The 133,784-nt window shown below is 40.2% G+C and overlaps 1 protein-coding gene across 3 annotated transcripts; it reads left to right on the forward strand.

Annotated features, from left to right (window-relative positions):
* Positions 1-9,532: 9,532 nt before the first annotated feature.
* SH3GL2 (SH3 domain containing GRB2 like 2, endophilin A1) lies at positions 9,533-107,932 on the forward strand. Of its 3 annotated transcripts, none has more exons than XM_068928375.1 (9): positions 9,533-9,684; positions 87,167-87,235; positions 89,702-89,774; positions 95,095-95,238; positions 97,060-97,193; positions 98,496-98,654; positions 100,187-100,290; positions 103,687-103,817; positions 106,441-107,932. In XM_068928375.1, exons 1-9 carry the CDS (start codon positions 9,640-9,642, stop codon positions 106,638-106,640), a joined length of 1,059 nt encoding a protein of 352 aa, XP_068784476.1. In that variant the 5' UTR covers positions 9,533-9,639; the 3' UTR covers positions 106,641-107,932. The 3 variants fall into 3 exon arrangements, with proteins under 3 accessions (XP_068784476.1, XP_009669309.1, XP_009669308.1); XM_009671014.2 differs by lacking the exon at positions 9,533-9,684 and adding an exon at positions 64,791-64,889; XM_009671013.2 differs by lacking the exon at positions 9,533-9,684 and adding an exon at positions 85,198-85,356.
* The last annotated feature ends 25,852 nt before the right edge of the window (positions 107,933-133,784 follow it).

The raw sequence follows: 133,784 nt of genomic DNA on the forward strand, positions 1-133,784 counted from the left end.
TATTGCAAGATAAAACTTGCGTTAGGCAATGATCACAAGCTCCTCATGTTGTCCAGGGAAGGGTGGGTTGAGAAGTTTGCAAGTTGTTCAAGATTCACTCTTTCCTCATTGACTTTCAGCTCCCACTTGTTGTGGAGCATTTAGATTTGTTTTCAAGAAGTACTGAATGCTTGCATTGCCATCTACATTATTGCATTCTGGGGGTTAGTGAAATCTGAATAATGGAGCCATTTTAAAAATGTTGTATTCTGGCAGGGGTCTATTGCCTGCCCACATAAGACTCTCTCTCCTCTACAATGTAGAGCAAGCTCAGAAGAGGCATACAGGAACCCTGCATGTTTCACCTTGCCTGCTGAGGCTACATTGATTCTCTCACGCAGGGACGGAAAAGGTTATATGAAAATATCCCCTGATAATCTCACAGCATTTCAGTGAGTTAAATTGTGTCTGCCTTTTGTGGAGAATGCCTGAGAAGCTTCAAAGTAGCGGAGGCTGTAGGGAAGGGGGAAGTAGAGCTTTATTTCTAAGGCATAAGACAAGCAGTGTTTCTTGTTTTTTATGGTGGATGGAGGTGGGGGACTTGTCTGTTGTCTGTTTTTTGAAGACGTAGCAAAATTTATTCCTTTCTCTCTCTCTCTCTTTCTCTCTCTCTCTCTCTCTCTCTTTAGTTTAAGCCTTGAGGTTAGTTCAAACTGTGGTTCCTAATCAATGAAATAGGCCAATTCCATTCATAGCATAACTTAGCCACTGCAGGTGCATTGGAGGTCAATTCTTCCCTTTCTGTACAAACCCAGTTATTACTTGAGTCCAATCATAGATATAAGATAAAAAAAATCCTATAGCAGAATTCTGCTATGTGTAGGGAAAGGAGGGAACATTATTAATCTCAGGAGCTGAGAGAGATACACTGGTTATTTAATAGAAATGAATCTGTAAAGTGAAAACTGAGGGTGATGCCAAGCTCTGTTTTGGATGCTCTCTCTCTTCCAGCTTCTCTTACTAACACCCTGCTCTGTGTGTGTTCATAAAGGCAAGGGCAGCAGAGGACCTAGACCCTGGGGCTCCTTAGATTCCTGTTAAGACATGTGTTTTCACAGCATCCAACCCAGTAAGTGTGGGAACATTCAGCCCAGTGGGGAGACAGCGTATCCTTCTTCCCAGCTTAAAGATCTAGGCTAGAGGACTCAAGGTGTTTGGGCATTGAGGTCTCTGGCCCAGACCTTAGTTGGTATCTGTTACATGGCACAACACATGGCATTCTCAGATGATGATTAGCGCAAACTTTGTATTGGAGCTTGTGATCCAGATGTAACTGGTAAACATTAAAGAAATGAGCTTGTGGGGGAGGGAAAGGGATACGGCTGTTTCATTCTCATTGCTAGCGCTAACTGTCCAAAACAACATATCAAAATCAGAATGACCGTATTTCAGCTGAAGAATTTGAATACGTCAATTACTCTTCCATTGCCTCTGTTGTCCCTTGTCTAGCCTATTTGCTGCAAACAAATGCTTGCTTTAATAACTTAACATCATTCTTGCATTAAGGAGTGCTGGGAATAGGCCATAACATATGTGAACTTCATTACTAATCTGCGTCAGGGGTGGTAGGTAATTCTTCTCAGTACATCACACAGGCACAGATGGAATAACCTATTAACCTCCAGACAACAGTGCGAACAATTGGAGACAAAATGATTTTAATGTTATCTGATTACAGCTATTACTGGAGGCTCAACAGTACAGAAGGACCAGTCTGTGTTCAAAATCTCACACAGCTTTGTAGCAATACTGTGAAAGATCGATATGTGAATAAGAAACTGTGCATTTTGTTCTGATCGAGGTTAAAAGCTAATGACCCAGTGCTGGACCAGAATTCACTACTTTGACTATTGTTGCAAGGGTGGAAGAGCTTTGTTCTTTGAATCTTATAGTGTGATAGCATTTGCTATGAAACTTAAGCTGTTTCATGCACCTGTAATTTGAATTTCTGAAGATGTTTTCACCTTAATAATGTCCCTAAATAGAGCACCTTGCAGGTTCCACAGTTCCAGGCACGGTTCGTGTGATTCTGTCCAAGCTCACCTGTCTGGACTATTTTGTACTCTATTAACCCATCTCTTCTTCCATAAAAGAAGATAAATTTGAAAGAGGAACAGACAGTTTGGCCAAAGTGGCTAATTCTTGTGTCTCGCAGTTTGAAAAGACAGAGGTTTCTTTAGAAGGTCTGCTTTAGCTTGAATCAGTTCCATGTGTGGCAAGTGAGGCATAAGGATAATTGGATAACTTTTCTTTAAAGGTCAAAATGCTTTAAAAAATCCCCAACTGAATAAAAATAAATGCAAAAATAAAATGGTCACTTAGGCACAACCAGAAATATAAGCACAGAAATGAAAAACTGAATAAGAATTTTTCAGCATATGAATGCACATAGATGCATGTAAGCAATTCTAATGAGTTCCCAGTCTGTGTACACTCTGAATAGATCTTTATTTATCTGTATGTAATGTAATCTGCAATGAACCAAACAGTTGGAATACCTCACTACACACAGGTTAGATAATTCATTCACATTATCAGAAATAAGACTATGCTTACTGTAGCACGCCTTTTATGATACAATACTATGTTTAAGGGACTGTCCACCAACACACAGATCACAAGGAGCACTCATTAATTTGGCAAGAACAAATGACGTTTACCTTTTTGCTGTGCTCTGTATTCTGGTAGTTGGTGATGTGGATGTGCTAAGATCTGCTCAGCTTAGTAGCTGATAGTCTATTGCTAATAGGCAAGTGACAAAATATGAGAAATTAAGCCTCACTATCCTGCAGATTAAATCTGGAATACATCTGCAGTGATTCAAAAATCCAAACTAGCTGGCCCTAACCGAGGTTTCTCATTTTGCTGCCCACTCACAGACACAAATATAAACACAAACACACACCCACATGCATGCATGCGCATACTGCTTGTTTGCACATGGACAAATCTGAATGTATCTGAAGTACCAGCTTTAGGATGTCTGGCGTACTAAGACCCCTACGTCCAGGCAATGCAGCAAGTATATGAGCAGAGCAGCTGTGCAAGATGCTCCAGTACCACTGAAATCGAGCGAGATCATTCTGTGGAGCTAGCTGTCCTGGTTGAGAGCTGGTGTTCAATCTACTGGCCACAAGACTCTGTCTTGTCTGCATGCATTTTTCTGATGGTCCTTAGCTGTTATGATGAAATGACTGCAATTGCAAAACACAGCTAAAACCTATTAGTCAATAAATTAATTTATTCACATGACTTTATTATTTATTCATTAATTTATTGTTATCTAAGAATTTATTCTTTTTAATAAACAAATTTATCTACTGAAAATAAATTTTATGTTCTATTCAAAGTTCTATTTATTGTCCAGACTAACTAGCATCCAGCGAATGAGGGATTTAAGACTGCAAGAGCTGGGCCTGTTCAGCCTGGAGAAGAGAAGATTGAGAGGCGATCTGATCAATGTGTACAAGTATCTGAAGGGGGAGTGTCAAGAGGATGAGGCCAGCCTCTTCTCCGTGGTGCCCAGCAACAGGACAAGAGGCAACGGGCACAAACTGAAGCACAGGCAGTTCCATCTGAACCTGAGAAAAAACTTCTTCACTGTGAGGGTGACAGAGCATTGGAACAGGTTGCCCAGAGAGGTAGTGGAGTCTCCTTCGCTGGAGATATTCAAAACCCGTCTGGATGTGATCCTGGGCAATATGCTCTAGGTGACCCTGCTTGAGCAGGGAGGTTGGACTAGATGATCTCCAGAGGTCCCTTCCAACCTAAACAATTCTGTGATTCTGTAATTCTGTGATTTAACTGCATATTTAACTTCTGGTAAAGCTGAAATTAAAGGAGGCTTAAAGATTAGAAAGAAGCTGTGTTGTCACTAATAACCAGTGGAGTGAGTCACACAAACATACTAGCTTCCTGGTAGTAAACTACAGTGTCAGGAGTCATGATTGCATTGTCCTGCATTTTTCAAATACAGAATTGAAACGAACAAAGCAAGACATATGTGAAGAAGAGTAGGATTAAGAGAAGACCTCATTCAGCATGGAAATGAACTACAGAAGTATCTTGGAGGACAGAAACAACAGCGCTCAGCTACAATCTTATCAAAAACATGCTGTCAGAAAAGGCTCTTGCTAGCTAAAAGAAACAAAAAATGCTTGTTAGCAAGGTACTATGGAAAGAACAGATACCTTGGTTTCTGTTGAGCACTGTGACAAAAAGCCCACAGTGAGTTAACAAACACATGCTGTGGAAGTTTACCTTCAGAGGATTAGTACTGCAGCCAGTTAGGCTTTGCATACTTCATAAAGAAGAACTCTTTCATTTTATAGGAAACCTGAGCTGTTAACCATCCATTTATTTATTGTGTTTGGAAGAGCAATAGCACTTGAGTGCTAGATACAAAGCTTTTTATCTTTTTTTTGGGAGGTGTGTGTGTATGTGAAATGAAATGGCTCCTGTAATTCAAACCAGTGGAAGTCATTTATGTCCTGCTTCTCTTCGTATTAGATAGTTCTGTCTTCCACTGCTCCGAACTTTTTCCCTGTATTTTGTGTGTTTCTACCTTCAGAAGCTGCCAGGATAGTTCCTCTTTAGCAGAGGAATTAATTTTTTGAGAGATAAAGAATTTTTTTTTGTTTTCTTTGCGTCTTGCAGTTGTATGTTCCATGCCCATGCTGATGGCCTTTCTTACTCTTTTTTTGAATTAAGCATTGGTTTATGTACATAAGATTATTCTGTGCCTGCTGATTTACATTCTCTGGATTCTCCCGTCTTTGCTAGATCACCTGTTGCAGAGTAGCTCAATGGATTAGATGTTGAAAGAGGACTTTGATATTTAAGTTTCAGTTTCTGTCTGAGCTACACAGTTCCTGAACAACTGTGCATGACTGACTAAATAGACCCTGGACCTTGGATTCCCATAAGTTTCTCATAAGGTCCTTATCACAGCACCATACGTACCTTTGTAAATATACAAATTCTTCCCCAGTGAATGAAGATTTAAGTACATTTTGGTATTTAGAAATTACTTATTTAAAAAAGTAGTATTCATAAAGCCTGATAGTTTCTTTTTAATTACATTGACCTTAGGCTTTCAATATGCTTATGTTATCTAAGTGCTGAATACAGTGTTTTGCTTTCACTGAGGATTTTTCAGGAATCTAGAATGCCAGGAGAATCATATTCTCCTGGAATTTGTATCTGAATTCTCTGACTCAAGCACATTTTCCTAAAGTTCTCCTTTCATTTGTGGCACAATCTTTCACGGGCAACTTATTAAGGGATTTTTACTATGCCTTATGTCCCTTAGCACTGTTGAAAATATTAGCTAGTTGAATCAAAAAAAAAACTTTCTGAAATGGAGCTTGTATCAAAAACATATAGGTCAAATTCTTCAGGATCTACTGAGATTAATTAGAATTTTTCCATGTATTTCACACAATGACCTTCAGACTGTACCACCTCGCACAATAATAACATATAGTTTCTTAAAGAGATATTCAGCTTGCTCAGAATTTGGATGAGAGATTTGCAAAGTAAACTCAGGACACTGTAGCGGCATTCTTCCTTATGACTGGAGTTTCCCAGTATGAGTTAGTGAATGCTGCTGCAGATTTAGTTCTTATTGGCTTTAGAGCTCTGTCCTGAGCAGTAGAGTTGCAATTTTAGATTATCTCATTTATGAAAAGACTTACAACAATCTGGGGGCCATTTGATCCCATGTCACTGCTGGAAGGTCCCTACATTTTTATCTCTAAGACCTTAACAGACCTTTCATCTGTAAATATCGAGGTCTTCTAGAGCTTTGCTATGCCTCTTCATCTCTAGACAATGGAAATTAGATCAAAACTCAGATCCCTGTGGATGACCTAGCTGTGTTGCCCCTTGACTCCCTCTATGTAAAATGGATATAAATTCCTTTGAGTGAAATATGAAGGAAAATTTGAGAATTAAGCTAAGAATGGCCAGAAAATATGACTGAAACATCACTGGAAGGGAATGAAATGAAGATTTAGGGAAAATAAATAGGCATGTTTAGTATGTCCTTGCTTGGATGAAGTTAACAGAAGCAGTAGATGGAAATCAAGTTGCAAACTGAACAGGAACAGTTCTAGATTGTGTGTTAAAGGAAATATTGTTTATAGTCATGTTCAAGTGGTGCATAAAATTAATGGAAAACTTGTTCTGCTATCAGACTTTAGATTAACACCGTACAAGGGTGCAAATTGTTGCTACAACATCAAGAATTTATATTATAACTTAGACAGAGAGCCAGAAAGGACTCTTCACCACATTTTGCTGAGTAATGTAGTCTAGACGACTGGGTTAAGATATGGTTTTCAGAAGTGTGGTATCCTATTAACTCTGGTTATGTTCACTTGCTAATGTTTCTGAAAATGTTTTCTGATAATGTTTCTTGAATTAGGATCTTAACATTTGAACTACCCTGAATTAATTGTTGCTTTGAAGATCTAGTAGGGGATTTTAGGGGGAGTGGGAAGGCTGTTTTTTGCTTGTATGCTTTTTTGCTTTCTTTAAAAAACTGAAGAGAGCAGTCAAGGAATAGTTTGTTAGTAAATGATTGGGCAACTGGTGGAATAGAGAGGGATACTGTTATTCTAAAATCTTCAGAACGATATTATCATGTAGATTAATAAAAGTGCTTCTTGTACGATCATGATTGAACTATCAGTATTTACAAAATCATATTACAACTCTTCATGAATCAAAATAGTAATTATTTCTGACACATATGGGGAATCTCCTATATGTTACTGCCCATTGTACTTGCACAATAGGTTTAAGTTAATAAAGATTTTTTTGTTAAAATCATCAGATAATGACGAATAATAAATACAAATATATTAATACAAATTATTAAGTACATGATATATTTTATATATTTATACTAATAAATACTGCTAGAAGTAGCAGGCAGTTCTAAACTTACAGAATGGACCTTATTTTATAGAATAAGACTGATTGATTAACAACTAAAAATTGTAATGTATATGCGTGAAAGAGGACCGGGATTGCAACTACAAAGGTACTTACCGCATTTTGCTATTGCTCGGGTATGCAGCCATGACATTTTCTTTGTTCTTTTCTATTATTAGAATTTTTAGTTGGCATAAGAAATAAAATGAAGTGCTTAGCCTATTACATGTCTTTGTGTCGAAATGGCATTTGCAGTTGGTATATGTATAGTGCATAAATATGTATATATTACAAAATGTGAGACTGTACATTATAAACAACTATCATTTGTTATAGTTTACTGTGGTTTATAAAAAAAAAAATCATCTTCCTGAAGCTGATTCCAAGCGTTATTCATGTAGATTGCTCCAAGAAAAGAAGTCACAAGTGAATGATATACTGGACTGAAGAGCAGATATAAAATGAAGTTCTTATTCTCTGGCTGACAAGTATCACAATTTAATTTAGTCAAAGCGGTTGTAACTCCATGGACATGGACACATATAAATCTTGTTTTAATACTAGCATGTTCCACTCCCAGGAATATAGATGCTCTAAAAAAAAGCGTAAGCACAGTCAGAAGTGTAAGATTGGGCTGTGAGAATCCATGTGCGCAAAACCACCACCATAAGGTGAGTCAGGGCATCCAGCTACTGTTTGGGATGATTTTCAGATGGGCAACATACTAGTAATTCCAATCAACACTCACTGTGAGCTGCGGGGGCATAACACTTTTGAAAATGAAGCGCTCTGTCTCCAGCTTATCACCTAAAACCTGAAAGTGGTGGACCCCTCATAGGCCCACATTGTCTCTTATTTAGTCTCTTATTCATTTATCATATAAAATGTTTATCACACAAGAAAGTACTTTTCTGCCATACCACTGGCAGCCTTCAGATCCTGAAATTTAACCATTTTATTTCAGTTACCGCATAACAGAGGAAAAATATTGTTCATTTCATATGTTTATTTTATATAAATAAATAATATTACACCATTTCTAGTTCTCATAGGTCTATTTTCTACCTCTTGCTGTACTTGCAGACTACAGAGCCCTGTCCCAAGAACTATGCACAACATGAGTTTTCTGTTAAAGGCACAACGGCTAGTGCAAGAAACTCCCAGTCCGGACCTTGAAATTCCAGATAGTCTCACTTTTCAACCTCTAAAATCACATTAATACTAAAGTGAATGCAAGCGCTTCTTCTGCTCCGCGTGTATTTGGGACCAGGCCAGAAGGTGGTGCCTACTTGCCCATGGCAAGGCTATCACAGTTTCCCACTCTCTGATGAGCAGAGCAATGTTCTTGGTTTGTCTTTCTTCCTGATGAAAGCCCTCTGGTAACGATCCAAATGCACCAATGGGACTTTGGTGTCCAAGATCCCGCCCGTCGCTGTAAGACACTCATAAGAACAGCAATAAGTCACTACATCCCTGTGATCGAGAGGCGTCGCGTTGTCCCTGGACCCAGGTATGTGGCCCAGCTGCTTCCCCACACCCCGCAGAGCGGAGGCCGTACGTGGGACCGGACGGTGCTCCAGTGCACCTCTCCTCGGTGCCGGTCACGGGACCGAGCGCGTGAGGTACACCACGGTGAGTCCACGTACAGCTTAGAAACAGCTTTCAGTGCTTCTGAAAATGTGTTTGCTGCCTAACTAGCTCGTGTTGAATCTTTGTAGTAACAGAATTACAAAGCCAACACAGCATGGCTTCTTTCGCCCAGCTGATAAAACATGAGTTTTGTGCAAGTGCTCATCTCTAGTCGGGTAACGGCAACACACATATGCAGGGACTGGTCCAGCCTGCAGAGAGCATTTGGATCACATTGCTCACATTGTTTAGGCTTTTGCTGGCATAACCCGATCAATCTTAACTATTGCTCTGTTAGCGCTTATAATCTACAGGACTGAATTGCTGAAGTACAGGATATTGACTTTTTTCTGGCTGTGCGGGTTTTCGCTTCGAGCCAGTACCCGTACCAGCAGGTCAGAATAGGCAGGCTTTAGATTTGCGCTCCCACATGTCACTCGGACGTTGTGAAGGGGCAAGAAAAGGGGGGACCCCGGTGAGCCAGCGTTAGACCACAGTCAGTGGCCGGAGCGTTGCCTGGCCAAGGCCAACCAGGCCCGAGGACGGCAGCCTGGTGTGGCCAGCCGGACCACGCTCATTGCCCGCCCGCCTTTTCGCGTGACTGCCCCGTCCTCCCCCTCGCCGCGGGCTCATTTCCACGCAGGACGCCGCGGCGGCGAGGCGCGGACGCCGCCGGCCGTTAGAGCGCGGGGACGGGGGGGAGGGGCGCGGGGGGGGGGGGCAGGGCGTCCCCGCTCGCCCTTTAAAGGGCCGCGCGCGGCCGGCCCTGACGTCACGGCGCCCCGCACCGCGGCCGCCGCCTGAGAGGCTCCGCGGGCGCGCGGCTGGCGCGGCGCGCGCGGGGGCAGCGGGCAGCGGGCAGCGGGCAGCGGGCAGCGGGCAGCGGGCAGCGGGCAGCGGGCAGCGGGCAGCGGGCAGCGGGCAGCGGGCAGCGGGCAGCGGGCAGCGGGCAGCGGGCAGCGGGCAGCGGGCAGCGGGCATCTGGGCTCGGCTCGGCTCGGCTCGGCGCGGGTGCAGCGCGCCGCCCTCGCCATGTCGGTGGCCGGGCTGAAGAAGCAGTTCCACAAGGCGACCCAGGTACGCGGGTGCCAGGCGTGTGCGTGGGGTGCTCGGGTGGTGGCGGTGGCGCGGTTGGCCTCCGGTGCGTGGTGCCCGGCTGGGCGGCGTGCAGGGAGGGCAGCGCAGGATGTGTGGGGCTGCGCGGGTGTGCAGGCTGTGCGGGGGAGGAGGCTGCGCGGCTGTGCACGGGGGTGCAGGGTGCGTGAAGATGCTTGGGTGTGCATAGGTGAACACGGGTGTGCGTGGGTATGCATGAGTGTGCACGGGGGTGTGTGCTGTGCATGGGTGTGTGTGGGTATGCATGCGTGTGCTGTGTGGGTGTGTATGAGTGTGTGTGAGAGCACGGGTGTGTTGTGGGTATGCATGAGTGTGAATGGTGTGCGGGTGTGCATGGAGGTGCATTGTCCACTAGTGTGCATGGTGTGTGTGTGTGGGTATGCATGGAGGTGCATTGTGCATGGGTGTGTGGGGGTGTGCATAGGTGTGCACAGGTGTGTGCTATGTGTGGGTGAGCACAAGTGTGCATGGGTGTGTTTGTGTGGGTATGCATGGGGGTGCACAGTGCATGGGTATGTGTGGTGTATAAGTGCCCACCAGTGGGTGTGAGTATGCATGGGGGTGCACGGGTGTGAGTGGTGCATGAGTGCACATGGTGTGAGAGTGCACATAAATGTGCAGGTCCTCAGCTGCCCTCTGCCCCCTGGACTTCCCCCCCCCCCCCAGCCCCTTCTAGTGGGGTATGGGAGCCCCAGGAGTGCAGGGGCAGGTCCTGGGCCGGTCTGTAAGGACCGTGCTTATGTGGGGGAACCTCACTGCAGTGGGGCAGCTGTTTGGCAGAGATCCCCACTCAGGCCTTGGACCTCCAGCTTACACTGGCTTCATAAATCAGCAAGAAATGTGCCATGCTTCCTTGCCCTCCCCTTGCCCCCCAGTACAGCCAAAATCTGACTAATACAAGAATGAGTGGAAACTGCGACTTGTCCCTGCCATGTAGTTACACCAACAGCCCTTATGACCATGAGCGCAATGGGATACGTCAGGCTCTGCGTGGGCACACGCGTGCATCAGGTGACATTGTGTCTCAGCTTTCATACCACATTGTGCTGCATTGTTGGTTAAATGCCCTTCACGGAAACCTGCTACACTCATGACACGTGCTGTAAGGTACATCTAGGGCACCTGGGTCCATACTGCAGTGTCTGCTGCTGCTACTACTTCATTTGTTATTTATCCCCATGCTCTCTAGTGCTATTAGAAGCCAGGGAATCATCTTGTACCTAAAATAAGAATTGCAGGATCTGTGTCAGCCCTGTTTAAGAAGCAGGCAAACTGAAGTACACTTTTTAAAATAACGTCAGCTACTTATTCTCCTTTATTTAAGTTATTAAATACGCCTGCAAAGCAGCAGGGGTAAACTCTTTTTTGGACAGAGCACACTGTAAAAGCTGTGTGCATACTGGTCTATCCTTCAGATGACACTCTTGCACTGACTGCCGGGATTCATTTTAGCAGCAGTAGTGTCATTTGGAAGGAGAAAGAGTTTAACTGATTGGAACCAAAACTGTAAAATTCTGAGGCCAAATTTAGCAGCCTGACATCAGATGACCTACGGATTTTTGGGCCCAGCCTTGACTTTCACAGATTATGTGTACACAGGCCACAAAGACACATTCATGTATGAAAATGACTCACAAATAAGGTTGCAAAACTGGCCTGCTTATTGGCTTGTTTTCAGTGTGAGTGAGAAATCAAGGGCTCAGTCCTGCTGACCTTGCTCTAGGGAGTAATCCTTATGACTAGGGATTAATCTCTATGTGGAATGTGGATTGATTTTTGCCAGTACAAGTGAAGCTTTCTAGATAAGACAAAAGAACTGATTCAAAGTTTTAGAAATTCCAAGTCATTTCCTTGGTTCTTATTCACATTAAAATTCCAACTAATGTGTCATAATGTAGCCCTAAATCATACAGGGAACAACTTCAAGTTGTTTCTGAGGTTGCTGTGTTCTTTAGACTGATTTAGCCTTCTGCAGACCTTGGTTTGGTTTCTATTGTTAATGTCATTATTCTTGTTGTAACATTAGTATGCCATATACATACAGACTTCATGATTATCAGTGTATAATAGTATTATTGCAAAATATAGTTCCCATCAAAAATACAAAGACTGCTGGCACTATTAAATACTGATGTTCTGTTTTTAACTAGAAGTCATGTAGCAGGACAGGAAGTTCAAGCCTGACAAATTCCTTGCAACAGTGGCAATAGCACTAAGTCATTGCAAAGCAGGAGGAGACTTTGCTTCTTCTAGAATGAATGGAGTATTCACAACACTAATGGCTTTACCTTGATGCAGCACCATCAAGTTCAGAGGAAGTACTCCTGAGTTTGTAGAAGTAAAGAGAAGCCAGGAACTATTTCTACGGGTTTGTCTGTAGTTTTAAGAACAGTTGAGTAGTTTTGGATGGTACAGATTTCAGTGTAGGGCATTTGGAGAGAGTTATTTTAAAATTGCATGAGCTTTGTTTCCACGTGACTACATTCATCACAAAATATGGCATTTGGGAGGCATATTCAAAACTAAACACTCACAACGTAATGATTCTGTAGGGAAAGAAATGATTCTGTAGGGAAAGAAATGAACAAAAACCTTGGGAATGGCCATGACCAGGATTCCCCTGGGAACCAGTGATTGATGCTTAAATAGCAATCTGAATGGAATGATTTGACTCAAAAGGCCTGGACTGCAATTTTACCTGGGCTTCTACCTTTGTATTTTGCTTTTTTGATACAACATGATTTAATTTAATTGGTTTTAACCAAGGTAGAAGTCAAATGCATAGGTATTTTTATGGAAAACCCAGGATTCTTACTGGAAGAAACAGCTGAAGAAAAGACTTCCAGTGGGTCATCAGGAGCTTGTTACATGCCCAGCCTTTCAGATGGAGAGTAACGTGCTTCCCTGTTTAACAAGGCAGCCTATGAAGTACACAGTAAGAGATTAAAAGAATAACCCTAGTCTTTAATAAGAAGCAAATGAGGCTCCAGTCCTACTATGCTATTACCCAGGTAGTAAAAATCCTTAAGGCTTCAAAGGGATTCTGGGCTAATTCAAATCTTTCTGCCCACCTAAGTTCATTTGCAAGAAGAGTGTATTAGTGATGAGGCAGAGGTTGAAAGTCATGGGTGTTTATACATGTAGTGTAGTAATAGTGTCCTCAAAGAGGGTCTGCTGATTAGCAGGATCCAGGAAAGGTCCTGAGTGTATGCATCACCAAAGACTTGTGAGTAGTTTCAAAGAAATCAAAGGGAATATAAGTATGATTGAAGTTCATCTCTTGATGAACGCTTTTGTAGACTATCATTCATCTAGCCAAGTATTTCTTAAGTTATCTTGTGTGACTACAAAGAGGGCCAGAGAAGGTCGAATACCAGCATAGAGAGACACTCAAGGTTCATGAGGGGTTAAACAGGGTAGATTTAATGAAGGACTTACTCTCCAAGCTGCACGGGGACCCCAGGGAGCCACGTGGAGGGGTCGCTGAGGGGAAGTTGCTGGACGCGTGGTTTGGATACCTAGGCGAGACTCAACATCTTGCATCCTAAGGGCCCCTTAAATCTGCTAGAACTCTTTCCTTATCTCAGCTGTGCCAACCTTGAGAGACTGCTGTCCGGGCAGCAGCGAGACTTTGTTGACAGAACGGAATACGCGTGGCTGGCCCTGATGGGCATGTGGGCAGCGCGTGGCTTCACACACGGGGCCTGCTACCACGTACTCTGCCAGGCACTGACTCCTCGCCAGCTCTTCCGCAGGTGTGCTCACCACGCTTTGGCAGAAGAATGTATAATTTCTTTTTATATTCTTTACGGGGGGTAAAGTAATACTCCTTTATGCACATTTTCTACACTTGCTGAATTCTCAAAATACAGCTAACCGATTGTTTTATTTTCATCTTACTGATGGAGAATGTGGCTAGTGATATACTGATACCAGTATTTTCCAAATCTATATCTATCCCATATACTATGATATGTTCCTATCTATCCCACTGCCTTTGAGACCCGTGCATGCTTAGCAACCTAGTTCAGTAGTCCAGCTTTATTTAAATACTTACTTGTAGCAACTGCATTAAATTTGATCCTTGAGTCAAACTGTGAAGCAATAGCTAGAGCCTGGCAGTCCAGACTCTGGTCTCAGGAGCCTCATGCTGCCCCCTTACTGCACTGGGAAACAAGCAAAAAACCTAATGGACCTGCTTGCTTTTCCAGTGAAAGCACCCATCTCTGCACACTGACTCTGACTGGAGCTGGAGCTCATACCAATTCTGCCTGTCTCTTTCCTTATTTTCTCTTGACCTCATCCCACAAACTGCATTTGGTACATACGTATTGCCACCAGGTAGGTAAGTTAGTTTGGGAACTTGTCCAATGCTGTATTTTTCCCTAGGGTGGCTGCTGCACTTTGTTGCTTATGTTGGACTTGATGCCCCCGCTCCTGTGGGGGCGGAAACTGCTGAGCAGATGGAGGAAAGTGGAAAAAGAGCTGTCTGCAAGGTAGTGTGGCTCTTCAAGGATGGTGTGTGGAGCCGGATGAGGATAGTACTCAAACTAGTTGTTAAAAACCTGTCCTGGAGGGCTGGTACTGCCAAGGGTCTTGTTGTTTCTCTCAGTACAGAGTAGTGCATTTTGTGATCAGGAGAGCTGAGTGTCTTTTGATCCAGGAATAAAGACTATTTTTGGAAAAGATACTGCTTTATCTAAGAAGGGGATTATTTCCACTGCAGGTAGGGAAGCTCCTTCTTTTTGTGCACTTTAGCTTGGTTGCCAGATGCAGTATTCACATTTGGCATCATTCCCACATGTCCTTTTATTGATATTATGTAATTGAAAGGGTGAAAAATTGACCTTAATCTAAATTGCCCTTTTCTTGGATATTGTGTAACCCTTCTGAGTTGCTGGTGGCTTTAACAGTCTGCTCGATTTCTAACCTAGTCTCCAAATCTAGTTGTAAAAACTGCTGCTTTGTGTGCAAAAATAACTTTTTAAAGAGCATATCTCAAGCATCCATCACTGCAGTATCTTTTTACCCGATGTATGCAGTTACCATCTCTACATCTACAAAGCTGGAGCAGTGGTTGACACCCATCTGTAGTTTTCCTCCCAATTATCTGTAGAGACAAAAAAACCAATGCTACGCTCAAAACATAACCTGCATCAGAATCTTATTTTATATCTCAACTGTCATCTCCTCTGGAGGTATTACACAGCAAGAAAATAGGAAGGACTGGCTGCTCTTGGTCATTCATGCACAACAGTGTCTTTAAGATTTAAATGTGCCCTTGAGACTAGCATGCTAATGGTATTTCACAAAAAATGCTGAAGCAGCGTAAACGGGTTTAACAGAAGCAGACTTTGCAGTGGTTCCTGGGCAGAAGATCCAGTGGGTTTACGTAGCTCTCAAGTGCAAATGTGTTAGAGGTGCTGCGTGGCCTTTCTCTTTTGTCGTTGGGAAAGGAGGTCGGAGGAGCTCGAGCACAGACAAGCCATGACCTGACTGTGTAGCCTTTGGCTTGAAAAGCCCACCAGGAGAGAAAGTGTTGAAAATCTATATTGCAGGCTATCGGGAGCTGTTGCAGCTCTGTGAGGAGGGCTGAAGAGACAGCGTGCACGGCCAGTGCTCAAGAGAAAACGCACAGATCAGGGAGCCCCCAACCCTTGTCTTAGCAAAGGTTCGTGGAACTCCCGGAGGCAAGTAAAGATTCCCTCCAAAGCCCGTTTCTCCTGGACAAAGTTTTTGCTTCATCCTTCCCTCTGGCAACTGCTGTGACTCTGGGTCCCCATTTTCTTCTCTATTACAAGGCCCTATTGGACAAAGATAGCGCTGATCCTCACATATGTATATGGAGATACACAGAGGAAAGTAAATGATGCTAAAGCACAGTATTTTTTACTGAGATCTTTGCCACAGCCAGAATTACCTAGCCTTCCATTGCTTATCTAATCCTGTACTTAATCCTGGAATAGAAACAGTAGCTTTTTTTAAACCTGAGGTTGTGGCAGATGTCACACGAATGCATCCTGTCACAAAAGTGATAGGAATTAAAATAACTTATTTTCCTGAAGGAAAGGGGGAAAAAGGAGTGAAAGTCACATTTTTCTTATACCTTACACTTTTTCACAAGCATTCCCTTTATGGAGACTTCAACCTCTATAGCCCAGTAAGAAAACTATAAAAATTTTCTGTTCAGAGGAATTATGTAGAAAGATCTTTCCTGACAGATAAGGTTTGGGGATACACAGACCAAATGTACTTCACAGTTTGGGCAAAGCTTGCAGGGTTAAACACTGGAATGAATTACCTGAAGATGCTGAGGGGGTTTTACAAACAAGTTGGAGAAACAGGTGTTGGTGAAGGTATGCGTCTTCAGGTGTGTGTAGACATGTGATATTGGTCTGATATCACATGTGATGCTGGCACAGCTCTCAACTCCAGATCCTTTAAACCACTGGTGCCCATAACAAATGGATCTTCAAAACGACACCAAAGTGCCCTCAAGCCTATGAGAGTCCTCATATGCTTACCTTCCCATGGGTGAAAGTAAGCACATGCAGCATGGGAGAAATTAAAAAAATAACAGGGCCATAACCTTAGTCTGGCTATAAATGGCAATCACTGTGGCAATCCTAGATAAGGTGGTTCGTGGATTTGTCCCACTGAGCCATGGTTGATGTGGTACTGATGACACTGACATGCCCCTGATGAAGACCCCATGGGATGCTGTGTGGCTATGTAGTCCTTAGAGAAAGAAAAAAAAATCCCTTGTATGTGGACTGTAAGTGGGCCTGGCTGTTGTAGCTTGCTTTGCTGTGATCACACAGAAGGGCACAGGTTTGTTCTTCCCTTGTCCCTGTCGCCCTAACAGGGCGTTATTTGACCCACGGGGAGGTGTTGCAGACAGCAGCCGCGTGGCCTGGTTAGCACCTGTTAAAGGTGACCCAATATGATGTCAGGGGCCTCCTGAAAGAGTGAGAAATGGTACCAGTGGCCCAGCCGATGGGCATATCACTCTGGGGTAGTTGGTGAAGTGAGTCCACGTTTACTGGGTGTATATGGAGAAGTGCCAAGAGCTGAATGCATTGTCAGCAAAACAGCTGGCATCATATTGATATGATTTCCAGTGGGCTGTGTGTTGGTTATAGTTTCCTTGGATTTGTAATCGCTTTCTCAAATTGGGATATTACACAGACTCCTTTGTAAGCAGATGTTTTAAAATAGAGTAAATTGTTTGCTTTATTCCCTTTTTTCCCCCTGCTCTGCTGGCAGAAATGCTATCTACACCACAGAGTGCTAAAATGTTTACAGTCTCCTCTGCCTCTTTCATCTTTTTCTGTGTGTCAGTTTGATTTTTGTGACATACATACGCATATATGCATGGGCGTGTGTACATCCAGTTTAACTTGGATTGTCTAAATTCCAGTTCTGACTGGTTGCCAAAGGTCTTTGAATGTGACAATAATTTAGCTGAACATTTTGATATGTTGCTCATTCCGGTAGTATTTTCACTTTTCTATTAACAGATTCAGTTACTGTTCTGCAGTAGCATTAAGGACCCACTTCTCTTATTTTCCACTTTAAAATATATTCATGCATTGAACATCACAGAAGTGGCAAAGACATGGGGAAAAGCGCTACCGTAACAAAACTGTTTGATGATAAAACATGTTGCAAAAGAGATGATTTATTTTTCCCAGAAGAAAAATCTCCTGAAAACTGTTCTTGGAACCTACGTTTATGACTTTCCATAGACTAACGGGACTCACTGTTTTATACAGCACCAGCCAATATGCCCGTCAGTATTTCTAGGTAATTTTCCTGAGCTCTTTTTCAGGATATACAACTTTCAGCCCTCAAGGTATCTGCTAAAAATTCATCTTTATGCAAAATCTATCTAGATGCAGAAAACCAGACACAATTCATAAGACACAAATCTCAAAAATACTGTTTGTCCTTCTAGATGAGTCTGTGTCAGAAAGCTATGCCATTGTAAGCTAAAGACTGAATTTAAAGTGTTGCAATTTTACAAGTATAACCCTAGGATGAATGGATTTTCTCTTGCCAGTATGAAAGGAGCTTTTCTACTTAACTGATAATGTTTGGAATGGATCTGAGGAAAACAAACTAAGCCCCCACTTCCGTCTGAGTGAGAGTATTTGCATATGAGTGGTCGAGGCATTAGGGATGAGCAGTTAGTATACTTTTCTCAGCAAATTTCCCCAGCTGAATTTGTATTTGTTTAGGAATGCTACCCTTGGCATGCAAGTGGAGTTAGTTAAAGCTGAGTCCTGCTCCAGGTGAAGAGAATGGAGGCTATTTTATACAGGAAGAGGACCTGAGTTTTCTGTTTGTTATTTCTATTCCATTTCCTGCTTTGACCAGAAGAAGATGAGAAGAAGATGAGATTTGATTTTCCTTTCTACTGTTACGAAAGGAAATAATCTCTTTTAAAACAGAGATGAGGTATGTGGAAGGTTCAAAAACCTGCAAATATTTTTCCAGGAATCAAAATGTTTGGAGGTCGAAAAATATCTTGAGGTACAGAGGTAACCACATATGTACATGATTTATTGATAAAGCTTCATCATTCAAGCAGCCTTCCAATAATAGTAAAAAAAAAAATGGAAGTTTATCTCTCAGGAAGGATGCTGGATCTTGTGCAGCCTCTATTATTGATGTTCTAAATTTATTTTTAAAACATGACCATATTATTTTGAAGCTGCAGGGGAAATCTGCTCTCCTCTCCACAAAAGTGCTGAAAAAACATCTTACAGTATATGAGGTAGATCTAGTGTTGGCAAAAGTGGATATGACTGCTGCAGGCAGTAGGCTTATAGCTTCTTTAATACACCGTGCATCTGGCCTCCTTAGCGAGATAGGATAAATGTGAATTTCTGGAAGACTTAACAGCTGAAAGCAGAGGCAAGCTTAGACAGTTCCGAAGTAAGTAATGTAGATCTGTAACAGTTTTATACCGAAAACTGTCTTTTCCTTCATCTGCTTTGTCCAGTTTGTCCAGAGCTACAAAAAGGGCTTGTGACAGCAAGAGTTTGGCTTTGCATGGTAGGAATGGATTTCTGTTATTAAAACAAGAACAAGTGCCTGCTATCAAAAGATACATGACATTTTTTATTTTGCAGTGTCTTAATTAGAAATAAACTAATGTAGCGTGATTTAGGACCTATGATTTTTCACAAATGTCAGATCCCTTCTTAAATGTCTGGTTTGACATGTCTCAGAACAACTACATTTGGATGACCCAAAAAATTCCGATGCTAGAAATAGGCTGTAGAACTTATCATGTTTCCCTCAGAGTCTTCTAGTTTTAATTTAACTGTAAAGCCCTGGGCTGATGCATGGGAGTAAGTTATGTGAAACAAGGATGAACAAGAAGCCTAGAAAAATCAGCTGGGCCCAGCTCTTTGCTCGTGTGTGTATGGATAGCTCTGACTGCAGTAATTAGTGAAGAGCCAGCACTTGGCATTTCCTTCTGCCTTAGTGTATGATATCCAGGATCCTCAGTTCCTGATCTGGACGCAGTAATGCTATGTGTTCTTCTAACATGGGACGGTAAACAGCTGTTATCCCTAAAACATGTACAACTTAACACCAGTGCATTTAAGAGGCCAGCATGGAATTAAAGGTTTCCAGGAGAGCATGTGAAGTCAAGTGTGACTGGGGAATTCAAAGCCTGCATTGCTTCTAAGAAGATGACCCCATGCATTGCAGATTTCCTGTCTCACAGGGAGAACTAATAAGGAGAAGGGAAGGGAGTCTCTTCTGCTGATTTGGAGATAGTCTTTTAACAAAAGCTGTTTGATAATCACTGGAAAATAAGCTCTGCTTGACTGAGGTGCTTGCTCCTTCTGCTAGGGAGAATTTGCTGTCCTGAGCAGGCTAACACAATCTTTAAGTTTTGCATGAAATTTTTCCTCAGCACTGACTAATGATGACTGTTAGTTTTTCTGATCAGTGTAGTACCTGCTTGAAATGTTCGACTCATACAAATAATGATGAAGTACAAAATTATTCTAGGCAGAGGCTGAACTGCTTTGTTAGTGTGTTCCTAGGGCTATCTAAAGTGCCATTACATATATCTTGGGGTCAGCACCTGAAAGCACCTGGCCAAGCTGCAGAGGTAAAACACCCTTGCAGGTGGTTTACCAGCTGCCCAGTTACATGGCTTTGCACGGTTGAAGACAATTTTTCCCCAATTCTTGCTTCTTTGTATCCCAGATGTAGAGGGAAGACTGTTACTTGAGTCTGAGAAAGCTCTGAGGCAGACTGTAAAATAAAAGTTTTAGTAGGTCTTCAGAAAAGGAACTCTTTCTGTAGCGTGCTGTTCGGTGCCTAGCATAAACAACGCAGTTATATGGCTTGCTTCCCCATACCCCCATTAATCACCAGACATATGAGTCGTTGTGGCCCTAAGCTCCACAGAGCCTCAACTCCAGGGGCTAGGCTTTTGGCTCATGTGTTTCTTGATGCACATTGTGGATGTACTGGTTTTGAAACCAGCCGAGCATGCTTATGTCAAGTTTCTGGCTGGGGCCCACTGATACTACTGCAGAATCCACTGTAATGAATTAAGTTCCTAAGATTAAAAAAAAAAAAAAAAAAAAGAACATGGATGGTCTTCAACTCTGAAAATATATGCTAAAGTACAGAAGAGAGAGTTCAGTGAGGTTCAAAAAGGCCTAGCCTTACACTCATTTCTATTGCTGTAATTAAGGGCTCATGTAGCTGATTTACTCCTCTCATCTTTGAGAGCAAGACCACTTCTCGAATAGTACATTAAAATCAGGTGTATAGGATCTGTAACCACTTTTATGAAAAGCAGACAGTCTTCCCAAGGAGATTTGGAACATTCTCTAGAGACAGGCTGACGTGGTGCTGCTATGACTTGTTCACTTTTGTTTTAGGAAGGGCTTTTTCTCTCTTGCACAGAGCATTGGCGCAAAAGAGACCTGTAAAATTAATGAAGCTGCAGTAAAACAGACTGTTCTATTTTCGTATTTTTTTTTCATTTGTATTTGCATTTACTACACTTGTATTGAGAGAAACTTCTTCATTTACACAAGCTTAAGCAAATTCACTGCTGTAGACTTCTTTTCCTGATTTCCTCCTGAAACGTCTTCAAACCTATATAAAATATTGTTACTGAGAATAGTTTTCTTTTAAGTGCTTTTTTTCCTTTTCTTGTAGAAAAATGGAATTTGGGAAGGTAAATTAAGCAGCTGAGAAGCCACACATCAAATGCGATTTTTGTTGAAGAATAAAGGCCAGATCAGGACTATGAGAAACAAGCCTGTGCCATGGCTGAGGAAGAGGCAAATCCTTCTTTGGATCCTAGGGTGCTAGAGCTTTTGAGAGCACAGGATGGAGCAGGTTGCAGATGGCCAGTGAGGAGGAAGTTAGGAGTAGGTTTTGCCTTCACCTGCTACATTTTAGGAAGATTATTAGCGATAGACTGAGGTTTCCACAGAAGATTGTGGCCCCTTTTTTACGTTTTTTGTCCTCTACCGCAAAGTCATGCGGGCATCCATAATAGGACAACATGCTGTGTCTGAACCTCTGTTAGAGATCAGCAGTAGCTTGGGGTGTCCATTTTCTGGCCTAGAGTCTCCAAATGATTGCCCTTAAGAGCGACTTTGGTTTTGCAGTTATGGATTCAAAATGTGCAATGTTCAAACTTAGTGATGTGAATAAGCATGAATGAGATAATGCCACCTTGCACTGTTGTTATTCCCAGATGAGAGCTAAGAGTGCTTTGCAGTGATGTTATCCCACTTTCACTTGCTTGGGCTACCCTTGAAAGTTACCGTGTGTACACTGGGGAAGGGAGTAAGAGATATCTCAGGCTGCCCCATGCTCAGCTATGGGAGGCCCCAAGGGAAAAGGATAGGAACTTAATGCTGTCCTATCATAGATGAACATGCCTTCCTGATAATGAGCCCAGGATGGGGAGAGAAGGAAGGAGAGAAAAACACACACACTTTCCTGAGTAAGTTTGTGTACACGGTTGTATAACCACACAGTCACAGCTCCTTTTTTTTTTTTTCCCCCTCCCAACCTGAGCCAGCAGGGAAAACTTCCCTGCAGTGCACTTGTCTGCAACCATTTCCATTTCCATATTACATGCCTGCGCTGCAAAGCGACCAGGAGGGCAGAGGGAGCAACATTTGCCGCTCATTGCACCATCCCTTGGGCCTCTGGCAGGGTCTGCGCACCTGCTTTGCCTGCCCTCTGCACCGTCTGAATGTTATCAGTAAGTTAGGACTCAAAGAGACGCAATAAATTCTTTTGAGTCCTCTTGGCTCTACAGAAATAAAAGGCTGGAGCTTGTTCTTATATCTTATTTACTATTCAGTAGCAAGGATGCTCTCTTTAACAACTGCCCTAAATTATAAAACTACATAATGTGACTCTTAATTCTTTAATGTTTAATAGCTAAATAAATCAGTACACAAAAGGAGGAAGTTATCTTAATGTAATACCCAAGTGCATGGAAGCAAACCCATGCTCGAGCAAATGCTTCAACATTTTTGCCAGAATTGTCTCTTGCGAAGGTTTCTTGCACTTGGACAGTGGATGTGGCCTTGTTGACAGGGGACTTTGACTAATGTATGCACTATATACCTTTACTCAGCAGCAAGAAACATTCTGCTGATTAGGGGTGTTTTGCTTATTTTGGTGTTTAGAAGTTGTTTTTAACAGACCTTTTTTTGAATCATGTGCTTCTGCAGCATATAATCCCAAACATTAGGAAAACATGACAGAGTCAAGATGTTTTAAAAATTAATAAAGCTCTCTCCTTTTGTCGTCTTTTCTGAATTCTCTTGACTTCAAAGTTTAAATTTTCAGTTCTTTTAAGGGTAAAAGCTAGTATTTTCTTACAGTCATATGATTATGAGACTTAGATTTTTAGAAGGAAAAACAACAAATATCGGGAGACTGATGACAGCCGTTGCAAAGACCTGGCAATAATTCCTCTGAGCCATTTTGTCTCCTTACAACTTACCGCCTTTGAGAGCTGTTCCAGTTTCAAATACATGGCCAGGTCTTTGACTGGGGGTTGGCTGTACTCCTCCCTCCTGCTTTCCTTTATATTGAGCAGTTTACCAGCTGACTGAAATTTCTGAGCCTGTGCCTAGATTGGAAAGCCACACAGTGCAATAGGCATGGGTCTGTAGGGCAAAACAGTTGGTGTGGATCAGTGTTCCGCTTTGGAGGTTTATGTTTTATTTGCAGCTTTATTTTGGACTAGCTCTAGTCTGTCCTGTGGACTAAATGCCTCTTAATGGTTGAAGCACTTAGGTGAGGTCTTGGAATGAAAACTGCCCTTCAGTTTCATTCAAAGGGAATCCAGTTCACATGCTCCAAAGATTGCTCTGCAAAGTAAATCAATCTGGGGTGAAGGTGATTTGTTGAAAAAGCGTACTCTTGATCTGCCTAAAATGCCAGCATAGAAGAACCCTTAATCTGGAAAAGATAATTGGTAGATGACAAGCATGTCTCTTAATTTATTTGCATTATCTAAAATACTTTAGGCAAATACTTGTGAAAACTGTGGGAAATTATCTCAGTGCAGGAAGGCTTTTCTCTGCTATGTCAATATTTAAAGTGTAGTCTTCATACAGGCATGAAAAACTCTGTTCAGCTGATGAGTTGACTGAGTTTTCAATCTAATAAATTGCTTGGCTGCTACTAACTTCCTTTGTAAGGAAGGATATGAGTAGATAAAAGAAGAAAAGTAACATCATCCACAGCGAAAAGAAATATCATGAATTTGAAGATCAAGAGTGCTGTTATTTAAGACATAGTATACAAGTGAACAGATGTGGCAGAACAGATTTCTCTGTCTTGACTGCATTTTAAAGAACTAGGTTGTATCTTCCAAGGCACAGGATTTTGCACGAACTGTTGCAGAGCTATGAAATACTCCGAGGCCGTCGACTACTAAAAGGCAGTGTGTCCCACTGATCTCTAGTGCTCAGGGTAATGCTGCTGTGTTACCATTGGGGAGTACCACCTTCAGCAGATGCAACATACTGGGTGCTGACTCACAGTACTGGTTGTTTACATCTTCGGGGTTTGGACTGGGCAAGCCTGGATCCTGAACCACTTCGCTCCTGTGCACCCCGATCAAGGCTGGGTAAAGCTATTCCTGGGTAAAGCTATTCCTAATATCCAAGGGAGCCCCAGTGGCAGTGTAAGCTTTGCTGTGAGTTGTTCTCCCTGTTCCGCATCACTCTTGTCTCGTTAATACGCCAGAGATCTGGCGCTGAAAAAATAGCTGCGAGGTAGTGAGGAGACCTTCTGCGAATTTTTGATCTATTGTAAATGTGGCCCTGGAGCGCAAATGCCCATCTAAACTGATTTTTATTGCTATTGTGTATGTCTTTGTTTGACAGGAGCTGTTGATCTTATGCAACTGGAGCATTTGCCCTGTGAGTAGAGAGGAGTATAGCCCTGCTTTATGCTGGTCTTGCGGCAAAGGATTGCTATGTAATTCATGACTTGCTGGAGTGCGCTATGCTAGTGAGCCTAGGTATTGCCATAACTGTCTCTTGTCAGTGACTGGAAATATGTTGTTTGAAAAATACTGTATTTCAGCCGAAGATAAACCTATTTCACCACAGGATGTCAGGCAAGATTTGCCTTTGATACAGTATTCAGAGGGGCTGGAAGACCTCATTAATTTTATCTGTGTTGGCTAGGCAAGTTTCCATGTAAAGGCAGGAGCACCTTAGGTTCAGGAAGTTCCTGCAGAAGTCCCTGGACTCCACATCTCTCTGCAGAGTAGAGAGGACTGCCAGAAAGTTACTGCCCCTGTGTGGCAAGAGTGTGATGCCTGCATTAATTTTAACCATCTTTTCATTCTTCATTTGCGCTGCAGCTAATCAGCTGTGTATGGTAGGATAAAGAGGACATCCTGTACACTTATTTTTAAGTTGTCATATTTAATCTTTTCATAGAGATGAGGATTTAGATGAAGAGAGATTATTTGGAGAGGTAAAATTTTCTGCACTGAGAATGAGTTGATCTTAATTCCTCATCTTTTTAAAATTGAGGCTGTCTGGCTGTGCTTTCCTTCTGATGTCACTTAGGGCTGCTTAATTGTGATAGAGGTTGCTTCTCCTGAGGAAGGTTCTAATCCGTGAAAGAATTTGTAGTTCTTTTAATTATTTTCAGAACATATATTATCTGTTTAAATAGATTGTTGCACCTCTGATTTCATCTTAGAGTTGTTGTAGAGATTGGAGGTTAAAGGCTTTGCCACAGGGAGGCTCTCTTGTTTGTGGGCTTCCTTAATTTGCTAGACATATTGGAGGAGCAAACGTGGCCATAAGATGTGTGGCTGTGACTGTGTGGCTTAAAAAAAGAGAACACTTCAGGACATCTTCTGCTATATCTGTGCAAAGGCTACATATCAGCTAGTATGCAAAAGTGTATTCCGCATGTGAGAGCGGGAGATGCCTCAGAGCACCTCTAGGTTTGTCTGTCAGCTGTGGGACCGGGTGTTTGGCTGAAGCATATAGTAGTTGCTGGAGTTAAAGGAAGAAAATGTTCCTTGATATGTATAACCTTTTGAGCCTTTCTTGACTTGCACTGTCTGAAGGGCTTTGGTCGCTTAGGGAACTGAAACTAGGGGAAGGCTTTAGCATGTTTCTTCTACGTCTGTGCTGGCCAAAGTGGTTCAGATGCGACAAATGCTGGTGCATATGTGAAGCAGTGCTAATTTATACAGTTTTAACTGTTGTAGCTTCCTCCTAGTTTCTCTTCCAGATCTCTGAACTGAAGCTGTGAATTCTGGAAGATTTGAAAAGCCTACTGGTGAGAGGGCAGCTGAACAGATGTAGTGTTGCCTGTTTTGACCAAGCATTTTTTTCTGGGAGCCTTTTCTTTTCTGATTGTGAATTGTTTTACTGCGTTGTGAGAAAGATGAAATGTTTATTCATGTAAGAAATTCCTCTATTGCAGGCTAGGTATAAATGGCATTCTGCAAATAATTATAAGAACAGAAAAGGCTAAATTTAGGAACAAAAAACGATAGTTTTTTCTTCTGCCTTTTGTAGTCCTCCATCAGCGCTCAATTCCCCTGAAGAAGTTAAAGCAGTAAAAAAAAAAAAAAAAAAAAAAAGGCAGTGAAAAACAGTGTGCTGTACCGCACCAGAAGAACTAATGCTCCCCCTCATGCTTTCCTGAATAATGTTAGTCATGCTGTTGTTCTTAGTCAGTTTCCTTTCACTTCTGTGGTCCTTACGGAGAATTGGTTAAGTTTTAATGATTTGTCTGTTCTGCTTGCTCTGAGGCATGACAGTAGGACGGTAGTAGACGGTGATTCTGCGGTACAGTCATGCCGATAAAATATACTCATGGTTAATATATTTCCTAGAACAATTAGATATGTTGTGGTTGGTTTAACCTGGATTTATTGTTGGTATGCTGACTTCTAGAGCTCAGCCTATGCTGACCTGTGAACATATTGATAAATGGGTTGAAGAAACCATTAACTGTGCTCTAATTTCTTTCCTTTATGTTGTGGGACATTTATTTCCCTGTAAGAAGAAGGTAATACAGTGTGCATAGCAATAACTGCAGGACTTGCACTGTCTTACTGTACATCACTTATTTTATGTCTGGCTCTAAAGAGTCATTGTGATCTCTGCAGTCATGCTCAGTAGGAGCATGTGGATGTCATCAAGTCAAAATTTTCGAGGCTGCATTGCTTTCTGGAGTTTTTAGAAAGCCCTTTCTGTTATGGAGTGCTTTCATGTAAACTGGAAAGCTTTTTTTTGTGTTGTTGGGGTTTTTTTGGCTTTAAATCTTTTTTTAATCAAATGTGAGCTCTGTCTTATACTTATTTTGTAGTCGTGTTCCCGAAAGGATGCTAAGCTGGGCCTATGTAACTGGCCTTCATAAGAGCTATGTTCCGTCTGTTTACTTGTGGTTTTTTGAACTCTTGCAGTTTTCTGGACTTAATGGCGGACTTAATGGCAACACTGAGCACATTTAAAGCAGTCTTGAATTGACCAGGCAGTGGAGGACGAGAAGCCCAAAAACCTATGTTGTGTGTAGTGGTGGAGCGTTCAAGTGATCTGCACAGAGCAGATGTGCCAGGACGGTGTGTTTCTGGTTAACGACGCAAAGCGTGGTTTGCCCCCAGACTGCTGCATATCATGCTGCAAATAACCTTAAGCATAACTCCAGTGGCACTCAGTGTATACGCTGTCATCTGTCTGTGTCTGTGCTGCCCAGAGCACACAAAACGGTCTGACATAACTGCCTAGACCCTTCTTTTGTACACTGCTAGCCCAGTTTCCATGGTCTTAAGGCTGGATTGTTTGAGTGACATCGTGCAAAATAGCTGTGCCAGAGAGACTAATGCAGCCTTGCCTATTTTCAGATGTCTTGGCAGTTTGCTTCTTTTAGGGTGATGCTGTCTGTGGCAATTACTGTACTGTACTGCGCCTCTGTTCTGGGTCCTTGTCCTCTCTGAGGAGCCATACAAATACATTACTTGTGCTTGTTTTTTTGTGCTACAAATGTGTTTGTTTTTATACCAGTTCTTCTGTCCACGTGCACCTCAGCTTCACAGCTAATTTCACCTCTGCATGCTCTGTGGAGTCACCCGTGACTCACACTGTACTTCTCTGCATTTGGAGACAGATTTAAAGTTCTGGAATCCAATTAGAGTCTCCCTGTGGATGCACAAGCCTCTTTCATTTCAAGTTCCTCTATTTTACTTGTCCTTGTGGAACCAGCAGTAAAATTACTGCAATGCATCCCCAGCTCACAGCTCTGCATGCGATTATGTATTAAGCACTCTCAGCCATGAGGATGAGCACATTATATTCAGAGAGATACGTGCTTCTGTGTACATGTCCAATTTTTCATGTGGCAGCACAGGTGATCTTTAGATACACACATCTCAGATCTAGGAACCTGCAGTACCTCTTTGGGCAGACTTTAAAGTGGTAGGTGTGGGAAAAGACAAACTACTATCTGATCAGCATGAAGTGTCTGAGATATGATGCAGTATATTAGCTAATTTTGTGGAAACGTGGTCATAACACGTATGTGTGTGCACTGCAAAAGCAAACACACAAACAATGGGCTAAATGTGGAAACCAACAGAAAAGACAGCAAGCTTTTTAGAGCAGACTTAGCGGAGAATTATCCTGTTACAAACTGAAGGATGAAAGTGGCTTCTGAAGCGGTGATTAATTTCTTATGTCACATATGCAAGTTGTAAATTAAGGCTATTCAATGAGACAAGCTGTACTAGCTTTGAAACATAGCACAGTCAATTGTAAGCATTTAGAAATCATGAGATGGACCATTATAATATTGTGAGATTGGATTGAAAGTATGAATTTTTAAAGAATACTTTCAGACTTCTTTTACATTGTTCATGATTTGAACCTTTTGGTTCATGTTTCCAAACCATCCCAACAAATGCTTGCTTCTCACATGCTTGCTTTAGAAATCTATGAAGCAGATGTCTAAAATAGTCTCTTCTTCCAGGATCTGGAGCTTTTAGCAAAATACCAAATACAGTTGCAATTTTTCAAAACAGTGACAGCTCAGAACTTTAAAAATTAACAAAGTGAATTCCCCCATAGAGCAGGGATATTGTATGGTTGTTTCTTTCCATTGTTGTTCCTGGTATGATATGCTTCCTGAAAGGATTTTTTGGAAAGAATGATGGGTAGTGGAGTTCTTAAGTAGCTACCATACATCCTCTTCATTGCATAGTATATTTTTTACTATTTATCTTTACACCAGCAGAGCTAGAAACTTCTTTGACCTAATGTTAAGATCGTCAAGAAAATTCTTTTCAAGTGTCCTGTAAAGTGTGCTTTAAATCTCCTTTATCCTCCTTCAGACTCCCTTGTGCATTGATTCCTTGTGTATAAGGTACAGAAATTCCTTGTCTACGCTGGGTGTAATTGTGATGCCGCTTGAACAGTTTTATAATAAAAGCCAGAAACACAGCAGGACTGCAAACATTTTCTGCGCTGGGTAGAGGAAGCAAGCTGCAGATAAGTTTCACAAAATGAGCTCTGCATGTCTGACACCCACGCTACAAGGGCCGTTTCTGTGGCAGCGGGAAAGAAAGGTGTTGTCTAAACTAGGATTGCTGTATCAATGTGAAAACATTAGGATACAACCCTGGCAAACACCCATAATATGATTGGTGTATTAACAATACTATCCGGACAAGCTGTAAAGCCGTTAAAGCCACTGTGAAGCCTATAGAAGAAAAACAAACTATATGAGGAAAATGGCTTTGCTGCTTCTGTGCAAACAGCTTCTCTTTGCACAGGTGTGTGGATCAGGGTCAAGTCGGTTCCCTGTCCTTGGTTAGACAGTTGTGTCGGCGGAAGTGTGTGGTCCAGATCTGCCTACAGTGACAGAGGAGGGTAGGGAGGATGCTCTTAAAATGCAGATTCACACTAGCTAAAGAGCCTGAAGCACTGCTGTCTAGCTTGAGGGATAGACGAGGCTGCAAAAAACTGCATGGGCTGTTGTGACCACTTGCGCCTTTGAGATCAACTCAGATCCCAGGTGCCTAGAGAACGCAGGGCCTGGGCATCAGGCGTTGTGCAGGGGATGCATGTTTTCGTGCTTTCTGAAAAATTCAGTTATACTTTTAAATTTTTTGTCTATGCTCAGAGTTTTGTTTAGCTAGGAAGAGAGGTTTTGATACATCGGAAATAAACAGGAGCTTGTTATACAGAGGTGCATGTGTGTGTATACATATGTAATTTTTTTATATATATACATGTATATGCTTTTCACATTGGGGAAAGGTAGGATTTTCTCATGTTTATGTAGATAATTTCTGTGGCTTACTTCATTCCAAATACAAGAATCATACAGAAATTGGTAAACTCTTAAACTCCTATTGTTTAATATTACTTTGTTTAATTATTTTATAGAATTTTTTGTATGCATATTTTGGGAAAGAAAATAGATTGTTTTTCTACTTCAAGTCCTGCACAGTGATTTTTCTTTCAGCTTGATTCTCAAATAAATAGTATTTCTTCTTTAAGGTACTCCTGATATATGGACAAAGTATATTTAAAAACAAACAAACAAAACAAAAGCAAACCACCCACGTACCAGTTTGGAGACTACATGGGGAAAAATATGTAGTGACTACACCAACTACTGAAGTGGTTGAGGTAACACCTCTCTGTAGTTCTGAGGTGAGAAGTAAGTCTAACTGAGAGGGTTGTGTCATCTTCTCTCACTAATAAAATAATAATGGAATACCAGTTAGGGCCTGGTTTGGTTTATGATGTATTTAAAGCCAAAACTGCTATTTGCATGGGAATAAGTATTCTCTATAAGAACAAATCAAATATATGTAAATATATGTAGTTTTGTACCTTACAATGCCCTCTTCTGCTACTGATTTCTCCTCCGTGATTCTCATTGATAAATTACAAATTCTGTGTTAAAACTTTTCTCTGATGTGGGCACTAGCTGATCTGTCCTGTGGAGATGGTTCTTGCTAGTAGGTAGTCATATGATAAACCTCACTTCTGCTGGCAATAGCCAGGGATGTAGTACAACAGGAGTAATGCTTTAATAGCAGCTATTGAACAGAGCAAACTTTTGAGAACTACAGATTTTCACAGATTGATCAATTGATGATAGACTTCAACATTAGTCCTTGGAATTTAGAGGACGTAGGTGGAAAAGGTATTCTTGCAAGTAAAGCATTGGATGGGGATGCAGAAGTTCAGGTTTACATTTGCAAGCATTTAAGCCAGTGTTTTATTGAATGTCTGCTTTCTTTCCTAGGTATCCTTATTTAAAATGAAGAGGTTGCTTAGAAATTAAGGGCTCTGAAAGCAAGAAACACATCCAGTGGCAGCACAAACCACAGTCTATTTGTGGGCAAGTATGGTGTAGCGTTGCAGGAGTGAGAGAGCTTAGCTGGAAAAAAATCACATCGTTCCTTTCGTGACGACCACATCTTCTGCGCCCTTTCCTGAAGCCCTGACGCTGCCCTAGTCAGCAAAGTCGGTTTTGATTCAGTTGTCTAATTGAGAGACTGTTAGCATAAAGGATGCAAGTGGCAGCAGGGTTACTGTGGTTCCTCGGCTCTGCTGAGGAGTCCCCCAGAAGGCCTTGGTGAAACATCTCTCTGCAAGGCATTGTGTTCCGAGTGTAACAGTGAGGAGTAGTGAGGGAACTGGTAAAAGCAGCCTTACTGGGATCTTAAACCAAATACGTTATCCTTTTTCTTGGGACCTGCTGTGAAAGCTCGCTAGCTGTGCAAATAAGAGAAGAACTTGAGATTTAATTTTCCTAAATAAAGGACCTTAAGTCCTTTGCCTTAAATAATGTTAGGAGAGAGACAGAAAAGAGAGACCTATCTGAAGGTTTAAGTTTCTTCCAGTCTGAAGATTTACCTCTTCCAAAGAGGGAGAAAAACAAATGTTCAAAACAAACATTTGGGTAAAGAAAATGACATTTTTCAAATTGGTTTGAAGCAGCAAAATGCTGATGCATGCTTCTGCGTGGGGATACAGTCCTTGAGCGAAATGCTGGCACACCAAAATAATCACTTTCGCATTCTCACAAATAATTTCATGAAATTGACAGATACTTAATTCAGAAATGATTTCTGCGTGGTAATACATGAATATGTTTCGTACTCTTCAAACGATACTTATAACAACTGGTCTTTTGGTCTTATTTTCAGTGGATGATAATAGCTAAAGTTCTAACGTATTTTAGGCTCTGATACATTCAGTGGTTTTATCAAAGTGCCAAAGAGCAGCAAAGCCACAGTAACCTTTGTATTGTGCGCCTTTAGTCTGTAACAAACACATTTGACTTAGTTTCATAAACAGTTTTAAGGTATGTTTGATCACTAAACTGATCTAACACTGTAGAAGGAATTATTCATTGCTCAAGGATTTTAAGTTTATCTTCTCCCTGCTGTTTTTTCCCAAAACTATATGGAGGCCTGCATAGGTAATCTAAAGAAAGCTTATGTGTGTGAAAGATTCGAGATAATTATGTTGTGTAGGAACAGTACGTTTGATTAAAGCAAAAAGGGAGACAACTTGCAGAGTATTTTGGAAGTTCAGCAGCATCAATAAAATGATAGTTTTATAATTTAACATTATGTTAAAATATCCATTTGATATTTTGTTTTTGTGCAAAATGCTCAAACCAGGCTACACATGCTTCAGGGAATTTGCTATCTTAAGATGGTTAATCATAGGTGGACTAAGGGTTAAACAAGGTCTGGTTTATCACAGTTCATCACTGCAAAAAAATAATAGGCTTTCCGTTAGTCAAGAAAGTTTTCAAACAATTCAATAAAAAATAAGTATATTGATTGGCTTTATGGATGAGACTACATAAATGCGTTTATTTTGAGCTTTGACAATTCAGAATTGACATAAGAAAATGGTCAGCTGAAAAGCCAGCACTGATCTTAAATTAACATTAATATGTTAATGATGCCTGTCTATGGGAGGAACAAGGTCACATTTCTTCTAGGCTTGAAAATGAGGTCTACTGCTCTTCGTTTTTCCCGGTTATCTGTGCAGAGATTAGTGATATTGGAACAATGATATCTGTTTTGGCTTGGAGCACTTTCCATCAAATCTGTGGTTTCCAGCATAGTGTGCTCTATGTGGTGGTGTCCCAGAACATACTGTTCCTGTGTGGCCCTTCCTGAAAGCAAAGCTGTCTATAATCTTGGCTCTTGGTTTTGTTTTATTTCAGCCTGAGAAAAAGCCCTCTATGGGAAACCTTGTCTGTAGTCTACTCTTATCTTTTTTTCCATCAGAACACTGTTTAGTTTAGATCTCTTTTCCATTCAGGATGCATTTTAGGTATGCACTATGGAAGGGAATCTGAAGGAATCTTTTTCTTGTCATTCTTTGCTACATCCTTTTTCTTTATTTTTTTATTTTTTTATTTTTTACAACTCTCCTGATACTGGCCGTGAAGAGGTACTGGAAAAAATGCTAACCTGCAGGGAATTAACACCACATGCTAGGCGAACAAAAGGAGTTCAGACTTTTTGAGCAGGGCATCTTGGCATAATCATATTGCAGTAAGCTGACAGAATACAAATTTGACTATTCATCCGTCCAGTTTCATGGAATATAAAGATGGAAGTATTTCTAATGCATATGGAAAATCAGGGTGTTCATGGGAACAGCAATATGACATTTGCTTTCCTCTAAGAATGTAACAGTGACCTTGTTGAAATAAGCTGAGTATGGTTACATTATGCTCTACTAGTAGTATTGTATAAGATTAATTGTTGCCATGCTGATGAAGTCTAACAAAATTTAATAGAAACTAAAATCTCTTCCATCAGTTTGACCTGCACTATTCAGTTCTAGAATTTTTATAGTACCTCCCTTATAGCTCATTTTCACTTTTGGCAGAATCATACAGATTTCTGATAAAACAGGTACACAGAAACTGTGTACTTTTAACAACAAAACAGACTGACTCAGCTAACCTGTACTATTGAACTAGTAGAATAATTGTCATCATTTTCAGCAGATTTCATGTCGCTGAATGAAACCAAGGAATTCATTAACCTGCGTATTACAAATAAAATAAAGTCAATCCACTGGAAGATTTATTTTTTTTTAAATAACACCATTAGTTGTCTATTAGATAGACTATTTATGATTCGATGACCTGTGTTCCTAAAGATGGCAAACAGTTGTTTCAGTGGGGAAATCCAGATCATCGGCAAGGTGCTTGTGGTTCTATCTTTCCCTTTTTTTGCATACTAAAAAAAGGGAAAAAATTTTGAAATAGAAAAGTGTGTACTGTTTATCCTCTGTTTTGTCTTGTCTGGAATGTAAACACCAGGACAGGCAGAAGCTGGGAAGAGCATTTGCAATAGCATTGCAGAGTTCTCATACGAACAGCATAGTTTAGCTTTTTGCATTGTCTTTCACTAGAAAGGATTTGAAACTGTGCCGTGATCAAATGCAAAAGGCTATTCTGAGAGCCTATATTTTATGCACTGTATTACTTCAGTTAGTTGACAAAATAGACAGTTGCCGGTAGTCCAAACGGAATTAAAGAGTTTACAAAACCTGTTCTGCCCCTTACTGCCTAATCCAGATTATGGCAGCCAGCTCATAACGTTAGCTAGGAGCAGTTGGAGAGAAAGCCCAGGATTTCCTTGCTGAAACTGTGCTGTGGTATTTATGGCAAGTTATGTGTTCTCAGCAGCAGGAGTGCCCTTGTCATTCTAGATACTGCTAAATCCTCTCCAATAGAGATAACTATCTTCAGCATTTGTGAAATATTTCTGACCAGCTGTTTGCCCATGGAGTGGATTTTAGACTATGGATGGGTTGAAGTGACAGGAGATATCAGTGAGAATTTCTCACTTGTCAAAGGTTCACGGCCCATATTCGCACACCCCGTGCAAGGTATTGCTGCAGGTTTTTATAGGTAGCCCTTGGAAGGTGCTTACTCGATTCGGCACAACCATGCACGGTATTTTAGGATAATTCAGACTTTCATCTGGGCTGTAGTTCTGAAAGACTTTGAGCCCTCAGTCCATAACCTCTGTGCCCAGGATGTCAGCAACATGCCAGTTGTCACTTCAATCTGCGCTTGGAACAAAGTAATATGGGATCATCGATTTCTTGCATGTGACAGTAGCTAGGACATGGAAATGACTTTGTTACTGTCATCCAGAGCTGGATTCCTGCTGTAACTGGAGGCAGTGGGAAATTTGCAATTGACTTCAGCAATAGTGAGATAAGTCTAGGTTAGACTTAAGTGTGTGAGATGGTTAAAAATGAAGGTGTTTGTATTTCATTACCAGCTTTCCCAGCAATCTCATTGCATGGTCTGTCTTCGCTATAACTTGAAACCCTAGTAAAATAGGCATCTGAGTGTCCGCTGCGGCCTGCAAATGGCTTAGAAGCAAAAAACATTGAACTGGCATTTACTTACATTAAAAAATATATCCTAATTTACTGTGTATTCTCCGTGCTGACAAAAAGAGTGGGTAGCACTTTGCATACTAATGTGAACTGAGACTGCCCTAAAGGGACAGGAACATCATGAGAGTAAATGTATTTGTTCAGTATTATTTTCCATTTCCACCTTGTACTTGTGCAAAATAATATGTTTATTCAGCCACTTCCCTGTTCAGATTTGTCATTTTTTGTGCACAGAAGACACAGTTGCAATTTCTTACGTTTCCTATTCCTTAAGTTTCTCACGACTGGTAGCGTGGAAGCAGAAGCACTTGGAAACTTGCCGTCAGATAAAGACTGGCTCCTGCAAGGATTTGTCAAGGAGAAAGGAGATCTCTGCAATATTACTTTGCCTCTTGTTGCACTTCTGGCTGTAAATAATTGAACTTCACAGTCAAACACCACATCTTGAAATTAAAAATTTTCTGAAAAAAAGGGACCATCATTAGTGGATCACAGCTGGATCAGTCTGTCCATGTACTCAGTTTGTGGGTAGTTATTTCAAACAGGGACAAGCTGTGGGGAGATGACAGCCGAAAAAGTCCATTATTATTTTTTGAAGACACCCGAGTAGTTCTGTTCCTGATGAGCCGCGTTTAGAGCGCGGTTTCGCTGTGAAGGGTTTGTCGTCATCTTCTCTCCCAGTTGTCAAATACGCCGTTGGGGCTGTGTCAGCCGTACTAATTAGCACAGTCTTCCCTGCCGGGCCTGGACAAAGCTGCGTTGAACCTCGTGCCCTTTAAACCTCTTCTTTGAAGAGTAGCGTCAGCTGGGGTTTTTTTGGGGGGGGGGAGGGGGAGGGGCGCAGAATCGCATAGTATGAGCAATACCTTTGTTTTCAGAGATTGTTAGGAGAGTGTAAAGAACAGCATAAAACAAAACAAACCCTTGCGTAAGCCTCCTTCGACGCCCGGAGCGGCGTGTGCAGCTTTCCGCTGCGGCAGGGGCAGGGCGGCGCGAGATGGCGGCGGGGTGGTTGGGCGGCGCGAGATGGCGGCGGCGGCGGCACTGCTGGGCTGGGCCGCCACCTCACGCGTTTTGGCGGCGCTCATGGCCTGCACCGCAGCGGGAGGGGGCACCTCACCGTGTTTTACCCCCGGCCTGGCCTTTTCCGATTGATTTAAGAGTATTACAGCGCTTACATAACACTGATTACAGTGTCAGGACATGCATGCAGGCCTGGGGTCAACCGACCAGAGAAACTGCGGCTTATTAGCCCTTGTGGGACAGTGTCCTTCCCCGTAGATGGATTGATTGGCAGCTACAAGTAGCGCAGCATACCTCTACTCTCTCGATTCGCTTGATGCAAAGTCAGGTTTTATTTAGTCACGGGACGTGGTAAGCTGCATGTGGCTTATGTGTCCGTTACGTAACAGCCGCGGCAGGAGGCTCGGTTCGTCCGGGGCTGCGCCGAGTCTGACCGACTCGTCGTAAACGTTTCGCTGTGCTGCTGTTGGCGTGACCCATATTTGCCCATTTGTACAGCAGTGGGTCCTCGGTATTGTGTGGCCTTTTATAAAGGATGTTAAGGGCAACTTCCCATGAGATAGGGCAGCTAGAATAAAATCCATGTTGTTGTTTTTTAGTTTGCGCTGCTGCATACGTGAGGTTTCCACTGTCTTGAATTTGGTCGCCGAGATGATAGTGTGAAACGGTTGTTGCCAATGTTTTGCCGTTTTCTGAACTTTCACGTACCTTGGTGAGGCCTGGATTTTGCCTGGAACTCCAGCTCTGTTTGCTAAAATATTAATAATGTCTCCTATAAATTATAATTTAAAATTATATAAATTAAAAAGTATTTAAAACCATAGTTGTTACTAAAAGCTGAACTAATCCAATGATCAACACACTTTTGAATCCTTAGGTGTTTGACCTCGAGGTCATCATTTAAATTTCATCATGAAAGGTTTTTATTTTCTTTTCATTGGGCTTTATGACCACTTCTGTTCGATGTTTAAACCTCCTTTCAGTAATAATGAACTCAAAACAGTTAGTGCTGCAGGTATTTATGAACTTTGTCTCTCTTTTCTGTTTCATGTGTCCCATTTCCTTTATGAAGCACTGTTTTCTAAGGCAGCTGCAGTATTTATGTTTAAAATGTTCTAATATTACTTACAAAACTTTCCCATTTAATTAAAAGAATGGGAGAAATAGGAATTGAAAGGTCTTTGCTGATAGTTTTTTTTTTTAATTACTTATATGATGTTTAAAGGCAATTTTCCTGTGAGAAGCTTGCATATGAAACCTGTTTCCTTAGTTTTTTTCTCCAGCTTGAGATATACTGTCTTATATAGGCCTACTTGCAAAATAGTGCTTTTCCAAAGTGAACTTTTCTTACATACAGCATGCCATGGTGAAGCAGTACTGCACTGGCAGTACAAAACAAGGAATTTACAGTCTGTTTAGGATTAAATTTATATGCCTTAACAATATCTCTTTAAAAAGTAGGCTCTTCCTACTCACCTGAGACTTATTTTCTGGTTGCTAATCTACTAAAGGGTGCTTCAGAGATAGATCATAGCTCTGGTGTGAATACTGTGAATCTGAGGGTATAGCACTATAATACAGCTAGTTACCGGTAATCATGGACAACCAATTTTATTTCCCCTGGGGTTATTTCCATTGCTTTTATAATCAAGGACAGAGCTGTGGCCCTTCTGTAACTATTTAAAGATGATGAAAAAAATCTCAAAAGCTTTGACATTTAGTGGATTTTTTTTCATCATATTGCGACTGTGGAAATTTTGGTAACCGTAATGATAATGTGCGTTGGTTAAACGCAATATTTAAATGGATGTAGGATGACTTATTTTTGAGAGCTTGCCTCTCTATTTTCCTGGTGGACTTTAATGGTTTATTTATATCATCATGAATATGCCTGCTTCTGTATATATAAATAAAAGAGAATGACCTGTTTTGAAAAAGTTAAGAGTTGATTACTTTAGTTATCTGGGTGCTTTTAACCACATTGCCTTTCTAGGGCAATGCCATTTTAATTTCTTCATGGAAAATGAAGAATTTATGATAAAGATTCATGAAAATACTAAAATCAGAAATGAGTAATTGATTACTAAAAGCTGGGTGGAAATTTTGAGCTTGAGCCTCTCTAGAACCAAATCAGATCCTAGGACTTGTGTTTTGGATAGAGGTTTCTCCGAATATCCCATGGAAAATGCGGGAGAGAATCTATTAGTGCCCTTGCTTATGCAAGTTCATGTACAACCCACTGGGAATTTTGACAAGGAGTAGGTACCAATGGAAGTCTAGACAGTTGGAAGGAAAAAATATACATAGGTTGAGATGATACACTCACCCTTGCATCACTCTGTTATTTCTTATAACACGTTTATAAGTGATACAAGAAAAAACATTCTTAGCGTTACCTGTAACGACAGTCCCTCCTCCCCAGAGTCTTTCTTCCTTATGGGAAGATTTTACAGAGAAAATAGAAAATTAATTACACAGTAAAAGTATAGGAGAAGATTTTGCGCAAAGTGTTCTCAAAAAAAACCCTGGAAATTTCAGATATTACTGTGATTAACCTCTTTAATTTATACTAACCTGGAGTATTAACAAGAATAGTTATTTTTGAAAGAATTGTTACTGTTTAGAATTATGACTTGTGTGCAGTTTTTCTTGTTAAAGGAAGCTTTTAGAAATATTTCCTTAATGTCCTAGCCAGAAAAGAAGCTAGGCATGGCAGCTGAGTTAAATAATATTTGCAGTGCTGGCTTTCACCAGGCTAGCGGTGGTTATCTTTTTGAGTGAATGAGTAATCTGCAACCTAAATCGAACCCAGCTGTCTTAGCCTATTATTTAAGTGCTGCAGCTTCTGGAATAAGCATGTGTTCTGCAGAAGCTTCCTGGAGATTATCCATTTCAATGATTTGGACATTGTAAAACGCTGATATATGCCCAAGAGTACTGGATATATTCATTCGCAGTCTGATGCTCCCAGGCCAAATAGTTAAGGTTGATTCAACTGCGTTCTAATTTTGACATATGATTATGTCATTATCTTGAGACCTTGTCCTTAGATGTCTGATCTTTATAGATTCTTAGTCACGTTTTTTGAGGAAATAAACTTTCATAACTCTTGGTGAAGCTGATGGAAATCAGCAGAAATACTGATGAGTAGTTTTGAACCTTCAGCAGTGTGTATATTAAGCTAAGCATCCAAAATTAGTGCTAGTTTCGGGAAAAAATTAACCTATTTTGAAATCTTTGTAGCTTCAGTTAGCAAAATCCCTGGGGAACTGACATCTTTAACCCTATGTCATTGGTTCTCGATGCGAACAAGGTATCACCATGACACCAGTAATGTACACTCTAAAAGATTTCTGTGAATTGGTTTTAAGTTAAAAAAGAATCTGGGGAGCAGAGCAGTCCACAACTGTTGAGTAATTTCACACGCTCTTTAGACTTAAAAAAGAATATACTAACGTTATTTTTATTTTTTTGAGGGACTCTAGGAAATCTACAGTATCTATATCTATAACATTCCTCCACTTATCAAAATGGATATGTGTAAATTAAAACTATTTTTTTAAGTGCTACGATTTATTTGAATGGTTTTCATAGCCTTCCAAAGCCTTTATATGTTAATTTCCTGAAGGTATTTATAAGGGTTACTCCCACTGGTCAATCTGCTTTGTATTGTTTCATGACAGAAACTGTACGGATTCTGTGTCAATTCTGTGTCAGCTAGTGTTGACTTTGGAACAAAAAACTCCTTGACTTTCTGTTTTCCTATTTAATTTACAACTTGTGTGTGACTAAAGGCCATAAGAGCATGTTTTCCATTTACATTGTTTTTGATCCTGAGGTGATTTTGACCTCAGTTAAAACCATATCCTGAGGAGGAGGTTGGTGCTTACAGAGTTGTCTCGTGACACTAATACAATCTTCTGGTTTCTGCTATGGCAATAGCTGGTAGTCTTTACTTGATTAGAATACATAGCGATCATGGAGCTTGGTATGTGTATCTTGTCTAGTTAGAACATTTGCACCTGATATGTTTCAGAAAGTTGCTGTTGTAATTGCAGCGTAACTTGAATGATACAGTGATGAACTTCTTATCAGTGCTAAGTGGGTCAGCACACCTTCAGCAGGCTGGATTAAAATGTTTTCAGCATAACCCACTTTTTGTTCATTTTTTGTTTTTGATAAAAATTACATTTTCAAGTTAACTTCACTTTCACAAAAATTAGCAGCTCTTTATATAAAATTTTAACTTCTATCTTAAATCCAGAAATTATGATTAGGAAGTGTTATCCTACGCTTGGGAGATGTGTTCCTCATGACGCGGCCCATTTATGGGCTGAGCTGTCAACCTGGGTTACAAAGATGTCAAAAGGGGGGTGGTCTGATATGCTCTAGGTTACATGACCTAAATAGCTTGACTGGGCTTCAGCAGGCTCTTAGATTATAATTCTTAAAGGGACCATAACACCACTTCTGAGTCATACTTTTCAGCCTAGCAAAGGATAGGGCGTGGGTAAAGGGAATGTGTTTTGACTTTTCAGTTACAAGTATTAAGAACAATTTGCTGAAGAGAAAATTATCAGACAATAAAACTAGCTTCATTGGGCAAGTCTACTAGTTCTGTTGGATGTGAGAAAGATGAGAAAGATGCCTTGAAAGATTAGTATATAAATAAGTGATACCTCTTAAGGCAGTCCTTTGACTTGAAGTACTAATGAAATGTTTGGAATCTCTTTGTATTGTAAATCTGTATTTGAAATCTCTTTGTATTGCGTTTATTCAGTCCTTACACAAGAAATAGATCATCGGCTTCTGTAAGGCTTTGCCTGACTAGTAACTGAGCAAAACTGTGGATGTTATACTGGGGTGGGAGACAGGATTTTTGTATAAGATAACTGCTGGAGTAGTGGAGACACTGCTTTTGTGATATAATAGTTTACCTATATTTTACTTTCTCGCTGCTGATTTGTTTCTGAACATATGCATGCAAGCAATATTCTTGTCACCTGTGCTTTCCTAGTACATAATAGCGTGTAGTTTGTCTTTCAGTAACTACCATCTTATTATTCCTTCCCTTACTCTTGACATAGTAAATGTTTTTGGATGAAGAGGATCTAGAGACTGGAAAAAATGACTCACTAGACCGTTTCATTCCGTGACAGTTTTGAATTAATCAGTGAAAGTCTTAAAGTACCTTGTCATCTCAGTATCTTTGTAGTTACATGGACTGTATCGCACTCCTTTGAAATACATGTTGTTGGAGCGTGGATATTTTGAAAGAATGCAGTGTTATTTTTGAATACAGGATTATTCTGAGTGCCCAAATTCCAGTGCCTTGAAATGTACTCATGTGCCATATTTCACACAAGCTACATATCTCTGTTGCTTTACACGCTGTATATAACAAGAAAATCCAGGTAATAAGTAAGATTTTCATTTAATACTTATAATAGATAATAGAGAATCTGTTAACGGCTTGCTGCTGACTTGTATAGGCATGAGCAAAACATATCATTGGTCTTTTCCCTCAATTTCCCTGCTTTGACTGTTATTTTGTTACTTTCTACTGTGCCCCCACAAGAAGTATATTACCACTTTCTACTGTAAAATCCATAACCAGATGAAATACTAGTGAAATTATTTACTGCAGAATGTCATGTGATGATGCTGTGAAACCACTAGAGTGTATACAGTTTGTTAGTTGAGAAATTTCAATTACTTTTAAGTGTACTCAGCCCAAGCTTCCCCATATCTCCTGTAAACTACGGAAGCGCCTTTTTTTTGTGCAGAATTTTTAGAAAATTTGATGATTTTTAAACAGACTATGTGAAGGAACACTCTATTCCTTAGACTTTTGGTTCAAAAAAAAAGTTACCATTAAAAATCCAGGCAGAAGTACATATTTTTATTGTAGTGGTGTGAAGTTAACAGATGCATTTTATCCTACCATCATCTTCTGACACTATCCTATCTAGGCTTCTCTGAGGTCCTGACTTTGTAACCCCTAGAAATTTCATTGAAAGTTTGAGTCACGGAGACGGAGGAGTGAATTTAAAGCATAGATATAACATACAGATATTCTAGAGCAGACCGCTATGCTCTGGAATAAGAAACCTTTTGCAATAGCTATTGTATTATCTGATAACATAAGGAGAAGGAGGGGAGAAAGGCAAAGGGACTACCAGGCTTTAGGTTCCACCAGAGCATCCATCATGTGTCATGCAATTGCTAAATTTTTACAGACTGGGACCAAGTGCATTTCTGTGACTTTTAAACTTTTCCAGAATTTTATCAGTGAAAATATAAATGTAAATAAAATTAACTGGTACATAAAGTGAAATGGATTTATGTGCTAGGCTGGTTACGGTATGTGAGTGAATGTAATGTCAATTTAATAAAAGGTCAAAAATCGCAATAGATCATTGTCTCTTACATATTATCAAGTTTTCTTGTTAGCTGCTAAATATAGCAGCGAACAGCTGTTAGCTAAACTCATAATAGATCTGTGGTCATGTGTTTTTAATGATTCGTTCTGATTATGCTTACCTTTGGGTTACCTAAAATAAAAGTCTCACCTGGTCATTGGTAAATATGACATTCATCTATTTGTTATACAACACATTTACTTCAATCTGAATGTCTTGCTTAAAGATACATTGTCATGGCTTCATAGTAATGAAACTTCTTAAAGTATTGTACTTGTCTTTTCAAGGTGTAGCTGTTTAATGCCTGTGACCCTTTTTCTGATGGTATAAAGTGAGCTTGTGAACAGTTTACAAGGAGCACCCCATCTGCTTAAGCATCAAATTTGACTAAAATTTTGGGTTTCAGAGAAATTGCACAGTTACACAGTCATGTACACAGATTGTTACATGGCCATTTATAACATAAATCCAACATGACCTGGAACGCTAGATATGTACAATGCTACTGAAAACGCATTGTGTGGTGACACTAAGGAACGAGAACAGAAAACATATGTCTCAGTTCCCAGGCTGATTTCCCCTCTATTTCCTCACGGTCTCTTTGGATGAAGTGTGCACTGGTTTTGGACAGTAAGCCATTGCTTCTTTTTGGCAGAATCCTGCAACTTTTACTCCTGCAGACTGGGCTGGCAGCCACAGTTTACTGTCAACTGACTGAAAATACTTCTGTGGGCCTGTATTATTTTCTTTCACTGAAGAGCTCTGTGTTGAGGCAGTCACAGCAATCAAAACCAGGAATGAAACTGCTGTCTGACTGGAATTTTTTTATTTGGGGCACATCAGAGAAGACAGATCTCCAACTCATAAGCAAGTTTACACCCCTGCATAGGTGTACCAGTCTCTGAATCTAGGGGAAGATGTTGAAAGTCTCTATGTAATTGGATTTCTTAGGACTAACAGAGTTCTGTGAAGGTGCTACATTTCGGAGTTATGAGGTGTTTACTTTGCAATTCCATTCTATCACAATCTTTAGTTACAGGATGACAGTATACACAAGTGTAGTTCTGCTTTGGAAGGTGGCCAGAAATGGCTTTTATGAATTCTTTGTCTGTTTTGGCATATTAAATGCAATGATTTTCTACTTCCAAATGTCAGGCTTCAAACTTAACTGGAGAACTATAAATCAGGTAGATTATCTTCTCCAACACAAATGGTAATACTGGTCCTTACAGCTAAATCTGAAAGCATCTTTAGATTTCTGGAATAGGATTTAGCTGAAATCTTTCTCTGAAATTCCATATTTTAAATCCTGAAAAACCCTGTTCAGCTTCCACCTAGCCCGGAATACAACCCCCAGACTTTCACTGGCCTTTAAAATCTCCCAGTGGCTTTAGTTCTGTTTCTACAGATAACCAGGTGAATCTTTGCCTTTACGCAGTTTAGCAGCGCAGCACCTTGCTTATAATAAGCACAGAAGAGCTGGGGTTAAGAAGCTTCGTGTTTATCTGCCCGTCTTCCCTAAAGAGGTCAATGCTTTACTCCTTCCGTGCAGTAAGAAGATTTAGTCCCACACCTAGTGTAAGCATGGTCATCTCTTTTTGTAGTGCATTCGTTGTGCCGCTTCTCTTATAAGCAGTAGTCCAGATCTAATAAAAACTCCAGAAAATGGGAGATTTATTCTTGAGGCACCCAAGATTCAACCCGCTCATCTCCTGTCTTTCATTCGAATGTTCCAGTAATTCAACTTTAGGCAGTTTGGGAATATTACCCCATATTCCTGAAACAGAGCTAACAGATGGATTCTTTGGGTGAACGAGAACATGACTGTAAGGTGTGTTGATCCTCTGCCTGGTTTAATCATACGGGATTTGGAAGATCTCTGTCCAAGGAACAGGGGGAGGACAGGGAGTCAACCTTGGTAACACTTTTGCCTAGACTGTTTTACTACTGTGTCATTTTCCGTATACTCAGTTGTTATTTAATGCTAACCAAGACTCTCCAAAAAGTCTTAAATGTTAGTGTTGTGATAAAAAGCTTACTGAAATGATAGCAAAATGTAGTTACTAAAGTATTTTTCTCTACCCCTTTCCCTTAAACATTCTCTGAGGGCTTGGAAAACTGCTAATGAAACAGAATTCTGGCTGTAAATGGAAGGTGAAAAATGTGAAGTAGAACAAGCAAGCCTGAAAACAAGCTCACTGCCGTGCACATGTGTGTTAGTGGAACTGCAAAGTAAATTGTCTCCAGATGATATCGGTATTTTTTCGTTTTCAGCAAAATATTGTGAAAGTTATTCCACAGGACATCAGAAGCTGCTAGAATCTCTAGGAGCAAAATACGTTTTTAACGCCAACTGCAGTTAAAAAAAAAAAAAAAAAGTCTCATATATTGGCTTCCTGACAGGGTATTTAAATGCCTACTGTGTTCGGGGTCAACTGATTGAAACTAGCCCTGTGAGTTTATAGCAGTCAGTTCAAATAGATTTTGGAGAGATCTTCTGCAATGCAGAAGGAAGGTGGTGGGATCGGGAGGGAAAGCATTTTACAAAATATAAGATAACATATCCAGATATTGCGAGAAAAAAGATATCCTATCTGTTTCTCAGATACAGTCAAGGAAAAACTTTACATGCCTGATCCTATGCTCTTCATCACCCCAGTGGAACTAGGCTCCACAACACAGAAGTAAACAGCCATTTGTCTTTTTCTTAAAGGAGAGTCTATATCATAGTATTTGTTGAGTCTCACTTCACGCAGATTTTGCCTTTCACCCAAAAGTTGCCAGTAGTTTCCACGGCTTCTGTGAATAGTCATGGACGCAAAATTCTTGTAGAAACCACACATAACAATTTTTATATAAGCTGTTTTCCAAAAGGGGAAAGTATGTAGAAAGAGAAGGGCCTCATAAAGGCTGGGAGATTTGCCTGAACAAATCCTTGTTCATCCAGCAATAACACTTGGCTTTTACAATGCCTCTCATGGCAGCATCTCAAAGATCCATATCTCTGTTTCATAGATGAGAAAACTGAGGGAATGAGATAGGACAACTTACCTGGGTCAAACTGTGAGACAGCTCTCCCTTGTAAATATCATGTGTGGCATGTGCATCTTATATTAATGAAATCGAGGATTGTTTTGTTATTGATTTGAATGGGAGCTGGTCTAGGTCTTGAGCTCCTTCAGGATTTTGGACACAGTGTTAGTCAGGTCTGTTTATATGCAAGTAGGAAGTATAAACCCTAATGAGCACAGTTTGCCTGATGAAGATAGTTCGTTGCTATTGATGTGCAGGCAGAGAAGAACTTCCTTAAACATTGTAGTACCGTTACAACCTCATCTGTAGAGCTAAAAAGCAGAACAAGTCATGAATGTGAAGCAAGCAGAATGTTACACTCCTAGGCTTGTGGAGCCGTAGCAGAGAAAAAAATGTTGTTACTAATGTTTTAGCACTTAGTTTTGATGAGAGAACATTTTGGGAAGGAGAAAGGGAAAGACCTATATTGTTGTTTTTGTTAAAAAGTTGAGCTTCCTATTGTCACAATTGCATTTCCTAACTAAATGGGCTCCTGCATATTCATCATTTTTTCAGTCAAGCCATACAGACTTAACACCAGGCAGGATCACTCTAGCAGAATTTTTATTTAAAGACTGTTGCAGGCATGATAGAATCTATTTGCAGAGGAATGGGACAGAGACATAAGGATAAAACCAGAGGTGTGGTTATTGCACAGCTACTTATGTCTGCATTAGTCAAAATCCCCTGTAGACTATTCGGATGCACTTGCTCCCCTTTCAGATAAACAGACCGTGTGTGTAAGCAAACAGCTTGCGCTAAGAACATCAGTCTGCTAATTAAAAGCCGAATTACTTTTCACATTTATTTCTTTTAGTCACTTGGTGAATGTAATCCTCATAAGTGTCTTACCAGAATGAACTGTACTTTGTAAAACTGCAAATCAGTGACTGACCCAGAACAGTGAATGACTCTTGACATCTGAGTGTCTCCCTATCTTGTTTGAAAAAGAAAGTCTGTGAGTACTTGACCTTGCATTTAATTATTCACGTATCATCCATAACAAATGGAAGCAATAAATCATCTCTAGCTCTGATCATCCTTTATAAGACTTACAGCTTCTTAAGAGACAGCTTTATATTTTAAAACTTCCTAAAAATAATCATCCAACAATCTGACTCTTTTTTTTCCCTTTGTGATCCTCCACTGTAACAGTAAATTTGAAATTAACTAATTGATTTCACTAAGAACTTATTATGAAAGCAGTGTGAGGAAAATTAAACATTAGTCATTCCCCCCCCCCCCCGAGATTACTTTATGCCAATCAAATATGGCAACAAAAGATCATGATCATAGGAGTTACTTTCTGATGAGGACAGTACTATGTAATTAAAGACTATGACTAAGTTTCTTCATATGATTCCGTGAGAGTAAGTTATCTAGCTAACCATATCAGTACTTCACAGCAGCAATTAACTTATTTTAACTTGATTTTTTAAAGACTGAATATTGCAAAATAGTTTTTTATATAACTTCAGTACATGGAATAGTGTAAGACAATGTGCTGTGCACTTGATGTTACATGGACAGGGAATGTTGAACAGTGTTTTATTTCTTTGTAGCTGTCTTTAGGAGGAGAAAGTATGCATCTGTTTTATTTCAAGGGAAAATTAAAATCTGCTAGTATGCAATATTTTTCAGAAGGTGTATGTGACTTTTTTCGCCTCCTGCTGCAAGGCTATATCCTTAGAGGTGCTCATTATTCCTCTAATACAGCATCTCCTGATAGTGTTACTCCAGAATAAAAGAGACTTTGAAAAGTTATATGGGAGATTTTAAAAGTGTATTTCACCCTGTCCTTAAAATGCAAGTAAACAGATACAGAAAGAGCATCTGCTATCATGCTGTATGCACAGCTTTGTTTATGTATGTGAGAAGGTTAAATATTGCACCTTTATTATGTTGAATTTTCTGATGATTACAAAATAAGAGATGTAGTATTACTTTGTGCATTATTTTGTAAGTGAATTATATTTAAAGTTCCAGCAGTGGCTTCCATTACTGCTGCTACTACAGTGGATTACATATTTATGTATGCAACCACAGTTATGTATTAAGGAAAATAACTAAGGAGCAGGTAATTTCGTATTCAGTCACTATTGCATCAGGGAGGAGGTGATGACCTCAGATATAACGTGCTTGTTTTTCAAACTGAGCGAGACATCCTTGGGAGCTAAATCATGCCAGGGGAATTACAAACCAAAATACTATTTTATTGTATTTATTTTATGGATTATGTCTCAGACAGGCCTGCTGATCTGATGAGCTACCGCTTGATATATCATTTTTCAACCCAGCTAATCAAAGTGCTCATTGTAAATTAATTGCCAAAGACACCCAGTTGGCAATGAACTAAATCAAATTCTTCCATAGTGTATCACAATAAATATTTGGCTTAGGGGATGAAAAGTGCAGCATCTGCTGACACTGAAGAAAGAGTGTAATCACCAGAATATCATCAGTATCACTGTTTTTATTGCATGAAACTTGAATGAATGTACAGTTTCCGTCCCCATTCTTATCTGGATCTTGCAGCATTGCAGCCTGGTGGCTTCTGTTGCTGCTGTGGCACGAGCTCAGTGCTGAGGCAAAGGGAGCAATGCCGTGAGGCTCCTCTTCCTTCTATTGCTGGTCTGTCCTCTCTGGGCTACACCAGATCGTGCTTCCCGTGGGAGACCTGCTGGGATCTCCACGCAGCAGAAAACTGGTTTCAGGAGACTGATGTTCAGGCTACTTCTACAAAAAGATACAGTCCCATTCTATAACTGTGCCATAAGACCCTGCCAGATTACAGTGGTATCTTGTCTGTAAAACGACAGTATTTTTTAAAAGACAGTCACTATAACTAACATTTTTTTATTTCTCAAGCTTACAGACTGGGATACAAATTCTACAAATTTGCTATAGCGAGGCACAGACCAGTACTATGTTTGCTCTCTATTTTATGCTGAAAATTTCAACAAATGAAATTTGAGTTGCTTTACTTGTTTAATGGGTTTTCATATGGAAATAAGAGGGCAGCAAGAGGTACTGATAAGGTTTTTTTGTAGGAGTCAGTTTGCTCAGGAAAGCTGAGTTGGTCTGAAAAACAGAAGGCTTAGAAACATGAATGCCTTAAGAATAAAAAGGATTTTGAAATCCTTAGAGTGAAAAAGCCTGACATGGGTAAAAGGAAATTGCAGCATGATACTTTGTTTAACAGCCTCTGTTTATGTACAAAGACAGCCTATCTATAAGTCACCTTTCCTATATGTGTATATGTGTACGTATGCAGTGTATTTTAAATCTCTGTGAGAGTGCAGTCTTGATTGTGGCAATGATACCTGTTTTCATTGTAAAATGTACTGTTCAGGTTAAATGGAGTTTAGCTTATAATAGCTATAGATATGAAGAGATTTATTTCTCTGAAAATAGGGAGGGAAAGGCTTTATTTCTACCCATACATACACCACCACTTCTGTCAACCTACTATTTAAAGCCCTTACTCTGTTGCTGCAAGAAGGAGAAGCAGAAGCATGGGGACATTTCAAACCTGTTGTTTGTTTTTTCCCTCCCTCTTCACCTACCCCGTTCTCCTACCAGGACACGACGTGTGTACGTTGTGCCAGGATGGGCTCGTTCCCTGGTGTGTGGTGCAGGTAGGAGACGCTGGCTATTGCACCCTGCGCATGGGGTGAGGATGGATTTAGTGTGTCCCCCTGCAGCCGTGAGGCGCAGTGCCCCAGGCCTGCGGGGTACAGATTTGTTGATTGCCAGGAACCATTTTAATATGTATTTATTTCAGGTGGCTGAGAGTGTGAAAACGAAGCCGAGCAGTAGTCAGCATCCTCAAAATTGACTCCGTAGTTAAAATTTTCAGGCCAGCTAATTTCCCCAGGGTGCGGGTTGCTAGGCGACCCTGCCTGGCAGCATCCCTGCTCCTGGCAGCGAATGCCCGCTGCTGCCCTGCTTTGCTCCGGAGAGGGATTTTTCCCTTTAATGAGGAAAATGACCATGGCCCAAACAATCTTTTTCTGTGACAGTTCATCCAAGTTGTATCTTTGGGCTTTTCTAATGGAAAGCACTGCAGCAGCATACATAAAATGAACATGTGTGGCTCATGGGTGAACTTCAGACCCACAGACAGCTTTACGGCAATTATGGCAGGTGCAAATTGGCACCTTCCTTTTACTGATTAACTGTAATTTATAAAAAAAATAGTGTTTTGCTGGTTGTGTCTTCTCTTCAGAACCTTTCATGCCTAATTAAGACTCATATTCCTTATACCTGTTGTGTGAAGCTTTAAATTTCTAATATATTGCAGAAGGGTGACGTCTTCTAGATTTGGAGTTTGAAGGAGGCATATAATATTAATCTGCTGAGAATTAGGAATATGTGCTTGTTAAATGAGGTATGTAGGTATGTCACATATGCATGTGGTGTATTCCACAGTATCCCCCGCTGGTGTGGCAGCAATATACACCAATGACTATTACAGATATGCGGGTGATAATTTAGATGAGGCAGTTTACTATCCTGTAATTTCTGCACCTGCAGCAGGAAGTACATAGTACAATTAATATTTAGCTGAAAACTTGTGTAAATAAAATGGTTTGTGTATTGAAGATATGTAGCAGAAGGTGAAATAGGGCATGCTCCAACTTTTAAGACACAGACCCGAAGGAGGCATTGAAAATGAAATACCTTGAGTACAAACTGACCAGAGCACAGATTTCTTTGATGCACGTCACCAGGAGGAAAAGCGTTAGAGTGCAAGATTGAGTTTTAAAGTGGTGTCTTTGAATTCTTTTTTTTTTTTCTCACTTTTGCCAGTTTTTCCCTTTTTCAGAAGGTGTGACCAAATTAATTGATCATAACAAACCACAAGGATTGATATTCATTACAAAATTACCCTGTGAATTACCTGTGTTCCTTTCATATTCAGAGCTTTATTCTAAAGCATGCTAATAGGTTAACTTCTGCACCCAGAAGGTGTGAGTTTAGCCTTGAGTGCTTTGAATGCTCACATGCAAGTAGTATGCTTGATCTTTCATATCATATATCTGGCTGTAGACCAGAGCCTCCTAAATCCTGAGAATCCCAATGTCTTTGTGTTGGTATGTTCTTATCAGCTTCGCAGAGCAGCTAAAGTATTAATGCAGCAGTAGGATGTGTGCAACGAGACCTGGTGCTTCATATAGCACTTGGGGTAGCACCAGGCAGACTACCTAATATAGTTGCGTAATGCAAATACTCTCACTAGAGCTAGGTGAAGTTGAATACTCCTATTATTGCCACCATTAACTCTTCAGTGAAGAAGAGCCCAAAGACAGGAAGTCCAAGTTGCCATCCCAGTACTCCTGCCAGGAAATTCAGCTTCTCTGCTCTCCTCTTCCTGCAGTAGCCCTTCAGTCACTTCCTGTGCTGGATATTCTTAGCAAGTAATGCTTGAATTTACTTTGCATGTCCTTGCAATAGTAGCAATGGCTACTTTACACTGATGGAGAAGCAAAAGCCAAAAGGTAATCCCAGATAATCGTTCATCAGCATCTCCTTCTCATGATTATGATTCCATAATCAATCATGGAGGGGGGAAAGTGTTACGATCTTTTGAGCATATTTCAGTTAATACCCATCTTTGAAGGTTAAAAGCAGTCTTGGACTTTACCTCTTACTAGTACTTTAACAAAACTATTTCAGAAAAAAGACAATAAAAAGTCAGTAGTCCTGATAGAAGGTAGCATTGGAAGCGATAGCCCCACTATATGCAGAGTTAGACAGGGAGTGACATGGAATTGTGGCTATGTAGTCATGCTGGATGGAAAGAAACACAGCAGCCACAACACATCTGCTGCAGTTCAAGAGCAAAATCAGAGAAAAACCTACTTCAACCTCTGGGATTTTAAAGTAATTGCAATATAGTCAGTGCGCAGCTTTCACATGCTCACTCACTGTGTGCTAGCATACCTTGTCTAAGGTTTTCTTCCAGTATAGTAGAAAAGCTATTGATCTGTCATGCAGGTGAGAAATCAAACATTTAGGGGGAAAAAAGAGTAAGGAACTGAGGCAGATCTTGAAAATAGTTGTGGAGCACTTACCATAATTACTCTGCTTTCAATTTTTGCATGAATGCCTCTGTGAAACCGTGTGATGCTCTTTTTTAGTAAGCAGTGTTATTTCTCAGTAACAGATGGTACATACAGTTATATAAGCCTTTGGTATGTTGGCTTCTCTGTTCTCAGAGGTTTTAGGTATTAAGACATGAAGCATGTTTTCCCTATGGTTCCCATTTTGGCCAGATAATGAGTGTATTGCCAATATACCCAGCCTGCATAGGAATTTAAGTGGATATTGATTTTGTTAAGAAAGAGATGGACTTAGTCCTTAACTGTCTGCTCTTAGTAATAGTGTTCATCATTTTAGAATGAAGCTGACAAGAATGATGCTTTAAAGAATTACTTAGAACTCACAGAAAATACCAGACTGTCCATATGGAGAGACTTTGAGTCTTGCTCTGCTGTCATAAATACCTTAGGAACTCATCTCTTCGTATTACAATTCCAAAGAAGTATCTTTCTTCTTCTAAAAAGATATATTTTTTGATCTAAATTGAAGAGAAAAGTTTTAAATTACATACTAAAATTCAGATACTTTCAGAAATGAGCCAGTCTCTTCTTTCTTATTCCCGTAAAGGTTTTCACTAATAAGTCAGGTGTTGGTGTTTTTTGTTTTGTCGCATTTTTTCCTTTTTCCTTTGGGCATTGACTGGCAAGGGGGCTATTGATATTGTGCAGACCACTAGAGGTCAAAATGAGTTTTACTTTGTACCATTTGCCTCTATCCAAGGTTATAAGTCGCAGTAGAACTTAGCCGTTGAGATTCTCCTTTGCTATTAGTACTGGGATCATTTGCAAAGTCGTCTCACCTTAAAACTAATCGATGTGAAGCTAGATGCTTATTGACATTTTACACCTTGACATACTAAATAACTGCCTTATCCTCATCAGAAATGAAAATGTGTGAAAATTATAATTCCTTGAGATGTAAGATGCTCAAAGTCATAAACCACTGAATAAACCTAGCCTTACCACACCTGTATTTCATGTGCCTCTGCTACTGTGTATCTTTTGTGCTTAGGGGAGTTTTCCCCTAAATTTAAAATCACAGCATGAGAAAGGAAACATTGATGCCACATGGTCGAAAACAGCCTGAAGCATCTCTTGCTTGAAAAGCAACTGATAAAACATTTTAAAAAAGTGTATTGCATCATCAGATTACACCTTCCATATTCAGAAATGTAGCTTACTTTTTAGCCCTCTCGCTCTGAATTTGGATGGTTCTTGTAGGCTTTTCCATGAAGTTAAACAAGTAGATTTACTTGTTGAGAGAGCTTCTGACTGACTATATCTTTACCATCACATAAGGGCAGCTGGGTCAGAATTTATGTAGCACATCTGACAAAATTATGACCCAAGGTGATAGGTTTGCAGCTTAAAATGTGAGCCTTTTCTTTTCATGTGTATCTGTCTGATGTTTCAATGTGTCTGTTCAAAGTCTTCCTAGCAAAGATAATGGATAATGTTTTTGTTTCGCATGTCTAGCAGCTGCCATATCCTGATCTAATTCTGGGACTGGAGTTTTGGGGCTGTGCTTTGGTATAAATAAGCATAATTCTTACAACCTTTGCTGCAAACTATACTTGAATTCATTTGATTTTAAGAATATTTTAAAACTATATTAGCAAAAACTCAAAAGTTTCTGAAACACGCTCTTGTTTACACACGGTTTGATTGAGTTTGGTTTAAATAATTGTAACTACGTTGGTTTAAAATCACATGATATATTACGGTAGTGCAGCTGCTCATGGTAGACAGGCCCTTTCTTACAGCTAGATAGTCCATTTGAAGTTCATTTGGAAAGCTGCTACACATAGTGAAAAAGAGAAGAAAGGACTTGACCTTTTCTTTCATACTTAAAAGAAATATAGAAATGCATCTACCCATCCATCACTCATTATTCTGCAGACCAGGTCCTCAGCAGGTAAGAGGAACAAAGGTAGCTTCAGCAAGCAATAAGAACAAATCCAGCATATACAGTAGTAACACTCCTAACCAGGAAGTGGGTTTAGGTGCTCTCCAGGTGCCAGATATCAAGTGATGCAGAAGTGATATCACTTAAAATGAGTTCACTGGATTTGAGCTAGGGATTGAACTCTCAGATTTTAAAACCTACTGTCTTTGTGTAATCTGTCAGTATCATTAAGAAGAAATGTGAATTGAAAGAAGAGTTGAAGGCAAAATCAGGTCAAATGCTAAGGTGGAGTAACATACCTCATCTGCTGTAGTGCGTAGCAAGTTTTACATACTTTGTTAAAATGTAATGAAGGCTCAGCAAGGAGAAATTCCCAAGACTAGTCATGAATAAATACAGCTGAGCCCTTATACCTAAGACAGAAGGAAATGGTCCCATTCCTTAAGGTGAAAGCAACATAGTTACAGGATAATAAACTGAATAACTTTTATTTTTATCTTTTTAAAAGAAAAAAAAAGGAACTGTAATTAAGAAATGTAAAAAATTAAGACTTTTCTTAGTCTTGCAGAGTTGTTATGACAATATGTTAATCCGTGGTTTTGAAGCACCCAGTTTAGGTATTAATGATTGTAGCTGAGAAAGAACCGCTATGAAGAATTCAGTCTTTCTGCAGAATAAGGCTTTACTGCTAAGACAATTATCTATAGATTCCACAGTAGAGTTAAACGAAATAAAAGAATGGTTGCTGGCTGAATGAGTATTGACCATTCTGTGCCATGCATGAGAAAATTGTAATGAAGCTCATACTGGTGCAAAAGTAGTAAATTGTTATGTATCATACTGCGTATAAACAAAGAGCCAAATTAAGGCTATATGATGGTTTAAGTTAGGACATTTCTTGTGATTTTTGAATGTGTCTTTAAATCCATCATTATCTTTAAAAATAATTTTCTGTGCAATTACTTTCTCTCTTCTTATATCTGTAAAATGCAAATACATGTAAGTAGTATTTTGTAAATAAATACAAGTTATAAATAAGCAATGACAAATAAATCAGTTATGAATATTGATAGAATTGATTGTGGTTAACTTCTAATTAAAATATTAATTAAATTATGAATTTTATATACATAAGCACATCGGGTACAAATAACTCCCGTTCAAGACAATTGCTTGATTACTTCTCTGCAGCTTAAAGAATTTTTACTTTTCAGTTGAACACTAAGACAAAAGCTAATCTAGATTGTTGTTTTAGAGTGGGCTAGGAGTGAGACAGGAGAAGACTGTATCTGGGCAACAGGATTTTAATATTTTAGAACTTCCTAGTGCTGCTTGTGCAGTGTAAAACCCTTTCCTTAGCAACAGAAAACATCTCATATAAGCCAGTTTGTTGGTGCAGCCTTTATACTTTGTATTTCTGGTATATGGGGAATTTCCTTGTAGTTATTATAAGCAACTGTTAGCTAACTTGGGCCTGTATCCCTGAAGGTGCTCATATATCCGGCCATGGGGAGTCCTTCCGTGGAGCTCAGCCAAACCTCGGGAACCTCCAGTCGGGGAGAGGATAATTTAGGAAAGAATGAGATGAGCTGGCGGCATTTTACGTTACACCTTGTGGGGAAAAACCAGGTGGAGGCAGCCCAGAGGACAGCCTGGCTCTTACCGTAGCATGGGCTGAGGGCTGTTGGTGCTGATTTTGCTGTAAGCTCGACCAAATTGGGGTCTACCGGAGGCGACCAACCGAGATAAAAATCCTGACTAGGATTTAGCATACTCAGAGTAGTACTCCACCGGTGTAAAAGAAACCTGTTTCATATCATAAGAAATTGCATATATCTGGAGAGCAAAAATGAGAAAAGAACAAGTGCAGGAGTATATTGAGATCTTATGCCTTGTGATGCTGCTAGTAGTTTAATTATTCCTTGAAAGAAACAGCTTAATCTTTCAAGAACTATTTTTTCAGCTAATTTGTTGAATTGCACAAAATGAATGGACAATTCTCTAAGTTTTTTAGAGTGGAAGCTCATTGTATGGTGTGTAACCCATGTCAGGGTACAACAGTGAAAAAAAGCGTTCACACTTGAGTTACAATTGCTGACTGGAAATCAGTGTACTCTTCTGCTAATGGCTTTAACATGATAAGGCGAATTATCCTGTGATTCTTAACAGGGAATGAAATTGTCAACTTTTATAATGGTTTATAGCTGCATGGGAATCACTTATCTTGTAACCCTGGAAGAATTTACCCATGCTTTGTAACTCTATCCGAAATCTTTTTGTCAACTTTCACCTCACTGAGTGCTCATGACGCAGCCATGCAGCAGTTGTAAAACAGATGGCTTATTAACCGAGAGGTAAACACCTCTATTTAAAAGTCAATGAACTTTGTGATGGCAAAAGTGATAATGTAAAAGTTTCATCAGTGCATATCTTTATAGAGATATGCAAAGTGATAGACAAACCAATCCTGTGTACATTGCAACTGATCTATTCTGAACTATTCAGGTAACATTACCTGTGAAAATGATTTTATAAAATTGTGCTTTATCTAAAAATAAATGGAAACTGTTGCTGAAATAAGGTTAGCTAAAACTGAAAATCTTCTAGTTGTCTGCCTGCTTTCTCACAGAGTTTAAGGGTATGAAGCATCTCTGCTTGGGCAGTGTTTGCTTTGAAGACACATAATGACCATTTACGTCGTAGCTCCATAACTGTGTGTGCAGGGCTGCACTGCGTGGGGCATGCAGCCTAGACTCAGCTCTGTGGTGGTAATTTTGACCTCAGTGATCCAAGTTTGTTTTGTTTTTGCAGTGTACAGAGCTCTAGGGCGAGAGCTGTCAGGGCTTAGTGGGAACATGTAAGTTCCTTCAGGTGTGGTATTTTCTTGCTGCATGTATGACTTCTGTGAACCATACAAAGTTATAAGGGAATTCTGGTATCTCCATCACTGGTAATCTTACAAGATAGCAATTTAGTCATAAATTCAGAACTTCTTGAGGAGAGAGAGAAAAACAAGGCTGACCTGCTGAGCCCGATGAGAAACTGATGAGCTGTATTCTATGTAACTGGAGCGTATGGAGGTCATTCTGAGCCTTGCAAGTAGTGAACTGCAGCAATGAAACTGAGAAAAAGCAAAACCAATAAATCGGTATCTCAGGTCTTTCCTGCCAAATAGACATCTCAGTCTTGAAGCACTCCACAAGTGATTAAAGTGTTTTGTTCAGTGCTACTTTAGAGAGGCTATGAAAAAGCAATATTTCTTCCAAAAAACAAAGCAAAATACAAAGTCTCTTCAGGGCTGAGATTCCTGTGTTACTGTTATCCAAGTCAGAAGTATTTTGCAGGGTCAAAACAAAGAACTCTTAGTTTTCTGAAGCAAACTTCTCTTTGATATAAAGAAAGGAGGATTTAAGACTGAAAGTCCAAACTACAAAGAAACAGAAAAGATTTAGTTTTGGCTTTAATGTCATCAGTTGTCATAGTGGGTAACTGTACGCAAAGGATTTTCCAGCTAGAATGTGATCATAAAGTTATTTCTCGTTTGTGGGTAGTGGTGGGAACAAGTTTGACTTGCATTTGGGTTTTGCTGTTTTAGGAAAGGTTTATGGTTCTGATTCCTGCAATGCTGCAAACCAGTGTGAAATACTATACGTTATATATAGAATAAAGAATGGAATATGAGTCCTGTAAGTTGAACTGATGCTTACATATTTGAAGAAATTACCTCAGAAGGGCCGAGTATAAAGGATGATTCTGCATTCCCTGAAACAACAGGTAGATAGACACTGAACCAAATCATGTAGCTTAGGATAGCATAAGATCTGTGAATATGTTTTTGTGTGATTTATTAAGGCTGTTAATTGACCTGAAGTATGTGAACACTAGCAATGAGGTAAAGACATTTTTGATCTTTAAGTCACCAACTTGCCTTAAGATGAGTTGAGTAAGTGGAGCTAAAAGTAGTGATGCTCTTGGTCTGGCTCAAAGCGTTCTCTTGTCCTGCATTAAAACTATTTAGAAAAATGGTGGAACAATACTGACAGTATGTAGAGAATTAACTCATCTTCTAGCCTCTAGGAATGTTGCTGTGAACACAGGGTGAAATAGCAGCTTATAAACATACTTCAACTATTATTAGCCTGGATATATCTACAGGTTTACTTATGATGTTTTTTTCCCCTCCAGTAAAGGTGAGAACCGTCCACGTGACAGTTTTTGAATTTCCTTCGACAGTTTGTTTGAATCTTATCTCTCTCTGTTTAGAAAAGAAGGTGCCAAGAACAGTGGGCACCTTTTACAGCATCCTTTGGATTGTGTGGTCTGATGTGGCTGCAATGTCGGGATTAGCACAGTGTCTTCTGCCAGGTTTTTGCCTGTACTGGTTTAGAAACTTGTAATATAATATGATTTCCTGGACCATTTGCTAGTTGTGACATAGATTTATTTGTGTGTTGTACTTCCCTCAGTGTACAAGTATTTCAGTGTCCTGATGCAACAGTCACAGAATGACAGTATTTTATTTTTCTACGTTATATTCGCTGTGGGCCAGTTTCATAAAATAAAAATTGCTTGCTGATGAACTCAGCTTTTTCTTTTTGTAATTAGTAGTATTGCTGGTAGACTCTAGGTTTCTTTGATATTCAAATGGATTGCTATTGGCAAGAAGTTTTTCCTGATTTTTTGTTTGCACTGCACAATTCAGAATATATTATTCTCTTGTGCATTTTATGTATAGACCTTCTGATGTTTCTACTTGTTGGTAGAATGGGTCCTGAATTAATTAATTGGTATGCAAGCCTGCAATTGCTTGTCTTTATAGGGAAAGTATAAAGAATTGTACTACTTATTTTCATTTCCACAATCTGATTACATAAGACAATTAGTTTCACATTTCTTTTATTCCATTAAGATATTCTATTCCAATTGTATGTATTCGGGGATTTGGAGAACTATCCTGCACTGTTCACTAATCTGAGTAGGTTTTTATGGTCTTATTTGTGGAAATAGCAAAATTTGTGATCAAAGATCCCAAATTAGTCTTTCGATTGTATAGGCAGTATTCGTGCAACTAGACAGCTATTTGCTTCCCATTAAAGCTAATAGGATTTAGGTAAATAAAACCAACTTGGATATATAATTATCTAAATACCCAAACAAATTTTAAACTTAATGCATATAAAAATCCATGAAGTTCAGTGCCCCTGAAATTGAAGCTATTTAGCTTTGAATAATGAGATGTCATTGGAGACTTGCTCAATAGTAAAGAACTGGGGCAGAACGCTGTGAGAGAACGGTGACTGAATTATCTGATGATGCAGGTAAATGTGATGCATGGAGGTACTGTTTCATTTTATTACAAAGGCATCTTTTTACTTATCACAATGTAAAACTGTCACAGTGACCTTTGCTTTCCTATCGCTCTTCCACATTTTTGTAGTTAAGTGGAACAGCAGCGCTTAAATGCTGAAGCCAGTGTTTATTTCCAGAACTGAAAACTTACGGATTTACAAAGTGGTCCAGAGTTTGCAGCTGTTTTCTGTAGGGTATGTTGTGCAATGTGTCCTGCATGTGGCAGACATGACCTCAGCAGCCCTGCAGTTTTGTAAAGCTGTTCTCTGGAGCATTGCAAGGGCCGCTGGATAGGTGAGGCCTGGCAGTGATTTAGAGGGTTGACAGTCAGCTGCATTAGAGCACTGGTGTTACCCTAAGGCTCATTCTGATTTACCCTAGGATTGAAAATACTCCAAAAAGTTGAATCCAGTAATAAACTTTATTATGAGATTTTAAGTATATCGTGGAGAAAGATGTGGGGGAGGCTTTTGGAGCTAGTAACTTCAGGTTGGCATTTTTTCAGTTTTACTTATGAGTTATGTGCACCTCTCTTTATCTGGGAGGACATACATGTATTCAGATGAGCAGCCATTGATCTGATATTTGAAAACCAGGGAAGGATCAGGGAAGGACCAGAAGAAGAGCAACGGGCAGAAGAATCCCTGTCACCTAGCAGGGAACACACTGAATCACCCACTTACTAAGACCGTGAAAGGTGAATGATTAGACCGTTTGTCCTTGGTGCAAAACCCAAGGTAGCTTAAGGGAAGAAACTCTCACCCCAGAACACTTTGCAAACTGTAGGGGGTTATTGCCTACAGGGGTATAGGAGTTACTGTGGGGTGTAAGGAGAAGAGTATTTGGGATAGACCGGAGAGAAAACTTACTAGAGGATGTTTTAAGGAGATGATTGTGGGACTGTGTGAAACTTCCTGTTACTGAGATTTGAAAGTTTTAGAAGGATACTTCTAAAGGATAAAAAGTATTAATAATACTGCTTCACATGAATTGTGCGTGCAGTGCAAAACTGTCCTGTGTGCATTAGTACCTCACCTCCTTCCCCTTTCGGGCACCCTGGGTTCTAGCTGTTTCTAAACCAGCCTCATTGAAGGAGGTCTTCATTATGATTCGAGCCAACTGTGGAGAAGTACTGTTATTTTTGAGGACTCTTGCAGAGGTTAGTCTGTTGCTAGGTTATGAGAGATATAGTTGTTTCTGTCACCCATAGACTCTCTGTTCATTGCACACAAGAATAACAAGTATGAGTGAAAATACTCTTCTTCTAGGAAGTCTGTGAAACAAAAAAACAGTCAGAAGCTGTTGGTAAGAACATCACAGAGCACTTAGCTGAAAGACTGCAAATGTTGAAGTGCTCTTCCGCTTCAAGGAACTGCAGCACTTCAGCTTTGTCTTTCTGGCCAGAAGATCTCTTCCATCATAAAAATAAATACAGCAAACATTTTGATGAGTGAAGGAGAGCTTAACGGATGTTGTAAAGAAGGAGGAATGTCTTACCCGATGGTATATTTGAACTGGCTTTCTGTGCAACTGTAGCTTTTATTTTTGTAATCTAATTTCACATTTGCTAGTCCTAACAGTTGTATTGCAGTAAAGAATGACGGTGTTATAATGAATCACATCTTTTGTTGCAGTTACACAGTCAACCAGCGTGCAGAAAGGTTAATTTGAAATGGAAGCAGAAGCTGAATCCACCTAGGATATTGAATATTTTATTTGGGATGTAATCCTTATTTAGTAGCTTTAGCTACTGCTTAGTTTAAAAAATGCTTTAAATCGGTATGAGACTGAAGAAAAATAATTACTCAAAAGTTGTTTTAGATCATTATCAAAGAGAGGGAAAGAGTTCCGTTAGGGGCAGGATAAAGCACTTAACAAGTATGCTTACTCCTTTTATATCCAAGTTAAAAAATAAATAATTGCTACTGTTCCAACAGACGCCCTCAGCACGTGACCACTGTAATAGCACAAATGGATTGTGACCCGTACCTGGAGCCCTAGATCTAGTATAATAAAAATGCTTACTTCTAGGTCTGTGGCAACTCATCCCTTTCTCACCTCGTTCCTATGTAATAGAATTATTTTACTTTAGCTGGTGCTTATATGGAGGCTGTAACTGAATCACAAAATAAAAGCTAGTCTGGAACATGTGGAGGATTCAGCTCTGTAGAAGACCTTCCCCTAGCTTTGAGAGTGCTGCATCACCACTGTTAATCACAAAGATCCTCCTAAAGGGGGGATCCTCCTAAAAGTGGGGCAAGGTGTCCTTCTGGGAGGTGCCACTGCATCACGTCCTTGGTGCTGCAAAGCTTAGGGAATATAGGCAGGCAGCTAAAACTTAGTGCTGTCTTTGAGCTAGCCAAATTCAAACCAATGCTTTCTCAGTACCTGTGGCATTCTGGTGCCTGTTGCAGAGATTAATTCAGTTCTATATGGAAGTTTCAGTGGCATATGGGCATTCTGTTTATACACAGAGATGAAATTCACACCCAACAAGAATTTGGTCCAGTCTCTTTCAAATAAGAGTACTAGAACTTTTCCCTGCTATCTAGCTTAGCTGAAACGTAGACCATAGCTGAAATGAAGACCACAAAATAAAGATAATTGTGCATATTCTCTCTATTTATGTAACTGTTTGCTTGTATTCCCTCCCTACCTGCAAACCATCTGCTGACTGTCATTTTTCACTCCCTGTGGGATCCTTCTCCATCATGTTCAAGCCATCTGTGCTGGCATTTGTGGTTTTGGTGAATTTGAGCTGGACAGTCCCATGCTTATATTGTTTTTTCCAGGCTATCTTTTCCATCTTTGATTTTGGGTAGCTGAAAAATCTCTCCTTGCATTGGTATTTCTTTTGCTCCACATGAGCATTTAAGTTGTTTTATTCTTGCTTCAAGGATTTTCTCTCCAGTTTTCTACTTCTACACTGTTTCATTTTCACCACTGGTTAGTTTGGTGCTTGTTGCTCTTCCTACCTTTTCTTCCTAGCTTTTAATATTACTTTTTATTGCCTTTACGGTTTGTCTGTTCTCTGCCTTATTTACTCTGTTTTTTAGTATATGTCTCTTTGCTTTCAGAAGGCTGACAAGGTAAAATTCTAAGTTATATTTCTTGGAAATACTTTATCAGCAACTTTATTGGCAATTTCACATTTGTAAAATCAGATTATAGATATTAGAAATACAGTAGAATAGCTTGAGATATTGCTTAGAGAACTGACAAAAATGATCCTTAACAGTTTTGTAATAATGCACCTGAAGAGAGAGAGGATGTTACAGTGACCTTCTTTGAACTGCTTTTTGTCTCCTGAAGTGGGGCTACAGTGCAATCATAACCTATAATCAAGAAAAAGGAAGAAAGGGAGGACACAGGAGTAAATCCCACACAAACGCATACATACTTGGGTTTCATTTTGCATCTAGGACTCTGATCTGGCTCTTTTCCTGATCCACTTCAGTTGCCTGGTTGCTCTGTGCCTCTTGCACCTTCAAGATGTCTTTCTGCTTTTCTCTTCCTCTTTTTCTCTCTCTCTTTCCTTTTAAAGGCTCCCAAATAGGACAAGCGTAATAATGTCCGGCAGCTCAGCTGTTTCTTAGAGTGACCTGAAAACCTCTGAGCCTTTGGCCTTTCAGATCACAGTACCTGTGCTACTATTAACATCACTGAGAGTATTAATCATACCCTGATGAATTCTCTGGTTGAAGTGCCATGTGACTGATAGCACTGGATTATGACCAGCATCAGTGGTCTCTTCAGCAAAGCTAACATACTTCAGCCATTCTGGGTCTTTTCCTGGACAGAGATTACTAGCTCTGGATAATGATTTCATGATATGAGCAGGTGGTCTCAAACAGCAAGCTTGAAACGTTGCACGTATTCTTTTTGTAGAGTTTTGTAGAGAATTGGAAACTAAGCACTGAAGTAGTGTAATGTAAACATACCTCAACTCACTGTAAAATCTGAACCCCGGAAGAAGTGTTTTCATGTACAACATCTTTAATATTGTCTGTCACAGAATGAAGTTTAAGAAGCTACTGCTGTTTTTATTTTTTTTTTTTTGTAACTACTCGCTGTAGTTACTGGAAAGTCTTTTAAGTCTTTAAAGTTCTAAAAAACCTTTCAGTTTAGTAGCATTAGACATCAGCAGTGTGATGAACTTGCAATAGATCTGTGGCACGTCCAGTCCAAGAGAAGAAAAAAGTCACAATCAGTTATGAGGAGAGAACTGTGTCCTTGTTATGAGAGCCAGCCCAAAGATAGCATTCACTGAGTCATAGCTCTGCTGCTGTTCCAATAGCTGATGTAGGTGTAGCTAACCTTCATTTAGAAATACGTTTTATAATCTTTCAGTGAAGCATTAGGTCTGCTCAGGTACAAATACAGCACCTTTCAAAATGAAGTTAGACCATGGTTCATCAAGAGCAGTCTTCGGACAGACACAGCACCTTGTAAAATGTCTGAAACAGCAGCAGCAGACAACAGCACAGTATGCTATGTGTCTGCAACATAACCAATGTAGAGTTTAACATATTGGTAGTATTCTCAAAGAAAATAAAATCTTCAGTATCAATATTTTGAGTATCAAAGTCAGGAGATACATGTGCCTGATGTAGTAGCTGGGTAAATTGACAACAGCAGTAAGTCTGTACACCCTAATTATGTGATTTAAAGTTTAATCAACACAGTTATTTTAAGGAACTGGCTGCAGTGCAAAGTCGTGGTGCTCCATTAAAGAAGGGTGAAAAAAATGTCAAATCTCAGTGTAAAAAGGAGTTTATTTTCACGGAATATTTGTACTGAAATTTTGATATCATTAAGAAATTAAGTTTGGTAAAATTCTGAACATTAACAAAATATATTTTTGATCTTAAAGTGTAAACAGGGATCCTAGATTACGAAAGAAGTGGACTAAAAATATGTAGATATAGATGCTTTACGAAGGAGAGAACTAGTATTCCCTTTTTCCTGACAAACTAAGGCACAGACAGCTTCAGGTGTCCAAAGAAACGCAGCGATGGTGACCAGCAGAGATTAGAGAAAGGCACACAGAGTTTTCATTGTTGCTTTACAGGAGCGTTAGGCAAACAATTATAGTGAAGTAGTGTAGTTAGATAAGGTTACTAGTTGAGATATGTTTTTTTGTCTCTTGCACGTGCAAACATTTCCGACATAAAATTTAATATATTTACATGTTAATTTGTTCTTCCTTTTCTATGGAAGTTACATCTCTATTGAGTTCTGATTTGGTAAAAAGCATAATCTCATGTGCCCGTAAAACTTTATATATGTCAGGAGTAATGTATAAATATGACCAAAACATGCAGCCAAACAATCTGAGGCTTCAGTGCATCCTCTTCTCACCAGAATAGCAAATTGTATATTTTATGTGCGGAGAACCTTAATTTGTTTCCCATTGAGGTTTGGTCTTTGTGGTTTCTGTTTCTTTAATGTCACTCCTGCTGCACGTAGATTGTTAACCAGTAACATATAACTAGTAAAATATTCCAATGGCTAGAATTATTGGCAGATAGTTCTTCATTTTTCTACAGATATTTAAGGGAGGGGTGGGAGAGAAGCATTTGAAGTACAGAGAACTGGGGATGCTGGGTTTTGAGAAAGGGAAGTGAAAGCACCTGTAATGGCTGGAAAAAAAAAAACAGTTTTGAAGAGCACTGGATAACCTCTGCACAGGATCGAAAGGTGCGGAGGACACTCAGGGTGAAGAATAGAGCTCAATAGTCATTCGACCTTTAATTACTGTTTTCTGTAGGAAGTGTAGGTAGATACAGTAGGGACAGAAAAGGGAGCTACCAATAGCTAGAAATTCTCTACCTGAACAGAGCTGAATGTCAGATACTCTTACTTCCTGCCATCTTGCATTCTACACAGACACCTTTTTAGAAAAGAGCCTGTGCTTTCTAGCTGGGACAAGAAGGGCTTGGACAGCAATTACCTAACAGTAACCAGTGAGCAAGTTACTGTACAAAAGCCGCATCAGGATTCATTTGGTATCAGGGTTGGGACTATTTGAAGATGCTTTAAAAGTTATCCACAGAGAGATTTGGCCTTTTCTCTTTCTTCTCCTTGCAGCTTGTTATTTTTGTTTCTAGCATTGCAGAATGACTCACTTGTGACTTGGCTCATCTGATATCCTGCTAAACGAAACTGAAACAGTGGTCACTGACCCAATAATAAATTGGGCAAGCTAGTAACAAATACTACTGGTGTGGGAGGTGGCAGCTAGATCGTTTGTATAAGACTGAAGGATGGTATCTCAGAGAATGCCCCCAAAGTCCAAACACTGAGGAGAAAGCAAGTTGAGGTGAGTATGTGTCTGAATGCATTCCTGAGATGTTTCTGCTCTTTATGCCCGCTTTCAGCTGTGCCTTGTGGTTTGCGAGTCCTTGTTACTGCAGTGGTCCTTGTTACGAGTAGATCTGGGAAGGTGTCTCTAGACTTGTTCCACAGGGTGTACGCGCTTAACCTTTGTGTCATCTACAGAAAAATGACAACGCTGTAGTGTGGAATGGTTGCACTGCAATGGCCTGTTCCCTTCTTCAGATACCTCATAGTTTAGGGAATCTAACAGCTGAAATTTGGCTCACTTTTTCTTTCCTCATTGATACTGCCTGGTGTAATGCTGTCGTAGTGTTCATTTGGCATTCAGAGTGTAAAACCTGAAATTCATACTTAATTGGAAGAATCATTATAGAGTGTGAAATACTTGTTCAGAAATTGGAGGACAAATCACAGAGTCTAAGACAGTTAACCAAAACAAACAGTGTGCTATGACCTTAACAGAAAGAATATTTCCTTAATGCATTTCATATGAATAGGAAGATAACTAACGTATTTACAATGATTAGAGTGGTGTGGAGTACCACGGCGTAATCAGAATGATGAGCTAATAGAAGATTTTGACAGAGAATCACTTTTCACAGCAAATTTAGATGCTAAGCATATTCCAATTTAGCTGCCATCAAAAGTGCTTGCAAAAAAGGGTACTAAGTTGTCGACGTTTGTGGGTGGCTTTTGTGTGACGTTTGTGTGGCTATTTTGGTAGTGTTTTTCTTTTCTGAAAGAGAAATTGTTATGATGCCTAGAAGCGTACAGCTATAATGAAAGCCTTTCAAACAAGAATTTCAAATAGAAGACCAATTTTACTTCTGAGTTCTTGCAGTAAACCTATATCTATATTTTCTGTGCAGTAATGGTTATTAAAGACACTGTACAAATCTCTGTATAATGAATACTGTTTTGTTTCTGTGCAAACCTAATTTAGACCTAAAAAACGAGTGTTTTCTGCATGTGAAATCAGTGACACTTATGAAGATTATTGAAGTAAAGCATATATGTTTTGCTTGGCCTGGATAAGTGTGTTTACCTGACTTAGTGGCCTTATTTGGCATGAAATAGCCATTTCTTGGAATAGTAAGTTGTATTTGAAAAAACAACACAATTGTTCACTCTTCTTTGAATTGTGGCACCTGTGCTATTTCCTCGTCTTTTTAATAGGTAACACTTTTGGAGAGTACTACTTTTAAGTATTTATTTTTCCAAAAATATATGTAATTTTGGATCCCAGCATTCTCGTTTGATTTTTTTAAGAGAAGAAAATTCACAATTTGTAAATCAGTTCGAGATGATTCTCTGTGCTTCTGGACCCTTAAATTAACCAGCAGTGCTTTATGATTATCTACCCTGAAGCCAGCAGATTTCCTTTTGTGCATGTATTTTGAGAAGACAGTTATATAGCTCTGCATGGCCTAGTGATGCACTGCTACCTTAAAAGCTTTTCTTCTCTAAATATTTAATCTGACCTGAGCTAATTTAGGAACTCTGCACTACTGAAATTTCTATTGAAATTGGCCTAATGCGTAAGTCAGTTTAGTGAGACTGAAGACAACAAGTTAGATCTTAGGATAAGGTCCTGAGCAACCTGCTCTAGGTGCTCCCTCTGTAGCAGGGGAGTTGGACAATATGATCTTCAGAGGTCCCTTCCCACCTCAACTGTTCTGTGAGTCTAAAGGTCTTGAGTTACTTACATGCAACAGCAGCTCTCCTGTCAAGAGATAGCTCCCATTCAAATCAGTGTGACATATGGCAGTGGCCTATAGCAAAAAGTGACTGTAAGTTAGTTTAACAATGATGTACACGTCTCTTTAATGATCGACTTTTTTTAATAGACAAATGAACCATGTAGTAGATGTGGGCAGTCTAAGGGCATAGTTAAATATTTATGTAATATGTTGTTTTATGTGGAAGGACATTACGAACCAAGGGAAAGTTGTGGGTGAATGCTTCAGCAAGAAGAAATAATTCTATATAAATGTTGTATAAAACATTGCATGATTTAATAATCTACATTTCAATACATAGTATTCAACTGGATTCTGTACTGGGAGCACAGACTGAAGGCTAATGACAAATTTGTCGTATGTTTTCTACAACAATCAGCATGGTTATGTCATCAACAGTGTGTCCATCTGTGCTGTGTTTTACCACAGATCGCCACAAACTGCTATTGCCTTCATAGCTTACTGACTAATTACACTGATCAAAATTTTGTTTCTAGAGCAGAAAGGCTTGATCTGTTTCCAGGTAATGGTACAATGAGTAATTGATTTTGGGATGCCGATGCATTGCTTATGAATTTTAAATGTAAATTTCAGTTAAAAGTTTCTGACTTAAGTGTTGATGTATTTGCATACGCTGCAAGATAATGTAAGTAGTAGTTTGCAGAGTAAACCAGCTATCTGTGTGAAACAGATCACCAGAAATAGGTAATTTTTCTAAGGCTTTCAATTGTTCCTCAATATTTCTTGAAACATTGTTGTAAGTTTAAAAAAAAAGTCTGTAAGATGGATGTTCTCCTTGTTGTTTTTCAAATTTGCACTAATGACTAGAATTCTGATCTTTCATATTTGCTTTCTTTACCAAAAGATTCTTAAATTTCCCTGAAGTTTTTTCAGATGTTAATGCATCCTATTCTTGTTTTAGGCAGAGATCATCTAGTGCATCCAGGTCTCGTAGGATGTACAAAACCAGTACTCCACCATACCCTCCAGCAAACTGAATGATTCCCCCCCAGTTTGGTGTCATCTGCAGACTTGAGGGTGCCCACTCTCCCCTCCTTTAGGCCACTAATAAGGATGATAGACAGGGCAGGTCTCAGAGTAGACCATGGAGGACTTCCCCTTGTTACCGGTCTCCAGGTGGAGTATGAACCATTAGTTCCCACAACCCTCTGAGTGTGGTATTCCAGCCAGTTTTTCACTCGTCTGCTTGTCCATCTACCTAGACTATAGCATGCCAACCTGGATACAGAGATGCTGTGGGAGACCACATCAAAAGCCTTAGTAAAATTAAGGTATTTGGTATCCACAGCTCTTTCCTCATCCACAGATCTTGTCATTGCAGCAGAAGGAAATCGAGTTGGTTTAGCCTTGGTAAGTCCGTGCTAGCTATTTCCAGTCACCTTCTTCTCCTTCACGTGCCCATGGCTTCTGGCAGGACTTGCTTCATGGTTTTCATAAGAACTGCAATGAAGGTGCAGTTCCCTGGATCTCCCTCTAGCCCTTTCAGAAGATTTGTGCAATATCTGCATTTCTCCAGGCATCAAGGGATTCTCCCCTGATCTCCATGACACTTCCAAGATGATAGGGCGCAGCCTTGCTAAGACATCGTACGACACCTGTGGTCCATCTAGTTGCCCGAACTCGCAGGAATTGAGATGTCTCAGGAGATTCCTGAATCAATCGTCATCTGCTCCCATTAGCTCCTCTCCTCCTTGAACCCTGACTCTAGGCACGGCACAAAGGTGTCGGAGATCTCACTGGTGAAGACCAAGACAACGAAAGCATTGACTAGCTCAGTCTTTTGTGACCCCACTGTCAGTAAATTGTGCCTCATTCCACAGTGGGCCTGCAATTTCCTTGTTTATTCTTCTAATACAGTGGTAGAAACTTGTCTTGCTGCTCTTGGTGTCCCTTGCCAGTAACATTGCGCCTGCATGCCCAGGGAGATATTCCTGTATTCCTTCTGTATTCCTTCCTTGCAGCCTCTCATTGCCTCTGCCTTCTGTATACATCTTTTTGCACTGAAGCTCAGTGGTGAGGAGCCTGTCTAGCCAAGCCAGTCTCCTGATATATCTGCCTGTTTTCCTGAGTATCAGCATGGACCGTTCTTGTGCTTGGAGGTGTTTATCCCTCAAGACCTGCCAGGCCTGCTGCATACCTCTGCCATCCTTTACTGCCTCTCATGGCACCCTACATACCAGTTCCCTGAAAAAGCCAAGGTCATCTGCTCAACATTGCATTGCACTATGCTGTGGTTGATGAGTCAGCCTCCCTAGAGGTAGCTGGATGTCTTTGATGTGGAGCTGCATTGTGCAGTACAGACATACACATATGACTCAGCAGCTGCAAACAGAAGGTGTTTGGTGCTAAACACAGATTTTGTAACTTTGTCAGCTGCCTTGGCAGATTTTTTTGCCTCTATCTGGTCAAAGTATGTCCGTCCATGAGGTGATTAGGCATATAGAACAGAAGATAAAGCACGAGAGCAAAGTGTCTAGACATCAGTGTAGTTTTCAGTCACTGATCTAGGCCTTAAAAAATTTGACATATGCTACCTGGAGGATAAACAGCAATGCTGTGTACTACATCAGTGCCTTTGTCTAAAATCTGCGCAAAGCAGCAAAACCTATCTGGATTTTCTCCATTGGAAAGATTGATGGAAGTAATTGAAAGTCATCATTCTACTGTGAATAACTGGCATTTATTTTATCATTTGGCAAAGGTGATGCAGTAAAACCTTTTAGGAGGTGCAGCCATCTACCATGAAATAGTTCAAACATCTCATTGCGGTGCGGACAAAGTACATAGTTTTTAACTTGTGGTTACCTACGGAAGAAAGGAATATTTGCTATGTTTAAGCAGAAGCTAACCCTGTAATGAGTGCCAGAACTTTTCAAGACTTACAGATGAATGAGCTTTTAATAACTTATTGTATTAAGAAATGTAACATCATTGAGTTCCCAGATCAGGAAGATTTTTTCTTCCTATTTTTGCTGGGTAAAAGGTGATTTTTCTTTTTGGTTCGTAGGTACTGTAGCTCTTTCTGGTACCCTTTTAAGCAGGAATCAGCTGAATGAAAACTCACTCATGTAACAGTAGGACAAACCAAGCCTTTTGTGTTTTTGATCTACGTATATGCACGGATTAGCACATGTGTTTCTAATACAGAATCACAGAATCACAGAATCGTTTAGGTTGGAAGGGACCTCTGGAGATCATCTCGTCCAACCTCCCTGCTCAAGCAGGGTCACCTAGAGCATATTGCCCAGGATCACATCCAGACGGCTTTTGAATATCTCCAGGGAAGGAGACTCCACCACCTCTCTGGGCAACCTGTTCCAATGCTCTGTCACCCTCACAGTGAAGAAGTTTTTTCTCAGGTTCAGATGGAACTTCCTGTGGTTCAATTTCTGCCCATTGCCTCTTGTCCTGTTGCTGGGCACCACGGAGAAGAGGCTGGCCTCATCCTCTTGACACTCCCCCTTCAGATACTTGTACACGTTGATACCTTACCTTGTAACCAGCACAACTGGTTATTATTGTTAGTAGTAATAATAAATGTTATTATTGATATTGAGTAGCTATTCACTGTATGATACTCCTATCAAAATGTCCTTACTTTACACCAGTTCTATGCTGATATTAATACAGCAAAGTAAAAGGAAGCACTTATTTGCAATTCTAAATTTCACTTTGCTCTATTTGACAGAAGCAACTGCGTATGTTAAAGCAAAAGTGATCTAGAGAAAAAACTTCACAAAAAATATAATACAGCAGATAGGAATTTAAAACTTAATGGCTATTCTTAAAGATAAGGACAATATTTGTTAAAAGAGCCCTCAGAGTGACTGTGCTGTGATGAGATAAGCTTTAAAATGAAATGGAAACTGCACAGCAGCAAAGCCTTCTAATCCCTCCCCTTTCTACTAGCTGAAATACGTTGGTGGTGATGAAAGTGGAGTGTACTGCCATGTTATCTCAGGGAAGGACTCCTGTTGTATTGATGCTAAAAGGCATCTCTAAGGCTAAGGCAGGGAGGCTTGGGAAAGAACTGATGTGTGGCCAGCTTCTGGTGTGATACCTGGTGGTTTGAAATGAAAGCAGATGGTTGGGTGGCCAGCAGGTCTCTCTGGCCTTCGCGTGATCTGGCAATGATTTTTCTGACAACTCCATCGCTAGGTACCACTTCATGCTCATGGATCTTCCAGTTTGAGGAAGAGCAGGAAATGGTGTGTAACTGAGGCTCCTGTCTTCCTTTAGAAAGAAGATATTGCTGGCATTTTATTCTTCCTTGAAAGAAGGTGCTGTTGGCCTTATTTTTCCTAGTTTTTTTTTCTAATCCTCCCCCCCACCCCCCGAAGCACTGTGGCAGTAGCAGTCATCTTACGGAACATTTCTCCAGTGCTGGAAGGCACCATTATGACAGCAGTCTTCCTCCTGGCTCCCCATTACTCCTGAGACTGTAGCTCGCCTTACCTTGTGGCTTTTTTGAAAGCCCTAACACAGGCAGAGTGCAAAGGGTAAGAACCTTTTCATGGCTCACGTATCAATAAGGGAGGACCTGAGGCTTGAAGAGTAAGATGCAGATAATGAGTCCTGAGAGAGCAGCACTGGTAAATGTACCCATAGCAATCCGTAGCAATTATGTTCATCTGCCCTGATTTGTCAGAATGCTTGTGCCAAGCTTATTTTCACAGCCTTGCTAGTGGGTGGCTTTTGAAAGGTGCTGCTAAATTTGTGTCAAGAATCTTCCATAGCTGTTGTTGTTTAGTGTCTGTTTTTGTTGGTATAGGGTGGCTAGCAGATGACTTGAGCAGATCATAATCAGCAGGCGGAACATAGCTGATTTGTAGATCTCATCACACTTACTTTAAGAAGATATAAAAATGGCTTATTCTTCTGGATATTATTCTGCACAATAGCTAAAGACCTGGGACAAAAAGAAAAAGTTATTCACAGTGTCGCGTAGATTCACAACAAGGCTTGTTTTTTGTCTGCTAGTCTACCTAGCTTCAGAGTTCAGTGACATGTTCAACATAAATTAAATATGAAAAACAACATACAGAAAAAAACCAGTATGTTTTATCTCTCTACATGTTCCCTAGCTTCTGTTCTAGATATCTTCCCACCACTAAAATCCTAGGTTTTGCACTGCTGTTAGCTAATAGTGAAAGAGATAAATGCTAGCACTTACGTGTCTGCCTTTGCTATGCACTTCTTAAACCCTGTATATTTTAAAACTTGGCCTGTATGCATGTGTATCATAATGCCTATATTAGAACGTAAATGCAGGATGAACGATGATAGTGCAAATCTAATAGCAGGTTGTTATTGGCAATACAGAAGCTCCAGAGACAAATAGCACTATATTGTTACGGAGAAGGAGCAAATTGTCTTTTTTAGATGCTGCAGTATCGTTAGCCTATAGAGCTAAGTATTGAGGAGAAATCACCTAGGAAACAGATGGCTTGCTGTCATGATGCTTGTGAGCCCTGGAACTTGTGTAAATGATTTCTGACCTTCCACATTTGCATTTAATATAGAGGATCAAAAGGCTTTCATAACCATATTCAGGAAGTCCATAGTTAAAAACTGTCTCTATTTTCAGTCATTCCTTCTTCACCACCTTCCACCTGTGGAAGTGGAGGTAGGTTCATCATGTCACTGTTTTAGACAATTGTATATTTATGTTTTAACTTCCATCAGCCATCTTCACATCTAAGTTGTGATTGCTACAGATTTAAGTTGCCCTTGCTATATTTTGTCTAGCAGTAGAGAAATGTTAAATTGATTCAGTTCTGCTTTTGCTGAGTGAAGTCCAGGTTCGGGTAGGTCACCTGCTTTGGATAGTGAAAACCTGTTCTGAGCTAGGGACAGCAGTGTTCAAACTGCCAGAAGCATACTGCCACCATTTGGACTGCTGTTGGAGCCGGTATACTTTTAGCTGTAGAAGAGGGGGTTTTTTTGCAAAAAGACCTAGAGTAGGCAAAGCTTTATGTATTCTTATTGATCAGTCAGTGGGGTTTAAGAAAAGAAGTAACAGCTTTAACAGTAGGCTTTAGTATTGCAGTTGTTAAATATTGACTATATGGTATTTTATTGAACAGCAGCTGTTAAATACCAATGAAATGCAAAACTGTTACAAAGTCAAAACTTGTGTAAAAGTTTCTCTTTAAAAATTTTTAACATTGTGTTCCCCTTTGTGCCCCTATTCCTGAAATCCCATTAGTACAATGTTGCCAAGAACTGTGATTGTTAACTTAAGTCTCAAGGACTCAGGGAAGAAATATTTTAATGATCTGTGAGTTATGAGGAGAATCTTGACACCGTTAACACTAACTTGAAAAATGAGACTACTAATCAGCTGAATGCAGTATTTGTTACATTTGAAACCCAGTCACTTCTATTGCTTTGCTTAATCCTATGCCAATAAGATCAGGGGTATTTTGCTACTGGTTTCTGTGATAAATCACAAACTCTTGAAGTTACTGTACGTAATGCTAAGAAACAAGTTTTGCCACCTTTCCTTTAAGTAAAATTGTACTTTGCAAACTTTATAACTCCGATACCTAGTGAAAACTGGGGTGCTAGCTAATTATTTCACCCTTTTACTGATGTGTCATAGGGAAGAATATAAATATGCTGAAATCTGATCACAGGTAGATTGAATAGCTTGGCATAGGTGATACACTGTCAACGAGTTGCTTACCGGAAAAAAGTCGTGATGTCACCTGTGTAACAGAGACCACGCATGAGCAGAGGTGATGTCTGAAGCTGACTGTAGGAGTATGCTGCCAGTTGTTAATTCAGGACTTCTTTGCTTGCTTTCTAGAAGGCTGTGAAGATAAACTACTTTTATGTATTTTAAGTACTACCTAAATGTCAGGGAGCATGATAAGCAGGTTACAGTGAAAAACCTGTGTTCCTCAAGTGTCTCAATAAACCTGCAAGTGGTACTGTGATGGATGCCAGGAGTTTCTGCCTGCCGCTGACCTTTCTGTCCTGGTTAATCTAGGATCTTTTCTAGATTGGAAGTTGCATTAAGACAGGTTAAGACTAGCCAAGTGTCTCTATACGTTCCAGACTGACCACCTCAGGATGTGATTTGTGCTTATGTGCTGCCTTTGGAAACTAATACAAACCCAGTGTTTTAAAGCAAGAGATGGGCAGTGTAAAAGACAGTCAGAATTTAGGGTATCTGATAATTTTGGTTTTCCTCAGATTGAGTTACACTGCTAAGCAGCTTGCAAGGTAGTGTAAGAATATACAGCATTTAATATTCTTTCATCTGTATGTTTCTTCTCGTATGACAAACTACAGGTCTGAAGGCCATGAGAGAATTCAGAGCCTAACGTGTTTTTTCCCCCAAAAGTTATAACTGCGTGTGAATGATGAAAGTGTTAATTGAGTAATTACCTACACAACAGACAGCTACTCTGCACACATGGGTGGTTAGGCAAATTAGCTGATTACATGAGGAGGCTAATGCTATTATGTTTATTTATGGTTGTGATGTCTGAACTTTGGCATTTGAAAATCTTACCTGCTCTGTATTTTATGTTATCTCTTTGCTTTTACATAAACACAGAATAATTTATGGTAGATTTTGTGTCGATTATCAATCTACTAAATTTATTTAGCAGATTACCATAAGGATCGTACATGCTTTAACCTTCCATGCAAACTGCAAGATGTTTATGCTAAATTCAAGACAAATTTTAAGATTTGCTTGGATGGGGAAAATGGGAAGGAGGGAGGGAAGAATAAGGAAGAGAAAGTGTTATTTTTTTCCTGCAACGAAAGGTGATTGTCCTTAAAAGCATTTTCCGTTAGATTATTTCAAATGCAAGAGAAATCCCCCACACCTTAAAAGCTGTATTTTACATTTCCCTTACATCCCATTCTGTAAAGTGTACAGACATACTTTGCTGAAATGCAGTGGGGGACCCAGCACAGAACAACTCAGCACCTCGCACCACTGTATACAAGTGCGTGTGGCACGGACTTTGCAGTGCGGCGGGGGTGCCACGCACCACAGAGTGGACCTAGCCTGGTGGAAATGGTTGTCAGTGAGTAAGCTGCAAGGTGCAGGCAGGCAGGGTCTGTGGGAGCAGGTCCTGGTGCCGACTCTCCTGGCCTGGCGAACACAGCATGGTCCCTGTAGCTGCGATGAGGTATGTTTAAGAGATTGCAGTTTACCCATGCCTAACAGGTATACGCATCTCCCTTTCTCAAAAGGCCCTCTGAGGGTGGCGCTTCATGTGTGTTAACCTGCTGAAAGAATCAGGTTGGGCTTTGGTGGTAGTAGGTATATTCTCATGCATGTATTTCTGCACTCTAAGCTCTGAGTATTACTGCCCTCATATAGCTGTGTTTCTGTTTCTTAGTGCGCTCTGTGTTTAAAAGGTGATTGTCCATCTTTGTAATGGGACATGCATATGGCGTGGTTTAGGAAGGATGACATTTCAACACAAAGAAAGTCTTCCCTTTGTTTCTCCTGGGTATTTCAGTAATTTTCAGATTTCCTTAATTTCTGAAAGAGTTCTACTACATCTATAAGCATGTGCATTTGTGTTATTCTTTGAATGTAGAAAGCTGTAAGCTCGGGACCTACCTTTGCCTCTTTAGTTTTTGAATGGGCCAGTGCAATGTTAACGTTTTTCCACTGTGCATAGTGGACTTACTTGCAAAGGGGTGTTTCCAGACAGTGGCAGCAAAGAGAAAGGTAGCAATGGATTGACTTTCTCATGGAGGCAATTCAGAAAAGACTATACTGTCACTTTTTTGCATTTTAGTATTTAGTAAGAAATGCAAGCAGTTCTACATTTGCATCTTCCTAATCTTCTTTTAAAGTTGAAGGATTGCAAATGAGTCTACACAGCCAGTTTATGAAACTAACATGAAAAGAATCTACTAGCTTTATAAAACGGAATATATTCATTGCAATAGTGTATTCTTGTGTGATGTTAAAGTTACAGAGTATATAAGTAAGCAGAAAGCAGCAACTGAATTTGTATTTTCAGAGCAACATCTCTTCATTTTCTGTGAAACTTTAGGTACATATGTAATTCATCCACAGAGGCTCAGAACCCTAGCTGTTGTGTAAGACTGAAAGACTGACTGTAAAAGATTGTAAATATTTTGAGATATTTGGAAGTGTAAATAATTCTGATTTTTTTTTTTTTAAGCTGGACACATGGCCTTTTACCAAATCCATCATTCTTTTTTATTATATTTTCATCTGAATTCCTTCATTCACATAAATTGCAAGATAACATTAGCAAGAACTGCCTATTTCGTTATTATATCTCAAAGATCTCTCTATCCCTCCTACTAATAAGAAACTGTTTTGAAAACTACAGGTTTTCATTCTGCTCTTTCAAGCCAGCCTTCCTGCATTATCAGTTTCTCTAGTACCAGCTAGAACCATAAACACATATGGTTACTAAATCTAAAGCACAGCTTGTTGTTTTGGTCTATGTTGTGTTATGATCTATCCGTGTGGTGGTTATGAACCACTCGGTGAGATCATTGCTGTAGTATTCAGTTTGTTTCCTGGGAGAGATCTGTGGTTATTCTTCTCTGCTCTGGGTACCTCTTAGATTTTCCAAACATGTATCAGTGAACAGCAGGCTCATCTCTGCTTTTGCTTCGTTCAAAGATGTTTGTGTAACTGCATGCAATTCAGAGGTGTAGTGAAATACAGTTATGTTGAGGTCAGAACGGAGGCTTCTGTTCATTATACAGGGTTTTACCTTCTTACGTGTCATAATGTCTCGCTGCTAGCTGGTACACTCAGTGGTGAAAGGGGAGAAAATGATCACCTCGAAGTTAAAACAGTAATGCCATGAGGGTTGTGACTGTGGGTTATTTTAGGTAAGAAAGGGTGGTTGACGGCCCCCCAGCGCAGCTCTGACAGACCCCCTTGCTGAGCTGTGCTGCAGCTGCAGAAATGCAGCTGCGTCTGCTCCCAGACATCGCGCTGGGCAGCCTTCCCACGCGCAGCACGCCAGCTGGCTAAATGGTGGCGTATGTTGTCTCCATCCTTTTTTGTAAAAATAAAGATGTTTCATCTACTCCTAACTCATCTAGTCCTCTTCTTTCTTTTCTCCTCCTGCATCCTGCCTTATATCTCAGAAGTCTGAAAAGGCGTGCCACCTTTTCAGTCACGGGCTTTACATCAGAGATACCCAGCACACCTGTCTGAGCGTTGCTATGCTGTTATGCTCCCCTGCCCCAACAACAGATCACTGCTCTGGCACATGCTGCTGTTACTCAGTAAGCGTGAGGCAGAGGACAGGAATTTAAAGAAGGGGCATTCAGCTTAATTTACGTAATGCTCATGTAAAAAAGTTAAAGCTTTAAGCAGATAATATTCTCTAAGTGTGCTATTATTAGCCTGAAAGTGGTGGTTGGCTTCTGGGATTTTGATTGCTCTAAGTTAGTAAATTATCAACATGGCCAACAGGATAAAAAAAAATACACAAATATTCTGGTCTGGCACCATGTCATGCTCTATACACTCTGCAGCCATCTAGACATTGTGGCAATAAGAACATTAGAAATGAAATGTGGCTTACTACCAGCAACAGTTTATAGATGTGGTTTCCGTCCCAAACTCCATCTAACTTCATGTTTTGGCAGGTAACAATTAAGTCACTGACGGAGTCCAGCAAATACACTTTAATATGTAGAGAGGACAACTTCACAATAGGAATGTGTGTGGCTGTTTAATCAATGAATCATATTTAAGCCGTGTTTTGTTCTCTTGGCCTCTGACAGCTTTTGAATGGTCTTGGCGTTCTCATATTTCCAGATTTTAAGGACTGAGGCTGAATGTTACCCGGTGTGGATTGATGTACATCACGTAGAGCTACAAAATTTACCTTAAATGGGATTTAATTGCTGTAAATTTTTCCTGCTGTTATTTTACTGAGCATCTCCTATTTCTACTAGACTTTAATTCGTTCCTGTGCTGAGAGAGAAAATTGCAAAGCCCCCAAAGCTTTGATAATCTATAAAAATTAGGACAAGTTGACTTGCCTAACAAAGCATGTATGTAGTAGACCCTTCTTTACCAATCAAGAGTACTTTTGTATCACCGTTTGCATAATACTGATGGGGCATTTGGACTCTGTACTATGCGAGCAGCTTGGCAGGATGTCAGATCTGCACTGGCATCTTCATGTTGTGTCTGCATGTGAAATATTCCAGTGTTTTGCAAGGCTGAAATTTAGTGAGTGCAAATTAGTTGGTCAATAGGCAAGACTAAATGTTCGTCTTCATAAGGAGTGAAGGTGAACTCTTCCCCACAGCTGGTACCATAAAACACTCATGTGGGAAACTAATTTGTGTAATTTTGTGCTGAAATGAGCTAAAAAGTAGGTATTTGCCAGCACTGGCAGCAGTGCAAGGAAACAATATTCTCTTAATCCTTGTTTCTGCTGAGCTTAGAAGCTGTGTGGATGGACCAAACAGGTGTTGGTATGTATAGGATGGATACGATGGATCATGATCCGTTAGCACGTTGTAACTGAGCTCCTTAACTAGGACCTTAACTGGATGGCTAACCGGTCTGTGCTCTCTTTGCTTCTTTTTTACTCTGTGCACGGTCGTATACCTCTCTAAATTGTTTAAAGATCCAGAACTTACCTGCCTGAAAGTGTAGCTACAAAATTTGAGTCGAAAATTCCAGGCTGTACCTGCACCGGAATTTCATAAGAAGCACCTTCCCCTTAAAGCTTCATGAGAATTACTTTGCAAACTTTAGAAAAGTGTACAAGTTTGAATGAATATGTAATTTCATACTTTATACTCTCCTGCCAAAATATGAAATCCTCATTTGTGGTAACAGAGAGTGATGGGTCAGGAGCTAGAGATATATTTGGCTGGCAACTGAAAGCATTTCTGATGAGGAAGCTGGTGCTGCTCACCTATCCAAGCAAGAAATGTGAGAACCCCACACACTGGTAGTATTCTTGCATAGGTTTTGCCCTTCCCTCAGAGTTTCCTTATCGCCACCCAGACTAATGAGCCGCTTTGAAGAAACACTGAGGCTGCCACTGAACTGTTGTGTACGCTGGGAAACAGAGCACAGATGTCTGTCTACTTTCTCTGTGATAGTGCCACATAGGCCTCCCAGTGCTCTTGTGTGGAGAAGTCGTAGCAATTGTGGGCCTGAATCCAGATTACTTTGCACAGGTGTGAAAGTCTTGTGTGCATTTCTTGTCCACAGGTCCACTAAACGGGCTGTGTCATCGTCCTGTTATCATCAGAAGTAGAAATACCATACGGGAGTAGACTCTCTCTTCCTTACTGGAAAAAGAGGAGAGATTGGCACATTTTCTAGCTGATCTATTCAGCTTTTTTATGCCAATTTCTTCTCTGCTACTAGTAGTGGTGGCGTGCTGGAGATGCAGAGGTAGTGTGGAAAAGCACAGGGTGTTCTGACTGCTCTCAGCTCGCTGAGAGTTCTTGCCAACAACTTCCCTGTGCCAGTTTTTGAGGCCACTTTAAGCTGCAGAGGTGCTGGGGTTGTGACCGGCTTCCTGGCTGAATGTCGGCTTTGCACAACAGAGGACCCAGCTCCGGAATGAGTTTGAACACACGTACGTGAAATGGGTCCTGTTGGCTATCGTGGACGCACCACAGCAACTCATTTGTCAGCACGCTTCCATGAGTGCAAATGTGCAATACGGATTTACTTCTGTGTCTGTCCTACGGCAGTATTTATTCCATCTCTCTTAGAGGGTGCTTCTATGCAGAGACTTCCTTACAGAGATACAGTGCAAGGCACCACCGCACCAGTACTTTCTCAGCTGCAGTTTGCCTGCTCTCACCCTGCTGTGTTTCTCTCACTGGTGGATGGCCTCCAGTATAAGGCAGTGGCACTGCAGCAGAGACTCTGCAGTGACTGCTGTCAGTGCAGCAGCCTGCGCAGAGACGGGCACGCTTTCTGCTGTGCTGTGCGCCAGTGCTGAATCCGAACAGCTCCCCGCAGGATGCTGGAGCTGCAACAACTCCACAGCGTGGTCTTTGCTGGCAGACTGAAAGCGAAGCAGGGAAAGGACTGATCCAGGCAATCCCCCTCTGCCCTTGAGCTTTAGCTCAAAATGAAAAAAGGCAAATTAGAGACTGATTTTAAATAAGGAGAGGAGGAACATGGGACAGGTTCACAGAGGGGTATTTCTTATACTGTGACAATGCTAGATGTTGGGATCCTGGTCTCTCTTATCCTTCTTGGGGAGAATTAGTTCCGCTAAGCCATTTTGCCATTGCTCCAGACTAACATCAACATCACTGAGGTGAGACTCCGTCCCACAAAGATTTTCCTTCATGACTCTACAAGCTTTAGCAGTGGCTTGCCTTTAGCATTACCAAGTCCTATCTTCTGCTTGTGCCACAAGCCTCACAAGCACATTTGTCATCTCTGTGGCTAACTTCCCAAGCTTTCCAGCCTGCCCCCGAGCTGTTAGTAGGGCTTTTAGCAGGGCTGTGGGCCTTACCTGTAGCAGCTGTGAGGACTAGCAAGGCCAAGCTATTGTATATTTAGATGGTATTTAGAGGATGTTTTACAAGAAATGGAGGCAAGCCATCTGTAGTCCTCCTGCTGATCCAGTCTTACCTTCCCCTTTTCCCTTGAGCTTCCCAAATTCTGTTTGGGAACCTTCTGATATTGAGCAGTGCACTGTATTGCTGTCATTTTCATCCCAGAACTGCAGGGTCAAGGAGGGAATGTTACAGGGGCAGCCTGTGTGGTAACACCTGTAGCATATCCTAGGTCAGCTTTGGATAAACTTAGCAGGCTCTGGCTGGTGTGGTGCTGAGGTGGAACAGACCAGTGACTGCAGTGCTATCAGGGGAAGTAGCGGGTAGGGAGTAGACTTCCTGATTTAATACGTCTGTTGAATAACAGTGAGGAAAAAGAAATGATAATCTCAGGCTTGACTGGCAGACGCTTACCTTAACTACATCACTAAAATTTCTGTTGGATATGCCCCCGGTGGCAAGTAGTAGCAGGTGCAAATTAATGCTCACACTTTTCCCATGCGGTAGGCAAGTGTTTTTCTTCATTTTGCCAAGGAGAAAATGAAGCCTCAGTGGCATAAACAAAGTCTCAGTGTAAACGCAAGTGAAATGCTGGAATCCGCTGGAGAGTCTGACAACCCTGGTCTCTCCTTTTTGTTTTTCCCTTATTGTCTTCATGACCCTTTATAGCTTCTGTAAGCAGTGGCGTTGCTGTGGTCCTCATTGCTGCAAGGAAGAGATCCTGTCTTGCACAGCTCTGCTGATGGGCCCCAGCTGGCATTATGGGCTGCTCTTCCAGCTCTCACAGCAGAAGAGGAGGAAATTGTTAATGAATCACTGTCTTTCTGAACCTTACATGCATGTTAATTCAGGATCCTGTTTAAGTTTTCCTGCTGAAGTAGCTTGTCCTACGTTCCTGGGCCATTTCCAATTCACAGTCCATAATTTATGTGGTATGTTTACAACTTAAAAGAAAAACAGAATAAAATATAAAGAATATTTAAATGCAAGGGAAAGTGTGATGAGCTTTTCTGTCTTGTGAAATCTTTTATGTTTATTGGAAGTTCCAATAAGGTTATGTCACAGCTTGCTGAGTTTTTTAAAGCTTTCCAAGACTGATGATTTTGGATCTTTTGGCTTGTAAATCAGAACTTCCTTCATCTAGACAGATGATCCTGAAAGCTTGAGCAAGATCGCTCTACCTCAATTAAATCAGGTACAGAATAAGGTGCTGTAAACCTACAGTGGCATGTACCACAGCCTATTAGGTTTTCTGAAGATGAGCTATCACCAAACTAATCTAGAAAAGGTTTGAATTCTGATGTCAAGAGGAGAAGTCCAATATACAGCTAATTTACTTAGACTTTTGAGGTGGTTTTTTTCTTTTATTCCATATTGTAATTTATCTGAAGTTACCAGAAAATCTCCTTTCTTGCTTACTGTTACTGCTGAAAGTGTGATTTGCCACAAGGCATATGCCCAGTTGACTGCAGAGAACCAAGGCCATGATCATGAATTTGAATAGCAGAGAGCACCTGTTTTCTGTGGTAACAAATTCAGGTATCTCAAGTACCAAACAATGCAGTATCAAACAGATGGAAAAACTAGCCTGCAAGTGGCAGTTTTGTCTTATTCTAGCATGCAAAGTGACGGAGGGAATAAAAAAAGTCTTGACTAGAGACTATACTTTATATAAATGTTCTTTTTCAAATGTTTACTCTTTCTGAGAAGCCTGCAGTGTTAACAAACCTTCACGATGTGTACACAGAATTCTTTCCATTAAAATGTGTGTTACTCACTTTCTTTTGCAAGCTATCTGTCTTTCTTGTGTTTGCAATGCTAACAAAGCAGCAGAGCATTTTGGAGCCTGGCTGAAAATCTTAACTTAAAGATTCTTACTACTGTGCCTCCAGATATGACAGAGGAAAGTCAAAAAGGCAAAAACTGCATGGAAGAACTATAGAAATCTATGAAACACATACTAAGAGATCAGGAGTGACACATCAACAGGATAGCTTGTATTTAACAGAAATTGGCATGAACTAAAGAGGACTTTATTTTTCCCCATCATAGATTTCTAAGATCCCTTCACTGCTGTTCCCTGTAGCTCTTAATATTAATAAAGCTTAATTTTTTTACCGCCCCTTATACTGCTGTTGGAGCGGTAATTTGATAGAAATACAGTGTAAACAGCCTTCCTTTTTAGGGGTACACAAATTATTCCATGTAAACTGAACTATGCTGCAGGTAGGAGTCAGTGTGGAAGGGCTGATCTCCAAAATAAAATGAGTGAAAATGCGTCTGAGATGGCAGTAATGACAAAGGGTGTTTGGAAGGGAGAGAGGCACTGGGTTAAAGTTTGCAATGTGCTATGTGTGAGTAAAAATGTTGCAGTGCTCCCTAACTGGGGTTGTGAATGCATGTCACAGAGAGAGACTGTCACACTGGTGTGGCAGCCTTACAAGGATGGTGTTCAACTTGCATCATAGCCAAAGCCAATCTACTGTGGTGGCCAAACATGCAGAGCTGGTTTTCTACGCTAAAACAGAAGCAAAGCTGCACTATACGTATGCTGCCAAACCATTATTTCACAAAATGAGTAGAAGAGCTGAAGACTCTGGTGACGTGAATAACTATTGTAGTTTGATGCTGATCTTGCTGTATTTTCAAGTTCAGGAAGGGGCTTATCATACTGTACAAGCTGTTTTTGATAGCAGGAGGGGATTTGGTAGGTAATTGTTTCAACCAAGAATTGTTCAGAAAGCGGTCTAATGAGGTTCAGTGTCATAGCACTGAAGAACATAATTCCCATGGAGTAGCTTCTTAATGCACTTTTGATTTGCATTAATGTCTTGTGAGCAGTAACAGATGACAGTGTCAGATTTGTATTACCATTAATTAAAAGACTGCTTTATGGGAAACTGTACAAGTGATCATCAGTGTATTCTCCGTAAGGCAAGTGGTATTTTTGGTGTATCCATAGTGACTGCACACGCATTTTTTCAGCCTGTACAACTTACTGCCAATGACTCAGCAATAACAAAAAGGTAAATTGCACAACTGTATGAAAAATGGAACAAAAAGCTCCATAACTAAGTCCCAGGTTTTGCTGTTTCACATCTGCTCCATCTTCCAAACTACATTCCTCATAGTCTTTCTCATATTCCAAATCCTGTCAGCTTCTACTAAAAATTGTATTTTTAAAATTTGCTCACAGAAAAAAATCAGGGTTTCTTTTCCCTTCTAAACCATTCTGACCAGCAGATGTTAAGTTAATATTCTGCATGAGTGGAAAAAGGATCCTTACGCAACTGGACTTCGCTCTGAGGCACACAGTGCTTGTTTTCAGTTGCATAATGTATGGGATGAGGACTTTAGAACGTGATGGTAGATGTAGAAAAAATCTGCAAGCTTTTGGTGAGGAAAAAACCTTTTCATTACATATTTCCCCCACCTAGACAATGCTTGCTTTGTTTGATTTTTCTTAAATGAAAATATGTTGATATTTTATGGCAATTTTATTGTGAAGACTTTGGCAGGCAAGATGGCAATCAATACTAGAAAGAGAAGGCGTGATCTAAAATAGCTAAGTAATTTTGGCCCTGATTTCTGTTGCTGGAGACCCAAGATTAGGTCTTGATTCTTCTGTATGCTCACTGGACTAGCAGAAGATGTATTATTACCATTTTAAAAACAAGTTACAGGGTCCAGTTTTCATTTGGCTGTAAAACAAGAAGCAAAATGTTGAAACTTTCACTTATACGATAGGGCAAAGGAGTCTTTTGTTTTCTAGCTACCTCTGTCTGTTTGCTGAGAATTTTTCCGACTGCTGAGAGCTGATGAGAGCAGATCCTCAGCTAGTGTAAGCTGACATAGCTTCATGACCTGTCATAACCAAATCTGACAATTTCAGAGAGGGGATGGTGGAATAGCAGCCATAATTAACTACTTTTACAGTTAATTGGAAGCCTGGAGGTACAGCAGTTAAATAATACCTCTAAACTTTGTCAGCACAGTGATGACATAGGTGTGGGCTCTGCTGCATATGCTTATGCATGTGCTGCGTGTGCCTTTGTCAGGCCCACAGCTCCCACAGGACTGCCTGAGATTATGGCCTTCCAATAAACAGCTTAATATCCTCCTCTGAGTATCCTCCCTTCTGCCTTAAACTCTTAAATTTGAATCTTTGCTTTGATTTCTCTGCTCTAACTGGTGAGTGCTTGTGGCTTGCAAGAAAAAATAATAGTTAAGTTTTCAGGGAGGACGGTGGATCAGCTGCTCTTGTCCTGTAGTCTGTGAGTGCTCCAAACTAGATTTTTGCTTGGATGATGGTGGTGAAGGTACTGCTCTGATGGCCTCTGATGCAGGTGACCCGCAGAGAAGAGTTGCCCAGTTCCAGAAGAGCTAAACACTCACGGCTCATCTTTCTATTTTGACTCATCTCACTGTTGCCTTTAGCAGTACTTGACCAAGAGCTTTACAAATGAAATTTTTGCCTGGAACGTAGATGTTCTTTCATTTGTTATCTTAAACCAGTGAGTCGTAGTTGTTTTCGTTTGATACCTTAAAGCAGGGAGTCATTAACACTGGATGTGAGACTAGTTTGGACAGAGTGGGAATTTTTTAAAAATGGAAAGCATGCTGAGAAAAAAGAGAGGCCTTGTTGACTTAGCAGTGACCCGCTCCTGCTGGCTATGGAGCAGCATTACTAAATAAGTCTCTTACACTCCTCAGATAGAAGAATGATGAACATGATGGGAAAGAGCAATTGCAAAGGTTTGTAGATGTGAGGTGGGATCTTTAGGGGCTCTCTGGGGATGATGAGCCCTGTCTATGTAAATCCTCATCTACTTTGAAGAGGTCCCAAGCAGGTAAAAAGACAAAAAATGTAAAGATACAGCTAAAAGAGCTGGAACATTGGTTATCTGTAAGTGTTTCGTGTCTTTAGAGTTCAATCAACTTTGGTTATTTAAAATCTGTTTTAAATATTTAAGTAGTATTATGTTTGTTTCTTGTCCTTTTCAGGGACTTGAAATCTTTGTGGTAGAAAGCTTCTGTGCACATTTTGCCATCTCAAGCATAGTAGGAGGTCCATGTCCAAAAGATTCATTTGTGGATTGATGAAGAAAGCTTCTGACCCGTCTTTTATGCTTCCTTTGTTACCAGGTTTCACAGAAGCTGCAGGTGAATAGCATCTTTGAGGACATTCAGTCCATCCCTTGTCCATTGCAGAATTGATGGTAGTAGTACTGAGTTTCAAGTCTAGGAATTTTTGTTGCACTGCACTAATCTCTGTCAGGCACAAGTTCAGTAATGTAAACACAAACTCATCTGCATTCAGAGTGATGACAGGGGAATGTCTGCAGGGATTGTCAAGTCCGTTCCGTATAAGAGAAAAGGGATAAATAAAATTTTCTCAGGAAGCTTCCAAGGATTGCTGTTTCATTAATGTACCTGAATAAGATTTGCTTCATTAATACAGCATTTTGGTTACTGAGAAATGGACAGAAAACAACAGAAGTGATAGCTGTTTCCCATTGTACGGATGATAGTGGTCTACATTAGTAATTGCTTGGCTGTGCTGCAATTGCAGTTTTATAGAAGTGAAGAAATTTGAAGTTCAATCAATCAAATGGATTTTATTTGTGGAAGAGGAGCAATCGCCTGTTGGTGTTTCTTCTCTTTATATTATAAGAAAGTTATACAAAAGTTAACACAGTGGTTGAAACCAAGAGAGGGAAAAGTGCAATTTTTTTTTTCTTTTCTGCTTGTGTGATGCAGGAGTCACTTTACTGAAATCAGCAGTTACACTCAGTTAAAACAATCTGAAGAGGATTTAGAGACACCTAGAAAAGTATATGAAATAAAATAATGTTCAATACAAAGAGCTGAAAGTTAACAGCAAACAGAAAGTCATGTGTCTGATAAATTTCCTGTGACAAATACCAGTGCAGGGAAAGATTACTGCCTTCACTGGGTCATATGCATCTGACTGACTTGTGGAGTTATACCACTAAAACACTTCATGACTAACAACACAATTGCTAAAAATCCATTTTGACTAGTGCTGCGTAGTAGTCACTCTTTGAATCTGTTATTGTCACTTTTACTCACAGTAACGGGAAACTCACTTCATTGTGTTACAGTGTGATTCAGAAAAATGAAATGGTAAAACATAATCATTTCTTAATTGGCTTTCAAGCAGAGTATTTTACAAAAAATGGCAGATTTGCCAAAGACATCAAACTGAGGTTCACTTTTTTCCTTCTATTTGAACTGTCAACTAGATATTTTTTATATAACTCGTGTCGTGCTCAAGCTTTTGCATGGTGTGAATGTAGGTTTTTTGTATGCATCACTTACAGATATAAATTTAATTTTAAATGATGAAGCTCTGGTTTTGGCTTGAGTAAATATGTATGTGGCAGTTTTCAGCTGTGGGGTATTTGCTGCCTGTTGCCTTCTGGGTGGTCTAGAGGCCTGGGAGCGTCTTCCTGCTCTGTGCTTAGAGATGATTATCATCACTGGTATTGTATTAAAATGTTCTGGGCAATGCAGGGCATTTTTTCATATCCGATGAGGACTTCTTTAGTTTCTGGACTTCTTTGGCCTCCTTCATTCCATCAAGGCACCTCCTTTTTGAGCATGGATATTTCTGTCTGCTGAAGACAGTTTTGTTATTGTTGACTAATGGCTTGGCAAGTTCAAGATGTATATATTCAGTACAGAAAGAAGCAGTGGTGTGATCCTGCGAAGACATGGCAGTATGTAACTTCTGACTCCAGCAGGCGATTGGTTCTCTGAGAATTAAACACTAATCTATATTTGGTAGTGCTTAACCTGAAATAAAGTATGTTTGAAGTAAGTTTTTCAGAACTAAAGAATATGACATCTGAGTGTTGTGAAATTTACAGAAAAACGCTTCCACATGAAAGCTGGATTTTCAGTTATTGCTGAATCTGTTTTTTTTTTTTTTTTTTTTTGGTAACTGCAGAAAGTGAGTGAGAAAGTAGGAGGTGCAGAAGGAACCAAGCTAGATGATGACTTCAAAGAAATGGAAAGGGTAAGTCTGAATACAGGTATGCATGTCCATTGTTACTATTTATTTTCCTTTCTAGGACAGGATTTTCTAAGCTTTTGTCACCAAATCACTCGAGCAATTTTGAAAGACTCAGCTCTTATTCAAGAGGATTGAGTTTTCAGTTCCTTGTCCCTTTTCATTCTCTGACCAAGGAACAGATAACATATACGCGCTCTAAAAAATGCCAGTATTTCTTTCAGAGATTGAGACTAATGCCAGCTACAAATTCGCTTCGGGTAAGCGTGGAGGATCGCTGGAAACTGAGCTTCTATCTAAAAGGATGGTCATTTTGGTGGCAGAAAATGCCTGCGATTCTTCTGCGGCACTCCCCAAGTGTCAGCCAAGAGGAGCAGGAGCTGAAGTTTGCCCTGGGATATTCGTTCACGGGTTCAGGGATCCCCCCAGGCAGCTCCACTGGCCAAGTCCCACTGGGACCTGGGGGAACACTTCCTCCACTGAATGCTCAGGGAGGCTGGCAGCAGCAACAGTGAGAGTTTTGCTGGAAAAGAATATGCTTGCTGTGTGTGGTGCTGTGAGTATGTTAGTTGAAAAGGTCAGTGGTGGCAGTTATTTTTCTGGCTTTGACTTTGCAAGTCAGCAGTAAATCCTATAAAACAAGCTGCTGTTAGGTAATTTGTAGGGTATGTATCTCGTATGTGTTCCTGACACAGAGAAGCAGATGCTCCTTATCTGTGTATTTGTATAGAGAGACTGGGAAAAAATTTGGATGGAAAATAAAATAAAAGTGCATATCAGGATCTTCCTTTTTATCTACAACACAAGCACTGCAGAGTTGATTTCCTCCCCCTCCTGCTGAATTAGATGCGAGTATAAAAATTAACCATCAAAACTGGAAATTAGTAAAGAAGGTTTAGAAAAATGATGCAAGGTTTAGAATGGAAAACAGGACAGTGCAAAGCTGGGGTGAGTCCCATGTAGTGCTTGGGAGTGCAAAGGTTGGTGCCTGGGCACAAAGGAGGGGAAGGGAGCAGGCTCATGGGGTGCCTCCCCGCTCCTGCCTAGCCCAATGCCCCCGTGTCCCTTGACAGCTCTTCCCTCAGCGATGGATGTGCCCCTGCTGCCTGTCTGCGGCCGTCTGCTCCTTCGCCCCTGCTCTCCTCTGCAGCCTTCCAGCCCTTTCTGGGCTCCCCACCAGGCGGTTCAGCTAATTCTTTACCCTCGGCTGCCAGTCCTCTTCTGCTTCTTTGTGCAAAGCAGGGAGCAAGACCTGGCAGATGGCAGTGGCAGCGGAAAACAAGAAAGAGGTCAAACGCAGCATGCTGTAAACAGCTTATCTCAGGTGCTCGCTTTGAAAGTAGGAGCTTACTTTTGTTGTAAAGGAGTTTCCTCTGTGGGACTCGAGCTACTTGGCAGAGAAATGCAGTGTGTCTTCACAAACGCAGAGTGCAGGAGAGGTTACAGGAAACCCCAATCTGCAGAAGCGGTGTTTCTTTGAGGCCCGGTTCTGAGAGGGATTGAATTATCTGCTGAAAGATGCATAAATTTTGCAGCTCCCAACAAAGTATGCAGATGGTGCTCAGAATCTCTGGAATGAGCTGGGATTGTGAACTGTTTCTCTAAAGTTTTATGGATTATAAGCCGTTTGTTGAATGCGGAATAGTTGCATACTTCAGCGTATGTAACTTAGAAAGCTGATGCATAAAACCTCAAAAGAAAGCAAAGAGTTCCTGTTACAGCAGAAGAAAATACTGATCTACAGTTCACAATAGTCACCCTTATTTTAAATTCCTAAATATAAAGGAATTATCTATTGTTTCAGCTCAAAGAAATAAATGGTCAGTGCCTCCATGGTGATGGGTTTCTTGAGGATGGATGCTGAGGGAGGCCTAGTTCTTCCCCATCCCAATTTTACCAGAACTGGCCCTGAAAGAAACAAACAGCTCATGTTGTCTTTGATGGGTTGTTTTGATTGACAACTGCTTTCCCTTTGCTTTTCCAGTTAGTCGGAGACCAAAGAGTACTAATACTTCAAATAGTTTTCAGTGACCTTCCTAAGTGAAAGTTTTCCCTTTTGGGGGCTTGTCTCAAAGTGGTGTAAAGCACCAATCAGTACAATACAATGAACTATATCAAATTCCCAGTGAATTACTCTGTACTTCTATTCTTTTACCTTTTCTGCGTGAATAATGGCCTCACTTAAGGGTGGTTCTGCTACAAATTGAACAGTGAGCTCATGATTTCAGTAGTTTTTCAGGCATGTTACATTATCACCATTGTGATACCAGTGCTGGATTTAGTCCACAGCAGTTCTTGGGGACAGAATAATAAGAAGAATAAAAATAGAATAATAATAATTGAAATAATAATAATAATAGAATAATAAGAATTAAAAATAGAGTAATAAGAACAAAAGAGGAGAGGAAAAAAATCTTCCTTTTGCTAACATCTCTTCTCATATTTTTTTTTGTTTAATTCTCTCTCCTTTAGAAGGTGGATGTCACCAGCAGAGCAGTTATCGAAATAATGGCCAAGACAATAGAGTATCTTCAGCCTAATCCAGGTAATATAATTTCCCAGTCTCGCAGCACTTGCAGCACTGTGTTAAAACATTTTTTTTTAATCTCACCTAAGTGTAGTCTGACAGAGCGCACCCTTACTGATGCAGTTAAGATTAAAGCAAAGCCAGTGACGTTGGTATGAAGTGGAAAGGCTTGGGACGAGTGCAGCCTTCTGCATTAGGCCATCAGGGAAACGGAGGCTGGCTTTGGGGGAGCTGTTTTTCCTTTATGTGTCTTTACTTTGAGTGAAGGGACACCCTGTGCTTAGAAATGGTGCGTTTACTAGCAAGGACCTGCCTGGCAGGGCGCTGAGCAGGCTGGCGGGTCTGAGGGCTGGTGTGTCAGAGGGTGCCGGGGTCTGTCCCACCACCCGCGAGGGAGCAGGGCAGCTGGCGGCTCTGCCTGCGGAGATTCCTGAATGCCTGCCGTATTAGAAAATAACAACAGTCAGGTGGAGCTGGGCAGTCCCAGATGCTGTTTTTCCCTTTTTCCATTTTCTGTTTTGCCCATTTTTGACGAAATTCTGAGATAGACAGTAGAAAAATACCTTTCATGTAAGTTATTCTGGAAATTCATAGGATTGGCACAGCGATGCTGTGAAAACATGGAAAAGACACAGCCCAGTTACTGTAGCTGTGCTACTGCAGTGCCGACCTTGAAGGTGTGATTAATAAGCCATTAGGCACTAACCCAACCGGTGGGATCTCCTTAATGACTCAAAAGCGGTATGTATAAGACCCCACTTTGCTCCTGTGGCCCTGCCTTTGCCCTGTGTGAGCAAGGAGGGTTAGACAGCCCTTCCGCAGATCTCTGGAAGGTGGAAAAAGGTCTAAAACAGCTTTCTCCAGTGTACAGGGAAGAGGCAACCACCTCACCTCACCTCACCTCACCTCACGCTCTGGCAGTTTTCTGCCCTCACCAGAGTTACTACAAAACAGGTGTTGACGGTGAACTGGGGAACAAGAGAGATTGCAGACTTAATCAGAGGTGACTAAATTAAACATTCGAAATAGAATTAAATGACCGGTTTCCATGAGGAGAGGAAGGGCTTTGTGGTTGGGCTTATGGAGAACTGCATGTGCCTCTCTTGCTGAGTGGTCCTCACAGGAATCATCATGGGAAGCTGTTGTGGTCACTAGTGAACCATTAGATCAAGCAACCTAAAGGTTTCCATAATAAACTGAGAGTGGAACGGTTTTTATACTAGCAGGAATCAATGTTAGCTTCACTGGTGAGGTCAGTGCAAAATGAGTGTAAAAGTAAAATTAGGCCCTATGACTACAGGAAATATCTTAGAGCTACACGGAAGAACAGTCAAAATTCAAGAGGAACAGTCAACAATCTCTGGAATTCAGCTGAAAGCAGATTTGAACTGGTGGGAAATATTTTATCTTCAATGTGACAGATGAGAGAATGGTGCTAGTGTAGCCTGATTGGTGATATTTGTAAGTTGGAGCGCAGAGGAAAAAAAAAAAAAGTGATGCTGCTACCAATGGATGAAAAAAAAAAAGGAGAAAGAATATTTACAAGTTCAAGAAGTGTTAAGGAGAAAATAATGATGACTAAAATGGTTTCTGTGTCAACAGATGGAATACTGTTTATGACTTGGGTCCAGAGCTCCGTGGCTCAGCGTCAACAAGCACTCTGCAGAAAAAGCAATAGGCTTGACAAACATTATGGGGCTAGTGATAAAATTGTTAACTACTGTCAAGCTGCTGTTGTGCAACATAGTGTAGACTGAGTAATAAGCTTTGGCTGTTCCATGCTGCTCTGGCTGCCTTTCTGACACATCTGAGTGATGAGGATTGCTGTGAATCACAAAAGAGGCTCACACCACCAGTAGCGAGCGAGACTTCTGGAAGTAGCTCTGGGTGTGGTTTCCATCACCTGAGGAGGATGCAAGTTTGTGCTGATGCAGAAAAGAGCAGTCCCTATACCTCAGCCACACGTCTTTCATCTGCTTATCAAGCCGATGAGAAGGATCAGAAAATTAAACTGATAATAAGAATGAGGAGTATTTTTTTTTTAATGTTAAATGAGATTATGTTGTTCACCCCACAGATAGGCAAAGGTGGCAGGCAGAGTAAGGGGAAAGCAGGATTACCTTCTTCAGCTCTTGCATGGTCTTAGGTTGATTTAGGCCAGTTGTGAAATTGCAAAAAGGCTGCTCAAAGTGATAAGAATTACCTGGAAAATGAAAGAAATTCTTCTCTAAAATTCTCCCTACAACTATATTACTTTTTAACTGAGACCCCAAAAATGCTTGTTTCCAGTATTTCCTGTTTGCTTTCTCATTTTCTAAAAACCAGAAATATTAAATTGAAATATGTGGGAAAACGTAAGGAAACAGATTTTCCTTAACAGAAACATTTAGCAGAATATTTTCTTTAAAAGTTTATCTCTTTTTAGTAGGAAAAAGAGGGCTTGAGATGCAGTACACATGATGAGATATGCAAGATGTTCTCTGAGAACAGCAGTATGCTTGGGTAACAGAGTACAGCAGTGCTAGAGATCATTCGGCTTCATGATATTTTTGGAATCAATAGAATCAATAGGCAATCAATAGAATCAATAGTGTTGTCCAACTTTACTAAACAACTAATGAACTCATGCTGGAAGGAGAAGAAAAGGATATTAATGACAAAGAGAGATGAGTTTCTAGAAAGAGGTGTTGGGCTGAGGTTAGCGCAAATGAAAAAGACAGCTTTGTCCACTTCCCGATCATGAAAAAACCTGGAGCACAGCTGGGAATAACTAAAATTGAACATGATGAAGGCTCAGAGGCTTTTCATGCAGATGGGCATGACCATGATTTAAAGAAAAAGAGATGCACGATGAGTATGATTGAAAGCATAAAGCATGAGCAATTGAACCCACTGCTGAGGTTTGCTTCAAACTCTCTTGTGGCAGCTCTTCTTACGATTCGCTATGACTCTGTTAACATTTGATGCTAAGGTGAATCATTAGTGACACCATGAAAGGCAATGTAAAGGAGAGGGTGCGCAGCTGGGAAAAGAATCAGGTGTTCACATGATTCCGTGTGGTGTTTTGTACATTTCTGCCTGTCATCACTCAGGTTCAAACATAATTTAGAGAAGTACTTAGGCGGCACAAACAGAATAAGGCAACAGAACTCAAGTGACTAAGGGTAGGGTTTGCAGACCGGCTTCGCACACAGTTACCTCTGCTCCCATGGAAGCTAATGGAATCAGCTTTAAAGGAAAAGTGGAATGAGGCCACTGCTGAATGTCTTCTAAAATTCCCTTCTAGAACAAGATTATTTAGGGCATGAGATTTCCACCAGGAAATAAAATTGACTGCAGAAACCAGATTTGATACTTAAGATGAGATTAACTTTTCATGCTAACCTTACTGTTTCTCGTTTTTTTCTTGCCCCTCCCCTATTGTCCTTTCCTCTCTTTCATTCTTTCCTGTATCTTCTTCTTTCTGCTCTTCCCTATCTGTCCAGAATATAGCGACTTCCTTTTTTCATACTGTCTTACGATTTTCCTTTCACTCCTGAAACTTTAAAAATAAACTATGTTTATTTTTATTTCCTGTCCCCTTGATTTTATTTGTGCCTTAGTTTCTTTTGTGCTTCTGTATTTCCTCCCCTACTTTGCTTTTGCTGAACTCTCTGAGCTCTTCTCTCTCTTTCCTTCTCCTCATGCATCTCAGGATCGTTCCCCAAATGGTAACATAAGGGCTAACTATGCCTTCTTTCTTTGGATCATGCCTCACCAAGGGCATGATGCTAAGCTAGTCAGGGTCAACAGGAAATTTGGTGTTGATTTCAGTGGGTTTTGAATTCAGTAGGTTTTTGCCCTAGGAGAACAACACATCCAACAGCTTCTCCTTGAGCAGTATTAGTAATCGCTCCCTCTCAGTGCCATTTTTAAAGGCCAGACACTTCATTAAAATGCAGTTTCTTACACTGAACAGTCAGCCAGTCTGTTGCCTCTAGTTTTGTAGCACTTTGGAACAGAAGTCATCAACAAATTCAGATGCAGAAAAGCATGATCTGGTAACACCCAAGGGTAGTGAGAAAGCTTACAAATACGTAATTACTGTATGTTAAAAATATGTTGCCCTTTCATAAGCTGCTTCTTAGGCAAAATATGTATTACGACAGTTTCCTGATTTTCCTGTGTCTGTTTGTGTGTCTATGTCTGTGCATGCATATGTGTGCCACAAAATGAAATATGTTCAGCAGCAGGAGCCGTCTCATGATGTATAGTCTTCAAGAGTAAATTAAGAGTGAAACTTTATTGATTCTAGTCAGCTAATGTTTTGCCGTGTTGGAGAAATGTGTGCAAAGTTGAGTTTTGACCAATGACATTTGCACACGTCGACGTAAGTTACTGATGCTTTATCAACGGAAATACTAACTCATCAGAGTAACTACCGAGGTAGAGTCTTTTGCAGTAAAGAAAGTAGAGCTGTTCATGACTGCCTGCCTTCCTGTAGCACACACAATAGCGTAGGTAGAAACACCCACTCCGAGCCAACTCTGCTGGCAGTAGGAATTAGCTGGCAAAGTTTGAAGTAAAATGCAATTACTTAATTCATTCTCTGAAGGCCATTCACATTCTGTAGTCACAAAAAATTGCTGTAAACAAGTTAATTCTTTTATTTCTTCTGTCTTTGTTTTCATCAGTTATGATAATTGTGTGCTTTCTTCTGATCTGCGGTTGTGTATCTGAAATAAAAGATAAGCGAAAGTACAGTCAAAAACCATATTAAATTAAGAGTTTCCCCAAATACTCATAAAAAATAAAAATGGCTTTAAAGGTTGTTTAGCATCATGTCTGGGGACTAGGGTTTTTTTTTTTTTCTATTCTACAGTAGAAAATCTTACAAACGTTTAAAAAATGTGGGACACTACACTAATGTGCCTACTCTGGGCTTGAGAGCAAAGGTGGCTCATTCTGCTTTCTGTCTGGTACCCGCAGATCAAAAGGCTGACAGTATGGAGATAGGTGAAAGATTTTTCTTGCTGAGTTTTAACCCATCTCAAATATGCTGTCTTGGGAATGTTTCTGGGCTTTCTTTTGTCCAAGTGATTTCAAGGGAAGTTTTAGCTTGGATTTCAGGACAGAGCCTACTCTCTGACCTACCAGCAGAAAAAAACTTCTGGCAAAGTCAGTGACCCACAACATTTCATGCCCTCACTCTAAAAATCATTTCTGAAAATCAGGGCTTGGTCTTAAATTTAGGTAATTTAGTTTTTATTCCACTTCAGCATTTCAGATGAAGCAGATCATTCCTATCGGTTTACTCTAACTATTGTGTATTTGTAACTCTGTGACTGGCCTATTTCAGCTTCCAGGGCTAAACTCAGCATGATCAACACCATGTCGAAAATTCGAGGACAGGAAAAGGGACCAGGTTATCCTCAGGCTGAAGCCTTGCTGGCAGATGCGATGCTGAAATTTGGTCGAGAACTTGGAGAAGAATGCAATTTCGGTAACTTGATTCCTTCCCTTTCAATTATAATTCAGTAAACATTGTAATTAAAATTTAATATAATTAGGTATAATTCTTTAATCCTATAAAGGAAGAACTTCTGCAAGAAATTTCAGTGTTCAGCTTCATCAGATTTCTCCTCTAAGGTCAGTCTAGGCTGTCTTCATGATGTAGATGCAGTATCTTGGGGATCTGGACCAGAGGTTTTTTCCTGTGAGTGAAAGTCAGGTTGTTTCCATTTGGAACCGTATCCATATAGGCTTTGTGCTCTCTCTCATAGGTTGTATTACTGAGGATATGTTGTGCTGAAACGTGTGCGTTTGGAAGAGGTATTATTATCTAAGTGTGTGTACAATAAAGCCTGTCTGTTCTCGGAATCCTTATAATTAATTTTTCTGACTTCACCGCAGGCATGGAGTAAAGGCTAATAGATTTTTAAAAATCTAAGAGAGAAAATACTCATTCCTTGCGCTCTGTTTGGCCTTTTTTTCTGGCCAACTTCCACATTTTAAGGCACGAATGAGTACTCTTGTCTTATCTATTACTTCTCTCCCTCCCCACCCCAAATGCATTTGCAGCTGCCTGAGTTAGAAATGTTCTTCACTCTGTTCTTCAACAGTAGAGGTCTAATTAGAAAAGATGACATTCAGAACATGATCTTTTGTTCTCTGTATCCTATTTGAGTGGACGTCTCTGTGGCCATTTTTATAGGGCAATACTCAGGACACTCAAATAGGCCCTTGAAAATTCTATTTCCTATTTGAATCTTAATTAAACGTTGTTTTGAGCATAAAGACGTCTGCAGTGGAAAAGGTACTTTCATGTCTGTTGTATATAATTGCCTTATTAGCTTGACACATGTAGGCTGGTGTCTACTGAAGATTACTGAATTGGCTTTTTAATTGCTTGCCTCTCACTTGCTAAATTTTGAACCTATTTTTAAATAGAAAATGAAGAACTAATAAAATTCAGTTTGTGCAAACCGCTGCATATTCCCTGGTGATTGCACTGGCACACAGCAGAATAGATATGGCAGTTATTTTCACATTCTTAATTAGTAGTAGGTGGCATGGCTTTCTGTCACCTTTCCTCTGGGTCTGATAGGCTCTCTAGTTTTGCAGTATGTTTCTCCCTGCTTGGGAGATAAAGCTAAGGTTTCTTCTGCTTTTTCACATTTTCACGTTTTCAGATCCTTTGTGTTCTTTGAACTAGAGTTTCTTCCACCATTCTAAATCTCAAACCAGAAAAGTCTCCATGCTGAGAAGATAAACATAATCATAATTTTTGTGGAGCTCAAGTCAGGCTAGGAGAGAATCTCAGAAACACATACAGCTAATTCTTACTGAGGTTTTGTGTCCAAGGGTATCACTGCACACTAGGAGTATAAACTTGACGCTTTCATCAAAAAAAACATTAGTGAAAATGTTAACAAATTTTATTTGGAAACAGTCACATAGACTGCAAATAGAGAGACTTAGACTTCTGCTGTGGGTATTGTGGTGGCAACAGTGCAGTAACTGCAGGTAGTTCGTTTCTAGAAGGTTTGTTTCACCAGAGTGAGAAATAAGCAGACAATGAGGCGTGGGGACATGCTGTTTTGAGGCAGTGTGGCTTCTCAGGTTCAGCTGTATTAGCATGTGTAATCTCTGGGGGCTGCAGAAGTGGAAAACATATATTGCCCTTCCACGTGGTGCATCATACTCTGTTTCCTTCCTTCAGGGTGAAAGTGAAACGTTCAGTGAAATTTCCTTGACTCCACTTCATTCTGCAGTAATTTGGAGCTATGCTATTTTAAGATAAACTGGGCATCTTTTTTTTCAGGACCAGCACTTGCTGATGTGGGAGAAGCTATGAAGGAGCTTTCTGAGGTCAAAGACTCTTTAGACATGGAAGTGAAACAGAACTTCATTGACCCACTTCAGAATCTCCATGACAAAGATCTTAGAGAAATACAGGTATTGCCATCAATGTGGCATATTTTGGTTGTGCAGAATAAAAAATGGCTTTTGGATCACAATTAATCTGATTTTAGTCTCTTGATTTGAGTTTTACTTTTTAGTTCTGTTTCTGTCATTGATGGTTTGGAAGGAGAAGGATCAAAATTCTAACATTTTTTGACAGTAGCACGGTCAAGTTTGAAAATCTCATTATTTTGCAGGTATGAACAGTGTGTTCTAGTTCTGCCATTTGAAAACTCTTTTCACTGTCTGAATAGATGAATAGGTGTTTACGTTCAGTTTTGTAGTGTATGACATGCAGAGGGGTTTTGATAGTTGGCTCTAGACTGGCACTACTCTTTTGTCTGTATGACATCTCACTCCCCGGACAAAACATTCCCAGGAATTCAGAACACAAATAGCATTTGCTTGCATGACACGTGTAGTTAGTCATCCAAGTACCACCCGTCATTTGTAGAGAAAAATTCTGTGCGTACATACTTCTGTGGGCATAACTAATTTTACAGTTGTGGAGGTAAAAGCAAATTCAGCAAATACTTATGTATTTGAGTAACTATTCTTCTGAGCTCAGTAAGGGTTTCACATAGTTAAATATGTGTAGAGGAAGGGTGCCCTTAGGCAGCTTGATATATTTTATGAAGCTGACACTTGAAGTTATGTAGACTATGATAGATGACAAATTGATTCTTCTAAGGGAAAGTAAGCACCTAAAGCACTCTGCTGGTGCTGGTAGCATTTGCTTTTGGCCAGCTTGGCGTGGCAGCTGCTAAACAGATTAAGTGACAGAATTCTGTGTTATGTCTGTTAATGAACCAGAAATTCTTTAAAAGATAACTTCAAAAATTAAGAGTCTTTAGTGGTCTGGTGAAAATGATAAATATTTCCTCTGTTGCCTTGTTCATCAAAACCCTGACGTAGGCAAAAATATACAAACTTGTGCTTTTTAGGAGAAAACCACAGTGTGTGCAGATAAGGCTACCTCAGATTCAAAAAATTAGAAACCCTTATATCTTCTATACAGATGTTAGTTGCAGTTATCCATTCTGGGTGTTTTTTTTAAATGTTGAAGGTACGTGGTATTCAGATGGCAATGCAAAATGGTGTCTTGGATGAAATGTGAAACCACCTCATTGCTGTGTGTTTTTTCCCCTGTGGGGAAGAGATAATGTACTGCAAAGAGACAGCACCTATTTGTAAATGCATGTGGGCTGCCTAGTTATAATGCAGTCTTAAGGCAAAGAAGGGGAAGTTTGGGAGTGGTCTTCATTCTGTGCTTGCATTTGCCCTTCTATTTTTCAGCATCACCTAAAGAAAATGGAGGGTCGACGCCTGGATTTTGATTACAAAAAGAAAAGACAGGGCAAACTCCCTGATGAAGAACTTCGCCAAGCTCTGGAGAAATTTGATGAATCAAAAGAGATTGCTGAGTCAAGCATGTTCAACCTTCTGGAGATGGATGTGAGAAATCCCTTGCTTGTGCTTTGAGCTGAGCCTTAAAATTAGGAAAACACTGGTGCGGTGGTGTAGGCAGTAATCTAAAACCTGAAAGCCTTTTTAAATCCTTGGCACCACAGTTTCCTGTCTCTGTACAGTGTGGGTAAAAGCCCTTGCTCCCTCACTGGACTGCTCTAAGGACTGTGAGAGACTCTGAAGCTACAGCAAGATTCATCATGCACATGAAGGATTACATTTATAGATAACTGAGCTAGAAAACATAAATCCTGCATAACAACGTGCATTCTAACTGTGTAGAGTTATTTGTAGCCAAAGACAGAACATCTTCCTGCTTAGAATTTATAAATTTAAGTCATAATTTTTTACTTAGCTGTGATTGGGGTATTTGGTTTGAGGCTTTTGTTCAAGTGCATAGGCTGCTGGGAGGATCAGTAAAGATCACAAATGAATTTCACAACCCCCAGTTCTCTGTCCTCACCAGATGCAATAATGAGTAGAAAAGCCGAAGTTGATGTGACTGCTGAAAGATGACTCAGTAGCTTAAGTTCTACCTACATGACTAGCTTAGGTTTTAGCATCTCACTGTAAGCCTGCAGGATTGAAATCAAACCTATTAGATCTTTTTTGACAATATGCAAGGTCAAAACTGTAAAATCAAACCAAAAGAAAAATTTACCTCTGTTGGAGGAAAAAACAGTTCTTTTGGCTGAAGTCTGTCTTATAAACTATGTGATCAAAGGAAACTGCAGTATAAATGTTTCAGTTGAAGTAAATGAGTGGATTTGTTAGAACCTAAATTTACACCTAATTTAATACCTCATTTTTCTGCCAGAGTGTTGTAAGGGGGCCATAACCAAACTGAAAATATTTGCATATTAGAAATGGAATGTAACTGTGCAGAAATGAAACAAGCAGAATAAGTTTGTAGTTTTAATACTTGTACTAACATCCAGACCCTTATAGCCAGATGGTCCAGGCCTGCCTTACACCATTGCAGCGTTGCGTATTGTGGAAGCTCCTGGAAATTGCATTGCCCCCGTAAGAGTTTTGGGTGATTTTCCCTCATGAAGGAGAACGATGTCTGCATTCACTACAAATATCCTGCATCCAAGACCGTATTATATCTCTCTGTTTTGGTCTGCTCCACTGACCACAATACAATGAAAGCATAACTGTAGTCTGTACAGTTTTGTGTGCCTCAAATGGAGGAAGAGTTCTGTTACACTGTAATTACAAACTCATTTTCGCTTCCATATTTTCCAAATGAAATAGGTGTGTAGGCTGTTGTTCGTGCAAATAGCCTGTGGATGTAATCAGCTGAGAAGAGCTGCAGTTACATCCCCAGATCTGGTCATAACCAGGCATGGTAATTAATAGAGAAAGCCTAAAAGATGCATAACAATTTGCAAACTACAAAGATGAACCAACTTTTCAGAGAAATATGTAAAGCTGCCTTTGCAGTGACAGTGTGGCGGTGTTCTTTACATGCTATTGCTGGGCTGTTTTAAATGTGATATTTGAATGTCAATCCTCAGATTGAGCAAGTGAGCCAGCTTTCTGCTCTTGTACAAGCCCAGCTGGAGTACCACAAGCAAGCCGCACAGATCCTGCAGCGAGTTACTTCTAAGCTGGAAGATAGGTAATACTCTCTTTTTGTAAGTTTGTCAAATTGTTTTTTATGTTTTGCAGAGGCTGAAAACTTAGGATTAGTGCATGAAAAACTTACCTTTTGAAATTTTTAAAGTTTATGTTTAGAAAAATAAGGGCCATCTTGTTAAGCAACTGCAAACAGAGGTTCATGTATTTTGGAAATGCATATGCATATACTTCTGAGCATAACTGAATGAGGACCGAGTTCAGGAAAGTGACTCAGCTCAGTCACTCAGGTTATTAAATGTATTTTTAATTGAAAGTATGTACTTATAAACACTGTAAGTGAATAGGACTTAACACTTTGTTTTTCTGTACCATTCCTGCATTAATTTTGAAATAGACTTTGTGAAAGATGTGGTTAATGACTGTTTTAGAAGAAGATCTTGTTGTGTTCTCTTCCCCTGCAGGGAATCGCCGTAGGTCAGTGGTTAGACTCTCCCATCATTTGCCAATAGACTAAGTACTCTTCTTTTCAGCTTTGTTATCATCAGGTCAATTTTGATAAAGGACCTAAATGCATTTCCCTCTTCTGTAGCTGTGCATGCTGTCTCAGAATTAATGAAGTGCCTTTTTAATCTTGAAAAAAGTTGTTTCCCTCAACATGAAACAGATTGTATCTTCTTGAAATGAGGAAGATAATGTTTTTAAAAAGTTTATCAGCCTCCCCCACACACATGTCCTTCTTGAAGAAAAATAGCATAAAGGCAAGATTTCTTTCTTCCACATAGTTCTGGATGACTTCTCTTAAAAACTGGCCATAATTCCTGACAGCAGTCAATGTTCATACATTGTGTAGAATGACTGTAAAGGCAACATTTGAATCGCATATGTTTCTTCGGTGTTTTCTGATGTCATTAGTATTGATCTAGTTTCTGGTACCACTGGGTGTTTCAGTGTTTATTTTCTCTGAGCACACAGGATTTAAGACTTGCCCAATTCTAACTTTTAAACTTCTCTGTCCTTAGGAGCAGCACTTGTTTTGGCAGGTAGGCTGCCCAGCAAGCTCGTTTTGGCTGAAGTTTGCAGTACAGCCTAAACAGCTAACAGAAAATGATTGTCAGAGCTTTCCAAGTGAATACTGCCATTCATTTACAGTACAGAAACATTAAGAAATCCTCAGGAGCAAGTGGATTGCATTTTAGTCCAGAAGTTATGCCATAAAGTGAACATGCCTTTCTCTGCTGCAGATTTCCCTTTCTGTAAGGCCCACAATTAGCTGATTCAATTCAGATCATCCTTAGCCCATTTGAAGCTTCTGCTAAACTGCCAATATTTTCACTTTGTGTAAATTGCAGGTCACCGTACTTTCAGCATTTCAAGAACCTTGCATTAGTCCACTTTTACAGATCAATTGGAGTAAATTCACTGCAGAAAGCTGCTGTGCATCCCTAATTGTAAAGAGTATGCTGGCTAAGTCATCCCCTGCCCACCCCACTGGACAGAGATTAGGGCATTATCATATGTTCACAGCAGGAGTGAAGTAAGGACATACAGCTGTTACCAAAGGCAGAATTTGAACCTGTCTTTTTGTGGTGGTAATATGCACACAGCAAAGAATGCATTGTCCTGGGCTTTGGATTTTTTTGGTGGTATGGACCAGAAATTAAATAAATCTTTATTTCTAAGCTGACAAAATATGATATTGTTCACGCTCAGAGACTGTACAACCCATGCTGCCAGTTTTATGCATACTTTTTAAGAAGATGTGAATGGAGCTTGCTCATACTGTTGTTTGACATGATCAGTTTCTTCTGATTCCTTCTGCACTCCCATAAAAAGTATTGCCCAAAGACTTAAAAAAAAATTGTAAGGCCACAAAACACATGAGAAATTTACAAAGACATTGGGTTCTTCTGTTCTTTCTGTGACCTTTAGATTAGGCTTTAAGACTTTGTTCAGTAACTGCAAGTGCTTGAAATAGTTTTTGTTCTCTACATTAATGAAAAGCTGGAACTTCTTTAAAATACCATGATTCCAGGAGCTGGGGCTTTGGAAAAGTTGGCTACCTTTGGGAGACTTGGAGTAAAAGTCATAAAACCTGGAAGCTAGGCAAAGGCCTTTCCTTTTCAATGCTCTTTTTCATTAAGGGAGAGAAAACTGCAGTTCTCAAGACAGAATATCGTGATAGAGCAGCTGCAAAGCAGGGCTGGTTTCCTTGGAAATGTTTTTTGTCCTAAGAAACAAGGCTTATGCTGAGCTTTTTGGGTAGTTTTTGGCAAATCACTGAAACTGCCCGCTTCAAGTTCATAATCTGTGAAAAGTGGCATTTACTTTACAAAAGCATTACGTATAATAGAACTAGTTAAGTATTTTTTTTCTTCAGATCATTACTGTTTCGAAAAAACAACTCTTCTGTAAATGAGTGAAAACCAACACAGCCTTTTCATTTAAATTTCTTTTGCCAATTCCTTATTCAAAATATTGTTTTTTAAATATTTTTATGTTTTTGTTTATTAAGACAACTACCAATCCCTAAGGTCTGAGTAACAAATACTGGTAATGTCTTGGATGGTGAAGAAATACTTGCTATCAGGACCAAAACCACTTACGTTAGAAGCAGATCTTTTCAGCAGATCAAATTAAAATAATGAGCTTTGTGCTACCAACAGCAGGTCTGGGGCCAGTCTAGAGCAAGTTAGAGTAGATAACCTGTCCTTAAAACACTGAGGTCATTGCTCCTTTATTCTTCCCAGTATGGTGATAGAAATATATGTGGAAGTTGCTGAATATAAGCTACTCAGATTCTATCACCCTTGCCTAGATTTTTCCCTGGAATCTGAAAATTTACCTCTTTCTAGAAAATTTATATTTCACAATTAGGAAAACAAATTCGGAAGAAGATGCATAGTATTTTCAGTTTGAGAGTCAAGAGAACTGGAGCTGTGCGCCTTTATAAGCGCTCCAAATAAGCTAAGTTTACAACTGAAAATCAGTACCTTCCCACACATTGTGCTCACAAAACGACAGCGATTGGAATCAGTGTTCAGTTAAGGGTTGTCATGGATAGCAGTAAAGTGGCAGGTTGCAATCAAGCTACAAATAGGGGTAGAGGTGTCTGTATAGCCCTTCTCTGAGCATTGCTAAAATCACGTCACAAGTTTTTCTCCATTAGAAGCTCTTCATTGTTATTAAACAGAAAGAAACCAGCCAAAATGCTAATACCTAAGGGGAAAGAAAAATGGGCAACTTCATGGCCTTTTTTTTTTTTTTGTGGTAATTTAAACTAACCTTGCAAATAAAAATTACTCCAAATGCCAAAACTTATTCAGTCTGTCTGATTGATGGATGTGAACTTCAGCCTTGGAAATAAAGGTGTTTGGTCCATCTCATCCACTGATCAGAAACTAACACTTGACATTTAACTCTCTTCATGTTTTGGCAGAATAAAAGAGGCATCATCTCAGCCCAGGAGAGAATACCAGCCTAAACCCCGTATGAGCCTGGATTTTACTACTGGTGACAATACTCAGCACAACGGAGGAATATCCCATGCCACGACACCCAAACCATCAGGTAAATGCAAGGGCAATATGACCAAAATAAAAGAAATCTGTCTGAAGTTTTGTTACAGTACAGAAGTTCAGCACTCCCTCTTAGAGCTGAGTTTTTCCACAGTGAAGGAAAATGAGCATGAGGACAGTATAGGTGAGAAGGGTTTAAACTAACTGTATCGATTCCACTGGTCCAGTAGCAAAGCATATTATAGCATTCTTTGTAAAGTGTTCAGACCCCAAGGTGTGAGAGCATGGATGGATCATCCACTGCTATAAATATTTGGCTTTGGGTCAGCAATTTGCTCAGTCCTAGAAGCTCAGAGGGATGCTGCCAAACTAAATTGACCTTGAAATACAGATCTTGGCAAAACAGTCATTTAAAAAACCCAAAGACCAACTGAACGTTTTCCGTGAACATGTACAGCCCTAATATCCCTCCAACACCCAGTAATGTTATCCTGCTTTTTAAAATGAGGTATTACAACACCAACAGCCTGAAAGTAAAAATGAGTAAAAGTAAAAATGAAGCCAAATAAGAGGGGTATAAGCAAGGTGAAACACATATATGACCATGCATAATTAGTCACTTAAAGATGTGTTTGTTTCATGTCAGTACATATTAAGAAAGCCTTATCATTTGTTTCTCACAGTCATGGTCTTTTATCCCACGTTATGGTAAGGGCTGTCCTCGCTGTGGATCCTGTCATCGTGTGCTCCAGTTGACCTGAGTGACAATTCCTAGCACACTGCACCTTGCAGGATTAAGTGTTTTTCACTAGATCTTTAATCAGGATTTCCTTCCTTCCCATCACATCCTGATGTGCATGTTTCACATTTTCCCAAATGTAGATTCCAACAGTATCTCCATTTGGCATTTGGCATGTGCAACTGGAAACTGTCTTGCATAGCCTTGTAAACTCTGAGCAGCCTCCTCACCGTGCTGGAGAGGGTACAGTGTGAATTCCTTCTGCGTGAGCATAGCTCCTGACTTGCATGTCAAAGCTCTCACTGTCATGCCACCAGCAATTTTCTTCTTCACTCCTTTTTTGTAGTGTCTTGAACACTGGTCTAAGCTAAGGTAATAGAGACTGATGTTCTTACATCTCTTAAGCGCTCATGTTTTCCTCCACAGAGAGACAAAGGTTTAGCATCTTCTTCAAAAACCTTTTTTTCTTATGAAGTGCTCATGGGTTCCAGAGAAACTCTTCCTTCTTTGAAAAGTCGTTAGTTGTAGTTTTGGGCTGGTTCCTTCAAAGCTCAGATATTCTCTAGCCGTTGCAGCTTATTTACGCTTACCTTACTAAGACTTACTTTTCATAGTTAAGTCTTCTGAGCTTCAGGTGGTAGTAGGTAGAGAAGATCAAACAGGTATTTTAAGGTTTGGTGATGCTAGCAAAATACTTTCCATGGCACACAGGGTATGTTCTCTCTTTTCTTTATTTTGATTCTTCCAGCAATACAAACTATGCCTGATATGAAGAAAAGAAAAGAAAAAGTTTCACTACAGAATTATAGAATTAATTCTAGTATTTGAAAATCTTGCTATAATAACATCTTCCCAAAATAGCCCAAGCATGACCCTTCTAGCTGTGGGGACTGGTTGAAATGAGTATGTGAAAAGCCTGAATCTAAACTCATTTATCCTTGAGCCAATATATATGAAAAGGCTGGAATATATGTTCTAAGAAGTACTGTTATGGTATAGAGGCATGTATTGTATCATTCTGCCACTGGAAGTGTATGACCTTTCACTGTGGAAAATCGAATGGGAATATAGGATTAGTTCCATTTTAGTGCTAATAAATCCTAAATATTTTGACCAATAATAATTTTCTTGTTGGAGGCTTGAGATTGTAGAGATATCTTTTGGGGGTAAATGTTTATTAATTTCAGACAAACCAGGAAAATCTTCTAGATACTAACGGCTTACATTAATATTCATTATCCATCCAGACGGTTACTGTCAGATTTTTATGAACTTGCCTTACTGCCCTACTGGCCTATATTGGAAAGTTTCCAATTTAAACCTTGTTCAGAGTCTGTCCTGCTTCCCCTGCAATTACCAAGTGTTTTGTGTTAAAGGGGAAGAAAGGTCTTTGGAAACCTCAAATTAAAAAAAAAAAAAGAAAAAGATGATGATGATGATGAGCATTTAGGGCTATTGACACTATAGCTGTGCCGGTAACATTTCCAAAGAGCGCACAGTTACGTCTTCACTATCAAGATTCCCCTTACACTCCTGAAATGAGATACACAAGCAAAGCATCTCTGTGCCAGTACAGCTGGCACTACGTTAGAGCTTTTGCTTAATTTTGTGTGTTTTGTAACCTAAACAGATAAACATCAGATCCCAAGTTGATTGTAGCCTTGCTTTTAAGTGAGGGCTTGACTGTAGCTTGATGCTTTGGAGATTCTCAGACATTTACAGGCAGAGTCATATACCAAAATTTAAAGCTCTGAATAGCTGGTAGCTATCTTCTAATGCAATTTAGCAGTGCAAATTTAGATCTTATCAAAGGGCTGTAATAACAGTGTGTATTATAATAGAAAGAGCAAAATCTGTGGTAGATATAGCAGTCAGAAGGAAACTGTAATTGTTGAGATTTTTAAGCATATCATTTCTTTGTGTCTCTTCTCTGTAGGTGCTCACATGGATCAGCCATGCTGCCGAGCTCTTTATGACTTTGAACCAGAAAATGAAGGGGAGCTGGGATTTAAAGAGGGTGATATCATTACCCTCACTAACCAGATTGATGAAAACTGGTATGAAGGCATGCTTCATGGCCAGTCAGGTTTCTTCCCTATCAATTATGTCGATATTCTAGTTCCTTTGCCCAATTAGGATGGCTGATTCACCACCTCTCTGACCCAGATAGTTTTGTCGGCACCACTGCTTTCAAAATGCTGCTTCTTACACCTCACAAGTGCGAACTGCAGTGGTTAGAGTCATCGAGTCCCACTGAGCATCTTTGGTTTACGTGTTGTCATACTGCGTGGTGGTGATGCGTGGTATCTTCTGAGCCAGCACAACGTAGCTTAGCTCACGTGGCCATGCTGGCCTGGTGGTATCCAGAGCCATTGGTGATGTAAGGTTGGGAAGATGATGGCAAGCAGAACAGGTGATTTATGGTGAAGTAGTAGGGAGTGATGGCCATACTGGGAAGATAATGCCTATCACCACTGTATTACTTTTCTGTCTTAGTTCTCTGTAAAAAGAGGGAAAAGTTCTTGCCATTCCACCTTTCCCTTCCCAACGATATGGTTCACACAGGTCTAATATTGCCTAACCATCCCTGTGTCTCTGACCAAAACAGCGTGGAAGCCCGTGCTGGTCGTACCGAAATAGTGTAAAGGTGGAGTCTCTGGTTTCTCAGAAAGTGAACCACTGTACTGTGTGTCCTGCTGCTCTCTGCTTGTTTTTGTATTCTTAAAAGACCTGTTTCCATCTATAGGTACATTGTAAACCATAAAAAGACGATACCTATAGTAAAAACCTTGGACCGCAACCACATGAATTTCCCCTTCGAGATCTTTGAGCATGATCGACAAAAGGCCAGTAGGAGAGCAGGTCAGGGAATAAAACTGGCATAAATGTTATCTGTTTCTTGTCAAGTTCTGGCACAAAGTCCTTAAACACCAGATATTCTTTGTAAACACATTCCCTGGGGAAGAAAATAGCCTACCGAACACAACCGTCACTTCTTTTATTTCTCTCTACCATGTGTTCTTCGAACATCATTTGTGCATATTCTGCCCTCAATGAGGACTAAGTGAAATTTATTTCTTTTTGTGTTGAGCAGTTAAAGACATGTGGCTGTATAAGCAAAAACGTTTCCCGTGTATGTTTAGTTCTTTTATTTTCCTCCTTCATGCGTTTTGTGTGTACAGTGCTGTGCCCAGCTTCTCAGCATTCTTTTGGTAACGACTGTAAAAGTTCTGTTAGTTTAGTTATTCAGAGTTCTATTTATCTAAATTGTACAGACTCTTTCAGAGGTTTAATGTGCTGCTTCGGATGTGCCACTTCAGTACTGGATGACGTAAAATGAAGACAATTCCCTACTGCTTAATTATAAATTATATCATGGAAAGTATTGATATTTCAAATAAATAATGCTGACAGGATAACTGGAATAATGTTGTGAGTTATTATTTTGTTGTTTTCAAATCAGCTATGGTAACTTCAACTAACAAAGAATTTTATTTCAGAAAATGCATTCCTTAAACCTGAACTACAAATGTGAAAAATACCTCCTTTTTAAAAAATTATCATAGCCAGACTTGCTTCTATCAGTCGAATCCCATACCTATAATGGCCACAATAAACAGAGTAAGCCAAACGCTGAGCATGTTAAATTAACATCATAGTGGCCACTGTGAGTATGCAACCTTGTGGAGACAAGATGCTTCTCATTAAAACATGCTGGAATTCACAACCCAGCTAGTAAAGCTTAAAGACATGGTAACTTAACAATTTGTTTCATATGACACAACATTTTATTTCATAAAGTTTCATTTATAATATTCTTTACTGTATACATATCTAAGAGACATCCCTATGCATGTTGACAAGAGATTAAGTCTTATACACAACTCCCATTTACTTTTCCTTCGTGTTACAATTCTGGCATAAATCCCAGGCTTGGCCTCCAAATAAGATTGTGTCCGTGACTGAAATTAATCTGTTTCAAACCCAGATGTGAAACTTCAACAGATGATTTATTACTGACACACTAAAGGTAAAAAGTGTACTTGACAGGGCCTGACAATCACAAGTAGTGCCACTGGAAGTCAGAGACAAATTTCTCATCTGGTGTACCCCGATTTTATGAGATTACTGTTTTCATAATGTTTGTTGGGGGGTTGAAATATGTGGCAATTATCTTGGACACCTTCTTATATGATTTAAAGCAAAAAGGGTGATTGTTGTGCAGTGCTGTCCCCTTAGCCCTGTGCTGCCAAGGGGCATTTTTTTATAAGGAACATATATTTTATAAGGAATATCCCTTATATGTCCCTTAAGACACATCCCGTCTGGATGTGATCCTGGGCAATATGCTCTAGGTGACCCTGCTTGAGCAGGGAGGTTGGACTAGATGATTTCCAGAGGTCCCTTCCAACCTAAACGATTCTGTGATTCTGTGATTCTGTGAATAGGGAAGTGCTGTATCTTTCAATAAAAGGAGCCAGAGAGAATGCACAGAGGAGTCTAAATAATACCTGTTGTATGCCTGCATTTGATGACATGGGCCTGGGCTTATTTGCTTGATCCTTGGCAGTTCTGTTTTCCTCAGTTTTCTGTCTCGTGCAGGCAAATCAAGAGAAATTTGGATTTCTCTGCTTTGGCCAAGACAGGGCTTCAGAAGGTCTCATGGCTGACAGCTAATGTCTGCATCTAAGGCTTCAGTGTCAGGGTGAAAGGAGGGTGGCCCAGGGGCTGAAAGAAATGAGGGTGCTGCTTGTTATTACATCTCTGGTAGTTCAAAGTTCTGCTTATGCAACGATATGACTACTCTCTTCCGGAAGAATATATGATGTTTCACTGGTGGAGGCAACATCCTGTTGTCACTGGTGGACTTGCTCATCCTGCTTTCTCAGGTATACTTGGTTTTCAGAAACATTTTAAAAATGTGATATTGGTACCTAATTACCAAATGTGGCTGTGAAACTGCAATGTGTGATGCTTCTCGCAGAGGAAATTTAAAAGTCTTCCAGCACTGAGCTATCAGCTGCAGAATGTATCTGAATGTGTTTTTTCATTAAACCTTGAGAATGTGTGGAGCTTTTACCTTCTTACATTTTCTCTTCTACTATAAAGTGAAACTCTGAAAAACAGCAAAAAGCCCTAACCATCTCCTGAACAGTGCTGGATTTAAATAAAAGAAGCAATTGCAATCTGCACTAAGTAAGGCTTTTTTTTCTGTTTTAAAATATCTCCCTCCTGCAGAAAGTAAGAAAGGAGGTGGTAGTCACACTCAGATTTTGTATTTAATTCCTGGCTTACTGATCATATAGACAACTCCCCCTCTACAGATAATCACACAGGCTTTTCCCACGTTTAGTGCATAGCCAAGACCTGAAAACTGCTAGGAAGACTTCTTGCCCGCTCTCACATTTTCAGGTCTCTCTAATCCTCACAGCTGCACCTAACCTGAGAAGTAGTTTGCTCCAGGACGTTTCCCAGGCTTGCCACTTGCATAGGCAGAGGAAAGTGGCTACATTTGAAAGAGCAGAGAGCGGGGGGTGGGAGGACGGTGTGCCAGGGGGGTCTTCTACCTGGGATAAAAGCAGGGTGTGTTTGCGATGGGCAAATGAAGCCACAAATTAGGGCATGTTCCCGGGTCCCACAGTAGGCACAGTATAAGGTGCTACTTCTTGTCGTCTTCTACTGGTGCATAAGTTCTGCTGATTACTTCTCTTCCAAAAGGAGGTGTTATTAACATAATTTCTTTAGTTATAGTTGAATTTCCTTGTTCTTGAGTTTTGCTTAAACACTGCTTGGAATGGTTCTCGGCTGACGTCATGATGTGAATTTACTGTTTGGCTCATGTGACTTGAAAGAGGGGGGTTATGAGGGGTAAACTTAAAATGCTCTCCTTCTCCTGGAAGTTCTACATCAGAGCTAAGTTCTCAGGTTCTGAGCAAACAGGAAAATTGTTCTTTTGACTGCAAATGACACAGTTGACCTTATTCAGATTCAAGTATTCTTATGCAGCGTGTTTTGGTTCTCTCTGCTTGCTGTCGGTGTTTCTGACTAGACTGGGAATTTTAAACTACTGGGTTTCCAGTATGTAGCAATGCACAAAGGTTGCAAAATATATATTGTTAAAGTTGTATACTAAAGTTCTCTATAGCAATAGACTTCGTCTTAGTTTTCTGTAATGCCCGGTAGGATAGCCATATGAAAAAATAGACTTAAGCTCAGACTCTCTGAGATGTTCTGAAATTATTATTTTTTTAATTGTTACACTCCTAGCACTCTAGGAGTCCAAATGCAGACCTGGAATTTCCAGAGGATTTAGCTGTCTTTCCTCAGTGTTTCATCTAAGCTGTTGCAGATCATAAAAATAGCTCTGTGATTTATTCTAGCTGTGAACTGTAAAGCATGGATAAATTTTGTGCTGTTTAATAGTAAGATGACAAAGATGGGCATAAACAAGGGGCTTAAGTGAAATAGTAAAGGCCTTGGGTTAGTGAGCATCTGACTGAACATCCACTTAAGTTAACCAGTAGTGCCTAATAGTGAATAACTTAGTCAAGGCATCTTTTGTCCTTGTTCTTAACAAATTGTGAGGTACAGCTGGCCATACTCAGCCCAGTTTTTGTCATGAAGTTGTGTGTGTTACTCTTCTTTTCTTGAATTATGCCATCTCAGGAAAATGTGCCATTAATCAATTTCCCATCTATATGTAAACTGGCACACTAGCATTGGCTTGTGAGCGATGACAAGTAAAAGAAAGAAGGAAGAAGCCACTTTATATCTAACTGTTTAAAAACGCTAAGTGAAGTTAGCAGTGCATGCCTTGAAAAGGTCAGTACAGGCATCCAAGTGCAAAAGTTACGTATATATATTTAACTAGTTTCTGAGGAGCTGTCTCTTGTACAGTCGTTAGGACTTTTAGCTTACTTCTAATATGACAGGGCTATCTGAGCCCCACCTGAAGGTACATCAATGACAGTATTTCAGTGCTCCTGTCTGGCAGCGGTGGACACCTTTATAAATCTTTTCAATTTTAGTACCATATAACTTTTCCCACTTAGGTGAGTAGACAGGTCTGTTGACAAGGGTTCCCTTGGCTCCAGTCTCCTCTCTAGCAGTCGCTGACAGATTTATGACTTTGCTTGATTTTATTTTCTGCGTTTTCTGCTTGTTTTCACATATGCTGTGAGAAAACGCTTATACCAGGGAAGAGATAACAGATTTAAAAGCACTTTCTAAGTGTTCTACCTGCCATTAGCAGCTACATATGTCTTGCAGATTATCTTTGAAAATCTTAAATAAACGAGTTCCCGCACCCCATCTACCCTGAAAGCCCAGCTGGGATGTGTTAAACTGATACTTGCTGGCAAGGTGCAATGGTCTCATTAGCGTGGAAAAGGTGCTAATCAGAAGGAGGAACAGCAGTAGTTAGGGAAGTGGCCATACCTACTACAGGACCATACACCAAAGCTAGACACTTAAAATTAAGAGGCCTGCCTTCCTTGGCTCTCCCAAAGTGTACTGGCCTCTTCCACTAGTCCAACAGGGTGCATGAGAAAGCTTACAAGGGCAACTAATCTGTGTGCTTCTACCCAAGAAGAGCTTGCTCTGGATGAAGCATCTCCTCGTGGCCTCTGCTGTGTTTGGGTGTGCTATGCGTGGCTGCACTGCCCACCAGGGAGAAGCAGCCTCTGAGTACAAAACCAGCTGTACAAGCCAAGGAAGAAGAAAGTAAAAATACACACAAAAGCAAAACATCTAGGGGAAGGAAAAACAAGTAATGGAGGAAAAAGAATGAAGGGGAGCAGTGGGCACACACGACGTCAGGACTTTATCTGGAACGACCCTGAGGAAAGGGACAGAGAAAAGCAGCCCCGCAGAGAACAACTTGGGGGTCCTGGTGGACACCAAGTTGACCATGAGCCAGCAGTGTGCCCTTATGGCCAAGAAGGCCAGTGGTCTCCTGGGGTGCATTAGGAAGAGCATTGCCATCAGGTCAAGGGAGGTGATCCTCCCCCTCTGCTCAGCCCCGGTGAGGCCTTGTCTGGAGTACTGTGTCCAGTGCTGGACTCCACAGTACAAGGGAGATGTGAAGCTCTTGGAGCAAGTCCAGCGAAGGACTATTAAGATGACGAAGGGATTGGAGCCTCTCTGCTATGAGGAAAAGCTGAGCGAGCTGGGCCTGTTCAGCCTGGAGAAGAGAAGACTGAGGGGGGATTTTAGCAATGTGTTTAAGTACCTGAAGGGAGGGTGTCAAGAAGATGGGACCATACTCTTCTCACTGGTGCCCAGCAATAGGACAAGAGGCAGTGGGCACCAGCTGAAACACAGGAAATTGTCTGAATATGAGGAAGAACTTTCCTATGAGGGTGACAGAGCACTGGAATGGGTTGCCCAGAGAGGTTGTGTAGTCCCCTTCCTTGGAGATATTCAGAAGCCATCTGGACATGGTCCTGAGCTACCTGGAGCGGGGGGTTGGACCAGATGATCTCTAGATGTCCCTTCTCACCTCAACCATTCTGTGAGAGGACATAACCCTCCGCCCCCATTTACACCAGAGAAAGGAGCACCATGAGCCAAAGGCTCACAGAGGATCACAGCCCAGGCCTAGCAGCTACCAGCACGCAAGCTGTTGACCTGCTCCTTCTTGGGTAATGTGGCATGCTCCCCAAGCAGTTTTTCCCAGCTGTGTAAAACATCTGAGCAGCTCACAGGCATACATAGAGGGCACGTTACTGCCACCTGGGCTGTGGGTGGCAGCTCTGCCAGAGCCCATCAGAGGGGTTAGGATGCAGCAGAGCTGTGGTGCCCTTCCCTGTGCCGAGCTCCTGGCTGAGGACAGGCTTGGGGGCTGTTCACCCTGCGGGTCAGGGGGCTGCGAGTCTGCATGCACTGGGGTTACTCTGTCTCCCCGATGGTGGGCGCTGCTCCAATAGCGCAAGATGTGTGGGCTCCCCATATCTCTCAGCATTGAGACGTCTCCATCTGGCTTTAAATTCCTGGCTGAGCAGTGTGAGTCAGCTCCACGAGTCCCTCTGTGGGGTGACCTGCTCCAGCTCCTCGGCCAGCGGTCGCGTGAGAAAGCGGGACTGGGCCCTCCGCCTGGCACATAAAGACCCTGCAATGGAGTACATGCTTGTGGCGGGGAATGAGGGATCTCTGATTGCCCCCTTGCGGGAAAGCTCCTGACAAGCATGAAACTTTGTGGTTTTCACTGCAATGGCTGTGGTTTTGACACTGCTGCTTCACAGGCAGAAACAGATTTGACAGTCCTTTCCCTGTGAGCATACCGGTACACTGTGTCGATCATATAAGCTAAAACACTAGCTGTTTAGGTCTGTAAAAAATGTGTTCTGTTTTGTCCTTAATTGGATATTTTGACTCTGGGCATCTGATTCTGATTTCCTGCAGAACTTGAAACTACCAGTAAGTACATTTTACAATGGTTTTCTTCATATTATGAGTTAGAATATATGTTTACGCAGTCAAAAAACTCTAACAGCAGGACACAACTGAATGGCATTTTATACAACTGTCCATGACAATGTGCACCATATGCAGTCCAGCATTTGAAGTGAATGTATGTAGTTCAGAAGAAATGGAAACTTTATCAGCTGTGTATTTTAAAAACTTTTTAAAATTATTAATACACTTTTTCATGTTCAAATCCTATTAAATAACACTAGGTTTTGAGGTTTGAACTTTCTAACATCTAAATAACTCCTCTCCTTTCTTTCCACTAAGAATAGAATTGTTATTTATTTAATCTGCTATCTTGTCCCTTAAAATGGCCACTATTGGATACCACAGAGGAAGGTTTGGGTTCTCAGTATGGTTATTTGTATATGTTTCTATGACACTTGCCTTTATTAGAGTTGACCATGTTCTCCTAATGTGTCTGGCTATCAGTGGCCAGATTCTTAAATTTTGAGAAGCCTCACATCTATCTCCATGTTAGTTTGTGAAGTAAGTTTTCACTGAGTCAAAGAAAACCTTATATTGAGAGAGACCTCTGAAAGTCTAGGCCAACCCCCTGCTCGAAGGAGGTCTGATTAAATCATGTAGCTCAGGGCTGTGCCTGGCTGAGTCTTGAGCACCTCCAAGGCTGAAGATCCCACAGAGATTTTTGGCAGAGTAGCAGAGCATCCTTAGTTTCTGGTGAAATCGGTGAAGCTGCAGTGCTGTAAAAATTAGCTAGTAGCTGCTATGCATCACAAAACACAAATGGCCAGAGACTTTAGTGCCTGCTGTAGAGGCTGCCTTCAAAGCTTGGTTGCTATGTATGTGTAGTGAGATGGAGACTGTTTAGTTATGGCTCTGTGTAACAGCTAAGACTGTGACGGTTGACAGCAGGAAGCACTTGAAGAGGTGCTGAGGCACCTAATGGTAGAAATGACAATACACACCTTGTGTGATTACACTCTGTTATTTGCTTAAGGTGAATTCCACACATACCTTGGCTAGGATTCAAGGATTTTACATCCACTGAAAGTGGCTATGTCTAAGCTTTGGTTTCTCAAAGTACCCATTTAGTTGCCACTTAGCCTGGTACTGATGACATTTTTTGTTTGTAAAGTTCCTCAAACATCTACATTTCTTATCCGGAAGCACTAAAGTCTTGGCAAACTCATCTGTGACCCTTTGCAATTGACAAACTAGATAATCTTCTGTCAGTACCGCAAGCAGAACTTGGTTTGGTATGCACTTTCAGATTTTCTTAATTTATGTCAGGGCCTGCTGGGTGATTTGATTTTTAAGCACTCTCAGTGAAAAGCGTAGCACTAATTTGAGCTGGACAGTCCCAGCTGGACACTTGTTATCCCCTTCTGTTTGGGCCCTGCAGCAGCTCCTTGAGAAGCTGGGGAACAGCAGCAAGCCCAGAAGCTCCTGCAGTTAATGCAGAAAGCATCACACGTCTGCAGCTTCAGCCCAGATACGTTGGAAAATCCTACCTCAGGAGCAGCAGGGTGTTCAGTCTGCTGGTGGGACACTTCAGAACCACAGTCACTCCCTTCTACCCCTTCAGATAGTGCTGGGTAATAAATACTTGCAAGAGAGTACCCTGGAAAAAAATAAATAAATAAAGGGGGAGGGGATTTTTATTTATCTTGCTCTCTTGTTAACAGATATGGGGTGTTGCCCTAATTTTAACCTATAAATGAAATGTAATCAGAGCTGCCTCCATCAGTTCTAATGCAAAAACCCACATGAGGAACAAAACAGACACATTAATAGAAACTTTGCAAGCATACTTTACTTCTACATGAGAGAAGGATGTGGCCTGTGACAGAAATTCCCTTGCAGTAGGGCAGAAGCAGCTCCCTGCCATCTCATAGTTGCCGTAACGCAAACATGAACCATCGGGGAAAGACATAGTACACGTGATGGTATTCAGCACACATCAGTGATGATACCTGAAGGAAACTGCAGGTGCATCAGCTTCATCCAACATTACGCTGGCCTTCTGGCTGAGAGTTGTACTCAGTTTCTGTGTGATGAGTGGGGGGTTAGTTCTCAGCTGAAGGATGAAGACAGGGAAATAACTTATAACTCACAACCTCCACTACTAAAAGTAATAGTAACAGTAGCATGTTCAGCTATGCATAATGCTAAAATAGCCGTGTACATTGCTAAAAGGGGAAGATTATGGAGGTATGGGACACTACAGATCACTTTACAGTTTGTGACACATTCCTTGTCCCAGAAACTGCTCCCTCCTTTCATTGTGGAGCATTGTGAAATTACTGTTTTGTTTGGCCTGGAAGTCTAGCAGAGGGCCTTGCGGGTTCCCTCTGCTGCCGAGGTCCCACCACACCACAGCCTGTAGGCTGCATGGAGACCTTCTGTCTATGGTCCCAGGATGGGGCTCTGCATTGATTTGATTTCCAGTGCTGTCACAGATTTGTTGCCAGAAATTGGGCAGCGTATTGAGTTTTAGTTCTCCAGCTGTGCAACTGGGTTGACAGTAATTCACTGTTTCACAGAGCTGTTAGGAAAATACATTAATGTGCATAAAGCTGTTAGACTGGGCTGCCAGAGCTGTAGGCTTGACACTGTGGCCTTGAAGAAAAATCTATTTGCTCTGTACAGCCGTTATACTAATCCAGTAAAGTCAGAACTTCTACATTTACCCAAAGCCAGAGGTTTATGAATCTGAAGTTTTACCTTAGCCCATTTGAAGATTATTAACCAAATATTGATGCTCTAACCTCCAGTCTGAAAACGGAATTCAGCTGAAGGTATCCTCCAGTGAATATTGGATGATGTTTAACCAGTAGAGATTTTAATGTGCTGCAGTTTCATAGGTAGATGTCTGGAGATTACAACTTCAGCAAGTCACTAAACTATGAAGTTACTTGCCGATGTGCTCTGCACCTTCCTGTCAGGGTGCCTACTGAATAACCATACAAAAACTGGCTACAGTGGCTCTCTTTGTTCATCTTCTCAGCCTGCGCAAGTAAGAAATAATCACGTTATCTTATATGTTTTTCATTTCTTTTAAGTCTAAAGGAAGTTGCTGGAACTGCCAGTTCCTTCCAGTTCCCCAGGCCCCAAGAGAAGGGCCCGGTAAGTTCTTGCTCTCTGCTGACCTTCGCAATATTGCGGCACAAAGGGGTGGGAAGAAACAAGCCTGCTGAGTTGTGTGTGCACTTCTAAAGATTTCCACCAGGCAAAACTGCAAGCACAGCCAGGTTTTGAAACGCCTCGTGCCCCTGCTGTGTGGGACACCCTTTGCTGAAGGGCAGTGGCCAGCTGCTGCCACATCTAAACAAGTATTTCCAGTTTGTGCACAATGCCTCTCACCTGGTGTCTGAGGTAAAGCACTCCCTCCTTATAGCATGCAAATATCAATTCATTTCCCAAACTTAATGCAGGCCAGCAGTTCCCTTTTGTCATTGCTCCTGCGGGAACTCCAGCAGGGAGGAAATTCCTGCTAGAGCCAGAGTTTCACAATCCCTGCTGAGCTTGTAAGCTCCCAGGAGCTCCATAAAATGTAATAGGACATGCTTTGTTTCTATTTCCACACCCTGGAAAGCATGTTTTCTATTGGTGCTGCATAACAGCTCAGCGTCTTTGTTGCAATGTTGATGTGGTTTACTCCATCGCGCAGGCAGCAGCCACTGGAGAAGCCAGTCAATTTCTTCAAGCTGCGCACAGCATATGCTGCCACCACCCTTTCAATAAGTGCGGGAGGGACCCAAATCTATTTTTAACAAGTCCAGCATGCTTCAAATCAAATGCAGCTGACAATCTTCTGTTGTATTTTGGCCCATGGCTCCTGCCTGGTTACAAATACTTGATTTTTGTTACTGTTTGGTCTTGAAACTGTGAGCCAGTAGAGGGCACTCTGGCATTTTATTTTAATATTGTTAGCTTTAAATAGTATGTTTTCTTTCTGAAATGTACAGTTTTAAAAGATACAGTTAACAAAAGCAGAGGTTCCTACAGATACGACTGTTGTGCAAAGTGAAAAGTACAGAAAACATGCTTTCTCATTTCCCCCCACACCTGAACATTTAAATTAAATAAAAAAAAAAAAGGAATGAAAGTTGTTAGAGCTCACCCTACCTACTTTCATACATTACATGCTTTATCTTTGTGTAATATGGGAATTTTTTTAATGTGGGTATTCAGAATGGGTTAATGAAATCCATCTAAAGGTTGAAAAGTCCAGTAAAACAGTTGAATAGCACCCGCATAATCACGTCACCCATCTGTCCTGAATAAAGTTATTTTTAGCTGTCTGCTAGCTACAGATCCTTGCAGGACAAAGCCTTATAATTTCAGTCAGGCACACACATGCTAGGATGTAGCTTTTTCTCCCCTTCCCTCCTCCCTGCATAATAATAGAATTGCAGATGCTCACCTTCAGAAATATATAGAAAAAATCAGAATAGCTTCTGAAAATGTTCGCTCAAGCACAGACAATTCATCATGAAATACATCTGTCAGCCTTTAGCTGGAAGGATATTTGTGCTTATTTTGGGCCAAACTGTTTCAGGGAAGATATTATAGTAAGAATGTTTTGACAGTTTATAGCACCTTTCATCTGACGTTCCGCAAATACTTCATGTATATTAATTAAGTTCCTTCCCATAGCAGAATCTTCTATTATACCCATTTTACATATGGGTCCTTGAGGCATAAGTGATTAAGACAAACCTTTTCCAAAGTATGTCCTGAAGTAATTGTTTCAGTGCTAGCAGTGCTTCAGTAGGCTTGGGGAGCTAACAATGTCTCAGACTTTAATTAGCTGGTAACTTGACCCTAAAAGATAAGTCTGAGAATAAACACCAGAAAAGTGTTTTCAGGAGTAAAGCAGAGTTCTCAAAAGACATTCCAAAAGTTATTCATGTTGGTAAACAGCTAAGTAAAAAAGGTCCTGTTAAACAAGGACTCTTCATTGTGCAGCCTTAAAACCATCCTCAAAAACAGCTTGTAAGACTCAAGCACACAAGCAAGAGGAAAAAGCATGTGGGACAAGGGGATAACCTGAAGTATTATGGTGTCAGCAGGACAAGAGCAGTGATGGCAGAGCCTTGCCATGGGTGTCTTGTTAATACCACCAGAAATCTGAGCTGACACCATCAAAAATGACAGTGCTTTCTAAAATGTGTTTATTTCCACGCTCTGAGAAGAGTCACCGTTACTCGATTAAGTTACTGAACTGTAGAAGGGAAAAAAGGAAAGGAGATGTTTTGAGGACTGGGTGAGGCAGTGAGCCTAAACCTGGAAGAGAGGTGGGGTGGGTGCAGCTGTTTGTCGCACGCTTGTTCAAGCTTTGCTGTGATGGGCAAGGAGCGTCGGGGCGCTTTGCTCAGTACCACGGAAACATTGATGCCTGAGATATTCTCAGTCCCTAGCTGTCATTTTGACCCTGCATAATGAGTTGAGGGGAAAATAAAAGAGGCTGATAGAAAGGTTTAATTAGAATAGGCAGGATATCTGTGTCTCCTCAGTTTTCAACTACTTTGGCTCCATGCCTAGGCTATACCTGATGTATCTGGCCTGTATCTGCTGAGATTTTCTGAACTTGTCTTCAGGGGTAGCAATGATCATAATACCTACTGATTCATAGAGATGGAGGAACTTCAAAACACCACGTAGGAATCAATCCTTCCTCAAGACAGCCTAAACTACACTTATTAGATCACACTTTAGACTTGCTTTTAAAGATCTTCAGCACTAAGGGCTGTCATGATAACCTAGACTGTGATGACGGCCTTCAAATGCTACTGCTCACATGCACTTACAGAAAAAAATGAATAACAAGCTAAGTGTCTTGCAGTAGCAAAGTTTAGGAAGAGCGGAGTTTATGTCCTTGAGGGTTAGCATCCTGTGGACAGGCAGCAGCTCGTGGGGCCAGACGGGGCATCTGCACACCTCGGCACAGAGGGAGACAGACCAGGACGCAGCAGGCTCAGGGTCTGCTGGGCAGCTCTGGGATAACTGGAAATTCCTGATGGGTGCGGGGCATAAAACAGGATGGCATCCACAGCCCCTGCTTGGCTTGACACAAAGGAAATTAGGGAGGCAAGAAACTTCTAACCGAATGCTCTCCTATTGGGTCAAGAAGAGGAAAAACACCAGGATGTTTCCCTCTCTTCCCATTAAGTCTGAAGACATTTTCTTGTGTGAATATTTCATAGTTTCTTCTTTTATTATTTCCAGTTAAGAGCAAGAAAGCTAAACCTTCCCACAAAGCAAAAAAGTGTTGATTTGCCAGTCCAAATATTTTGTGGAAGCTTCTGTGTTTAGCATATTTAACACGGTCTCTGACAGTCTTGAAAAAGACACAAGCATAGATAACCATACTGATAAGATACTATGGGTGCTTCTATTTTTATAAAATTTACTTCTTTAAGGTACATTTTCTGATGAGCTTCCCTTTTGTTACGGTTGTATAAATCCAGAAACTTTTCCCAATAAATCTGTGCAGATCATCTGAAATTAAATTACAGGAATTAATAGCGATAACTTAAGGCTGTGTTTTAAGAAGTAATCAAAACTCCATTCCTGCACACCTGCACGAGCTATCAGAAATGCCTGAAGACTTGTGAGGTTTCTTCCCTCATCTTACGGTATCTCTGTTATTCCCTTCTACATATTAGGACAATGATCTGCTGGCCCATGAAAAGACCTGAGGAGTTTACCCCATTCAATACTGTGTTTTTCATCCTGGGCTGCTGTTACACACTGATAAACAGAGCATAAAAATCCATGTAATAACTGTAACAATCTAATCTGAGGTGACAGCACAGGTATCAACCGTAAAATGTGGACGTGAAGGTAAGGTCACAAACCGTTACGTGAGAGCACACGGTGAGAAGTTGACTTGGTGTCAGCTGCAGTATCGCTGGGGATTATTAAGCATCGCTGGGGAGGAGTGTTCAAAATAAAGCCTTAGTTATAAATGCTGGTGTCTAAAAGCTGAAGTATTGTCTAATTCACTAACTTGCCATCAATTCATCACCTCTTCAGCTGCTTCCAACAGTTCAGAAGAAATGCTACACTGCCACCTGAACGATGTTTCCACTAGCTTGGTGAGATATATAGAGTAGTAATGAGCAGATGTAGACAAGTGATTTTAGTCTAATATATAGTGTCTGTGAAAGTGATGCGAAAATATTACATACAGATTTAATATCAACGCTTACAAAGAATGTGAAAAATGGAAATGTGGGAAAATAATTGCTAATAGTTTGAAGGCTAGGGAAGCGTCCTGCCAAGACCCACTCCCCCTTTAGCTTAACGAGAAAACAGAAATGACTTAATTTTGGTATAAAATTATCTGTTTTGATATAATTAGTACAAATATTGAACATACGGTATCTACTGAAGAGCTCTTAAGTATAGTGGAGAGAGGTCTTTGGCTAAAATACTAAGGGAAGAGATGGATTCACAGTGGCTGAGTCCCTTTCAAAAGGCATGGCGTAAAAAAGCACAACTTATGAGTCAGTTGCTAAACGATAGCTGGATGAAATTCTGTGGCTGGTGTAACTAGGTAGCTAATGCCCCTACAAATCTGAAAGGCAAGAAGCTGATAATGAAGAAACTTAGGGAAAATGGAGGGCAGAGGAAGAAAGTAGCAAGCCTTCAGAGAAGAGGGGTCTTAGAGGGAGATAGAGCAACATCATAGCAGTGACTTTGTCAGGGTTAAATGAACAACACCAATAGTTTATTACCACAGAGTTTTGTCTGCAATGGTGTGAATAATGTTTTAAGTGATACCTTTTCCAAAGATTGCTCTCTAAATTCCTCTCTCTTCAAAAGGGATCCTGAATGGGTCTCCGTCCCAGATTGCCAACAAGTCAGACCAACAGGGCAGCCTCAGCTGAAGGGTAAATATTGAAATGGATTTGAAAAACTCACATTTTGTATCTCTGGTATGCTGTCAAAAAGCTGCTAAATATGCTAGTCTTTTATTATAGTAGCTCACTTCAAAACCAGTCTTTAATGGTGCTGAAGTGCAGAGAAAATATGATATATCAAAAGAATGCACTTTGGAACTTATGAAAATATGGCAATATTTAAAGTATTATTGTAAATTGCAATTCCAGTTCAAATAAGTCTCAAGAAAATAGGCATGTAGTGGGTTTTTAACCCGGAATAGTTCAATGTGACCTGACTGACTACAACCAGCAGTTTTTACTCAAGTATTTAGAACAAGCAGAGAACTGTGGAGAATGACTGAGATGTTATTAATGCTTAAGCTGTATTTTCTTATAGCTATAGTTAACAGTAACTATGCAACATTCATAGGGTGACAAAACTTTGTTCTGACAGATAATGAAAATAAAATTAAGTTTCATCCGAAGACTAAACAGAAATATTTCCCTGAAACTTTTAGATTTAAACATGCTTTTTCCTAGGAAATGTACAGCCAGTTCCCCCTCTCTCACACTTAGCCTTTTCAAGTATTCTTAGAAGCTGGAGATTCATACTTGCATGTTTAGAAAGACAATGTAGTGATGTTTCTAGCAGGGATAGCTATGTAAATTATTCCATTTGGCTTTGTAGAGTTAAACCCTCCAGCATTCTACCCCCATAAACCCTGCACTGAAAATTTTCCCCGCCTCTGTATTAATTTAATGGTATATGTTTCCTTAGTACATAGAAAGCAAATTAATTTACATACATGATAGGTGATTTCAAAGTTTTTAATGGACGCTTTAGCCCTAAGTAGCACTGAAGTGTGTTCACCTACTGTATTGGATGCTCGTAACTGCATGTTAGACCTGCACAGTCTAGAAACAGACAGATAGAAACATTATAACGTTTGAAATCTCTGCCTAACTTGCATACAAGTGCTTTTTCTTTTCAATTTTCCATTTTAAAAAATGCATTCCTAATGTCAAGCATTATTAGCACACCTCTGGATTCTCTGCATACTTTCAGCTTGCAAAAGAAGCTGCGTGGTCCTAGTTCTTTTCCGATGTAACTAGGGAAAGAAATGAACTCCTTGTACAGTAAAAAAATACGGATATATAATAGTAATTGAGTAACCTTTGAAATATGGCAAACAACTTCTTGAGATAGCATAAGTGGATAAAGTGTATCACGTAAGGCTTGTACCAGCTTTTAGCTAGAGATACACAAAATAAACTGATAGATGACTGGAAGAAATCTGTTCACGGGCTCATTTTTACGCAAAACTAGTAAGGCTTTGTCTTACTTCCAGCTCTTTAACAAGTTTAAGCAATTGGCACCAGGCCGAGGCAGAAGGAAACAGATACCTGTAAATACGTTTAGTGAGAAAGGCTTACATACCATCCAGTCAAACTGTCTTAGAAGAATCTTGGTGATGAAGAGGGAAGTACTGTTTGCATTTGGAATTGTTCAATAGGTTGCTTCATTTTTCATTTGTTCTCAGAAAGTACCTATTACGGAGTTTTGTTTACTTTATCATTAACACTTTGAACTCGGTATTTCTCTTCCAAGGGTCTCAGAAGTGGCTCACGAAAAGGTAAATTTCAGTCAGAAAAGCTGGAGCACAGTCTCAGGTCCTGAGCCATTGATAGAGCTGAGAAGGAAAATAATGTCAAAAATATTTTGTCTGGTTTAATGGCTACACCAAACTGTCTACAAGAGCTTACGTTACAGTAGTCATGCAAACTTTATTTATTATGTATCACTTCAAATGGCTTTTGACTTTTCCCACTGTATTGTAAACATCTTAGAATCAGAATTATCATTCAACTTCATGCAATAATTACTTATCATTGGATAGTAAGTGGTAGAAATGCAAGCTTCATACTAGATCTAAGCTTTATATTTCTCTTAAAATAAAATCAATGTCTTCTTTCTCTTATTGATTCTAAGAGATGCTTAAGTGACACTGGATTTGCTAGTGCAAAAGATTGACTATTACCTTTCTACTTGGCCCAATTAATTGCAAATTTATGAGGTATAAGATCTGTGATTTGTATCTAGCTTTAGTTTGATTCGTTCTGTGCACCTGAGAAAAATGTGTATTCTCTGGGTACCTTGGAAGGACGTTTTAATCAAATATCATTAGGATTACTGACTTTGTAAAACAGAGCTGCCTGTGTGATAGTTGCCACAGCACTTGTTGACATCATTCTAAGCACCAGTTTGCTGTGCTGTGAGTAAAACAGTTTTCAGTGGCCTGGCTGTAATAGTCACAAAATCTGCTACAATATGCATTTATTCATTCACCTTGGATAATGAAAAGTATGAATTTAATACCTGATTTGCCCTACTTAACGCAAATATTTATGCTATATTTATGCCGATTTATACTGGCACCATCCTAACCGAAAGCTGAAGTACTGCTCCACTTTGCATGAGGACCTGCATCCTGTATGTAATGATGGACTCTATCACCTAATCGAACTCTTCCACCTCCAGAAACTTTAACAAGGAGAGTTGCTTATAATAGCAATATACGTCAAACACTTCTGCAAGTACCCGACAAAGAGAGTCCCAGAATTTATTAGTCAAAATCCCGTTTGGTCTGCTTATAACCATTCTTCCTGTTTAGGTACCAGCACAAATGCATGAAGTAAAATGCCATTTGATTCATGCTTCAGCCGGCGTAGTGTGGAAAACACTTTTTACCTTCTGTGTTTCAATGAATTAATAGAAAATTCCTTTTGGCTGTTGTATTTCAGTAGATGATAGGTTATGGAGCTATTTAAGGATTTATTTATGCTGCTCATCTCCAACTGGAGATTTTGCAACCCTCTAGGAATAGTTTAGCTTGCAGTTATTCTTCACTGGCACTTTTTTGGTAACTTTTTCCTATTGTCTATTGGGTTCAAAGGGTTTGCAGGAGCTCAGGGGCCAAGGGAAGAGGTAAGGGCACAACTAGTGCCACAGGCTATTCTAGCTAGTGTCAGACTGCAGGCTAGAAATGTATCTGATTAGCAACCATTTGCTATGTGAAAACACCTTGAAATATTGCAGAATGAAATCCTGGAGTCTTGAAATCCTCTTCTTATCAAGGGATTAGGATTTTAATCTGTGCCCCCCCCAACCCCTCTCCCCCTTTTTTTGACTTTCTCATGATTTAAAACCCCCTTTCGGCAAGGTTGCATAGTAGATAAATAGATGTGTTGGAGTCTTTGTTTTCTACCTTTTCCTTTGGCCTGTGAGGTGCCTATTGACAAATCACTGCTTTTTACCTTTTGGATAAGAGCACTGAGGAAACTCTACTAACACTAATGCAGTGTTTTGAGATCTAATGGTAAAAAGTGCCGCACTGAACCTCACCAGATGTGCCCGTTCTCAGGCAATAATCACTTTGCAGTATACCTAATGAATGGGCTCATTTACTAATATTGTCTTCTTTTGTGTTTCCAATGGGAAACACAATATAAATGAAGATACCATACCAAAACGGCTTCTTTGTGGAAGACTACGTGTTGTATAGAAAAGTTTGAAAAAAGCCAGGCAGGAATTATGATTCAGATATTGCCTTGGGAAAGCAACTTAAGTTGCAAAACTTCTGGAGTGAGAAGAAGCAATGCAAATTCAGGAAAGTTAAGACGAGCCAGACAGATACTTACCGTCTCAGTCTTCTGGAATGCCACTTCCTAAAAAATCAAAAAATTAGTTCTTGCCAAAGACTTTCAGAAAAGCTCCTGAAATCAATGGGGAGTGTTACTTTTCATCTAGTGATGCAATCTTTTGGAAAACACTTAAGGTAAATCTCACGTCAGTATAACAACTTTTTATGCTCTTTATTAGTGTAAAGATATCAAATGAATTTATATCGTTTGTTTGGCATCAAGATATAACTGATTATTTATTGATTTTACACTTTGTACTTTTCACTTTGCACGCTTAGCTAATGTTAACGTGATTTTTCAGGTCCTTTTATCACCATATCTAATATCAGCTCATCATCATGTAAGAAACAGCTCATTTCAAATTAACAACATTTTGGCAAACAGCAAAGTTCTTGGGGTGAATTCCTAGATAGATTTCAGACACCTTCCACAACCCTGGATTAATAACAATTAAAAGTGAGGTCTCAAAAATGCTGTGTTTATTTCAGAAGCGATTATGAACTGCAGAACTCATATTGGGATACAGTTTTGTTGCACAGAAGTCATTAGTATGTTTACCAATAAGTTTATTAGGAATGGGACATAGATCTTATTACACGGCTCGAGAGCATCTGTAAAATAATGAAAATATCTCCTTAATTTACTGCATGCCAGAGTTTTACAAGGAACAGACAAACACCTTTTCTTCTTATTCATAGAAAAGTCTCTTGAGTAGCTTACAGCCATGCTGAAAATACTCTGCAGTGCTAATTTTCTTGCTGATTTGAATGGGATTATTCACAGAATAATATGCCTCTTACTCACTGTAAAAAAGCAGAATTCAGGAGATAATAAGCTCTCTTTCTAATTTTTCCCCTAAAATACCCTGCAAATAAAGTCCCTCTGTTTCTCTGTGTCTACATTCTTTCTTCAAACCCAGTGAAATGTAACTGTTTTCACCTCTAGCACTCCTTTAGGTCTTCTTGTTCTCATTTTGCATTTCCTTCCCTTGCCTGATATTGCTGTGCTTTCCACGTCCACTACCTCCCAGAGCTCCCCATCCATTCAAGCGCACCCCCTCACGCCTGCCGGACGTGCCCCCAGATGGGGCAGGATTTCTGGATCTGGTGCTCCACGGGCCAGCCATGGGTGCCTGGCTTCAGAATTCATCACAGCCCCAATCCTCTTTTTTATACCATATCTTGATAAAAGGTGGCCTAGTCTCATGTGATTTTAACTCCTGGTAGGTCACGAATTGAAAATTTACTCCAAATAATCATTAGGATTCACTATCACTTCAATCTAGAAATGACATAAAAAGCTTTCAAGGCTTCTTGCCAAGCTTATACCAGTTAAATATTAGCTTCTAGGTTGATTAACTAAGGATAGATAAGAGATATTTGGGTCATTTTCAACACATATACACTGTCTAATAAGTGCTTCTGACATAAACAGATCATTTTCTAAGAAGAGGTCTTGTGTAAAGAGCTGCCAGTGAGTATCCTACTGTCTGCATCCTTTCCAAATCCTTTCTCGTTTTAGGTTATGAACTTATCTTCTGTTAGGTCTGGATTCTACCTTCTCAAAACTAGTAGTTTTTGCCATGAGAAGGTCAAGGCTATAAAAGGAGGAAGAATCAGAGTTAACTTACAACTTTTTAAACTTTGAAAACAAGTCTACTCACAATCTTGCCAATCATTTCCTGAAAGTGCTCTTGCCCTGTTCACCTATTACTGCACTTAAAAAGCTTTGCTCCTTTCCAGTTTATAGCATCCTCCAACTTGATCCAACAGTCTAAGTTACAATAATGCTGGATTTGTGACATTACGTTCATTTCTATGGCAACAAAATGCTATGTCACAAATACAGGATTATGGCTGTCAGCAAAAATATTCTTATCCAAGCACAAATATGCCAGATAATAAATAGCAAAGGAAATATAGAAAATATGGGCCAACTAAGTTATTCCACATATAAATATAAAGAAATCTGTCTTAAGTGACTGCCCAAGAGACCAGCAAAGACTGGTTGCCTAGCAGTGGTTGTTTTAATTAAAGGTCAAGCAAAATGGTATTGGAAAACCTAGGGATGTCTTCAAGTGGACACTTAAGGCATGAAGTTTTCTACTACATCTGGGATCCTTGGGACAAATTTTACAATATTCTATTAAGAGGCCTTGGTGACCTCCAAGAGATTCTTTAATAGAAAGATTTTCAGAGTTGTTTTTTCTGACTGCTCTTAAAAACAATTTGTCTCTTAATAGAGTGTTCAAAATACATTCCTAAAATAAATTTTTGCATGAAGGACTGGTATAATTGTTAATAGGTAAGTCTTTGAAATGAATTCCTCTAAAAAGGGATTGATTAGCATGGGGGGTATCGTATAACTTCATCAGTGTACTCCTGCTCCTTCTTTAACTCCTCTTCCTCTTTGGAGTAATAAATATCTTATCTAGAAGGAAGTAATAATTTCCATTTACTTACATAATAATAATTTCTATTTACTTTCCATTACAGTTAGAAAGATGCCAGTCTTGCGTATTTATTTCAAAGGCAGTTCTCTATTAGCAATTGTGTTTGACCATCTTTCTTTGTTCTCAACATAAAGTGTATGCACAAAGATCAACTTTTCAAAACAGTGCAAAGTTTCAGACCAAACTTTAAGTCACCCGTGTTTCCACTTTGACGAGCTGACGTAGCAAATACATGATATTAATTAGTCTGCTTCAGAATTTCCCTATTATGGACCTCATCTTGCTCCTTCCAGCTTAGTACAGATGCTCACTAGCGTCTACAAGGCACCACTACATCTAACATCCCTGCAGTTTAGGTCTGCCCTTCTCACAGCTGCTGGCATGAGCCTATGGCCAGTATGTTTCTATGCTCCTGGCTGCTGCCAGGTGCTGAAGACGACCCTTGAAAGGTTAACCTCAGAGCAAGTGTAAAATTGTCCTTATTGCCTCAGCAGGTCAAAAAGCACTCGGAAGCATTTAGCTCTGGAGGGCTGAAGGGCTGTGTAAGGCAGGTTTAGATTTTCGTGTAGAGCTTGAGTAGTGCTACATGGGTGAGCTAAACACCTGACTTTGAGCCATGTGAGATTTGTACCCTGTGTCTAAGTATCACAGTAAAGTACCTCTGGGTGAACGTGGAAGTCAAGGAGACGCATGGGTTCTTTATACATCTCCGTTAGTCAAGCTCCTCCGGTTTCCCAGAGCGGGTAGCAGGGCTTTTGAGGGGCTGGAAGTTCAGTACGGAGGTTTAATTAACCAAAGCATTCAGCAGTCTGGTGGCAGGATGCAAACTAGAGCTGGACCTCTAAGTCATGCTTGTTCCAGCCATAGTTTCAAGCTGATTGAAGTATCGGAATCAAAACTGACCTTGAGTTTGTATCTGGAATTGCAATTTCATTCTTTTTTTCTCATTTTTTATGTTTTCTAGGGCAAATATCTAGCATCTTTATGAATTCTTATGGTATTTGTCTTCCAGCATAAGACTGGGAGATGTTACATGACTCTGTTGACTGGAAGAGGGAGAAATAGAATAGGATTTAATAGTGCAAGTGTATAATCATGGAATTAGACACTAGTGATAATGATATAAGTGGGAAACTCACTAACTGGAGATAGTTGAGGAAGAAAGAGACCCTGGTATCCTAGTCAATTGGAATTTTCCTCTGAGAAGCCAACTTTTAGTAGCTACCAAAAACTCTTATAATTCTATCATGAGATATTTTTCATAAAGTCAGGGAGGTGCTAGTAATATTATATTTCACACAGCTGTCGTCACCTACATTGAAGAAAAATGAGTTGGAACAAGAACAGATGCACAGAAGGACTACCATAAAGATCTGTAAAATAAAATATTCATAGAAGAGGAAAAGCTTTTTACATTAAGTGATAATAATAGTGCATATTCAAATAGTTATAAGTTAGTTATGGCTACATTCACACTAACTGAATGCTAACTCACTAACTGAAACACTATTATAACTGCATTTGTAACCATCGATGGAGGCGAGGTCCTGTAATACTCTGTGAAATACGATAGAGGGGCAAGAAACCCAAATTGTTTTAATATGAAGTTTGAGAAACTTATGGGCAGGGTTGTATATTTAAGATAGAAGAATTCCTAGGAGATCAGAAATGAAGTTTTGGATATGTCAGTACATTGAATTCCAAAAGGAGTTTGAAAGGAGGCTGGATTACTGTTTGTTTGCAGTCTGTCTTTGCTATATTAATCTGTGCTTTGAGTTCCTGGCTGGTTGCTATGGAGGTTTATTTCCTTGCCAAGGAAAGAGGATTCTCTCCTCCTCCCTTCTCTTTCTCCCTCCCTCACCCCCCAAAGAGCATTTAAAAGATTGACTGCTGGGCATTGTCATCTTCCTCTGAATGACTGTATTGAAAACAAAGTAGATATTGCTAAAGAGTGATGATGGCCTAATGATGGTAAATTTTATCAGGTGTCTGACTGATGTGATCAATTGATATGCTCATGATTTAAGCAACTACCACATTTGGAATATGCAAGTAATCTCTTCTTTAAATCGAATTAGAAGAAAAATGAATGATGATTTTTTTCCCCCCTTTCTTACATGGTGTAAGGCATGACTTGCTTATGAGGGATCAACTGGGAGATTCATAAGCAGGTTCCTTGGTAGATTATGGCACTATACAATTAGTGAGACCTTTGGTTCTTTCTGTTGCTTTACAGCTATGGATATTTTTACATTTGACCTTAACATTTTATTAGAGTGTTGAGAAGTGCTTTGGATTGGATCCTGTGTGGCGGCACACAGGATAGAAATCCCGTAGACAGGCGTCTAAACTGGGCCTTTTTTTAAAGAGCATCTTTTCATTTCAGGAACTGGACTTGTTAACCCCTCTGGTCCTTACCTACCCTATGTTTCCAAAGTGAGCTTATTATTGTTTTACTGACATGCTGCAACCCTAGGCTCTAGGGTTATATGTAAGAGTATCATTAAATCCTCAGTCTTTCAACTTAAATTGCCAGGAGGGGTTTCGATTAAATTTGATTGCTACAATAGCTTAGAAATTGGACTTTTGTGTAACTATAAGAAGCATTGCATCTTATTTCCAGGCTTATGAGATATCAGTATTTAATACGATAGAATGGAAACAGTTCATTCCTGCTGCTTTCTTAAAGGTTATTCGTGATTCATTTGAATAGTATTTATTCCTTTTGTAAATTAAATGATTGCAGAAATGAGAAGTGTAGGAGACTTGGACTCCCTTACCCTCCTCCTCCTCCCCTCTCCTGTTCCTGTGTCTCTCACAAGCCATAACTAGGTAGAATTGCAGGGCAATTTAACTGCTAGTTATAGAGGAGTAACTATCTGTTTGGCTTACTATTTCAATGGGCAAATGCGAGATGGTTCCCACCAGTGTGGATGCCTGTTATCCTCTTAACTTTAATCATGATTACTGAGGCTCTGGATTTCACTAATCAAAGCTCCAGAGTAAAAACTGCAAAGTGATGTCCCATCTCCAGTATGCTCCAATCTCTTTCTGCTGTCTGGTTGAAAACACTAGAGCCAGTGTAGAAGGACCATTTGAAGCTAAATTACTGATTCATTGCTCTTACACGCCTTGGCTCACAACAAAACTTCAGACAATATAAGTGTAAGTCTATGTTAATATTGAACCCCTTAGTGCTATTTTTAAATTTAGTTGCTCATCTAGCAGGTGGGGATGGGTGCATAAATTTGAGAAGTAGTGTGTTTAGGATCCTATTTTGAATCACTGTGCGAGACTCACCCTCTGTCTAATTACTTTGCCAGTAGATATTAAATCCCAGATATTGGAAACAGAGGTGAGAAAACAACAGCTGGATTATGTTCGTAGTTCATTACATGTTGTTGTTTCAGCTCTCTTGATTAGACCTGTTAAATTTCAGTTTACTGAAAGTCCAACTTCAAATACCTTGTCTTTTATTTAAAAAGCTCTAAAGCCTAGATGTGAGTGGTTAAATGAGAAAACTTTTAAGTATGCTTCTTTGCCATATAGAAACTAAGACTATTTTTAAGACTTCCAAATGCTTCCTAAAGACTCAGACAATTGGGAACAAATAAAAATGACATCTCCCACAGTAAAAGCCTAATGATTTTTAAGTGCCTTCTATTTTTGAGCAGCAGCTCATGGCTTTAAACTGCATGATGTTAACAGTGCTGCTTGATGCATGTCTCTGAACAGGCAGGCAGGAAAGACAAAAATATATCCTGAAAAAAAACAAAATTCTGCTTCCCCGAACCCTTCAGCAAGAGAAAAACTTTGCCTGCCAAAGGTGTTCTTGTTACCTTGCTGCTGTTTAGCCTTCTGGCTGAGGAAGACTATAAAAACATAGACCCATGGGGTTTTCTAGCTGCAGCTGAACAGTCTTTGCAGTCGATCTCTGCAGTGCGGGTGGGATTTGGTCCTGCAGGGGTGGGATGGGGCCCCTGCAGAAGTTTCCCAGGGAGGAGACTTTGCGCTGCAGAGGGGTTTATGTTTTCAGCAGATGTTGAACATCATTAGTCCTTATGTGGATCCTCCACACTGAATTTCCTTCTAAAGGCAGAGATGAACACCAAGCGTCTTCCAGATACCAGAAATACTTGGCAGGTCCCAGGGTTTTATTAGGCTTGTTCCCTGAACAAAGAGACCAAAGGAGTGAATGGAGACTCTCCAGCAAAGGTTTCTGCATGCTGGTGAGAAGGGAAAAGGGAGAGAAACAGCAACAACTGGTATCAATAGATGCTGAGCCCTGTTTTGTGACAAAAGCTTAACCCTTTCAAAAATTCATTTTCCTAGACAGGTGTTTGGGTCATCTCCCTTGACTTTGTACATCTACAGGTCTCACGTTTGTTGTAGTAGGGCTCAGACTTCGCATACCTCTGGCCTGCAATAGTCATTTTCTGAACAGCTGCCGTCAGGTGCTTTTTATATATTTTATTATATGTTACGTATTATATGTATATATGTATTATATGTTAAATATTATGTATTTCATATATTTTTAAAAGTATTTTATGTCACTATTCATATATGAAATAACTAAAATCATTAGCTTTAAAAGCAATGGCATTTGAAGAAACCATAGTTCACCTATCTGTGATCTGGAAAGAATGAATCGGCATGCGAGCAAACAAGGAAATAAGGAAGTGTTCTTCACTTGTATTGCTATTCAAACAGAAATACTTTTTAGCTTAAAACTGAAAATATTCTCGTGAACACCAGAGATCATCAAGATTTCAAAATGATATACAAAAAAATGTGAAGTATTCTGACTGGTATGTGAGAAACTGTGCTAGAAAGAAGTAATCAGTTCAACAGGCTCTGCTTTGTGTTTACCCAGCTAAGTAATACAATATGCAAACTAAGTATGATAAAAAGCATTTAGTTGCCTCATAAATGCCCAGTACTCTTTAATGTTCATGAGCTGCACTGCCTGTCTGTAGCTTAAAAGGTGGAACGTGTGGGCCCAGGACCCATAACACGCTTAGATTCAGTGGAATAAGTGAACCGTGTAAAGTTAAAATTCTACTTAAGTGAATAGGTGAAAGAGGCATAAGGAAGGAATAGTTTAAAACTAATTGCCCCAATTTATTACTATGGTAAAGCATGTCTTAAAATACATTTTCAAATGTTTTATTTTTCACAAAGCTCAATCATTTTAGTGGTCAGACATATCTAAAACGCCTTATTATAACTGGGCCAGAGCTGCAAATTCAAGTCCATATCCAAATACCTTTAAAATTCATATATGGTCAGATCCAAGGTTTTGGTTCAGCTCATTAGAAGACAGCTGCAAAATCTGGATTCTGATGCAGTAACTTACTCACAGTTTGCAGTGTCCAGATGTTTGGTGGGGGATGTTGCTTGTTTGAGCCATTCTATCTGGGTTTTTTTTGTCATACATGGCATTATGTTCTTATGTTTTATTTTCATCTTATGTCTGACATGTCTTTTGAGATAGTGAGACCTACGCTGTTACTGAGTTGTATTTTGGTCATCATTTCAGGCTTACAAAGTATTGTATTAAGCCTAATGAAAAAGGATCTTCTAACGCTCCAGAAATTTAAACCTATCCTACGGAATTAGAGTTGCTTAGACAGTTTTATTTTATCATTTCCTAACTATTTTGAAATTGGATCTGAAACTCCAGCATTCTTTTAATGCTAAGGATGAGCATGACATCGTATGGAGACTATTCTGCACTAATTCATTGTGGGACTCTACTACTGACCACTATCTTGGGTTGAATTTTGGAGTGATCCAGTG

This window comes from Struthio camelus, chromosome Z (assembly GCF_040807025.1).
Source record: "Struthio camelus isolate bStrCam1 chromosome Z, bStrCam1.hap1, whole genome shotgun sequence".
In the NCBI taxonomy this organism is placed as follows: Eukaryota; Metazoa; Chordata; class Aves; order Struthioniformes; family Struthionidae; genus Struthio; species Struthio camelus.

Coding starts and splice junctions, on each gene's coding strand:
- SH3GL2 (XM_068928375.1), top strand. CDS start 9,640: ATGTCGGTGGCCGGGCTGAAGAAGCAGTTCCACAAGGCGACCCAG. Junction 95,239..97,059: donor TGGAGAAGAATGCAATTTCG/GTAACTTGATTC, acceptor CTTTTTTTTCAG/GACCAGCACTTGCTGATGTG. Junction 100,291..103,686: donor ACTTCTAAGCTGGAAGATAG/GTAATACTCTCT, acceptor ATGTTTTGGCAG/AATAAAAGAGGCATCATCTC.